This window comes from Polypterus senegalus, chromosome 18 (assembly GCF_016835505.1).
Source record: "Polypterus senegalus isolate Bchr_013 chromosome 18, ASM1683550v1, whole genome shotgun sequence".
In the NCBI taxonomy this organism is placed as follows: domain Eukaryota; kingdom Metazoa; phylum Chordata; class Cladistia; order Polypteriformes; family Polypteridae; genus Polypterus; species Polypterus senegalus.
The window spans coordinates 75,816,002-75,960,180 of NC_053171.1; the positions used below are offsets into that span (position 1 = coordinate 75,816,002).

General features: G+C 39.9%; 3 protein-coding genes across 3 annotated transcripts; all 3 read right to left on the reverse strand.

Annotated features, from left to right (window-relative positions):
* Positions 1 to 24,283: 24,283 nt before the first annotated feature.
* LOC120518927 (Fc receptor-like A) lies at positions 24,284 to 62,786 on the reverse strand. Its single transcript, XM_039741951.1, has 10 exons — positions 62,528 to 62,786; positions 55,192 to 55,428; positions 50,560 to 50,835; positions 44,978 to 45,079; positions 44,185 to 44,212; positions 37,516 to 37,580; positions 36,829 to 36,894; positions 33,805 to 33,882; positions 31,823 to 31,912; positions 24,284 to 26,278 (listed from the first exon to the last, which is right to left on the reverse strand). The coding sequence occupies exons 1-10, from the start codon at positions 62,679 to 62,681 to the stop codon at positions 26,256 to 26,258; spliced, it is 1,119 nt and encodes a 372-aa protein (XP_039597885.1). The 5' UTR covers positions 62,682 to 62,786; the 3' UTR covers positions 24,284 to 26,255.
* Positions 62,787 to 64,369: 1,583 nt separating this feature from the next.
* On the reverse strand, positions 64,370 to 105,444 carry LOC120518417 (Fc receptor-like protein 5). The gene is made up of 10 exons (XM_039741200.1): positions 105,401 to 105,444; positions 102,439 to 102,474; positions 99,666 to 99,953; positions 95,170 to 95,430; positions 94,378 to 94,659; positions 88,308 to 88,586; positions 81,861 to 82,139; positions 75,380 to 75,655; positions 66,382 to 66,456; positions 64,370 to 64,392 (listed from the first exon to the last, which is right to left on the reverse strand). The coding sequence occupies exons 1-10, from the start codon at positions 105,429 to 105,431 to the stop codon at positions 64,370 to 64,372; spliced, it is 1,830 nt and encodes a 609-aa protein (XP_039597134.1). The 5' UTR covers positions 105,432 to 105,444.
* A 14,299-nt stretch (positions 105,445 to 119,743) lies between these two features.
* Positions 119,744 to 132,988, reverse strand: LOC120518851 (Fc receptor-like protein 2). The gene is made up of 4 exons (XM_039741848.1): positions 132,863 to 132,988; positions 132,475 to 132,510; positions 122,271 to 122,549; positions 119,744 to 120,382 (listed from the first exon to the last, which is right to left on the reverse strand). Exons 1-4 carry the CDS (start codon positions 132,891 to 132,893, stop codon positions 120,063 to 120,065), a joined length of 666 nt encoding a protein of 221 aa, XP_039597782.1. The 5' UTR covers positions 132,894 to 132,988; the 3' UTR covers positions 119,744 to 120,062.
* Positions 132,989 to 144,179: the final 11,191 nt, after the last annotated feature.

Here is a 144,179-nt window from a genome sequence, read left to right on the forward strand (position 1 = left end):
TGCTGGTTTGAATCCCCTAAATGAGAGAAGTGACTCTACTCTGTTGGGCCCTTGAGCAAAGCCATTAACTTGCAGTTGCTTCATCCTGGGTATGACATTAATCTGCAACCAGCCTTGCAAGTAGGTCCTCCAACTTAGAGGGAGAACATGGGGGTTGGTGGCAGGATTGGCACTGCAGCCACCATAAAAAAATCACACTGTTCCAGGGGGGTACGGAGGTGTCACCTGCTGCACTTGGGTCCCATTCTAGGTGGTTCATCGTGTGGTGGGTGCGGCAACGTGCTATCAGTGAATGCTCACAACCTCCCTCTCTCTCACTTCCTTCATTTATGTGAACCTTGTTTTGGTTGTGAACATTTCAAAAGAAGACAGTGCCCTAAGGCAAAATTTGAGAAAATAACAAACATAGATCATAACCTGAGAGCAGGTCAAGGTCAAAACTTGCTGAAGAATTGTTCAGAACTAAATACTAAAATCTTAACTCAAGCTCAATATCCTTAGCTATTACTTTAAGGAGAAGTGTTAATAATTCAGTATTTTATCCAATGTTTGGATGTGTTAAGTTATGCACAGCCATCATAAATGAACAGGACGTGATGGCATAGCCCAAGGTGTGACTTCTGTATCAGATGACTGATGACCAGCAAAACAACAGGAGATAATTTGGCTGTGGCTATGTTGCCAGAATAAAAACAAAATTATAAACAACCAGAAAAACATATCCAAAAGTTATGGTTCAAGAAGCTAAAACCCAGATTTATCAGATCTCTTCTATTCATTTACTGAGTTAAGTCAATTTCTGTCACTCAGGAAGCCAAAGACCACTGTGACAGCGCAGGGATACGGCATAACAAACCACCCTAGACGTGCGCAACTCCATCACTGAATACAATGATTCACATTTGCCTAAATATGGCCAGTTTAGTGTTACCAATTAACATAATCTACACATGTTTAAGAAGAAAAAATATATATTTTAGACAAAATAAGAAATGTCATAATAAATGCATAAAAACACAGTGATAGGAGAGTGTAAATAATTACATGTGTTATGAAATGTGTATGTTGCTTATTTCTCTGTGTATTTAATTAAAGATTTCTTCAGTTATTTATTTCAGTGATAACCAATCAAAAACCGGCACACACGAGACCCCAGCCTCTTTTCATTTCAAAGCATATTTCACATTGCATCCAGTGTCACTGAAACAAATAAATGAAGAAATACTTAAGTACAGAAAGAAATAAGCAGCAAAAATATTTCATGAAACATGTATTTACATTCAAATATCATATTATTTTTTATTTATTGTCACAGTTCACAGTACTTTTATTTTTGACCCAGTACCCAGATTACCTAGGAAAAATGACACAAGTAGTGAAAGGGCTAGAAATAGAACCTGGTCTCCTGGACCTGTGAGGCAACGCAGCTCACCACTGTGTTACCCTCTTGTTTTGTCGAATAAGCCTATAAATTGTTTTACGGTATATATTTAGTCTCTGTTCAGTCCATCTGAGCAGATTCCTAGGACGCTCTACTGTTACCCAATAGAGAGTTTAGGAATGGAAAAGCAGCTTGTGCTCACTTACAGATGTGTGGTAGGATAGCAACTCTGATGGCCGACCCAGATTCTGATCCGAATAGGACCTGTTAAATAAAGCAAAAGGATAGTTGACAGTTAAAAATGAAGAATAATGAAATATTAAGACTGTGGTGGGCTGGCGCACTGCCCGGGGTTTGTTTCCTGCCTTGCGCCATGTGTTGGCTGGGATTGGCTCCTGCAGACCCCCGTGACCCTGTAGTTAGGATATAGCAGGTTGGGTAATGGATGGATGGGTGATAGGAATTAGTTCAAAACCCTCTCAAAATTAAAATCTGTCCACAGGAATTATTCTTGATGTGTAAATGTGTTTGTATTTTGGAGCATAAACAGTGAACATAACAAAGGAAGATAGGAGAGGGAACTGGCTAAGACTTTCTCTAACTGCTTCTTGTTTCCATAGGGGAGAAACATGACATGTCCCAAAGGGCAAAATCATTTTGGGAAATACACTTTTGTTTTTCTCTACACCACTTGCACCAATGGAACAAACACATCCAATTAACACTTTCTATCTTACCTTAATGCTAGAAGTATCAAAAATAAAACAAGTGAATTGGAGTTGTATGTAGCTGAGCATAATTCTGTTATTAGATAGATAGATAGATAGATAGATAGATAGATAGATAGATAGATAGATAGATAGATAGATACTTTATTAATCCCAAGGGGAAATTCACATAATCCAGCAGCAGTATACTGATACAAAGAAACAATATTAAATTAAATAGTAATAAAAATGAAAAAAAATTAAAATAAAATTAATGTTCGCATTTACTCCCCCGGGTGGAATTGAAGAGTCGCATAGTGTGGGGAAGGAACGATCTCCTCAGTCTGTCAGTGGAGCAGGACAGTGACAAAAGTCTGTCACTGAAGCTACTCCTCTGTCTGGAGAGGAGACTGTTAAGTGGATGCATTATATTATAGCAGTAGCAGAAACCTGGCTAAATAACAAAGATAGTGAAGATTATAACATAGTTGTTTGCACATTTTTAGGAAGAATAGGCAGAACAGAAAAGGAGGAGGGTTGCCATTTATGTCAAACAGAATTTAAACTAAGCCCTCTTCTGTTGGACGATGAGCCCCATCTTTGTGAAGACATCTGGATTCATCTAGGAATCATTTGGGAAAGAGGTCTTATTTTAGGAGTATGCTACAGAGTATGTTCAGAGGGCAATTTCAATCTGTGCCTTTTTAGTTATATTAAAAAGGCAAATTTGCAAGGGGATAATATAATTATGAGAAATGTTAACTACCCGAATATTAACTGCACTAACTTTACAAAGAGCAAAGTATAAGAGCAAGAGTTTTTATATGCAGTCAGCAACTGCTTTTTAACACAGTATATTAAAGCACCAACGCAGGGGTAAGTCTGTGTAGATTTAGAATTTTGTAATAATCAAGATAGAATTGAGACTACAGAGGTGATTGAACTGCCATGGTCAAATAAAAGAGATTCTACCAAGGCTCATAACCTGCAATTCCTCCAGGGGCGCTATACAATGGCTGACCCTTCGTTCTGACCACAAGGGGTATGCAAAAACTAACAAAACCCTAATACAAGAAATTATATAACATGATATATAGAACAAAAAAAACACTTATACCTCCAAGTATGGCTCTTGGTAGTTGTCAGAATGTTATACAAGGTTGAATTGTCATAGTTTCTTACAATCATGTTGTCTTTTAGAAATGTGTACTTTAGTGGGTGAGTATTTTTGTCATTCACTAATACCTTACATGTCTGGTTCAATGTATCTCCTTCTTGTAATTTGGCCCTTGGTACCGCCTCAATATTCACATTAACATTAACAATGAGGATCTTATGAGCCGGATCACCCCCGGGGAAACGCGTCACATGGCCATAGTGCTGTAACTGATGCTACCTCGCAATGCAGGTAATGTGCCTCATTCGGGACTCCATGAGCAACCGCTCATTCAACACAAAGTCAAACCAACTGTACCCAAGGATTTTCCGGAGAGACACAGTACCAAAGGAGTCCAGTTTTCGTGTAAGGTCACTGGATAGCGTCCATGTCTCACAACCATATAACAAGACAGGAATCACCAGGACTCTAAAGACTTGGACCTTTGTCCTTTTGCATAGATATCGGGAGCGCCACACACTGATCTCTCAATCCATCTACTGACTTCATAGGAAGAGTCACCAGAGACATGAGTGTCACTGCCAAGGTAAGTAAACCTCTCAACAAGGTCAACAATCTCTCCGCAAATAGACACACTGCTGATGGCTGTGCCAAAGAGGTCATTAAAGGTTTTTATCCAGGACACTCGCAAGCCCAGACACTCAGACTTCCTCACTCAGTCTCTCGAGCGCCCCGATCAGAGCCTCCATTGACTCCGCGAAGATCACAGCATCGTCAGCAAAGTCAAGATCCGTGAATCTTTCTTCATCGACAGATGCCCCGCAGCCGCTGGACCCCACAACCTTGCACAACACCCAGTCCATACAAACATTGAACAGAATAGGAATAAGAACACAACCCTGACGAACCTCAGAATCAACTGGGAAAAAGACAGAGGCCCTGCCTCCACTCTGCGCAGCACTCACAGTACCAGTGTACAGGCCAGCCATGATATCCAGCAACCACGAGGGGATCCCGCGAACCCTCAGGATGTCCCACAGGGCAGCTCGATCAACTGAGTCGAACGCTTTGCGAAAATCGACAAAGGCTGCAAAGAAACTCTGCCGATATTTGTGTTTGCGCTCTATGAGAACCCTCAGTGCCAGGATGCGGTCAATGGTAAACTTCTTAGGCATAAAACCACACTGTTCTGGTCGCTGGTAGGTGAGCAAGTGATCACAAATCCTATTGATGACGACCCTAGCAAGGACCTTACCTGGCACTGAGAGCAGTGTTATCCCCCAGTAGTTGCTGCAATCCAGGCGATCACCCTTCCCTTTCCAGACAGGGACGACAAGTCCCGTTTTCCAGTCAGTTGGGATGATGCCAGTCTCCCAAATGGGAACAAAGATTGCTTGCAATGCTAGGAGAACAGCCTTACCATCAGCCTGGAGAAGTTCACCCCAGATACCACAGATCCCAGCAGCCCTTCCCCCCCTCAGCTGGTTCACCACCTGTGCTATCTCAGTGAGATTGGGTGGTTCACAGCTAATTGGAGGATCAGCCTCAAGAACCGTGGACCCAGAGATATTCAACGTCCTAGCCGGAGAATCAGCTTTGAACAACTGCTCAAAGTAGCCAGCCCAGCGGGTCACAACTATAGTGCCATCCATAAGGACCATTCCATCAGCTTTCCTGACTGCGACTCTCCGAGGAACAGATTCAGATGTGCGTTATGCTTTGATTCCTCTGTAAGCAGGACGTGGGTCGCTAGACCACAGATGGTGTGTCACTTGCTCACAGATTCATCTAACAAATGCCTCTTTATCTGCCCTCAGAGCTAGGGGACCTGGGTTTGTCCTCCCTGTGTGGAGTTTGCATGTTCTCCCCATGCCAGCGTGGGTTTCCTCCCACAGTCCAAAGACATGCCGGTTAGGCGGATTGGCGATTCTAAATTTGTGCTTGGTGTGTGGGTGTGTTCGTGTGTGTCCTGCGGTGGGTTGGCACCCTGCCCGGGATTGGTTCCTGCCTTGTGCCCTGTGTTGGCTGGGATTGGCTCCAGCAGACCCCCGTGACCCTGTGTTTGGATTCAGCAGGTTGGAAAATGGATGGATGGTAATAGAAGTTACTGTTGCTTTTCCTGAAACTACTGTTGTGTCTTTTATTGTGTGTTTACTCACCGGCCAATTTAAAGAAACCTGTGTGCTATTATCAGTAAATCTCAACAGTTTTTAGTCTCTTAATAAAACTGGGTGGTGTAGTCGGATATTTCAACGGTGTCTAGGTTAGATTACCTGTGAGGGTGACCAGACACCTGTCACACATTGAAACAGCTAGTGTCCCGAAACTGGCTGTTTGAGTGTGTCCTGTGATGGCCTTGTGTCTCGTTCAGTGTTAATACTCCCTTTGTACCCATAGCTGCCGGGATAAGCTTTAGCTAATCATGATCCAGTAATCTGAATACAAGCATGGATAGTTGCTAGTAAAACACTATGACCCTTCATACTCAATGAAAGTGCTACTCATGTCATGTCATTTTAAAAACTGGGAAAACACAGCCAGTAGAATTTAAAGATTAAAATAAAACACCATTTTTCACTTCTCTTCCTTCTCTCTAATGTTTAAGCACTTTATCCCAGAGGCTGTGTGATAAACACTAACAGAAAACAAACAAGCATAAATGTATTATATATTTAACATTAACAGCGCACTGCTCGATAACATGCAGTGAATACACTTGACTTGATCATTCCTACTTTTCTCTGTACGTTTACCATTCGTTTGCTCAGAGGGTGATATGCTTGCTACTTCCTGAGCAGCTCTTCTTTTCTCCACCCTAGCGGCCGGCTTATTCTCTTATTTCACAGGCATCTTTTCACATTAAAACTGATTAAGTCAGTGTTTGTGTTGCAATTACTTAGTACATTTACTTTAATTTTTCACTTAAGCTGGCACTTAAGTCTTCAATCTGCCTCAAGAATGATTTAAAATATGAAGAGGTAGTGGAAGTGACGGCGAAGGTGGTAGGTATGAGAATGGCACCCGTACACATGTGCCACTGCTGAGAGTTGATTCTACAATAAAATAAAATTAAAATAAAAAGAGGAATAACCTTGGAGGTCAGTCATCACCCCGAAAGCGGATAGCAGACGTCACGCAGTATATGTGTACCAAATTTCAGGTCAATCAGTCAAACAGTTTGTGAGCTACAGGTGATTTAAAATCCTGGACAGACAAACGGACAGCAACGATAGCGTATTATATATAAAGATGGCTTCCCAAAGGTTCAGGACACATCAGACTGTTTTCTCACACTTTAAAGCTACTTACAGATGTGTCAGAATGTCTTTAGATTGGGAAGAACTTCATAACCTCTTACAAAAATTACGCCATGTTAAAACTGAACCTGAGTCCAAGAACTGTGAGTTGACAGAATAATCTGGAACTCCAATGCACAAAGCAGTATGTTTAGAATTTAATTTCTTAATTTTCTTATTGTAGGATATAGTTAATGTTTGATTTCTTCTGTGACTCCAACACAGCACATTATACCCCACCTAGCATCTAAGTGAAACATGGCAGCCATTTGGAATAGAAAAGAAACCAAAAATAGAGACAGGATATAAAGGCTGATCAAGCTTAGATAGATAGATAGATAGATAGATAGATAGATAGATAGATAGATAGATAGAGTGAAAGTGGCACTGAAAGATAGATAGATAGATAGATAGATAGATAGATAGATAGATAGATAGATAGATAGATAGATAGATAGATAGATAGATAGATAGATAGAGTGAAAGGCACTATATAGATAGATAGATAGATAGATAGATAGATAGATAGATAGATAGATAGTGTGGTCCCCGGCCGGGCTCCGGCCCCGGCCGGGACGCCCAGGAGGAGGAGAGGAGGGCTTGTGCCTCCTCCAGACCCGAGGCGTCCGTCTTGGTTGTGTAGGGGACCACGGGTACAGGGCTTGGAAGCCCAGCCCTGTAGGGACCCGTGGACACCGCCGGGCGGCGCCCCGATGCCGGTTTACCCTGTGTGGTCTTTGGCCGGGGATGGAGCTTAGGCCAGGACGCCTTGGAAGACCGGAGGAGGGCGTGTGCCTCCTCCAGACTGAGTGGGGGCGTCCGTCCTGGTTAGGCAGGGGGCCTCGGGTACAGGGCTTGGAAGCCCAGCCCTGTAGGGACCCGTGGCCACTGGCAGGCGGCGCCCCGGTGCCTAATTATCCCGGGAGCCCGGCACTTCCGCCACACCAGGAAGTGCCGGGGAAGACTTTGTGTGGCGCCGGAGAGCCGCCAGGAAAGCAGCCGACACTTCCGCCACGCTGGGCGTGGCTAAGAGAAGAGGCCGGAAACACCTGGGGCTCATCCGGGGCATTATTTAAGGGGCCGCCTCCCTCCAGTCATTTGGTGGAAGTCGGGAGGCAGAGAGACTGAACTGGAGAGAGAGGACGGGAGGCGGCCAGGAAGGCAAAGAGACTGTGGGCCCTGGACTTTGGGGGAATCAGTGCAAGAGGCACTGGGGTGTGTGAGTGCACGAGACTTTTATATATTCTGTAAATAGTGTACATAATAAACATTGTGATGGGTGAGAAAATGTTGTCCGTCTGTCTGTGCCGGGGCCAGCGTTCACAATAGATAGATAGATAGATAGAGTGAAAGGCACTATATATAGATAGATAGATAGATAGATAGAGTGAAAGGCACTAGATAGATAGATAGAGTGAAAGGCACTATATAGATAGATAGATAGAGTGAAAGACAGATAGATAGATAGATAGTTAATGTTTGATTTCTTCTGTGACTCCAACACAGCACATTATACTCCACCTAGCATCTAAGTGAAAGATGGCAGCCATTTGGAATAGAAAAGAAACCAAAAATAGAGACAGGATATAAAGGCTGATCAAGCTTAGATAGATAGATAGATAGATAGATAGATAGATAGAGTGAAAGGCACTAGATATATAGATAGATAGATAGATAGATAGATAATTTTAGATGATATTCTTATAAATACATAATAATGATAAATTTTAAAGCACTGAGCTCCTAAAGCTGCTCTTTTTTGTATTTATCCCCACTGAGTTATTCATTAACAACAAGAACCTTAATAATGACTTCAGCCTTTCAGTAGTTTTAAAACACTACCCGTATCTATAAAGAATGAGTGAAAAGACAATCCTTAGAAGTAAATTATTTGTTTTAGCTTCAGAAATAAATGTCTTGGTATTCCACTATGCAGAAGCACCTAAAGTAAATCTTAATGAGGCTATAAATGAAAACAAGCCCCCCATCTTTATATGGTCTAGTTGTCTATTTGGTTTGGTTTAAATGTGTTTCCTCTAAAAAGAGAACTTTCTCAAACTTTCATCATTTTTGCTGTAATACAGAAAGAAATATTTCTTCCCCATTTCATAATACAATGCCACCAACTTTGCAAGTGAAAGGACATAATGTAAAGTGAAATTGACTGTAAGTGCAAGGTTATTTATTCAGTCAGACAAGGCTGTCACCACTTCAGTGTAGAAATTCTAATCAGATGATTGTTAGTGGACAGTATTTGGGGATAATATCCAGAAAAAAGACACTATGTGCAAGAGAGAGAGAGACGTTGGGAGCCTGCACTGATACAGAGTGTTGCCGTACCCACCACACAACGAACCAGCTCAGGATCCCAAATTAGAATCTTAGTGCAGCCATGCAATGGGGACACCTCAGCACCACACGAGTTCAAATTAAATGGAACAGTTTGAGGATTTTTACAGTGGCTGGAGTGCCAATCCTGGCACCAATCCCCAAGTTTTCCCTGCAGGTTGAAGGACTTGCTTGCTGGGTTGGAAGCAGATTAACGTCATACCCAGCACAGAGCAATTGCAGGTTGAAGGCTTTGCTCAATGGCCAATGGAGTGAAATCACTTCTGGCATTTACAGGATTTGAACTGGCAACCTTCTGATTGCTGGCACCGATCCCCAGCCTCAGAGCCATCACTCTGATACTATATGCAAGAAAAAATGATAACTTAATGGTTTAAAACAAAGAATTCCATGAATGTTGTTTATGGTAAATGTGTAAAAAAAGAACATTAAACTGGAAGAGAGAAAGGGGACATGTCATAAATCCATGCATTTGATAATTCATTTGGCTTCAGTGGAATAACTTAAAGTGTAAATATAAGCTAAACAACTGTAAAAAACAGGATAGATATAAGAAGAATGTACAAACATCACACCCATTGGCTAGCCTAGTATTTGAAACAAGGCTTTTAGGGCAGTTAGGCAGGGTTGCTGGCAGGTATGCCACCTAGGATACAAAGTATAGTATAATATGTATAACATTGTAGCTTCAGCAGTGGCGGTCTTCAGGGTTTAGGATAACATGGAGGTAACATGTTAATATTATTGGAGACCATTCAGTCTCTAACTGTCTAGTTTGTCATTAACACACATTCGAACACTGAACAGGTCATTCAGCCCAACAGACCTCTCCAGTTCAATTTGTCTTATTCCTCCAAAAGACCATCAAGTTGAGTTCTGAATGTTCCTTGAGTCCTACTGTAAGGAGCGGACTGGGTCTCAAAACCAGCCCCGGCATCCTTCAACGAGTGAGGCGATGAGGTTGGCCCATTATTCATTGTAATTTTCTTAAAATTTGTGATGAGTACACAGTTCGCTACTTGCTATGAGCCTATGATATGAAGTCTGTCTAAACTGTGGCCAAACTTAATCTGTACACTGCTGTTTTAGACACAACTTAAAATTTGACGACATGCTTAGAAATAAAATTTAATGACAGATAAAAATTTAGTAACACGGCTTACACGTTATTAGAGTGCATATCAAATGTCAATGTCAATGTCATGTCCAAGTGCCAGTACCCTAGTAGGCTAGTAGCTGTTCATTTACAATGGAATAAATTATAACCGAAGTTATAATGAAAACCTCACATGATTGAAATGTTCTATTAACTTAACGATAAATTATAAATGTACCATCCTACGATGAAAAATCCCTATCCTATGCTTTATAACTTTATTTCATCATACTAATAATCGCAGATGAAAACCACTAATTGTCGCTCAGGCCAATGACCAGAGAACAATAAAATGCCTAACACATAATCTAAACTAATTATTAGTACCGAAGAATTTAAATACTAAAATAAATTTCAATAATGTATATGCTAACCAAAATGTAGTGGTATCAAAACAGAAATCAAATTTTTCGCTGCAACGTTGTGTACTGACAACTAAAACAACTTGATGAAGTAATACAGTATATTATATAGGACTATATAAATCACAGTGCTGGACAGATAATGTTTAGTAGTTTAGAAAATTAATTTTAATGTCAAACAGTAACCAGTACATAAAATTTATTTAATGAAACAGCCGGCCCATGACCAGACCAGAGTCTGCGGCCCACCGGGCTTTGCCTAAATGCCCTAATGGCCTGTTCATCCCTGCCTGCTGTCCACTATTCCAGTTGGCCATTTATTCCATGTGTCTGTGGTGCTCTGTGTGAAAAAAGACTTTGTAACATTTGTGCAAAACTTACCCTTTACAAATGTCCAACTGTGTCCCCGTGTTCTTGTTGAACTCATTTTAAACTAACAGTCTCAATCAACTGGATTAATTCCTTTCATAATTATAAACACCTCAATCATTTGACCTCTTAAGCTCAGTTTGCTTACACTGAAAATGTCCAACTTCTTCAATCTGTCCTCATAACTCAAACCCTGTAGCCATGGAATCAGTCTTGTTACTCTTCTATGGACCTTCTCGAGTGCTGCTATGTTTTATAGCCCAGACACCAGAACTGCATGCAATACTCTAGGTGTGGTTTCATTCATGCGTTATAAAGCTTAATCATAACCTCCTTGGTCTTGTACTCCACACATCAGGGCACTATATAACCTGACATTCTGTTATCCTTCTTAATGGCTTCTGAACACTGTCTGCCAGTTGATAGTGTCGAGTCCACCATGACTCCTAAATACTTCTCATAAGATGTACTTTTGATTTTCAGATATCCCATTGTGTATTCAAGCCTACCATTTCTTATTTCCTATGTGTAATACTTTACATTTACTTACATTAAATGTCATCTGCCACAAATATGCCCAAACCTGTCTGTTGTGTAAGTCCGTCTATAATGATTTAACAGATTCTAGATTATCTGCCAATGCCTCTATCTTGGAATCATCTGTAAATTTAGTCAGCTTGCTATTTATATTCCTATCCAGATCATTTATATATTGTATCAACTCGACAGAAAGATTAAGTTTTGCGGGGCTAGTAACTGGTTGGACTAAAAATCAATCCCAGGAGAAATGGTGCACCTGCTACGTCAGAGTGCTATTGAATATGTCAAATGAGGCGGTCGATTGGCAATCATAGTCACACAGCCAGCAAGGAGTGGACTCAAGATACAAAAAGGGCAGCTGGAAGTCTTGGGGAGTGTTTCTTCATGAAAGAGACATAAAAGAGGGAGGATGGACCCGTGCTGGTTTGTTCACCTAACTTAAGAGCTGTCAGACACCTTAGTGCTTGGCGTGTTGTGCATGGCATGTTCCAGGGTGATAACACAGGAACGAATCTGGGACTGTGACACTGGGAGAGTTTTAGTTTGTAAAGCATCATGGTAGCTGAGCGTTTACAGTGTGTTCTGGTCCACAACACCGGACAACAAGTAGGTCCCCCTCAGCCACTAACAGTTGGGCTAGTTAAAGCAGTTCCAGTTTCACAAGAATTTCATGACAGTATTATTTTTCATCCTAATGCAAGTGCCTTCCTTTATTAGACTCACTAGTTGTTTGCGACAATACATTAAAAATAGCAGCTGCCCTAGCACTGACCCCTGTGGAACACTACTCATAACGTCAGCCATTTCTGATAAGGTTTCTTGCACCACAACCGTCTATTTCTTGTGTCTGAGCTAATTCCGCACCCATCTAATAATGTCACTCTGACCTCCCACTTCTTTTAGTTTATTGCCAAACCTGTTGTGTGGGACTTAATCCAAATCTTTCTGAAAATCACGATAAGTAACATCATATACTCCACTCCTTTTGTTTCTTCCTCATAGAATCCCAGCATACTGTATTAGTAAAACACAACCTCCCCTGTCTGAATCCATGCTGACTGTTCCCTAACTTCTGTTCAAGACAGGACCCAGAGGTGCCTCATGAGGTGCCAGTCTGTTGAAGGGTTCACTAACACAGAGCCAGTTTAGGGTCACCAGTTCAAGTAAGCTGCAAATGTTTGGGGATGTATGAAGAAGACCAGAGAATTCGGAGGTGACCCCTCATTCATTAACAGTTTATTTCTATAGTATGCTGACTGCAGGTGGCATATTTCTGCTTCCCTTTAGCTCATGCTAACCCTAACCCCAACCCTATGCATACAAAGCCACCTGTCTAAATAGTTTCAACTCGTTTAATAATGTCTCGTTCCATATGATATATACTGTATCTGATATCTGTAGTAGTTTTAATGTAAAGGTCTAAAACAACCTGCCAGCTCATCAGCCTCTATGCTGGATTTCTTATATCATATATCCTGCAATCTATATAAATGAAAGAGGCAGATGTCTTGCATTATTTATTTCAGGGAGTATATATTAGTCAGTAAATGTTCCCTTAATTCTTCTCCAAGTCTGTTATAGAATTTCTCATTTCACACAATTTCATTAAGCCACAATTACCTGTCTGTATTCTGTCACAAGAATTTTGGACACCAATCAAATAAAACAGAAGCAACCATGTTTAATATTTCCCACTTTCCCCCAGGGCTTCCCTTTCAACTTAACCCTTTATCCAGCTGGAAGGCTGACTTCCACACACACCTTTTTATACATCTTCTTCCCCTCTCTCTGTTACCTGCTTACTCCTTCTTGACTATCCTTGTCCTCCCTTCTCCTCTGTCCCATCACCTGCACATCTTCTCTGCATGCCTCTTTACTGCCAGGCTTAACTCTGCACAACAGAGACAAGTGAGTGTGACAGTGTATCTAGATTTTAATTTATAATCTGATTTATTGTTGTTTATCTTTTCCTTTACATTTTGTTTAATGTGTGTCTTGTGCTTAGGAGGTGACACACGGCGCACTAGTGGTAGGTGTGATCAGGTAATGTGGGCCATCATGAGAGTCAAGTGTGTATCAGTCTACAGCACATTTCACTAATAGGTGGACAACAGTCCGTGTCTGGAGCCAGGCTCTGTTCTGTCCGGACCCCGACATATCATTGAGTTTTATTTAGTTTTGGCAGAGATTACATTTTTACCAGAAACTCTTCTGTGACAGTGTTTCTACACCGCTGCTCAGTGAAAGGGACCTCCTACGTGTCTCTGATTGGCCAGTACTTGTTGCCTTTGTGGGTTCCAGTTGGTTGGGTTTAAGCATGAAGACTGCTATTGGTCAAAGTGAAGGCAAGAATGTCAGCCAATCACAGGCAGAGTAGGGTGGGCCTTCACTGAATAGAGGAGCGGAAAACCTGCAGTGCATTCTGAGTGAAAACAGCTGGCACTCTTGTGGCAGCGGCATTGACATGGACAAAAAAATATACAGGAGTTAGAAGACAAGAGAGAGAAAAGCGACCAAATAGTCAATGTGCCATGGCTTAAGCTAAACGGCGGAAGCTTGACACTGAAAACCAGGCTTTTAATCTGGAATGAACAGAGGTGTTTATGGTCATATATGTTCATATGTGTCTCATCTGCTCTGAGATGGTGGCAGTGGTTAAAAGCGGGAATCTGAAACACCACTATGAAACTAAGCACAAAATTACATTTGAGAAAAGTTACCCACTTAATTCGCCAGTTAGGCTACAGAAAACAAGCGATCTTAAAGCCAACTAACGATCAGTCAACAAGGATTTTAACACATTCATTTACTGGCCAACAACTCGCTAACGAGTCTTCCCTCAGCGATGCGTGGATTTTGGGGACGTCACAAAAAAACTTTCAGTGATGACAATCTTCAAACATGCATGAGGATGGCACTGACAACATTCCAGGCCGGATTTAAAATCCTGGCAGACCAAGCAAGAGCTCATGTCTCTCACTGAACAAGGGAAAGTAGGCAGTGGGATACGAGAGAAAGAAGGAGGGGAAGAAGATACGTTCAGTTATTTAAAGATAATCAGGTTTACTGTGAAACTGGTTATGCCGGTTCAGTTGTGCACATATTAAAAACTCTTATATATTTTATTTTTATATGAGGCCAAGTCTTTTTTGTTTTGTTGAAACGCTAAAACTTATTATTATTATTATTATGAAAGTACTTATTATTTAGAATTCTCAGTTGAATGTTACCTTGCTTTTACTTACTTTTACTGTTATTTATTTTTTATTTTATTGTATGTAGCCCTCAACAAATATTGTTGACATGGCATTGAACTTTCTTCGTTTGATTTGAGTCATTGACTTCACAAAGTGCAGATGTTGATACAATGGCAATGCTACTTTAAAATATATAAATTAATTGTAATGTAAAAATTATAATGCAACTTAAATATGATGATGCTGCAGACCTGTACATGAGGAAATTTTCTCTATGCGGATCTCCTTAAATCATAATTGACTACCCCTGGTCTACAGGTTCTAAGCAATTGTTTGTGTATTTAGCCAAACACTGACTTTTGGAAATCGTTCATCGCCAGAATCATATGTATCTACAGACTGATACGTTTTACATATAATTGTATGACTAATGCCCTTTTCCAAGGCTACACTTGAGATACAATTGGTTACGTTTCTTGTAACACAGGCAGATGAAGTGATTACTCATGGCCACACAGCATCTGCAGTGCAATCTGAACCCACAACCTCAGGATTTGAAGTCCAAAGCCTTAAGTTACACCACATCACCTGTCTTTTAGTTTTGAGAGAAATAAACAGTTTTTACTTATTTGACCCAAGTTAGAATAAGGTTAGCATTTAGGTGACTAAATTAGGTTGGCATCAGGAAAAGTATCCAGCCAAAAAAAATGATCTTCCAATATCTTTTTGAAGAGAGCAAACAACTAAACTGGGAGATAGGCAGAGGCTTCCTGCCAGTGTTGCTTTAATCATGTAAATACCACACCATCCATCCATTATCCAACCCGCTGAAACCGAACACAGGGTCACGGGGGTCTGCTGGAGCCAATCCCAGCCAACACAGGGCACAAGGCAGGAACCAATCCCGGGCAGGGTGCCAACCCACCGCAGAATACCACACCAAGAGATGACAATTAAAAATATTACAGATTTTCTTTCAAAGACAGGACAAGTGTACAAATACGCTTTATTGTTTTTCATTTGAGCTTTTCAATACGTTTTTTAAAAACAATCAAATACAGGGAGATTCTAATGGATGGGGCCTGGAGTTGTGATGTGTTCCTCACATAATGAGGAAGCGATGCAAATGAAATAAATACAGTGCATACCTTGATAGATGTGTAAACGATCCAGTCACATTTGGTGTTGGAAATGGTCGCCTTCTTCTTGCAAACACCGATTGGCACAGCGCTCTTTATTGGCAAAGGTATCTGCAAGCATTGTTGGCGTGATGGCAGCAATTTCCTTTTCAATGTTTCGCTGTAGTTGTTCCAGTGTGTGAGGCTTGTTCTTGTACACGTTTCCTTTCAGCACTCCGCAAAGGGAAGAAATCTGGAGGTGACAGGTCCAGGGAATGCGGTGGCCATCAGTATTGTGCAAGTTCACACCTCACAAGAACAAGCTCAAAGTTCAGTTCACACAGATTAAAATGAATAAATTCACGTTCATAGTTCACCATTTCAATTTTGAACTCTATTTTTTAAGGAGTGAGAATGAATGACCCATGAGTTCACTTTTTTCAATTTTGCATGCCTTATATCAAGCTATTACAGTGTTCTTGAATTGAATACAATAATTAGGAAGTCTTTTTAAGTTAAAAACACTTTATTGAGTTATACCCAGCAACAAACATATATAAACATATATGCTAATATCCATCCATCCATCCATTTTCCAACCTGTTGAATCTGAACACAGGATCACGGGGGTCTGCTGGAGCCATTCCCAGCCAACACAAGGCGCAAGGCAGGAACCAATCCCAGGCAGGGCTATTATTAGTATGCTAATCTCCTGCCGGTCAAAAAAGAAATTAAATAGATGCAAGTATACATATAAATTACTGCTCTATTTCCAACTGTGTGACACCAGCGTGTAGGTGAACTCACCGATTACGCTGCCGGTCAAAGTTCACGTCACATATTGCATGTCCAAACACAAGCAAGCAGACACAGACAGTGACTATTTGATTTTACATTATATTTTCCGAATACAAATAAATGGCAAAAAATTTGTATAAAATAAATATTTGTAAAAATCCACTATTTGTGCTTATCCGAATACCGCATTCAGATTCGGCTCCATCCCTACATTACAGGGTAAGTCAAAACATTTAATCTGGAGCAAAAAGCTGATCCAGAAGGCAAATAAAACTGAACTAGCTCACGTTCAAGTTCTTCATTTGCAAATACGTTATGTTAAGTTCACAGTTCTTAGAAAAATGAGCTTGATCAATGAACGCGGTCTTTTGAACCAGTTCATATACAACACTGGTGGCCATAGTCCCTTTAAAATGACCCAACTGCCAAAAAGCAATTCAGTTTGTGCCATGCTGTGGGATGACGTGTGACAGGTTGCCCCATCTTGCTGGAAATAACCTTCACTGACCTCATGGTCATCCAGTTCATTCACAAATAATCCTGTGATCTTTATTTTGTTTGGATTGCTTCATTATTAAGACAGTAATACATCATTACCACCCATTAGAAATCCATCCATCCATCCATTTTCTAACCCGCTGAATCCGAATACAGGGTCACGGGGGTCTGCTGGAGCCAATCCCAGCCAACACAGGGCACAAGGCAGGAACCAATCCAGGGCACCGCAGGACACACACAAACACACCCACACACCAAGCACACACTAGGGCCAATTCAGAATCGCCAATCCACCTAACCTGCATGTCTTTGGATTGTGGGAGGAAACCGGAGCGCCCGGAGGAAACCCACGCAGACACGGGAGAACATGCAAACTCCACGCAGGGAGGACCCGGTAAGCGAACCCGGGTCTCCTAACTGCGAGGCAGCAGCGCTACCACTGCGCCACCATGCCGCCCCCCATTAGAAATCACCCATTACAAATGCAAAATTAAATTTACATCAAACACAAATAATTTTGGGGAATAATTAAAACTAATCAAACTATGAAACACCTACCCAAACCCTGCCTACCCTTTCCCATCCCAATCCAAACCAGCCCTGTTGTACTGACTCAGAAGAGACAGCACAAGATAAATGGCCGGGGGTGCAATAGTCCATGAGGAAGAAAACGGTTAAAACTGTTATATGGCAGCCAGAATTCTTCCCCCGGCTGGGGTTCAAAGGCTTGTTTTGTGCCTTTGTTGTTCGTTTGTGAGTTATTTGTATGCGTTGCTATTTCTTTTCTATATGATTTAAAGTATTCTTTACATTATACATTATCTGTTTCTAAGCCTGTGTTGTGCTTCATGTATTTTGTGGGTGGTTCCCCAAGAAGTGGGGCCAGCTGTCAGTCACCATTGTGAGCTGTCATCTGCTCTATAAATCTGGAGGGTTCCCCACAGTTCCTAGCAGATCATTTCAAATATGCTAGAGAGTCAGGAAGTTTCTTGTGATTTTTGCTGTGCTTGTGCTGTTTTTGATTTTCTGGATTTTTGACCATTTTACTCTATTTTTGCCTTGGATTCTGTATTGAAACTTTGTTTGACTTGGATTACCTTTGCTTTACGCAGGGCCATAATATCAGAATCAAAGTAGTGTGCTGGGGTCCCTGTTTTAATAGCAAAATAGAAACATACATAGGCATCAGAAACATCGTGGGCCCCTGTGCTCCTGGGGCTCTTGGCCAGTGCCCTGGCTTTAGGCAATTCTTTTTACCTTTTGTGCTTCACAGTTGTTGCTGTTACTAAGCGCTCTGTTAAGAATAAATCTTTTATTTATAAGATCCTGCATTTGGCCCAGTTGTTAGCCAGGGTTTGACAGAAATTTAGAAAGTCAGTCAATCAGTCATTCTCCAACCCACTATATCCTAACACAGGGTCCTGGGGGTCTGCTGAAGCCAATCCCAGCCAGTACAGGGCACAAGGCGGGAACAAATCCCAGGCAGGGCACCAGCCCACCGCAGGGCACACAAAAACACCCACACTCCAAGCACACACTAGGGACAATTTAGGATTGCCAATGCAGCTAACCTGCATGTCTTTGGACTGTGGGAGGAAACCCACGCAGATACAGTGAGAACATGCAAACTCCACGCAGGGAGGACCCGGGAAGCGAACCCGGCTCTCCTAACTGCGAGGCCACCGTGCTGCCTCAATTTAGAAAGTGTTTTTGGGATTCCTACTTCATGCCAAATATCATGAGTGAACGTGATTGAGCATCAAAACCAAAACGAGAACCAAAAGTAGGAAGTCAAAAAACAAGAACAACAAAAATTTGAAATTCTTTATCACAGTGAAACAAGGATTTATCCATCAAAACCCTGCCGTGGATGACCTTTAAGACATTACTCTGATGACATCACAAACACATTCCAGTGTATCATGGGAAATGTTTCTCATGAAATGGCAAATAGAAACGGCTCTAAAATAGCAGTGCCTATCAGGAAGACACAATGCTGCTGCAGCAGGAAACCAAAAACAAAATATAAAAAAAAAATGACCTAGATGAACCAAATATTTGAAATCCCTGCATAAGGAAACCCCAAATTCCATAAGTACTGTAGATTTCCAGGAATATAATCAGACATGATAAATGTATGAAAATTAGAGATCACAGCAGCAGTAAGTAAGTATGCCCCATACAATGGTGTGTGTTTTCCTTAACATATTGGCATGTGTGGATATTTGATCTTGGTTTGAACAATGTGATCTTTCTTAACAAAAAAAAAACAATTAAATATTTTTCTGAATTGTTTATTTAATAAGAAAAGGAAAGTACATTCCTAGCTTCAATAGCTATGTTGCCTCCTTTGGCAATGATAACGTAGTTGTTTCTCGTAATTGTCTTTCAGTATCCTACATCAGTTTGGTGACATTTTTGAACACTTCTCCTTACAGAACTCCTTCAGCTGTGTGATAGTTTAGGAGTTTCTTGAATGTACTGCTCTTTCAACTCCTCCGAACACATTCTTCATGGGGTTGAGAATTTGGATTTGACTTGGGAACTCTACAACACTCCATTTCTCCTACCTGTTTTAGCTATTATTTTTTAGATTGCTTGAATACTGTGGCTCATTGCCTTGTAGCAAAGTCCACTTATGTTTCAATCAGATGACCTCCTCAAGTACTCTCTGGTACAGTGGCATTCATGGTTAACTCTGGGATGACCACCTGACCAGGCTCTGAAATTAAAAAGCAGCACTCAATCATAAGGTATCCACCACCATGCTTTACCATTGATATGAGGTTCTCTGGTCTGGCATTCTGGTGAACAGGTCTACCATTGTCTCACCTGTCCACAGTACATTGTTCTAATTGGCCTCTTCTTTACACTCATGTTGTCTGGAAAGCTTTAGTCATTTTTTTTTTTTTTGTTTTTTTGTGAGGGCTGAAACATTTCCCTTCCAGACCTTTCATGCTGAGCAGAGTTCTGCAGTCTATATGAGATGGTTGACCCTGTGCACTTTGACATCGACTGAGGCCAGGCATGCATGTAAATCTCTTGATTTTATCCTGGAGTTCTTAGATACGTCCTGCAGCACCTTTCAGTCAGTTCTTGGGCTTTAATTTGGTGGGATGACCAAACCATGATAGATAGCTAGTGGTTTACACTTTTCTCCATTTGTAGTACATCTTTAAGACAGTGGATCAACTGACTACAGATTTCTTTGAAATGACTTTAAAAACCTTCCAAGACTGATAGAAATCAGCAATCTTGCCTACTGTATGAGGGCCTCAGACAGCTCTTCTGATCTTGCCGTGATGTGTGGCAGTCCAAAATAAAAATAACGCCACAGGGTTATGGTGTTTATATAAGACAGAGACCCGCAGATTACTTTATAATGACGGTCTAGTCAGTTGCACTTCTTTGAGTGTGCCTGATTCCAACTGCAGACATATGATGCAACAATAAAGGTAAGGATGTAGATTTTTATGCACAAGGAATTTGCTTATCTTTTGATTTTAATAGTACCTATATTGGGCAAAATGTGATTTTTCAATGTTATTTTTCTAAATTAGACCAGCCAGTATTCTTGAAGTGATTGTTGTCGTGGCGAAAAATTGTCACCACAAGGCTTTTTACCTGAAATGAAGGCTATTAGGCAAACAGAGTTTATAGCTTTATTGCAATAAAACAATAACACGGACTCAACCCAATTCAGCCAAATGCAGATTGAGCCCCAAACAGTTGAGAACTCAAAACTTATATAGTAATTTCTTATCACTCCGACTTCGCTCAGATTAGCTCATTTGCTGTTTTTCTCTAACTCCCCTCTGCACTTGTCCGGCCGATACCTCAAGTTCTTATGGGAACCATTATTATCTCCTGACTTCCCCCTGCAGCTGGCCTCTGGTATTTTTACTGTCTATTGTCCATCTTTAGTTTCTGTTTTGCTTATTTTTTATTGGCCAAGGCTGAGCAGATGTTCTCTTCTTCCATTTTTGGGCATTCTCTTATCATTTCCCCTTCCTTGGTTTTCAAGTTATTTCATATTTGATGGTTGAAGCTAAGCTTTAATTAAAAAGAAATATGGCATGTACCTTTATTTAATAATTTGCTTGGCATGCCTGACTTGCCTTAATTTCTGCGCTAAGTTTAATGCTATTATATTTTTCTATATTTATTTATGCTAGTGTATTTTTTTATTCTCCATACATTACATCATCTTGACCTTGTTAGTAGCAATGCCTTTTTCTGTTTCTGCCTATTCACTATTTCAGCTGGCCTCTCATGTGCCTACCACGACCATTTTTCTATATCATGTCATTGGTATTGTTCCTCAGCTTCCTAAATTTTGAACAGCAGGTGCACACGTGCCCCCTTCTTCTGTCCTCGATAGTTTCTGTGCGTCATTCTCTTTCTACTCTGTCCTTCCTTTCCCAAATTGGTAATTCTGCTTCAAGCCTTAAAAATAATGCAATATGACCAATGTCTTTTTATTTAACTATTTGATTGACATATCTTATTTGCTTGACATTCTAATTTATGCTAAATCTAATGCTTCAGAAGCTGTTCATTACTTTTATGGCTATTTATACTAATATATGCTATTTATGCTAATATATACATTTTTCTCTTCTACCTTTTTTCATATTGTTGTACAATAGAGAACGTCTCAATATCAGTTTTTTTAATATAAAAATAATTTGCAGCCTACTGGATAATTGAGGAAAAATGGGAAGATTCATGTAGAGGTTTTGATAAAATAATAAATGCTCTTTTACTGGATTCATGCTGCCAAGGCAATACTCCGCTGATGTTGTTTTAGCATATTAGGCCTAAGAGCTCCCTCATGACTCCTTCTATAAGCCATTAAAATGTGACTTGTGGTTTCTGAAGGGTATTAACGCCACTCAGCTGTGACACATTGATGATGTCATCAGATGAATACAACACACTAAACTTAAGGAAGTGCAGAAAGAGGGCGGGAGGCAGACAAAGCGTACAGGTGTGGTGTAAGTGTCCCCCTTCCAGAAGTGTTAAGTGTTCTGGGGGCTACTAAAAATGAAATGCTTTGATGCACACCTCTCCTTTCACTGGTAAGCTCCTCATCCCCCACAAGTGTGATCTATCAATTGATATAATCTTGTAACCCAGTGACAAATAAGTTACTATATTTGAAGAGCTCCTCTTCGTGGGTGAAAGTGCTCAGTAATCCTGTTATGGTGGCTGTCTGAGGTTTTTGGCTGGCATTGGCCTGCTGCAGACATCCTCTTGTGGTATTTCTGGCTCATTGACGCATAAAGAATGTAGCAAGTTTGACACTTCAGAGACCTCAGAGCATGCACTGACAGTTTTGTGGTTACATTTTCTCGACTGGTCTTGTAATTTTTGTAAACTTGAGTTGACTTATTCCTGTTTAACATTCTTAAAAGACAGTCAAGTTTTTATTATATGAAATAGAAACTGAAAACTGATCTGGCCACTCTTGTAATAATCGTAGCACTTGTAATCTTTTTGTGGATGCTACTTTGTAACAACACATGTAGACGTTGAGCACTCATAATTTATTACTTGGTGTGTTTTAAAACTTTATTTTGAACTACTAAAATAATTTATAAGAAAAAAATACATTGGTACTTAATTTTTATTGGAAATAGAAAATTTACTGTTCAGACTCACTTGGGCTAGAGCCTATCTCAGCAGCATCAGCGTCATGGCAGGAACCAACTGTGAAGGAGTGCCCGTCCATCGCAGGACACTTTCATGCCTAAAGTAACACTCTCTCTTACAGGGTCAATTTAGTGTCAACAGTTAGACCTAACATCAATCCTCAGTGCCAGGAGAAAAATCTATGCAAACATGAGGGTAATACGCAAACTACGCATAGGAAGTACCTGGGCCTGCATTCAAATAAATGAATTCTGTTATGTGTTTGAGACATGAAATTCAGCAACCACTGTGGAGGATCGCCGGCCGTTTATCCCAGCCAATACCCCCAAGCCGCCAGGTGGAGCCCTCCTTGCAGCATGGAGGTCCCCAGAAGACCAGCAGGGCATCATGAACAATGTGTTTTTTATGCACAGCCCTGCTGGATGCCATGGGGGCCACAAGAGGGAGCTGCAGGGAGGACTGAGGACTTCTTCGTGCCCTATGACCTGGAAGTTCGTCATAGGAAGAGCGACCGGATTCCGGGTTGAAGAGAAGAGCTTTTACCTGACCCGGAAGTGATTGAGAATCAAAATGGACTGGGGATTGAGAACACTTCCGGGTCAGGGAATATAAAAGGACTGTGGGAGCTCCCAGACAGCGAGCTGAGCTGGGTGGAAGGGTGGCAACGCGTCTGGGAGCTGGAGGATTGTTTATTGATTGTATTGGTGTGATTTATGAGTATAGTGGTGGAGAGTGTGTTTTGTACACTGTGGCGATTAAATAAAGTCAGAATTTGGACTTTTACCTGGTGTCTGGAGTCGTGGACAGGGGTTCAAGGGAGCGAGAGCGCCCCCTATCTACCACACCACATTAATGAAGCAGGGTGGAGTGGAGCTGGACTTGATTACTGTTATGCTCAAATGTCTGATATGCCATGCTGTGAAACTGGCCTCTGCCAACTCTGAGGACTGAAGATGCTCTTACAGCACTACAAATCACACAAGACCTGCTAGGGATGTCACTTCAGAGAGACAGCATTTGTTTTGTTTTGCTTTGTATACACGGAAGCACTTTCAGTTTGTATGGGGAGTTGGTGGTGGCACTGACCAGAAAGCAGGAGACAGAGCTGGAGGTGGCAGAGTTAAAGATGCTAAGATTTGCATTGGGTGTGACGAGGATGGACAGGATTAGAAATGAGGACATTAGAGGGTCGGCTCAGGTTGGATGGCTTGGAGACAAAGTCAGAGAGGCGAGATTGCATTGGTTTGGACATGTGCAGAGGAGAGATGCTGGGTATATTGGGAGAAGGATGTTAAGGATAGAGCTGCCAGGGAAGAGAAAAAGAGGAAGGCCTAAGAGAAGGTTTATGGATGTGCTGAGAGAGGACATGCAGGTGATGGGTGTAACAGAACAAGATGACGAGGACAGAAAGATATGGAAGAAGATGATCCACTGTGGTGACCCCTAATGGGAGCAGCTGAAAGAAGAAGAAGATGGGGAGCAAAATATGAAAGCTTTGCTAAAATAGAGTAACAGCCAATGCTCATAACCAGAGTATCAATTAAACCAAACACAAAGACAAACTACGAGTTGGGAAAACAAAGTAAAAAAATCTTGAACTACAAATCTACACATTGAAATTGAAATTGAAAATCTGTTTTTTCAATCGTTTTTTTTATTTGAAGAGATTAACATTGCATACAATCAAGTCACAGAAGAAATGACATAAATGAAAAGAAAAAAAAAGTTAATAAAGGAAAGCAAAAAAACAGAAAAGTATCTGCTTTTTTATATGACCAGGCAGTGCATGGCATCGTGACAGTGACATCGTGAACAGCACACTTTAAAGCTGGTTTTCCATAGCCAGATTTTTGGAAAACTGCAGAGCCCACAGAACAACAAAATGGCATCACAGAAGTTGAAAATGTTTTTTAACTACAAGAAAATAAAAACAAAACTAAAAATGAATATCAAAAATGAATCAATAATAAGTGCCTAGTGCTCCAATAAAATTCTCTCCAAAACTGGATAAAACATTAACAATTCACAACAGTATTACAGTGCATTTAAGTTTAATCCATGATTAAAGTGGTGGTTGAACCAGTGCCTAAAGAAAAATATGGTATTATACTGTGTTAATTGTAAAGATACATAAAAGGGATGAGATCAAAAATACAGAGAGGCAAGTAAATCAGAAATGAATATTCCAAAGCACATAGAAATAGTGAAATCCAACAACAGGTAAAATTGAAATATCCATAAACGTAACCATGAATACAAAGGCTTTTTGTAGAGGCTGTAAAGCGCAAACCCTTTCTGATGACAACTGCATGAGTGTTGCTTGTGTGTGTCGCCTGATGTTGTATTCAATTTATTAATTACTATTTTATTACTGTAACAGGTCTGGGGGAGACACACACGTAACAATCTCATTGCACTGTGGACACCTCTGAATAAATCTGAATTGTATAAAAAGATGCACTCACTTTTGTAAACAAATCCATCCATCCATTATCCAAACCGCTATATCCTAACTACAGGGTCACGGGGGTCTGCTGGAGCCAATCCCAGCCAACACAGGGCGCGAGGCAGGAAACAAACCCTGGGCAGGGCACCAGCCCACCGCAGTGTAAACAAATCTGTTTTTCAAAATACCAGCAATATTAATATCTCTTAACAGGTGCCACTTGCCATCACACCATGTTGGCAGCAATATGAGCAAAGCGTTAAATACCGTGCTGTCCTTCACAGTGATAATGTAGTGTTACAGACTGATTAGACACCCTTTACTGTATGAGCGGCCTTTTAAATTTTTTATTGGGTTTTTCAAAGCAGTCCAAGAAATTAAATGCAAGGTCTGACAGCTACATTGCTTAAACAACATTACCATTTGCTGCCGCTTTGATATTCCATTTTACTCAATATTCATCACATTTCCTCATAATAAGTGGAAATCAAGAAATAGCAGAAGAAACACGTGTAAGATGTAAATGTTATTTTGTTGGTTGAAAAAGGAACGTTGTACCCAAAGGTGGCTTGTCGTATTTTACAGAAAACTTGTGTTGATTTTCTTTGTGTAAAGATGATGTTTTCCTATTTCAGGTAATATATGACATCCACAACCCAACAGCAGTTCAGGATTATATTGTATTTTTGACAAAGAAAAAGGATCACAAAAATGTAGCAAAGTAATAAAGGATAACACTGAGAAAGTGGGGGTTCTAATGAAGATACGATCAAACTGACAAGAAGGGGCTACCGATATTCCAGATGCGTCTGACTGTAAAAAAAACAACGAGTCAATGGTCGATTCAAAACCCGAGGCTCTGGAAGGCCTGAGATTCGTTTTTTTCTTCAGTTTGGCTCAGTCTCTTAATAGACCTTAGAATAAGGGAGCTGAATGCAGTGAATAATTTTGTGCAAATTCTTGAAAACTTCATTTGTTGAAGTGTGGCTTTTCACTCACGATCTGTGATTATGAATGGAATACTTTTCTCACAGCAAGGTTTCCAAACTGGCATTTAAAAGCTGTAAACTACTTCAGGCAGGTAAAATAAGAAAAGACATTTTGTGGGCTTCTGTCCAACTGTCCAACCAACAACAAACATAAACATTGGAATTAGAATTTAGATATCTCCATTACATTAGTTAGCCAGATTGTCAATCAACCGAACCGAAGTCTGCACAGCTTGCGTATCTTCATAGTTCTGCCTTTCTTGGTCTTACTACCTTCTTACCTTTCAGATGCATTTAGATCTGTTTGGAAAGGAAAAAACAAATACAGTAGCATTAGCCTTGACATAATGTTGGTAACCAGTGATAAATAATAAAACAAATACAATGATAACATAGCACAAGAAAGCAGGCCAAGGGTGTGCTCCTGTTGAATTTCTTATCTCTCTCATCCTGGCCCTACCAGAAGGATAAAACACTTTTTGGGACAGAACTGTACTGAATCAGGATAAGGGGAGCCAAAGTTTATTAAGGGTTTCAAGATAATAGCACATGTTGAGTGAACACCACAACCAAATGGATAAAAAGTATGCATCCAAAATCATGAGAAGTTTGGTAACACCTTGACTTTAATATGAAAAACCTGAAATGGAATATGTACAGGAAATGCTCAATTATGTGTAATTGCAGATTTTTAAAACCTCACAAAAGTAAAGGAGGACTAGACATTCTATTAAAGGCAGGTGCTTCTGTCATGGATTCAAAAATGGTAAGCAGGCCCAAAACTGTATATGTGTTAATATTTATGCACAAAGTGTTATCATCTGAACATTTAAGTGATCGTTTATTAGTGGACCTTGACTACCCTATAATTATTGTTCTATTTACTTTAAACAGTTGTTCCTAAATTTTATTTAAGTATCACAAATGCTTTAGTATTTACTATTTTAAAATAAACATTGAAAAATCAATATAAAGACGTATACATTGTCACACACGTGCGAATAGGGGGATGTTGTGTGGACCAAGTAATGGTAATTCCACGCCAGGCCAGGGGAGGGCAGGGTGCATTAAACCTTCTCCTGCTATCTCTGCAGACCAGCCGCAGGAAAACCTATCTGAATCAAGAACACCACTTCCGGTTCCGGCGCCCAGAAGAATGCCACTTCCAGTTCTGGTGCCTAGAAGATTGTCACTTCCGGTCCCGGCTCCCAGGCTAATGTCAGAAAAACATCACTTCCGGTCAGCCGACATCACTTCCAGTTGACATACATCACTTCCTGTCTGACCATTTAAAACCGCCATCTTTTTCAACTTTCAGCAGTTCTGTCTTGGACTCTCCACAATCAACTACTCTGTTGAATGGAAAACCAATCCTTTGCAGCTAGGAATAATATATGGGTGGCTGCCCCAAACCTTTTTACGTGTGTCGAGTCCCGTCCTTTTTACAACATTCACCTGAAAAATATTTAGGAACACCCATACACCTGCTTCTCCATGTAATTATCTAATCAGCCAATCAGGCGTCAGCAATGTAATGCACAAAAATCACATAGATAAAGGTCAGAAGCTTCAGTTAGTGTCAAACACCAGAATGATGAAAAAGCGTGCTCTCAGTTATTTCTGCCGCAGTGTAATTGTTTTTGCCGGACAGGCTTCTTTGAGTATTTCTGTACCTACTGCTGATCTCCTGGGATTTTCAAGCGCAACAGTCTCTATAGAGTGGTGCGAAATACAAAACATGTCCAGTTGGCAGCAGTTTTGTGGACAGAACTGTCTTGTTGATGAGAGAGGTCAGAGAAGAATGGTCAGACTGGTTTGAGCTGATGGAAAGTTTATGGTAACTCAGATAGCCACTCTCTACAACTGTGGTAGAAAAGCATCTCAGAATGCACAACATGTCACACCATGAGGTGGATGGGCTAAAACAGCAGAAGACCACATTGGGCTACACTCCTGTCATCCAAAACCAGAAAGCTGAGGCAACAGTGGGCACAAGCTCAGCAAAACTGGATAGTTGAAGACTGCAAAAATGTGGGCTGGTCTGATGAATCTCTCTTTCTGTTGAGGCACACAAAAGATTTTGGTATGAACAGCGTGAATCCATGCACTCAACCTGCCATTTGTCAATGGTCCTGACTGATGGTGGTCGTGCAATGGTGTAGGGAATGTTTTCTTGCCATAAATTGGTCCCATTAATACCAATCAGTCATCACTTGAATGCCACAACCTATTGGATTATTGATGCTGGCCATGTACATCTCTTCATGGCCACAATTTACCCATCTTCTAATGGTTAGTCCCAGCAGCTTGTCACACCGTAAAAGATGTCTCAAACTGGATTCATGGACATAACAATGAGTTCAGTTTTCTGCAGTGGTCTTCCAAGTCACCTTTCATCCCTTGGATGTACAGTGGGTACGGAAAGTACTCAGACGCCCTTCAATTTTTCATTCTTTGTTATATTGCAGCCATTTGCTAAAATCATTTAAATTATTTTTTCCCCTCATTAATGTACACACAGCATCCCATATTGACAGACAAAAAAAAAGAATTTTTGAAATTGTTGCAGTTCTGTCAGTTTGGATGGTAAACGTTGGTGGACAGCCATTTTTAGGTCTCTCCAGAGATGCTCAATTGGTTTAAGTCAGGGCTCTGGCTGGGCCATTCAAGAACAGTCACAGAGTTGTTGTGAAGCCACTCCTTCATTATTTTAGCTGTGTGCTTAGGGTCATTGTCTTGTTGGAAGGTAAACCTTCGGCCCAGTCTGAGGTCCTTAGCACTCTGGAGAAGGTTTTTGTCCAGGATATCCCTGTACTTGGCCGCATTCATCTTTCCCTCGATTGCAACCAGTTGTCCTGTCCCTGCAGCTGAAAAAGGCCAAAAAGTTCTATCTTGGTCTCATCAGACCAGAGAATCTTATTTCTTACCATCTCAGAGTCCTTCAGGTGTCTTTTAGTAAACTCCAAGATAGAACTTTTTGGCCTTAATTCTAAGTGGTATGTGTGGAGACAACCAGGCACTGCTCATCACTTGTCCAATACAGTCCCCACAGTGAAGCATTGCGGTGGCAGCATCATGCTGTGGGGGTGTTTTTCAGCTGCAGGGACAGGACGACTGGTTGCAGTCGAGGGAAAGATGAATGCGGCCAAGTACAGGGATATCCTGGTCAAAAATCTTCTCCAGAGTGCAAAGGACCTCAGAGTGGGCCGAAGGTTTACCTTCCAACAAGACAATGACCCTAAGCACACAGCTAAAATAACGAAGGAGTGGCTTCACAACAACTCTGTGACTGTTCTGGAATGGCCCAGCCAGAGCCCTGACTTAAACCCAATTGAGCATCTCTGGAGAGACCTAAATATGGCTGTCCACCAACGTTTACCATCCAACCTGACAGAACTGGAGAGGATCTGCAAGGAGGAATGGCAGAGGATCCCCAATTCCAGGTGTGAAAAACTTGTTGCATCTTTCCCAAGAAGACTCATGGCTGTATTAGCTCAAAAGGGTGCTTCTACTAAAGCAAAGGGTCTGAATACTTAGGACCATGTGATATTTCAGTTTTTCTTTTTTAATAAATCTGCAACAATTTCAAAAATTCTTTTTTTGTCTGTCAATATGGGGTGCTGTGTGTACATTAATGAGGAAAAAAAATTATTTAAATGATTTTAGCAAATGGCTGCAATATAACAAAGAGTGAAAAATTGAAGGGGATCTGAATACTTTCCGTACCCACTGTAGATCAGGAGATTTGCAGCATAAACACACATCTCACAACTCAGCAGGAATTACGTGATGCAATTATGTCTACATGGACCAGAATCTCAAACAAATGTTTCTAAAGTTTTCCGGAATCCATCCCATGATGAACAGAGGCTGTTTTGAGAACAAAAGGAGGACCTACCCAGTTTAAGTATAGTGGTCGTAAGAATTTGCACAGTAAATGTATATTATAAATGAATGAGCAGCTTAAGCAAAGCATGGATTAGATATTGTAAATTAGGTTAGCTTATATTTTAAAGAGAACTGGGCTATTTTAAGCAGTATAAAATGTGCTTTAAAATGGAATGCCTGAAATGAGGTACTGTAGAATGGAATACATACAGGAACTTATATAATGTGGATACAGAAATCACATTTGTTCTTCCATTGTAGCAACTTCACAATATACAATGTCCTGTTGAATGGAATCACCTGATGGAAAAAAAAATATTTTCAATAAAAAAGGATGCACACAGATGGCGGTTGCTCACGTGAGTTCTATCGGAAGGCTTTATTACAAAATATTGCTCTTATTTCTCTCATTCCATGTAATTATTTTGAAGTTTTTACTGATGATCCTCATGTACTGAAATGCTGAGAATTGACTCTTAGGTCAAGACTTTGAAAAACTCCCATGGGAGAACATACTTAGTGCAATAATGACTTAAACTGTTTACTTTTAATGAAATAGTCATATTTTTGATTGACAAGCAAATTAAAAATAAATTCAGGCATCTGAAGTATATTTGACTTCATTTTATTGGCACAGCGATGACAGCTTCATGAAGTTTCAAAGTACATAATAAGGATAACAGCAATAATCATTCTCAACCAACTCCAATAAATGATTTAATAAAAACATTTGGCATATTAATCAAATCAGTAAAAAAAACCCTCTAGACCAGGGTTCTCCAGCTCCGGTCCTGGAGGGCCGCAGTGGCTGCAGGTTTTCATTGTAACTCTTTTCTTAATTAGTAACTTGTTTTTGCTGCTAATTACCTTCTTTTGAACTAATTTTAATTGACTTGCTCTTGAAGACTCAGACCCCTTAATTGTTTCTTTTTCCTTAATTAGCAGCAAAACAATAATGAGATACAAAATGAGCCAAAACAACTGGCATCATACAATATCTGAAAATAAAGAAAGATGAAGGTCTCAGGAATGCTGATCTTCTCAGGTCCCCGAAACATTTTAACAGTGTTCTTAAAAAAGTGAACATCAACAATTTTGGAAATGTCTGCTAATGCACCACGAGAGCAGCAACAAGCCACAGAATTAAAGAACGGGTTTAATTAACGACAACAATCGGCACCTCATTAAGCAGCTGGTTGAAGTTAAATTGGTTGGAGTTTCAGGCCCAGATTTAGCTGATCTTCTGTTGGCTCACTCACCTCACATTTCATTTCTGTTTGGGTGCCATTTAAGGAAAGAAATGAAGCAATTCAGAGGAACACATCTTTAAAAAGCAATTCAATTTAAGTGAATCCACAAGAAGTTAGTTAGCAGCACAAACAGGGAAATCATTAAAAAAAAAGTTAGAATGAAAACCTGCAGCCATGAAGGTCGTCCAGGACTGAACTTGGTGACCCCTGCTCTAGACCATGTTGTCAAGTTAATTAATCTCTGCGTTTATGGGTATTGTTATAAAACCTCGTCATCCTACTCTTGACAGCTTTAAGCTCCTTATCAGTGTGAACAGAGGATGCTTTGAGTATGTGGACACTGTAAGACTTTCACTCTGAAAGAGATGAGTGAGTCTCCACTAGAGAGGTGGCCTGTTATGACTTCAGAAGTGATGCACACCACTCTCTGCTGCTGTTTCCTCTCCTTAGCGATAATATTTAATAGAGAAGATCAGAACACTTTAAATAACGGACATGCAGAAAGAGGTCATTGTTTTCCGCAACACTCTGAACTTTTTTAGCTGTCTCAAAAAGAACAGCTTCAGGTGGGCTTCCTTGTCTATAAGAACTCTGTTGACGTGTCAAGTTAGAGTTTTGAAAATGGTGGTGCCCAGTTGATGTAAGATTTTCTACCATCTTTACATGGAACAAACTAATGTGCAGAATAAAACAAAAAAGGGATTACCAGTTTTCATCTTTAGTGTTGAAGTTTTTGAAAATTTACTGTTAACCTCTGAGTAAATGACTTCATTCTTCATTCCCAAAGTGTTCCAATCTACAGAGAAAGCACAGCACCAGAATTAGATCAACGTTCAAACTAATTTTGCCTCCAACTGATGGAACACCATCTAGCAGACAGGTTGAATGAACAATTCAAAGAAAACTCAACTCAAAGAGGAAAATAACAAGAGAAAAATATAAATCACATTGATACTAGAAAGACTAGCCATTATTGGGATTAAAGTCAGCTGGATAAGGGCAGGCCTATCACCTTCTTGAATCTTATCTAAATTTACACTTTTGATTGAACTATACAAGACTTTCACTCAGCATTAGCACTGCTGTTACGAATCCGGTACTAAACACCATCTCTCTATTGCAGTTTAAAAAAAATGCTGGGAGGGAGACTAGGGAGATGAGACGTGATCTTCTTGGAAGACAATTTGACGTCCCACGAGAGACACTTTAACGTCACGTGAGACAAGACATTGAGACCACATTTAAAACAAGTTTATGGACATCTAACCAAGCAGTTGTTGGAACGCTTTTGGCAGACAGACATAATGTGCTCCCAGCTCTTAAAACAACGACAAGCGACAATCAGAACACGCTGCTTGCCAGCAGCAGCAGCAGGAAGCCAGCAGATGATCCGAACGCTTCTCCTTAGTGTGCTTTCAGCACCCCCCTTTCACAATGCGAATGGCAGAGATGCGAAGTGGCAAACATGACTGCTGCTGTACAGGCCTTGAAATGATCGACGCAAAGTGCGACAAGCAGAAAACACAGCTCATCAGCAGAAACAAGCCAGCAGATGATCCAACTACAACTCCTTAGCGTGTGTTCAGCCAAACCCTTCACAACGCAGGCGTCAGAGACACGAAGTGGCAAAAGGACAGCTGCTGTACAGGCTTTTGAATGATCAATGTGCAGCACGACAGCATCTCCTTAGCATGTGTTCAGATGCACCCCCCTTCACAACACAAGCAGCGTTATACGTCCTGCGAGACAGAGATTTAACCACGCCCGGGGCCGGAAATAAAGGACAAGTATTGATTTTACAAAAGTTTTAAAGAAGAAGTTAAAATAATGCATATGTAACAATTCCCATGAAAATAACAATCTCTTTAAATTGTATATCTGGTAAACCAAACCCGGGGGTGGGCGAGCGCAGCGAGCAGGGTGCAGAGCCCACTAGTATAATTAAAGCAACAGATGAACTGGAACTATAAATTCCATCTGTTCTTTCATTTTCCTAATGGAGGATTGCAGGGGACACAATACCTTAACAAAGGAAACTCTAAACTAAAAAAATATACATGGCATTAAAAAGAATGGTAGAGGGAGTACTAGCTTCATTTGTATCCGTTAAACATGACAGTGATTCACCCTCATTAATGGATTCATTTATGTGTAAATAAATAATAAACTCATTTAACAGCTATACAAATTTCCTACTGGCCTTGACCCAAGATTGAGACCTGTGTGTTCAGATTGTCAGCTACATCTTTCACTCAATGGGGTCTAATAGGATTAGTACTTCCTCTATCAGCCTTTTTTATTTTCTGTTATTTTTTTTCTAGTTAAAATTTCTTTTATTAGGTTATAGTATTTGCTACATATGCCATCAGTTTGGAGTGAAAAATGCAGCACTTTGTATCAGTACACATGACAGATGCCTTGACATGGGTGTGTCGTGAACAACCCCTGTAAACTAGCATATCATGAGTCAACTCATGGGTATCAGGGGCTGCTGTTTCATTTTGTTGAATTTGTTTAAGTTAGATGACGCTTCTGCTCTTAGATTTAAGTGCTAGGCCAACAACCCACAGCTAGCGCAATGATATTTCACTACAAGACAATACCACTTTGTTTTTACACATTATCAAATACCCATTGATTAAAAAAAAGGTCATGAGCTAGATAGATGACAGAAAATTTTCCTCTTGCCTTTTTTATTCTTCTTTAACGTCTTCAAGTCAAGGTCTGAGTATAAGACTTCGTCTACTGGATCGGCATCATCAACACCTTAAAAGAAGTAAAATATCTTGAGTCATTGTTTAAAAATGTTAATACATAAAACTTGCTTATATCAGTTAATTTTGGAATTTGTACGCTTTTTTCAGGGGATACACTAATGAAGCAGTATTAATGGCATTATCTGAAAAACGTTTTTCTCACCACTAGGACAAGTAAACCTCCATTCCCCCATTAATTTATTTTTATGTTCTGGCTTCAGCCAACAGGCAATAGTGCCTCATAAATCCAGCACCTTGGTGTATTTTTCCTGTGGCTCTCCCAATACTCTGGTTTTCTTTTCATACCCCAAAGACGTGGCCCTTTGTGGGTATGTGCTTATTCTTCATTATAAAATTGCTTTAACTGCTGTGGCGGACAGCCAGGGCCCTTGCCTAGCTGGAACGCCTACTGTATATCAGCGTTTCTCAACCTTTAAGTATTTGCGACCGGAGTTTTCATAACAGTTTTAATCGCGCGCCCCTCCCTAACAGTTTTTTTAAATGTAGATGCATATTTTATTATACCTACTTAACTTTTATCGACATTTATCTAGCTCTATATTTATTGTTCTAGTATCAGAATGTAGTTTAAGTTCATTTGTTTTGGTTTCAACAGATGTTTTTGTCATATTTTTGATTCTTGTTTTCTTTTTTTACATTTTCGCCCCCCCCTAGGGCGGCCCACCCCACAGGATGAGAACCACTGGCCTATATGGCAGAAGGATCGAGGGACAGAACTTGCACAGGGCATTATATCCCCTAGAGTGGTAGATGGCAGCCCCCCTGGGTTGAAGTGGTGCCTTGGAATCTCATATGGCAGCATGGGATTCTGTGGGTGCTGCAAGAACTGCTGAGTAAATTTATTGCAGCACGTCCGCCATATCTGGAAGTGCATTATGAGACAACCTGGAGCACTTCCAGCTGCTCTATAAAAGCAGCTGCATCACTCCATTCGGGGAGCCAGAATTGGGAGGAAGAAGATGAAGCTTGATAGGAGGAATGGAGCTGGAAGGAAGACAAAGAGAAAGAGTGAAGGAAAAGAAGGTGCTGTGTATTAGTGCTGTTTATTGTACTTGTGAACTGTGCTAAGCACGTGGGAAATGAGGGAAAGCATTTCCCACAAGGAAAAATAAAAATGCGTGTGAGCAGAACTTGTGTCCTGTGTCTGTCTGTGTCAGGGTCTTCCATTAGCTTCACTAAGAGATGTCTTTGTTGTCCAACACCTGACTTTACAGAAATGGGCAAATCTACCACTGAGGTTGATGTTCAATACCCCAAAAATGAAATCCATTTCTATAAATCATTATACACTTCACAGAGAAGGGAGGATCTACTCACATTAATTTTAAGCCGGTTGATTCCATTATCAGATATTTTACTTGATCAGATAACAGGAAATTCTGCTTTCCTTTTTTCTTTTTTTCCTTTTATCTGGAATAGCTTACCAATAGAAAATGGTCAGACTAATAAGGTGGAGCACTTTAAAAAACTGCTAAAAACCCATTATTTAACATGGCTTTCTCATAGCTTCATTTTAGTGTAACCCTGACTTTCTGTATATGCATTTAATTATCATTATCATTCATGGTGGCTCCACAATCTGTACTAACCCCTACTTTCTCTGCTACTCTTTCTCAGGTTTTCTGAGATGGTGATCTGCACCACCACCACCCGATCAAAGCACCCTGATGTCCTTACATTGATGGATTAAAGGCCAAAAGTCCAAATGCCTATCATTGTCTAATTATTCAACATGAAGTCTGAAAACCATGAGGACTGATTAAGATCATTGACATTAGGTAGAATACCTACAGGGGGCTGGGTGGTCTCATGGCCTCGGAACCCCTGCAGATTTTGTTTTTTTCTCCAGTCCTTTGGAGTTTTTTTTTTGCTTTGTTTTTTCTGTCCTCCCTGGTCATCAGATCTTACTTTATTCTTTGTTAAATAGTACTGCCTAATTTTATCTTTTTCTCTTTCTTCTTCCTGTAAAGCACTTTGAGCTACATCATTTATATAAAAATGTGCTATAGAAATAAATGTTGTTGTTTCCATTTTGTGCTATTTGTTAAATATGTTTAATGTGTTTTCTCTTTGATTTGCCATGGTGTACAAAGCTGTTTCCAGGTACTAAAAAACATTTAACTCTTTGAGGGCTGAATTATTTTTCCAAAAAATTCAAGTTTTCTGCAAAGCACACAAAGCAACGGTTTCACACATAGATCAAAATAAAACATCTGTTGCTATGTGGTGTGGCTGATGTTGGCGCATGTTCGGCATCACAGCAGGAGGGTGGCAGTAGTGGTCTCAGTGTGACACAATCTGGTTTGTACCTCTTGTCATCATAAGTGGTGGTCCCAAGGCGAATGCTGCTGTAGGAGACCGATCAGATAACGCCGGTACCTAACTTTCTTTTTTGATATCCATCTCCAGGTTACTCGTATCAAACTCGGAGTCCGACAAGTCAGAGTCGTATTCAACGAAATTACGTAAAAAGTCCATGAAGTATTTTGCTTTGCACATTCGCTTTGGACTCTCACCAGATGTCAATGCCATTTTAGAAGTAGTAGGGAATCGAGGTTAAATCAGCAAGGCCATGTAACTTTACTTCTAGCAAAGAGAGTCGGACTGAAATGTAAGGGCGAGTTTTGTCACACTTTACAGCTGATTACCATCCTCTACCCCTGAATTTTGACAAAAGTTGACATCGGCCCTGAAAGAGTTAATGTAACAATTTTAAAAAATGGGGTTACATAATTTTTGATGGAATTATAAATTATTATAAGTTAACCATAATGCCATTTGTCTGAGATAAGTTTGAAAACTAAACTGATAAGTGAAACTGTTTGAAAAATGATTGGCGATTGAAAAGCTACATCTGTAGTTTGAAACATAGCAGTTTTTTAAAACACCAGCAGGAAAGGGAAACCCATAAAGAAAGAGACCTTGAAAGTCTTACCCTGGTCTTCAGGGCTCGGGCTGATCTCAGTGTATATCGCATCATCTTTAGTGGATGTGGGAGGACCTAAAGAATGAACATGTTTTTCAGCAAAGTTGGATATGCTTAAGGAAAAAGAGTGTAAGTAATAATTTCCTTATAATTGAAAACATTGATTATTTTAATTCTAGACTTATGCTAAATAGGAAGTAAAATTTTAGTAGTCATAATCCAAGTTGAAATTCTATTTTCAAGAAAAGTCTAGCTTTTATCAACAGGTATTTAAATAACACAGACCAAACAGGATCCATGCTGAATACTAAAATAAATATTTATAAAGATCTCCATACAAGATTTTTCTTCTACTACAATATCAGAAGAAAAAGGGAAGGATAACATAAAAAATGGACTTGCAGTTTGAGTTACGAAGAAGTTATGGGGAGGTCACACGTATTTGATCCAGTGAGCTTCTATGAGTCCTTTGACAATATTCTGATGTCACTTTAAATAGCTAACTTAAATTGTAAAAAAACAATTTATCTTAATAGTCCTGTTTAAACGTGACTTGATTTTATCTATTGTTTTTACATTTTCTTCTATCATTGTGTTGATTTTATAGACTATTCTTTTCATTATAATCAAAGCAAATGAACATGTAAAGAATTACGCTCAGATATTCAAGTCATTGTTAAGTTTGTCAGTTCTAACCTTCTTGTGTTTGGCCAGGCAGGTCAATGCATTCTGGATATGCGTGGTGCTGATCTGTGGAAATTCTGAAAAAACATTCAAATTACAATTGGTGAATAACATTCTATAAAATACTCAGTTTAAAGAAGAAAATTACCTAGCAATACATAACATTAGACACGGCACACATATGAAGGTTTTTATCATATGACATTAATACATAAATGTGAAATAAATGAATAATCATGACTTGTTAAACAAATTGTGGCAACTGTGATTTTTCTACTAGTATTATCTTTTTTGGGATCAAATTCGTCCAAAAGTGAGACCAATGTCCTGCCCTGCTGCACAATGCCCAAGGTAAGGACAAGTATTCAGCTGGCCTTGATCAGGTAGGGAACTTCGGGTCAAAATCTAACAACCATGAGCCCCCCAAGGAATATTTTCTTGGCAATCTTTGTGGAGTGGAATTTTATTTGCCTGTCCTCCATTGCCAAATAACAAGCATGAATCTAAAGAATATACACATATCTTTGGAATCTGTGAGGGACTAACTGTTGGCTAACAGTACTGGTGGCGGTCGTTGTTAACCCAGGGCTCAACTAATCCGGTATGGAAATTTGTGTTGTTATCCGCATATTGATTTGGCAAAATTTTACACCGGATGCCCTTCCTGACATAACCCTCCCCATTTATCCGGGCTTGGGACCAGCATGAAGAAACACAATGGTTTGTGCATCCCCTGTGGCTGGGTTTGTGATGGAACAAACTAAAACCCATAAAAGGTATAAGCGTCTTATCTGCTCTATATTCTAACATTTTATATGAAGATAAAAATGCCTAGCTACATCTACCAGGCCAATTTTAATTTTTAAAATTCTTTTCCACATTCTAGGTGATAAGTATATTTTGCATAACAATAAATTGCTCTAATAATGCAATCAGATATTAGTATCTACTTAGAGCAGTGTAATTTATGACATGTGCACATGACGTTTTTTCCTTTGGTTGCGCTGCACATATGACGTACATAACCAAAATGGTTGTAATGAACAGCTCCGCTTCTAAAAACCCAAGACAAACTCAAGGCAGAAAAAAATATCTCCTAAGATTTTTGAGATACATCAATGATGAAACCAAGAAGAACGATAATAAAGCAATCAGTCATCACAAAAACCTTTTGTTATTGCCATCTGTTTGTGTGTGGGTGGAGGACATCAGGACAAGTGATTTAAGCTTCATTTCAGGGTCTAAACATCGTCTCAGAGTTTATAAGCATAAACTCTTACACAAAAGAACAAGCCCTGTAGAGTTCATCATCATACAGGAGACATGACAACTGGGAAACCATCGCTTAACATTTTCATCTGATTGACAAGTATTAAGTGAAAATACTGTGTCCACTGTCAATATACAACGCAATTTCAGACTTACAAAGAAAAGGTTAGCTTTTTGCCTCCAAATACATATTATTGTCGAAATATTATAGATACAACAGTTACAGGTGAAGCCACAGTGGAATAATGAGAAGAAGAAAGGAAACAAACAAAAGGAGACCAGGGCCTGTATTTATCAAGTGTCACACAATTACTCCAAGGAATTACACTAAAAGACACATTAGGACAAGAATTTGTCCTACCTTAAAGTAGAACATGAGTAGTATTTCTAAAGTGTCCTACACCTACTCCTGAATGACGTCATGACTTCAGGAAACCCAAGCCACAATTTGGAAGTCATGATGACTTTTTCTGATAATACTACATTAAAACTGCACCACAAAGATATTATTATTAATATTATTATTAATAATAATAATAATACAAAAAGTAGAAGAAGATGAAGGAAAACCTAATAAGGTAGAATATTGGACTAGGCTACACATAACTGTTGCCATTTCACTACAACATCAAGAATTATAACGAGACACACACAACTGAATGAGAGTAAGACTCGAAATTCTGCACTTTTATTTAACAATGAGTACTCCAAGGATTGCTCCTGCCTTTCACTCTATGCTTGCTGGGATACGCTCCAACTTCCCTGTGACCCTGCTCAGGATAAAGCAGGTTTAGAAAATTCACACTTTGGTGCTGTAACGGCCAAGGAAAACACCTCGTAAAGTAAAAGTTACTGAAACTATCCACAGCTATTCTTGCATTGTCAAAGTCACTTTTATTCTTCCAGTATCCTGACTGCCTTCTCCTCTCCCTTCCACCCCTCATCCTCTGCAATGCTCTTTTTATCGAATGCCCCAAGAGCTTCCTCCTGCCTCCTTGAACCTTCCTGGGCTTGTAAAATATGACAGGACTGTTCATGGGGTTTGTGGAATGCAGAGCTCGGCTGGCAAAATCCCATCACCACCTCCTCGCGGTGCCGGCTGGAAACAACGACCCCATGGGAAGTTGGCCAACGGTGAGGGTCGTCGATGTCAGGCGGAGCGACGCGCCGATCGACGGACCCCTCCTCAGTCGCATCATATGCAACAACGGCTCAACATTTGGACGATGATGCTAGGGCGCCCCTGCAGGCGCGCGCCGCCTCGCCTGAGCGGCGTGAGAAGTGGACGAAGGCTACCTGCCCAAGGACGGGACAGGCTAAAGAAGCAAGTCCGACCACGACTACGATTACGGTGTGGGACCCTCAACATCGGCACCATGACCGAAAGAAGCGGCGAGTTGGCCGACGCACTCAAGACCCGTCGTGTCGACATCGCCTGTATTCAAGAGACGAAATGGAAAGGATCAAAAGCCAGAGACATCGGCGAAGGCTTCAAACTGTATTACAACGGCGCACAAGCACAAAACGGCGTGGGAATCGTGATCTGCCAGAAGCTACAAGACAACGTCGTAGAAGTCAGCCGAGTCTCAGACCGCCTCATGTCACTCAAGATCGACACTGGCTCAGCCGTGTTCGAAGTTGTATCGTGCTACGCGCCCCAAACCAATTGCCCCGATGACGAGAAAGACCGATTCTGGGAAAGCCTCGACGCCCACCTACAATCATTTGCCCCCGAAGAACACGTAGCTGTCGGTGGCGACCTCAACGGCCACGTGGGTCAAGAGCGAACCGGATACGAACGGGTCCATGGGGGCCAAGGACGAGGAGCCCGTAACGACGATGGCACACGAGCGCTGGACTGCGCAGAGGCCCATGATTTCGCCATAGTCAACACTTTCTTCAAAAGAAGCAAATGCATCAGATAACATACTCCAGCGGCGGCGAGACACCCAGATCGACTACTGGCTCTTTCGAGGTGTCACTTCAACTTGGTCCGTGGCGTAAAAGTGATCCCATCAACAAACGCCGCCCCCCAACACCGGCTGCTAGTCATGGACCTACACCTAGACCTTGGCCAGCGCCGAATGGTACGAACAACAACCGCCGAAAAGATCAAATGGTGGAGACTCGGCGAGTGGAAGCAAGAGCTTACAAAAGAGCTCGCCCGCATGGACGTGGACCCTGACCAGCCAGTAGCGGACACCTGGGATGCCATCTCCAGCCAGATCTCCGAAGCTGCGTCCGCAACCCTTGGACGGACGAAACCGGGAAGAAAATTCATCGATAAACAAACATGGTGGTGGAACGAAGAAGTGCAAGAACCTATCAAAGCGAAGAAGAAAGCCCTGAAGAAGTGGCTCCAGTCCAGAGACGATGAAGACTACCAACAATACAGAACATCCAAGTTGATGGCGAAGAGTGCTGTCGCAAAAGCGAAAGCGGCTCACTATAGCAAGCTCTACGAGGAGTTGGACACGCCTGGAGGGGCGAACAAGATCTATCGCCTTGCCAATATGCGCCATCGTTCGACCCAGGATATCGGCCAGGTCAAGCATATCAAGGACGACCAACACCTAGTCTTACGGACCCCCGCCATCCTCCAGCGTTGGAGCGATTACTACTCCAGAGTGAGCAATGAAGAATTCCCACACCCGCCGATCAGCAGTGCCGACCCCGTCTCTGGCCCCGTCCCGCCAATTACCATCGCAGAAGTCACAACTGCTGTCAAGAAGATGAAGAACGGAAGGCGACCGGACCTGATGACATTCCTGCTGAAGTGTGGAAGCTGCTTGGGCAAGCGTGGAGCCGCGACGCTATGCGATCTCTTCAACCAAATCGTCAGAGGAGGCGAAGTTCCCCAAGGCCTGGACCACCAGCATAACAGTGCCCATTTGGAAAGGCAAAGGCGACGTGGCCGAGTGCTCCAACTATCGCCCAATCCGCCTCCTATGCCACACAATGAAGATATTCGAGCGGATCTTGGACGCCCGCCTCCATATCGTCACCATCACGCCAAATCAATGCGGCTTTGTCAAAGGCTGTGGAACAACCGATGCAATCCATGCCGCCCGCCTTCTACTGGAGAAACATCGAGAAAAGAACAAAGGTGTCCATATGGCCTTCCTGGACCTGGAGAAAGCGTTTGATAGAGTGCCTCATGACCTCATCTGGCATGCGTTACGAGCGCACGGTGTACCAGAAGCATACGTCAGCTGGGTCAAGCTCCTGTACCGCAATGTCACCAGCATGGTCAGGTGCCCAGTGGGAACATCACCGCCCTTCGCCATCAATGTGGGTGCACCAGGGATCAGCGCTATCGCCGCTCCTGTTCATTTTGTGTATGGACACAGCAACGGCGGACCTCCAGACCCCCCACCCATGGACGCTGCTGTATGCGGACGACGTCTTCCTCTCGGACGAGACACGCGAAGCCCTACAGCAACAGGCCCAACGGTGGAAGGACCGGTTAGACACCAACGGCATGAAGTTGAATATTAAAAAGACCGAATACATGGAATGTGGCCTGCAAACCGATGGTACCATCAAGATCGGGGAGGAAGACCTGAAAAGACTACCGAATTCAAGTACCTTGGCGCTGTCATCAGCCACGACGGTGACCTGTCACCCGACGTCCGCGCAAGAATCAACGCCGCATGGGCCAAGTGGCGCCAAGTCACTGGCGTGCTCTGCGACCGCCGCATGCCGGACAGCCTGAAGTCAAAAATCTACAAATCAGTGGTCCGCCCAGTTGCCCTATATGGATCAGAGTGCTGGCCAGCCTCTGCGAAGCACGAACAAGCCCTAAGCACCATGGAGATGCGTATGCTTCGCTGGAGCCTGGGCCTAACAAGATGGGACTGTATCATGAACGCGACATCCGGCGAATGGGCATAGCGCCAATTGTAGAAAAGATGCGAGAGGCAAGGCTGCGGTGGTACGGGCATGTCACCCGAAGTGACCAGAACTCGGTGGCGCGAACGGCAATGCGGCTCGACCCCGCAGGACGACGACCACGAGGAAGACCAAAGAAGCGGTGGATGGACCGGATCAGCGAAGACATGAAAATCGCCAATGTCACCCCAGAAGACGCTTTAGACCGAGCCAAATGGAGACGATGTTGCAAGAGAGCGGACCCTGCGATCAAGCGGGACACAACGCCAGGATGAAGAAGTGGAATGCAGAGCTCAGCGTTCCCCTGTTGATCACTCATCCAGTCCAGCTGATCTTCGTGGTAATATGCTGGCTCCTACAATACACTTGGCACCCTTGACCACCTGTGTGTTGATACTGTGATATCACTTGTGATTCACATATGTGTGTTCATCCACAGTGGGGGCAATGATTGTTATGTGTGTGCCGATTTGCACGAATGCAGCTTGCTTTAACATTGCCTCACGTGGAGTGGTACAGAAATGTTTGAACTGTTGTATTATAGCACATGTTGTAAGGATGTTGAAAGTTTGGTGCAAAATAAGAGAAAGGGTTGACTGTGAAATACAAAATTCATCACTATTGCAAAACTGCATTTTAAACGTAACATTAACAACACTTTGATTTTTGGCTGACAGCGCATGGCTTCTCTGAATAGATGGAGCAATCAGATAATGCACACGGTTTGTTACAAATATAACTCCATCTCTGTCAATTCAATATCTTTGTAATTTGTTTATTGTTGAGCAGTGTTTCCAAAATAGTCTGCCTTTCTCGGGATGTGCGTGTTGATCTCTGTATTAACGCTCTTGCCTAGTCAGAACAGCTCATGAGCTCTCCTAAATCCTGGTGAAGCTTAAAATTGATAAAATGCCTTTACTCCTAGTCCTAAGAGTAGGACCGAATTTTCATCACTCTGAGAATGTTGAGCCAGATAGGACTGTTTTCCTACTCTGAGGCATTTGATAAATAATGACACAGATGCTACAATGATGGATGAGTAGTCCCTCAAGTAATGACTAGCATTTAAGCTAAATAAATAAATATCCACATATTTGAATGTAAATAGACAGATTAATAATTACATTGGATGTCTATGCATGTTAAATTAGATTGGTGACTATGAATGAATATTTTCCAGTGATGGACTGGAGCTCATTTCTTCTTCATGGCACCAAGATGGACTTTGGCTAAAATTGGATTAAGTAGGTTTGGGAAATGTGCGGCGAGCCTTCTATACTCTTGTTCTTATACATGAAGTGTCCACCCTAGAGGTAAGTTTGGAGGCTGCTATCTTTCTAGTACTATTAATTTCTTTATCAGTAAATAATGTAACCTAAAGTAATAAACATGGTTCAACAATTGTAAGCAAATACTCTTCTCATCAAGCATCGCTCTCTTGCAAAGACTGACAAAGCATTGTTTTTGACTTTTTATTATGATAATCATGTCATTAAAAAGTACTTCACCACTCTGACTTACCTTGTTTTATCTTGAAAACACAGCAAACCTAAAAAAAGGCAGGAATTAATATGACATGTCAGTACTTTATAGACTCCTGCTCTCCTCATTGTACTACTATCAATACTGATCTTTAAAATAATTAAATATTTATAAGAGCATTATCTTTTAAACAATTTGTCTATTAGAAATAGATTATACTGAAACTGTCAGCTGTTGCTCAAGATGAGCCTATCCTTCCACTATTTAGGTGGCGCAGTGGCAGCGCTGCTGCCTCGCAGTAAGGTGATCATGGGTTTGGGTCATCCTTGTGTGATAGCGCTTTGAGTAGTGAGAAAAGCACTACATAAATGTAAATTATTATTATTATTATTATTATTATAACTTTGCTATCTGCTATCTTGATCAATATTACAGTGTTACTAAGCTCTTGTCTCAACAACAGATGTATGGCAGAAAGTAACTTTCGATAAAATAGCAGATCATCGTATGTTACTTGTCAAGCACCTGGGTGATTTAGCAAACCCCACCTGCAGGTCTTTACACAAGGCCCCCCAACCAAGATCTGTAAGTGACGTGAATGCTCAGACTTGTACTTAATCAAATATGTCTAAAATTGAACTTAGGACAGTCAGGTCAGCATTATGAATCAGTGCTTCTCTTACTTTTATTTTCACAGATTCTAACCAGGTAAGATTTATCACTATTCATTACACAATCAATAACTTTCCTTATTTTTTTAATAGCAAGAATATCTGTACTTTCCCATTTAGGAATTTTACAATATGGACAATATTTTGTGAATTTTGCTTACCTTTTTTCTTGGAAATGTGATAAAATGTAACAATTAAAATGACCAGGAGTATAAAAAATACTGAGCAGAAAACAGCAACCATAATAATCATCATACTGGAACCTGGGAACAGAGGAAGGAAACTTACAAATATTATAGTTTAAAATGCCTTACAGTATTATAATTCAAGCTCACAATTTGCAGAAACAGTGTAAACCTTTTATGATAACACAGAATATCTCAAAGGTTGCTGTGACTTGGGATGAGGGTAGTTGGTAGTCAGAAGATATGTGCCTGCGAGATGCAAGTGATGTCTTAATTGGGGATGGACTAGATGGACTACAAAAATCATAGATTAAAGCTTAAAGCACAAACTTTAAATGCAATTCAAAACACAGAGCAACCTGCACACCAAAACAGTGTTTTATCTATAAATCTTGTCATCTTTGGTTAACCATGCCATGGCAACTGCAAACAAATAGTCACAAAATGGTGATACTAATAATAAATATGGCATAGAAAAACAATACAAAATTATTACATTATTAAATATTATTTCAAACAAAATGACAGTAATAAGTATAGATTCTGCACATTGAAAAGCCCTAATAAGAAAAGGAATGAACGTTTATAGCGCATTGGATAAGGTCAGGAACAATTTGGAAAGAAACCAGACTGCAACAGAAATGTCTCAAGAAAGTCAAACTAGTAATGTTCATTTGTGCCAAAATAGTTACACAGGTAGGACCATCATTATACTGGTGCTGATGGTCCGTATAGAGGAGTCATTTGAGAGGAAACTCTGCAAATACCAGCCACTGATTTGTTAGTGTAATGAGAATGGATGGAAGGCAAAGGCCTGTTAGTGGATGCTGGTGTCAAGGGTTTCCAGAGTTTTGTTGTACATGTGATTTTGCAACAATGAAACACATTGAAAAGTGTGTTTTGGAGTTTTAGAATAATTATTGGGGGGTTGAAAGAAAGCAACATTGCTCTTTAAGGGTTTGGAAACATTGTAAACCACTTTTTAACCGGCAAATTTCTCAGATAAGGGCTTAAAAATAGTGAAAAATTGTCTTTTGGAAATTCTATATGGCTAAGCACAACCCATGATGAGACAAAATGACATACAAGACAAAACCTATTGAGGGACAACAATGACCATCCGACCAGGGAGGATCACGGGTTATTATTTGGAATGGATGCCCGATAGGAACGATGGACGGTCTGGCCAGCTGGGCGGAAAGATAACTCTGTGCCCAGTCGGTATAAAATAATGATGGACCAGAGGAAGCCGGGATGTGAGATTGGTTCCATTCCCCCATGCACTAGATGGCAGTGGTCCTGGTAGAAGAACTCAGTCGGGACACTTGCAAGGGTGCTAGGGAGTCTGGAAGTGAAGCCCTGTGGGGGTCCCTTGACACTGTCAAGGCCTGGAAGTGATTCCCAGAAGAACAAAAGAAAATGTAGCTAATTTTATCTTAAATGTTGTAAGTCGCCTTAGTGAAAGTTGTCAGCCTAATGAAGTAATTTTAAAAAAAGCTGTAATTCAGCAAGACATTAAACTTGTTATCTAAATTAGTTGAGAAGACAACACAATGCCTGTGGTCTTAGATGACATCTCACTTTGGCCAGCAAACATCTTTTTGTGTGCTGATACCAGTGTTCTCTCATTGCTGCCTGATGGGAACTGTAGTCCTTGTGCTCGCGCTGGTTGTGGGGTTTTCCCCTCCTCCCTCACTACAGCCCCTTTTCCTGATACACCATTACACCATATAGCCTATATTTTAAGTTTGGAAGTGTTCATCCTAAATTTAGTCCAAATTGGTTCTCACCTCTTTGCATAATGCAGTCTTTCCTAACTCCCTCCAGCTGGACAGTTTCTCCCAAACCTCAGATCCAGGATATCAGTTTCCCAGCTCTCCCCCACACATCTCTCCTTGTTTACCTACCAACTGCAGAAAATGCTGGACTGCTGGTAATTGTGGCATTCCTGTTTGTCCTGTAGGGTGCCTATAAATGCTCTATAAAGTAATCTCCCTGCCGCTCATGCAGCCAACTTCACTCCTGCACAACTGTAAGTGCTTAAGACTGCAGCAGTCATCCCACCTGATCAGTAAGTGCTTTTCTCAGCTGTCCCCACCCTTTTCACTGTATATCAGCTTATGTGTGTGTGTGTACAAACCACAGCAATAAATCATTTATCAATAGTTATGGTTTTTTTTGCATTGTTATCTGTCTATTGAAATAAAAAAGTCTTGGGAAGAGAGACGAGACGTGACTTTCTCAGAAAGACACTTTCATGTCCCGCGAGACGAGACTTTGTGCCAAGAGATTTAACCACGCCTGGGGCCGGAAATAAAAGACAAAGAGTAGATGACAAAGTAGAATGTCGTAAAGAATTTAAAAACATTGGCGTGATACACATGCAGAGCAGGTTGGGGATTATGGAAGTACAAAAATTTGAATGTCTCAAAAAATGATAGTAAAGATCGCATTAGTGCTAACAAATGGAAATTATTACTCAGTGAAATAACGAAACAGCGAAAAGAGATTGAATATATGGACATAGGTAATATGACAGAAGTATGTAGTTATTGTTTGGATTTAAAGTTTAAGTCTGAGACTTGTAGATCGTCTAATTCATGTTGCCATCAGGGAAAAGTAGTGTTTCTTCCCAATGAGGAGGCGTATCCACGAGAATGAAAAGATTTGTTGTTTGGTGAAAGTGAAATCACACAAAAGAAAATTTCAACCACTGCGAGACAAGACTTTATGCAAAGAGATTTGGAAAAGTCCTACCCACATCTAAAACATTTACAACCATGCACATGGTTCATCCATCCATCCATTATCCAACCCGCTGAATCCGAACACAGGGTCACGGGGGTCTGCTGGAGCCAACCCCAGCCAACACAGGGCACAAGGCAGGAACCAATCCCGGGCAGGGTGCCAACCCACAGCAGGACACACACAAACACACCAAGCACACACTAGGGCCAATTTAGAATTGCCAATCCACCTAACCTGCATGTCTTTGGTCTGTAGGAGGAAACTGGAGTGCCCGGAGGAATCCCACGCAGACAGAGAGAGAGCATGCAAACTCCACGCAGGGAGGAAAGAGCAGTAAATGTCAGTTCGGAATGTAAAAAACTCGGAGAAAAACTTGGAGACAGACTGGCTGCTTTAGAAGATGGGAATAGAAGGTATAATGTCAGAATTGAAGGCCTGCCGGAGAATCGAGAAAGTTTAAACCCGGTGAAATTCGCAACTGAACTTTTTTCTAAAATAATCGGGGCGACTTTAAAGCAGAATCTGAGATAGCAGTGGCTTACAGCGCTGATCAAACACCGTCAGACCCCGACCAAGATCTTTTATAGTTCGTTTTGAACGATTATCATTTAAGTTAGAGGTGATGGAACTCCTCAGGAAAAAAAAGGAAGATATTATATATGAAGATTGCCACATTCGCGTCTTCCCTGACTTCTCTCCAGCAACAGCTATCAAACGCGCCGCCTTCTATAATATTAAACAGCGCTACGGCAAGCCAATGTCAAATACGGCCTCCTGTATCCGCAAAACTGAAAGTGGAATGGCAGGGTCATTTCTATGTTTTCGCTAGCAAGGAGGAGGCAGAAAATGAGTTAAGAAAGCTGATCCCGGGACTATTCTGATACATAATTGTGAGTCATGGCGGTAAATGATAAAGCTAGGATTAATAATCTACTGTCTGATCTATTTGTTTTTAAAATACGGGTTTTTTATCAGCATATATTCTCATATTCTTATATTATTATTACTTACTTATTACTTATCTTTACTTAGTATTACTAGGGCTAAATGTTTATGTTTTATTGTGCTTAATTACGTTTTCCTCCTCTTTTTCTTTTCTAATTATTTCATGTGTACCCTAAATGAGACTGTTCAATATCATACCCTTGGTTTGCTGTTATTGCTATTACTGCATTAAGACTTGTTATGCTTGTTTTGGACACATCTTTAACACCATCACCTGGGTTTATTATCTGGGGATATCATCTTAATGCACTAAAATTGATGAAGATTATATGTATATATATGTATATATATGTATATATATATATATGTGTATATATATATATATATATATATATATTAAATGCAAAATTCTTTTCTTTTTTTTTTTTCTTTTCCTCTTTTAAAGACTATATTGGTAACAGATATCTCTATCTTTTAACCTTAAAGCGCCACTGCATGGGGGCTTGATGTGCTTTGGACGTGCTCTGTCTCTGGGTATGTCAGAGGACTGGGACTGCATGAAGTGGGTTTTAGCCTCACCTGGGGAGGCAAAAAGGGAGGGTGGGGGGAAGAGAGAGAGAGCAGGCTTGATCTATATCTAATCTATCATCTCAATCTTTATAATTATAACTATCAACGTAATAATAAGCTGCATGGCAACAACTCTTGGGGGAATAGGAAATTAAGACCTAAACTATTTCACTTCCAGTTAAGACTATAATATGACACCAAAAACTCAGAATCAGTGTCTCCATGATGGGACAGTTAACTTCGTAAGCTGGAATGTTAAAGGCCTGAATCACAAATTAAAGAGAAAGAAAGTACTTTCTCACCTAACAGGTCTAAATGCTAAAATAGTATTTTTACAGGAAACCCACTTACTAAGTAAGGATCAGTTCCGGCTGCAAAAAGACTGGACTGGCCAAATGGAAGCGAACCCAGGTCTCCTAACTGCGAGGCAGCAGTGCTACCACCCGCCGCCAGCACATGGTTCAATTATTTCTGATTTGTGTGAATACTATTGTCAGACAGAGTTTGTGTAGAGAGAAAAAAAAGATATTAATTCCCGGGCAGTTATACGTTGCGTCATCACGATGTAATTCCAAACACGGAATCAAAATTCAATGCGATATTGACGAAAAGATCAAAGCGAAAAGAGATAGGATATATGGACATACAGTAGGTGATATGACAGAAGTATGTAGACATTGTTTGGCTTTAAACTTTAAGTCGGAGATTTGTAGATCGTCTAATTCGTGTTTTCGTGTTGTCATCAGGGAAAAGTAGTGTTTCTTCCCAATGAAGAGGCCTATCCATGAGAATTAAAAGTTTTGTTGTTTGGTGAAAGTGAAATCCACATACGCGAGCGGCAGAGACGCAAAGTTGCTGCCGCGCAGCACAGGCAGGGGGGTTGGCAAGCAAAGGGAGCAGGGGGCAAAGCCCCCTAGTGCTTAATTATTTTTTAGAAATTAGTTCTTTTCAGTATTCTACTTATAATTTACTGTTCGAGTGTTGTGTGTCAAAGAAATCACCAGCTTTGTTGTTTTTTGCAAGTGTTTCTGGAAATACAGTGGGTGCCTGTGATGAAACATTTCATCACAGCGGAAAATTTATTTAACCTTCAAAATATGAGTGAGCTGAAATTGGTTCCAAGGTAAATCTTAAGAAGTTATGAACAGACTTTCTAGTGTTTCAATCGCTCAAATCATAATGTGAGTCAAGACTGACATTAGCTCAAAAGTTGGAAAGGAAAATATTTGTTAGAATAGAATATTATGCTTGTCAATTTTAGAGGTGTCTACATGTAAGTATAAAATTCCTCTTACCTTCTACGACGATGATAATTGATTCACTCTCCTTCGTCACTCCTGTGACTGACCGTACAATACACCGATAGGCTCCAGTGTGGCTCCGGTTAGCAGTCATTATGCTGTGGACAGCTGAGTCACTGTTTGTTACAGTCACGTTGTCTTTCATGAATGTATACATCAGCTTCACTCTCTCCTTTTTATTCACTAAAGCCTCACAAGTCAAGTTTAAAATCTGACCCACTTGCACTTTGAGTGCAGGGGATGCTTTTAAAGACAATCTGGAGAAGAGGCCTGAAAAATAAAGAATATGCAGCGGTAAGAGACTGATGATTAAATAAGTTGATTTGAAATAAGTCCCTAAAATGTGATATGTATGATCTTTTTATGTACTTTGACACAACACTAAGTGATTTGGTGCTTGCAATGTGGTGTTTCATGGTGGTGCAGTCGGCAGGCAAGGATTCACAAAGATATCAATGACGTCATCAGGCTTTTATGGATTCACAGTAAATTTTAAACTTTAAGGGTGATTGTTTCTTGCAGGGTATTGTTGTAACTTTTGATAAAGAATCAGTGCTGGCAGAACAATAATTTGATTAATAACATGCATTGTCTGCAAGCCAGTTTGTCTTGTCAGAACTTTAGATGCATTGTATAAGTTTCCTTGTAGTAAAATTGAATGGACACTTTGGTCCCTTCAGATTTGTAATGATAGTACAACACTTGTAGCCACAGGAGTGTAAGGCGAGTTCTAGCATGGGTAAAACGCATCCTGAAAGAAGTCTGTCATTCCAAAAGTTTGTTATAAAATATTTAGTGAAAATTCAAATCAAACAATCCACACAAGAATAAAGAAAAAAGTTGTTACACATGTAGAATAAAAGGCAAAAAAAAGAAAAAATGTATCTTCTCTAAACTTAGCTTTTCTTGTTTCTATACTTAAAAGTTTCTCAACTTCTACTTCTGTACGCTTCAAATGTACAGCACAGCACAGCACATACAATTAAGTGCTTTGTCTTTCATGTTACTTGGCACCCAAAACACGCACACAAGGAACAGTTTAAAACCATGTTGTCCTCTACGCCTTACACATGGCAAGGCTGATCACTAACTGACAATAATGTTCAGTCAGAGAAGCTAGAAATAGCTAGAATATACCAATTCAATTCAACTTACAGGGGTTATACTGCGGTGGGCTGGCGCCCTGCCGGGGGTTTGTTTCCTGCCTTGCGTCCTGTGTTGGCTGGGATTGGCTCCAGCAGACCCCTGTGACCCTGTAGTTAGGATATAGCGGGTTAGGGTAATGGATGGCTGGATGGATGGGGTTATAGGAACCTCCCATAGATTATGCACTAACATTTAGTAAAACAATTATGTATCTTATGTAACTAGGAAATGGCTCTTACAACACTGTGTCAAAGACTTAGGGGACACACCCAAAATTATACACAATATGTGAAAAACTAAACTCAAGGCCAAGGAGAAGCGAAGGTTCATACTGAACATACAAAAAGGTTTCTGTAATGATTTCAGAAAGGTGATGCAGACAGTACACATTAATCTCAAAGCGGAATCATGGCTAGCTGCACAAATAAATAAAAAGGAGTCAGACACCAGTAGGCTGACAGGCTCCTTGCTGAGTGGTCCAAGATCCACTGTCATGGGCATTAGAGACTGACTGGCTCTATGAGATGTGGTTGCTGCCAGTTCGGTGTCAAACACTGCACTGTGCAGTCAAGATCAGACGGTTAAGTTGTTGTCAGTTGTTTTCGCTCTGCACCTGTGACTGTGAATTTAAAGATGAAATTAAAGTTGAAATAGACACCCCGGAAAAGGGGAGCCTAAAACAAGCCTGAAACTGCTACACTCGTGAATAAACAGACCAAAATAAAATAGCCGCTTGAATTCCACCCGGATGACTGAATGGAACTGGATAGCAGTTACTAACAAAAAAAAAAACACATTCACAGCTCACACAGCCAAACAAACACCTACAGAAAACAACATACATGACAAACTGCAGTCAACCCTACAGCGAGACAGGGGGATAAAAGGGAATAACATCTGCCTGTTATGAATTTTGTTTGACACTTGTAGAATTAAAAGAAGAGAGGAGTGGAGACTCTGTTCTTCATTCCTTACATGCCGAGTGTCTTCACCATTGGATTTTTTTTTCATTACCAACAGCATTATCACTGTGGCCACTCATTTAATTTCCTCTGTCAAGCTTCATTATTCTTGTATTGTCCCCACTTTCTTTAACTCTTTCAGGGCTGATGTCAACTTTTGTCGAAATTCAGGGGAAGAGGACGGTAATCATCTGTAAACTGCAACAAAACTCGCCCTTACCTTTTAGTTGAACTCTCTGACACTATGACACTGACATCTGGTGAGAGACTAAAGCCAAAGTGCAAATTAAAATACTCCATGGATGTTTTACATATTATCACTGAACCGGACTCTGACTTGTTGGACTTGGAATTTGATGCAAGTGATCAGGAGATGGTGGTCAAAAACAAAAGTGAGGGACCACCATCGGCTGATTGGTCCCCAGTAGATCGGGGTTCCTGAACATATTCGTGCAGCTGATATGCCTACAGCAGCGTTCGCCTGGGAGGACCACCACTTATGATGACATGAGGTACAAATCATATAGCGTCACACTGCAACTGCTGCCACCGCCTACCTGCTGTGCGAAGACAACCAGGCAGCCGGCCCACCATGCTTTCCTGCTGGCTATCGAGTTGCCCCCGCACTCCAGCCACAGCACGTAGCATCAGACGTTTTATGTTGATTTATGGGTGAAACCATTGGTTTGTGTGCTTTTCAGAAAACTGAAAAAATATTCAGCCCTCAAAGAGTTAATGTATTTATTGGAAAATGTGTTAAAAGATATTTAAAACAGTCCTATTCTTAATGTCCAAGCTTTGTATAAAACTTTAATAATCAGCTTAGTTATAATAATAATAATTGCTTAGCAATTTAGACAGTGCAAGACACCAAGATATATTTAGGACTCCTTGCTGTGATTTCTGAATTGGATTTGGCATTGCATTTTTGGTTATCCAGTCATATTTTCTAATTATCTCCTCCACCTTACCTGTTCCCAATGTGGGAACTGCACATATGGGGCAGCAGATTTTAATCGGCATTAGAATAGAGAGGTAAATCAGACAATGAAAGGCAAGCCAAGGCCATAAGCAGGCAATCGAGACCAAAAATCTTTTTTTTCAGGACACATTAGGTAATACTCAAAACACAGAAAAAGTCACATGTAGGCTAACCAGAGCCAAACTGCAAGGCAGGCAACAACAAAAAACAAGATAGTAACATAGGAATGCAAAATTATAAATTGAGAAGAAAGCGCTAAGATTTTTAGGGCTTATCCACAGTCTTGGATAACCAGGAAATGACCTTTACAACTCTGACTTGCTGGTGTCACATGCAACTCACTTCCGACTAACCTTACATAACAGTATCATGGAAACTGTCAACAACAAACTCTCCAAATGACAAGACAAACAACATAACGTCACATTAGAATTTTCTGTATTTTCAACATCATTAAAAAACTACTTGAAGTGAAAATTAAAATAAAACCAGATGATTGTCACATTTCAGCCAGGGTTCCTTTTTGCCTGGGGTTCAAATCCTTGTTTTATGTCTTCTTTGTTCATTTTTGATTCATTTGTTTGTATTACTTTTATTTGTGTTAAATTTGTGTTATTCTATGTACTTCTCTTTGCCTATATCATGTTCTGTTTGTTTTGGGGGTGGTCCCCCAGGGCGCTGGACCACCCGTTTATCACCACAAGGGTAAGGCCTTAGACTTTTAAAGGCAGGGGAAACGTACGGTTCCTTGTTGTTCATTCACATGGGCTTGGGAGTGGGGAGATTTACTTTTGCTTTTTGTATTACAGGATTTGTGACCTCTTTCCTTTGATTATTGACTTTGCTATTGGATTACGGTATTGGGACATGTTTGCCTTGTAAAGCCTTTGCCTTTTCAGGAAATTCCTTTTTGCAATTTCTGCTACACATAGCTTCTTGTTACAGTACAATTTTTGCATTAATAAATGTTTTATTTATAAGGATTCTATGTGGCCCTCTGTGTTACTAGATGGGGTTTTTTGATAGTGTTTCCCCTTCTAGTGGGCATTTCTGGAACTGTCCATAACTTACGTACTTTGGGACTATTGAGGATATAACCATGATTTCTTGGTCTGCAAATCCCTAAACATAAATTAAAAAGAAGCAAGGAGCAGTCGAAAAAAAATACTATTGCATGCCAAACCATGGCACCTTAATTCTGCATGTTCCTAAAAGGATTTTTCAAATCCTGGTCTTTATTTTTTGCCTACAAGTACTTGATTCCTTAACTCAGTTCACTACTTTGCTACCTGATAAGGTTGCCAGCTGGATGGGAGCCAAAGAAACAAAACAAAAGACAAACCGTTAACTCTTTCTGAAACCCCTACTCAATCCGAGGTTCTAGTCCCCTATCTAATTTAGTAGTGGAAGACAGTAATTAAGTTGGGTGTGGATACAGCATCTGGGGAAGGCCATATTTTGAAATGAATATAGATAAATTATAGGAACAGTGTATAGAAAAATATGCATTTATGCCTGAAATTAAACAAAACTCACGTCTCACTGATACCATCAACTCTGGAGAATTATATCCATTTATTTGGCATTTGTATGTCCCTTCATTCCTTTTGGATACATTGTTGATGGTTGGCTCTTCATTTGTTAAGGATGAGAACAGTGCATTGTCCTTGTAAAAAGTAGCTTTATATCCACTCCACCAATAACGACATTTCAAGATTAGAGCATCTCCCTCAATAACAGGCTGAGGTGGAGCTTGCAAGACAGTATGTCCACCTGAAAAAAGAGAGAAAAAATCATGTCAGAACAACCAAATGCATTTGCTTTTTCTTCAGAAGTTAGTTTATTTTTAATTTCACTTGACTGAAAGAAGAAATGTTAACAATGTCCCTGGTAGAGTAAACTTGGTTAAAGTGTCCATTTCTCAATCAGAAAAGACAACATGAAGCAGTCAATTTGTTACTATAGATGTAAACCAACTGAAAAAGCTCCTGACACTCTTCTCAAACCTAATCTACCAGTTTATTTACTTATTTCCTATAAGTCAATTGTTCTTACATATTGACAGTTTTTTCTTGACATTTCAATAAATTCTCTGCTCTTGTACTGGATGGCATTGTATGAAATTTTGCAACGATTGTAAGGCTGCGATTTGGATCTCTGCTAATATGAAGATAAGAGCCATTAAAAGACACATTTGGCATTTTTCAAGTCAATATTATTTGTTCACAATCATACTACATATTAATTAGCCACATGCTCTCATGCCCTAAAGTAAGGTTTTGTTAATGAATTAAAAAAAACATATCTTTTCTCATGGTTTAAAATTGGTTTACAGAGGCATGGGTCCAAATGTGAAAAGTCTTAAAACTTCCAGAATGCATCCATCTTTCAGGCCAAGAGTGTTATCAAGCATTTATGTATATCTTAAAACTGTACACATATTGCAAAACATGTTTCTTAAATATTGGAACCACCATTCCAGTCTGCCATTGCTACTTTGCCACATTGCCACTTTACCCACTTTACTCACCTTCCATGTGACAATAAATAGACATGTTAACCAAGCTATCCTAACAATGTCCAGCACTTTCAACATCTATTGGTCAGATCTCATCCAACCCAGCAGTCTTACCACCTTAGTGACTTCGATAAAAGTGATAGGAATCTCTCCACTGGATGTGCCAGATTCTGTCTCCTGATTGGAGGGCATCACCACCAGGCTGAGGAGTTCCTCAAAATGTTCCTCCACTCATACATTTTCCCAGAAAAAGACAGCACATCTCTATCCTTGCTTAATCTAGTCTGGGCAAAGTGAAACCTTCCTGTTCTGAGGTGTTAAACAATTTCCCAGAACAGCCTCAAGGCCATCTGATAGTCCTTCTCCATTGTCTCTCCAAACTTTCCCCTTGCTCAAACTATTGTAGCATGGCTGTCTGCAGGATGTAAGTATTTGCTGTCTTGCAAAGGAGTTGCCATTTTGAAGTTTATGGCTGGTTGAGATACAAACAAACAAACCATACAAACAATACCACGTGTGATAACAGAACTGCTGCTTCCTTGGAGGGGCCTGGATAATCCAGTTACTGATTGTGTCAGGATTGTTTGTGTAAGTATTAGCTGTCTTGCAAAGGAGTCGCCGTTTTGAAGTCTTGCCTTGGAGGATTTCTGTATTTACCTGACTTGGCAATTAACATTTTTGACAATATTGGTTTCTAAACAGCAGATCTGTACTCATTAATGGTTGGTAACAATACATTTTGTTAACTCGTGTTTTCATTATTTGTTAAACCCAGGAAATTTAGATGTGCCATTGTTTAATCTGATTGTCCAGAACTGATAATGGCAGGGACTGAAGGAGATTTAAGCTCTGGCCAGGAGAAGGCAAGAGAAGAGGACGGTCCACTGAGAATGCTGCCAAGACACCCGGACAGAGCAAAGGGCCTCGCAGGCTGACAGGGGTATGTGGCTGGCACGACGTGAGCCACAAGGACGGCAATACTTCCAGGGAGGAAGAGACAGCTCCACAAGGAGACGCCGGTTGTGGGCCCCGCGAGAGAGGGAAGCTGCATGGAAGGACCGAGCCAAGCTGGCTGACAAGAAATAAGGCGTGCCTAGGTCACAGCAATACAAGAAGCCCAGAGTGGAAAAAAAGGAACAACGAATAGATGCCGACAGGGATTCCACGATTCTCTTGGAAACGAGTGTCCGGTGAACAGAGTGCATCCGTGGACAGTTGAACAATTAAGTGTTGGGGTAACACTGAGAACAAACAGGACTTTGCACCACTACAGGTTGTATCATCCAATTCATGTTTTAATGGACTTTTAGAGTGTGGACTGTGGGTTTTCCTTTCTAAGATAAGAAATTTTCTTCATGATACTGTTAGATTTGGTTTATGTTCATTTATCTTTTTCATGTACTTATTATTGTCTAGTGTAATAGAAGTTACTGTTACTTCCTGAAATTGCTGTTGTGTCTTTCATTGTGTGTTTACTCACCGCCCAATTTAAAGAAACCTGTGTGCTATCATTGGTAAATTTCAGGAGTTCCCAGTCTCTTAATAAAACTGGGTGGCGTAGTCGGATATTTGGATGATGTCTAGTTGGATTACCTGAAAGTGTGATCAGACACCTGTTACAGTAGCAGTCTGCTTAGCCTGTTGGTACCTCTCCATTGAATCAGGAGATCCTCCAGAGAGCTTTTCCCATAAAGCAACCTTCTTTGGTCTCACCTCATCTCTGGTATCCACCAAAGTTTTTATAGTTTTTGCCATGAGATACCCTAACTGCCTAAAGACCGAAGCTTTTAGCAGTCATTTCCACAACTGAGGTCTCGAACAGGGTCCATTTGAACTCATTGTCCCCGATGTGCAAATGGTAGAAGTTCTTTCAGAGGTAAAAGCTGAGATGCCTCAGCAAAATTTCCCAGAACACTCTAACTGCTTATCTAGGCTTCCCTGGTCTGTCCATCCAACTTCGTGGTGATCAGTTGACAACCCATCTCTGTCTTCACCTGTCCAAAATATCATGCCTTAGGTCAGGTGACACAACAGCACGGTCTAGCATTAGCTTTCAGCATAAGGTGCTTTGGAATCAGGAACACTTATGTCTTTGAGCTCCTGGTAAGGTCTCTTGGTGAAGAATTTCGAACTGAAAAGTTAGAAAAAGAAAGGTTCACAATGATCCTCATGAGGGTACAAATTAGAAGACAGTGTACAATGCCCAGAATGGGGTTACCAGGACCCACCGATGTAATCAGGCCTGGGATTAGTGTTCACCAGCAAGTGTCTGGTGGTCGGACAACCCACATAATCCGATTGGGCTCAAGTTGAAGGAGAGTCATCTTGTGAGCTCATCATCTGCAAGATGAAGGGTGAGGGTCGAGTGCAATTCCATTTAGTGGCAGAAAGTAGGCGGAAAAGACCAAGATGGGCTACACCCTGACAATAGAGACTGACTTTGGGAACTTGGAACAATACCTCTCTGATGTGGAGGGAACCTGAGCAATTGTGGGAGGTGGAAAGTAAAATACTCACATAGTATGAGTTTTGGAACTAAACATCTTGATTGATGTTGGATTCTCTGCTACAGAGATACTTTAGACAGGTGTGGGGATACTTACAAGCACCCAGATGAGAGATGTGCAATTGGAGTTTACTCCAGTGGACCAGTGGGTTGCCTCAATGTGGCTGTAAGTAGCAAAGAGGAAAACTCTGCCTGTTGGTTGTGGAAAAGCACCAAACAACTTGGAAGTCTTACTGGGTGACTTCAATGCTCATGTTGAGAATGATTGAGAAACTTTGAGGAGCAGGATTACGAAAAATAGCCTGCAGGATCTGAACCAGAACAAGTCTGGTCAGGTTGGGGAGCATGCACTATTATGGTGTGTTGCTGCATGCATCCCACGAAGAAACAGCTCAGGATCCTGGCTGGCCCCCCCACCCCAAAAACCCATACAGACCACCTTCCGAAAATTATCAATTATTGACCACAGCCAGGTGTTACGTGGGTGTCCCCTTGGCCTGGTTTAGCTGCTGGGGTCCTCAACAATGAGGATCCTGAAAGCCAGATCAGCCCTCGGGGAATCATGCCACATGGCCATAGTGCCGTAACTGACACTCCCTCACAATGCAAGAAATGTGCCTCATTCGGGACACCATGAGCAATTGCTCATTTGACAAAAAGTCAAAGTCCAGTCTTCATCTCAGGTCACTGGATAGCATCCATGTCTCGCAACCATGTAGCAAAACAGGAAGCACCAGGACTCTTTTTTTTTTTTTTTTTATTAATTTTATTGCACTTCATACAAAGCAATCAAGTTTTTACAAAAAGAAAAATAGAGTTAAGAACAGATCGATCCCCACCCTTGAGAGACAGAGCAAGCCAAACGGCATAAAAATTTTACAGCTTTTAAACATACCTAAATTAATAAATTCTCTATGCTTCATGAACTTATTTTAAAATATTACTGATTAGATCCTGCCATGTTTTGAAAAACGTCTGTACGGATCCTCTAACTGAGTATTTGATTTTTCCAATTTCAAATAATATAACACATCAGTTTCCCACTGACTGAAAGAGGAGAGTTTGGATTCTTCCAGTTTATCAGAATAAGTCTGCGTGCCAAAAGTGTAGTGAATGCAATCACAATTTGTTTGTCCTTCTCCACTTTAAGCCCCTCTGGAAGAACCCCAAACACAGCTGTTAATGGGTTAGGAGGGATTGTGAGTCCAAGGCTGTCTGAGAGGTAATTAAAAATTTTTGTCCAGAATAATGCTAATTTGGTGCAGGCCCAGAACATGTGACCCAGTGAGGCTGGAGCTAATTTGCAGCATTCACAGGTTGGATCATGCCCTGGATACATTTTGGAGAGTTTTAGTCGAGACAGATGTGCTCGATAAATAATTTTAAGTTGTATAATTGTACGCTTTGCGCATATGGAGCTCGAGTGAATTCTCTGCATTGCTACTTTCCACTCCTTTTCTGATATATTAATTGAGAGATCTTTTTCCCAGTGTCCTCTTGGATCTTTGAAAGGGAGGTATTGTAAAATGATTTTATATATTGCAGAGATGGAGTCTAAGTCCTTGAGATTGAGCAATATTTTTTCCAGCATGGATGAGGGTGCAAGATGAGGAAAATCTAGAAGGTTCTGTTTAACAAAGTTCCTGATTTGAAGATAGTGAAAGAAATGTGTAGCTGGAATGTTAAATTTGGAATGTAATTGTTCATAGGAAGCAAAGACGTTGTCTATATAAAGATCTCTAAGCAAGTTAATTCCAAATTTTTTCCAGATATTAAAACTGCATATGTTTGTGAAGGTTGAAAGAGGTGGTTCTCTTGCAGAGGTGCCACAGATAGAAGCTTCTCCGTCTTAAAATGCTTTCTACATTGGTTCCAGATTCTAAGTGAGTGGAGCACAATTGGGTTATTAGTGTATTGCCGATAAGCGTGTGTTTATTGGAGCAGAGCAAGGAATACAAAGAAGTACTGCAGGATTTTACTTCTATTGCGGTCCATGCCTGTGTATGTTCTTCTATTTGTGTCCAGGTTCTTATCGCCTGTATATTTGCTGCCCAGTAATAAAACTGGAAGTTAGGTAGAGCCATGCCGCCTTCTGCCTTTTGTCTTTGTAGGGTCGCTCTTTTGATGCGTGGATGTTTTGAATTCCAAATAAATGAGGTTATTGTTGAATCTAATTGCCTAAAGAATGATTTATTAATGTATATTGGGATGTTTTGAAATAAAAAAAGGAGTTTAGAGCACCAGGACTCTAAAGACTTGGGCCTTCATCCTTTTACAGAGATATCAGGATTGCCACACACCCTCTTCCTGTGACCTTATCATCCCCCCATGCTCTCCCTATCTGTCTACTGACTTCATAGGAAGAGTCACCAACAACATGGATGTCTCTGCTCAGTTAAGTAAACCTCTCGACGAGGTTGACACTCTCTCCGCAGGCAGACACACTGCTGTTGAACCAGAATGGTGAGTTGTTATTGGATTTCTATGTTAGTCATCCATAACAAACACAAAGTTTAAACATAAGCAGACTCACAGACAATTTGACTTAAATGTGACCAGTGTTTGAATGCTTAAATCAGAGTTGTCCAGGTAATTTTACTTCAGTCTGTCAGTTCAGGTTATGATAGTACTGAATTAGAGTGCCAATTAGAAAGAAAGAAAGCAAGGTGGCTGACTTATCAAGGGGTGACTGTCACTAACCAGTACAGTAAAATTGGTATGCATTTTCTGAATAAAATGGTTTGCCCCAAGCAGGTGTGTTTCTGAGAGACTCTTGCAAACAGTAGTTAATATATGTAATCAAACATCCCTCTCGACGTTCTAAAATTGTCAAAATCGCTGTTCTGCATTAAAACCGTACGCATCTCACTCCCTACATCTATAGCTCCTTTCTCGCTAGGTGTCTGTGTACAGCCAAGTCAGTTCAGCCTGTACTTGACCACAACTGTATAGCTTAACATTTTCTATGTATTCATTATTCTGAAGAATTATTTAAAATATCTATGATTGACCAGGATTAGATCTACAACATTTAGTATAAAGATTTTTTGCAATTTTGTTTTATTGTTCTCCATGACCACCTGGCATGTTTTGTGTTTGTATTTAGCAGTTATGTTTCTGATAATTGGCCACCATTTTGTGCTCCAAGAGAGAGAACCTAATATGAAGGGTTTTTATATTTGCTCAAAAAGATGAACTGCAACTATTGTAGAATATGAACATTTTACACTCTTAAAAATAAAAGCGTCGAAGTGGTTCTTTAATGCGATGCCATAGAGGAACCATTTTTGTCTCCCAAAGAGCCATCCATATGAAAGTTTCAGAAAGAACCTTTTTATATTTATATCTGAAGTTCCATAAATAACCAAAAACAGATGAGAACAAATTTGTGAAATACCAAAGGGTTACTGATTTTAAACGAACTCTCGCTACATAAAGTCATACAGGCTAAGGTCAGGTTTTTGACTCCTGCTATGTAGCATACTACATATTAAATGCTTCTGTTTTGTCAACATATTAGGAACCTTTTCCAAGTAAAAAGAACTAACTTCGTACTTCATAGGCAAAGAAACCCTTCCCAGAATTAACTGTTATTTTGTCAAGCAGTGGTTCAAGGAGGAACCACACAGCCAAGTAAAATACCATTAAGGAATCAGAACTTTTCAAGAGTGTAACACAACTGATGGCCAATAGATTTTATCAAAGAAAACTAAGTCAATTAAAACATGGCATTTAGGGATGTCAATCTAATACAATATACAGTATGTCATTTTCAGAGTATCATCAGATATTACTTTTCACATTAATTCATGCATTTTAGGCAAACATTTCTAGAATAACCGACTTACCGCTCACAAATAAGGTGATGGAGTTACTGCGCTTCTGTCCAGACTCACACCAGTACACTCCACTGTCAGTTTGTGCTGCATTTTTGATTGTGCATTGTTCAGTCTCTCTCAAGCATGACGATAGAGACTCTGCTTTTTGCCCTCTTAAGCGCATGTATTTCCAAGCAGAATGACCTTCTTCAGAGGCACATCTCAAAGTAAAACTGTATCCAACAAATATCTGTGTGTGTGGTGGTTCCAGGTTTAGTTTGACTTCCGGCAGTTCTGTAGAAAAGTGAGATTTGTAAAGTGAGTGTGGTATAAATTATTCCACAAGGACACCATTATAATTCATGTAAAGAAGACAATTTCAAGTTTTTCAGCTTCAGTTTGAAGTTAAAGTGGTGGGTGCTGTTGTAGAAGGAAAATTTTTTGTATTTGCATAAAAAATAGCCAATTAACATAAAGAGCCAGACAAAGTAAGTAAAACATTAGATTAAGTATAAATCAGAATGTTAAGCAAATAAGATAGATCAAGCAAATAGTTAACTAAAAAATCAGTTATACAGTAATCCCTTGCGCTTTGACTTTTGCGGCTTCACTCTATCGCGGATTTTAAATGTAAGCATGAAAGAAAACCTTAGTAATTTCAGGCATTAGCAAAAATATTAGAAGAATATATTAGAAATTAACTTTAGTGTAGAAATTAAGACAAATCAAGCATGCCAAGCAATGATTAAATGAAAGCATATACTATATTTCTTTTTAATTAAAGCTTAGCTTTAGGCCACCATTATAGCATAGCATGAAAGGCTAGAGAAGGAAGTGACACCATGAAAGACCATATATGGAATAAAGAACATCTGCCCAGTTGAAGAACCAATCAAGAATAAGCAAAACAGAAACTGGAGTGAACAATAGACAGTAAAGCCAGGTGCAGAATGAGCTAATTAAACGAGGTCGAAATGATAAGAAATTGTTATAAAAACTTCGATTACTGCAATGCGCGGGGCTCAGCTCAATTTGGCCATATTGGGTTGAGTCCTTGTTGTTGTTTGTGTTGTTTTATTGCAATAAAGCTTTAAGGCTCTGTCTGTCTATCCCGAGTCCTAATAACCTTTATTTTTAGGTAAAAAGCCTTCTGATGATGAATTTTTCACCACGACACTGTACAGAAATATAGTGGCTGGGTCAGCCAAAGAGACGTTCACCAGGATGCCCTCCAACTGACAGTGCATAAGGAAATGCCTACATGCACAAGCACAAAAGTTCTTCTATTAGCTCACTCTATTAAAGATCTGTTTTCTAAAGCCTCTGTAATCCAGATGTCACATGTTCACAGCTGACCACTGCCTGTTACCACCGTGTAAAATGTGTAATTTGAGAAGGACTGGGGTCTAATTCCATGACGAAACACAAGCTTTTATTTTATTTCAATTATAACAGGCAAACCGTTGAGTGGGCAAACTAATTACACTTCATTATGTGTCTGTTTATACTCAAATTTTCTCTTTGTGACTCTAAACTTAAATGGGTTGGTGAATGTTATTTTATATTATATTCAGATTTGTAATACTATTTTTTCAATATACTTACTAAATTATACTGTTACTGCAGGTGAAACATATATGTTGCTATTTGAACTTTTTTAAAAGAAGTCACATTCTGACATGTTACTCATTTTGGGAAAAAGTTGCATTTCCGTGGTAAGGGTGGACGGTGGCACAATGAAGCATAAAACAGATGTACTGTAAAATAATGCAAAGTATTCGTAAATGAGAAAAGATAGATCTGAACTGCTGTATTGACTTCTAAAGTAAGAAATACTGAATTGGTAAATAACTGTGAGATTAAATGTTGTTCTTACAGAGAGTCTAAAAAGATGTCTAAAGATGGGCAAAAGTCCAAACCAGAAAGAAAAAGACAAAATTTGAAGTAAAAAAAAATAAAATACTATACTTAATTCCTGAATATCTAAAGATCCTTTCTCGATTTAAGTAAATGTTTTTTAAAGGTTTTATCCATAAGTTTGCATGTTAAGCATACTGTGTCATCATCTTAAATACTGACTGCATGGTCACTCCTCATGATGTTGGCAAGCAACATCACTGCTGTGCACAACTTGGACCACCTCTGTGAAAATTAGTGTGCAATGGTGCTGCTTTTGACGAAACTCCACATCAAAATGGAGCCTCAATGACATCGCCATCATAGCAATAAAATTAAGTAACAGCAGTAGAAATTAAACGTTCACATGCAAGCATTTTCAAAAATAGATAAATTATGATAATCCGTACAAAATTATATGACAACTATTGTATGCTACTTGTGAGTAAGATTGTGTTTAACATTTTAATGGTGGCAATCGTGCTTTTTAGTTATCCAGGAATTGCTTGTTTGGTTATGTTTACAACTGCCAGGTGGTTTTGTTTATCTTGTGTGTACAAAAGATAACATTAAGTCTGTACTTGCAGTTACTGTATATATACATATAGTACATTTTCTTATTTGGACACTATATTCTAATGTGGCACCGTCCTCATCAGCATTATGATTTAGAAGCTTTTCTGAATTTTCAAGTTATTGTTTTACACTAAGTGCTATTTTATCCTACTGTATACAACATTATTATACCATCCATCCATCCATTTCCTAACCCGCTGAATCTGAATACAGGGTCACGGGGGTCTGCTGGAGCCAATCCCAGCCAACACAGGGCACAAGGCAGGAACCAATCCTGGGCAGGGTGCCAACCTACCGCAGGACACACACGAACACACCCACACACCAAGCACACACTAGGGCCAATTTAGAATCGCCAATCCACGTAACTTGCATGTCTTTGGATTGGGGGAGGAAACCGGAGCGCCCGGAGGAAACCCACGCAGACACGGGGAGAACATGCAAACTCCACACAGGGAGGACCCGGGAAGCGAACCCGGGTCTCCTAACTGCGAGGCAGCAGCACTACCACTGTGCCACCGTGCCGCCCTACATTATTATACCAGTTTTTACATTTTCTAGTAATATTTATAGTTTACGCCTGACAACTAGTCACATTTACATGTCAGCCCTTTCTGAAAATTGCCATTTCTGCAGTCACCCTCATATATATTTCTGTGCATTCCTGGTTTTTGAAATATCCTTCAAATTATAACTTTTATACATTTCGTGTAATACAGTTTAGTCTACAGGTTGCTAGATGGCACCCTTTTAATATAAAAAGATGAAGTGCATTTTTTTCACATATACAGTAAATCAGGGTATCATTTACAGTTTAGTAAAAATGCATCATTAGGCTCATTATTCAGATTTGCACTGTAATGTAAAAGTTACTGCATTTTTTATTATTTTTTTTGAATAAGGAACAGCAGTAACCAGAAATAGTTTATGATTATATTTTAATTTTGGTCAGTCCTGTTTTCTCCTGGTTCATATCCACTGACACCTTTTAAGTAGTATATTGTTTTTATTTTTACAAAGTGATATTCAGTATGTGCATCACCTCAGTATACTTGACAGTTTCACTAGTAAAATTCACGTATTTTTTTTACAAGTAAAGCACCGATAGCTTGAATTTTGCTCTGAAACAGTTGTTATGATTATGTTTCTTTGTAATTTTAAGAATCTTATAATTTTATTCCAGGGATTTTATAATCTTAAATTGTGAAAAGTGTTGAATATCCATTCATCCCATCCATTATCCAATCCCAACTACAGGGTCACGGGGGTCTGCTGGAGTCAATTTGTGTCAGTTTGTGCTGTATTTTTGATTGTGCATTGTTCAGTCTCTCTCAAGCATGACGATAGAGACTCTGCTTTTTGCCCTCTTAAGCGCATGTATTTCCAAGAAGAATGACCTTCTTCAGAGGCACATCTCAAAGTAAAACTATGTCCAGCAAATATCTGTGTGTGTGGTGGTTCCAGGTTTAGTTTGACTTCCGGCAGTTCTGTAGAAAAGTGAGATTTGTAAAGTGAGTGTGGTATAAATTATTCTACAAGGACACCATTATAATTCATGTAAAGAAGACACTTTCAAGGAGTCAATCCCAGCCAACATAGGACGTAAGGCAGGAAAAACCCTGGGCAGGGTGCCAGCCCACCACAGGTGTTGAATATAGTTCCACTTTCATTTTCTACTGTTCTTTTGATTTAGTTATTTTACATGTTTATTAAGTTTCGGAAAACCTCACTATAATATCTTGTTGTTTTAATGAAACCCGCAGTTGCTATGACACAAGTACCCTTTAGTCCATAGGGCATGTCCCAGAAATTGTGCCAGATGACATCATTGGTGCACCACATTTTAAGCTGGCATTACATTTTCTGCGGTGGGAGTCAGGAGGCTTGGAGGTGAAGTCTTTGGTGTGGGCGTCCTGGAAAGCAAGGAGTCCAAGTCTCAGGCCTGGGATGAGTGCCAGACCGAAGCCAGGATCGGGAGGACTCCAGACCTGTGTGTGTGTGAGAGAGGGCAGCTCACCTGTTGCAAAGCCCAACCAGGAGAAGCAGGTGAGACACTAACGCTAGTGTAGAAAAGCACCGGGCTTATTGATTTTAGAAGACTGCTTCCAGCATCATTTGAACCTCGTTGTTTTTAAGGATTGTTGTACTATTGTGTTTTTAACCTCCACATTTTCTTTTAACGGATTATTTATTTATTGAACTGTTGAATCACTGTATTTTGTGGACACTTTGGTTGTTTTTTTTGTTGACTGTTTTAAATAAAAGCACTTTGCACCTTTTTACATCATCCCCTTGTTCAAATGTTATTGCCTCACTGTCTAGCTCACCTCGGTTATAACTATCAATGGTGTTGGGTTCAAGGGCTCCCTAACAGCAATGGGAGCATGGAGCAGAACCCACATCGTCACACTCACAATTAACAGCTCATTACTTAACTTCAGATCAGTAGAAAATAATAAATTTTATGATTAATTGCTATTTTTGTTTTGGTGTCCTGATATCAATTCCTAAAATCCTGAGGACTGATCTTCTTAATTTATGCATTTTCATTCTGGCTTTGTAAAATTCTTTGCTGACTTTTACATGTATAGGTCCTTTTAACCTGTAGGTGGTGCTAGTTTTCCTCTCATGTGTGGTTTCTACAGACCAACTAAATTAGGTAAACTTAATAAAAACAACCATTGAAGCCTAAAAACAATGGTGTATGGTGGCTCTCAGGAAGCAGATCTTTCAAGCCATTAAGCAAATGTCTTCGAGCATTTAGATATATAAAAACAGATTGATGAAGAGGAACTGGACAAAAGTAACTTTACTTGCAAAGTGCACAATACAAGAACTAAATATTGTGGAAATATAACAAATCTCAATGGTCATTTACTGTGGCAATATCCGCACATTTTGAAGTCTCAGACAGAGCCAGCAGATCCAAAAGTCTCAGCTTAAGTCTGCATTTGCTTGCAAACTTCAGCCTAATTCCCTTTGTGCTAGAAAGATGAGGAATCAGTTGCAATTTTAATTTGCAAAAATATGCTGCTGCTCAGTGTCATAAAAACAATGACTTCCAATTCTTGATTAGGGAACCACATTATGTTGTACCATCGCAAAAACACATTAGTTAAGTGGCAATTCTGAGGCTATATCAAGATGTGAAGAAAAAAATATTGCAGTTTCAATCAAGAAAGTAGAGCAAGTGGACTTAACCTGTGACAGCTGAATGTCAAGAGCACCAAATTGATTTGTCACCTCAGACAGGGTGCCCTGTGTCACTAACCCTAACTCTAACCCTAACCCTAATTTGTCGATTGAGGTATTAAACAAGTGGGACCTCAAAGAGAAAGACTCAGCCATCAGAAAGTATAATGCGTAGCAGACTGGCTGGGATGCCTTTGCAAAGGAAGAACTGGGGAGAGAGCGTGCTCAGAGCATTGTCTCCCTGGAACACTAGATGGCAGACCCCATGGGTTGCTGTGGAATCACAAAAGTGGTAGGAGATGGAGTTCGGCACAGCCCTGCCACCGGCGGGTACTTGCAGGGGTTGTAGAACCCTACGTCGTTGGGCTTCCACCTCACCTAGAAGTGCTTCCAGACCACGCTAACGGGCCACCAGAAGTACTGCTGGGAACTACATAAAAACAGCAAGCTGCCACTGCTCCGGGAGCCAGAGTTGAAAGGAAGAAGGCAATGTTTCCCAGAGGAAGTGTATAGTCGAAAGGAGAGACAAAGAAAGAGAAAAGGAAGACACAGAGAGTAAAAGAAAGCAAATTGCTGAGTGCCTTATTTCATTGTGTTTGGAGCTTTTGTACCGTGTGCAAGCGGGAGACATTTGGGAAGAGTTTCCCACAGCTCAATAAAAGCCTTGTGTGTGACTGAACTTGTGTCTGCAACTGTCCGTGTTGGGTGTTGGGGAGCTGAGTGCCCCCTTCTGGCCACAAATGCTGCTAATGCGGTTCATGCCGTCATACTGATTCAGCTGCTGCAAGTTGGCTGCTTTGCCTAGACAATGAACATGGCCTTACAAATCTCTGCAAAAATTCCAGCTGTCACATAATGGCTTGGACAAAGGGGAGGATGTATCAATAACTTATTCCACTGGAACACAACAGCCAATCACATGTACAAAGAGAAACACAAACTATTAAATCTGCCATAACACAAGTCACTGATTGATGCAGTCACCCAACAGAACTCTTTAAATGCTGGAAAGATTTTTAGAGCAGCAACTGCCAATCTCCACTGCACTTCTGTCACCTGAAGCAACAAAGATATTTACACTCTGGCAGAAGCTAAAACAACAGTGACGGCCATCACACTAGTTATATCTGAAAGGGGTTCCCCCACCATATTGTATATGTCAGGGGTGGCCAACTCTGAACCAGGACAGACACTGTGGCCGCAGGTTTTTGTTTTCACCCAGTTGCTTAATTAGAAGCCAATCCTCGCCAATAACAGATCTCATTTAATTTCATGGCTTGTTACGTTTTAACTCTACCATGTGAGTTCATTTAAAATCATAGGTGGTTTTCCTTTCTAATGATACATGTATCATCCAAGTGATCTGAAGCCTAACACGTAAGAGTAATTTTCAGTTCTTCACTTCCTCTTCATTTCCTTCTGAGTACTTAAACCAAATAGTGAATGATGAATACACATGAGTGGAAATGGAGACAAGTTAGATGGATTACTGCTGGCTTCTTTGAGATTTGGAAATCTATTGCTAATAAGGATCGGTTAAAACAATGAACACAGCCATTAAAGACTAAAATAAGATATCAAGGGTTTAAAATTTTAACAAGTGAGACAACTAAAATGAACCAGAAAAATGTCACTTGAGCAAAAAGTGCTTCATCAGCATTGAATGATTTCTCATGAAGCAATTGGATCTGGAACAAAAACCTGAAGCCTCTGCAGACCTCCAGGACCGACGTTGCTCAACCCTCAGTCTTAAATAGCAAATAAATGAAATGACATTAATTAGAAGCAAAAACTAAATTAAGAAAATGGTTAGGATAAAAACCTGTAGCCACAGTGGCTCTCCAGGATGGGAGTGGCCACCCCTGCTATATGTCATTGGGTCTCTGTAGGTTCGACTATTAAATGAAATGTGTGGGACCCCCAGTGACTACAAGTTATTAAAGTACCTCAACTCTGCTGTGCTTGAAAACTTCATGATAAGGTTTGCATACTGACATTTTATTTAGACTACATTAAAATAGAAAGTTTAGCTCCTGTTACAGGTTGCTCAATTCCAGGGGGGTGTGTTATGCATATTAAATGTAAAATGCTCATATTATTGCAATGTAACACTGGTGCCACTGTAAGTGCCCAAAAAAGGATCTAAATCTGCTAAGTAGTTCTCTTGTGGAAAGCGTACAGACATACAGACAGACAGATGTTGGATTTTATATATATATATATGTATATATATATAGAGAGAGAGGTATATAACACTAGTTTGGAGTACATGTTCTCACATAGCAAAGAACCCTAAGGTTTAGGGTTAGTATTAAAAGCAAAGCATCTTGCACAAGATTACAAGGGTTGATGTGGAAAACAAGGAAAAGAAATAAAGATGTACGGATGCCAAGACTTTTTACTGGTGGATCTGTTCTAAGAATTTTATAACACAGTGTTGGTGTGGTTACTGCAGTTTGAAAGCTGACTTCAAAATGTAGGAAGCCTAATGTTGCACATGGTAAACTGTGTCACGTCAAGACATTGGTATTTACGTGTATTGCCATATTAATTTATTAACTAAACTATTAACTATTAAACTAAACTATTAGCTAAACAAGGTTCCTCATTAAGCATGGCAATAGGGATGTTCCTTATTGGAGCTCACAGAAAGAGAGAACAAAATGGGAAGTTAAACTGATGCTAAAATTAAACACATTACAACATGATTTAAATAGAGACAAGAGTTTTTTGATCAGCTATGAGGATTATTTATGTCTCTCTGATTGATCCACATTGTATGGAAAGCTATTCAAAAACCTGAGAAGGCTCTGCTGGATAGTTATCATCAGACCTTGACTTTGTTCTCCTTCCGTACTAAATGAATCTTAGGCTGCAGAGGTCTGTTAATCTTGTTATATTGGAGATGACCTGTGTAATGGTTTTCTAATGCCATCTCTGTCCTGGGGCCTCATGCATAACGCCATGTGTAGAATTCGCACTATAACATGACGTAAGCACAAAAGCCGAAATGTGCTTACGCACAGAAAAATCCATCTGCAGGAATCTGTGCGTACTCCAACTTCCACGTTCTTCCGCTACATAAATCCCGGTCAGCGTGAAAAGTAACGCTCTTGCATGCGCCTCCTGTTCCACCCCCAACTCCTCCCAGAATTACGCCTCTATGAATATGCAAATCAATATAAATCGCCCTTAAGCTCAGCCTTCTGTGAAAAGACAATGGGAAAAGCACGGGGGAAAATATAAGAATTTCAGCGAATACCAAGTGGAGGCGAAGGAAAAATAATATTTGTTGATTTAAACAGTGGTATAATCAACAAGAGGAAGTTGATCGAGTGACAGAGTGTCGGAGAAACTCGAAAGCTCAAGTTCACAAAGTCACACAGTGCCCAAAATAAAAAAGAAGTCACATATCAAAGGAAAGTGAAAAGGGGAGTCGTAGCCCAACGTCTCAGTGTCAAATGAAAGCTTATTAGGGTACAGAGAAAAAAAAAATAGGCACACAGTGGGGAAGAAAGCAGGAAATGTCAACTTTAATCTTGAAATTTCCACTTTAATCACGTAGTTTATTTTGTCATTAAAGTAGAACATCATAAACTTTATCTTAAAATCGATGAATTTACTAGTTTCTCAAATCCCATCGTAACTAAAGTAACATGTTAAATGCTTTGTTTTGTATTTGATCTTCTTTGTGCTCTGTATATGAATCACTACGTGGTTCTTAAACCGGCTTTCTCTTCCACCGACAGGACACAGAATCCATTACATTCGTGTTATTACAGCTTTCTGAATAATTAAAATACTGAGATGTATACGTGATATCTTTTTCATGATGATAGGAATGAAAGCATGTTATTAAACATGGGAACACGGTGGCGGTACTGTCTCTTTCAAACGTATAACCTCTAATTCCTGTCCTTACTTTTCTTTCTCCAAATACCCAATCGCCACACAATCAGCTCTGTAATAGACTTTAAGCCATCTGTAAGCTTACAACGACTATTCTTCAAAACTTTTAAGGAACATTGAAATATCTTTGTAGTACGTGTTTAATTATTCTATCCATCTATCCTTCCAGCATACAGCAATCAATCAGGATCAATCTGTGAACTACCTAGCGCTGCAGCACCATGTCCTCACATGTTTAATTATTAACAATAAAGATTATTTAAATGAAGTTAGTTTTATCTGTATAATATAATCAACATATTTTGCTGCATTTCATCTTAAAAATGATATCGTCATCATATGTAAATACGCGCTTTATAAAGTGGCACAGGTTGTGCAATATTATAACTGTAGTGCAAGTTTACAGTGAGGTGATTGTACTTATAAGTACAAGCAGTTCTACAAGGAGCACTTGATGGACTGATTGACTGTGTTTAAAGTTCTTGGGATGAAACTGTTTCTGAACCGCGAGGTCCGTACAGGAAAGACTCTGAAGCGTTTTGCCGTGGCTGAGGCAGCGTGTGCTTGATGCTGTACATCGATAATTCTCTTTCTGCTGTGATTTCCCTCTCAGATACAGTGGTATAAATACTCCGAGTGGTGCAGTAAGAGTAATATGGAAAAAGATGATCCGCTGTGGCAACCCCTAATGGGAGCAGCTGAAAGAAGAAAAAGATGGTGCAGTGAGAGTAACAACGCTAAAGCAGTTATGGTATTTGGAATACTATGGCTATTCTCTGGACCATTATATTGTTACAAGTTAATTACAATCAGATGCATTACACTAATAAACAATATGCAGTTAGTTTCAGTGTATTTATAAAGCTGTGTCAGGAATGCGCATCTAAGAAAGAAAGAAAGTGTAACCACACAGGAACAGTAGCACTGCTTTGACGCTGGGTGCCGCCGGTCTGCAAAACCGAGCGGAGAACTTGCGTACGACAGGGTATGAGGTACCGTGGAAATGTGCGTGGCTTTACGCCAAGTTTAGGTTGTATACATTGCGATTTGAACGTGGAAACGTTCTTATGCAACATTTCTGCGCGTACGCACTATTTATACATGAGGCCCCTGGTGTCTACTGTATATTAAAACAGGGAACTCCAGTCTCTGTATTACATTTTGCCTGAAGAAGATGCCTGAGTTGCCTCGAAAGCTTGCATATTGTAATCTGTTCAGTTAGCCAATAAAAGGTGTCATTTTGCTTGACTTCTCACTAACTAAACAAGGATATTTATTATCTAGAGGAATGTTATACTGTTGTAATGATATAAATGTTATAATGATACAGTATAATGATTAAATGATTAATGATAATTAATAATAATAAAAATATATTTCCCTTTGAAATGCATTCTATTTATCACTTCAAGCACAATAATTCTGGAACACTCGTCTCATGTCTGTCTATGTAGCTTCAACAGTGGCCACTCTTAATTTTTCTTTACTTACATTATAATCTTTTTTTACCTGTAAATGCCTATTCTCCAGTTTACACTTCTGTTCATATTTTTTTATTTTTTGATATCCTCAAGAATGCCAAATGAACAAAGGGCACCTGCAGCCCTCAAGCAAAATGACTTTATTCTATGATGTGCTTCACTCACACACCAACTCCCCAGAAGTGCCCTCTGCACGCCCAAAAAAACAATAACTGACAACCCCCGAAATAATAAAGAGCACATACAGGAAATGATCTACTGTTACACCCACACGTGATTGCCCCCTAGTGACAACCCCCTACAGTCCTCCTTAATAATACTACAGTCTCACACTAAAATCTACTCCAGTCAGTTCAGATTTACTTTGGTCGACTCTTTTGTTTCTTTGTCTTTCTTTGTGTGTCGGACAATCTTTTATTTTATCTAGTTACTTTGAATTGTACTCTTTTTAGCTTTGTGAAGTAAGCTTTGTGAGTTGTACTATGTAAAATAAAGAGTGAATAATTTATTGATTTTGTTCTGAAACTAAATTGTCTTTAATTGGTTTGTACCTCTTCTTCACACTTCTTGATATTTATTTGATTTCATTAAGCCAGTGGTTAAGTAGGAAAAATAAAGGCATAGCACATTCACGAATATTTAAGCAGAGAGATTATAGTTGATTATCTGAAGTCAGAATATTTTGCTTTCAGCATTTCACTTCTAATACCGAGTTGGTGTTCTAGCTACTTGTCTCTGTTTACTGTAACATGCATCAATTCCTTGCGTCCATTGTAGTGATTCTTCCAATATAAGTTTATTTTTCCAGAGAGCACTGAGGCAGAAGGGGTCTGTCTAATGCAGTGGTTCTCAAACTGTGGGGCGGGCCCCCCTAGGGGGGTGCGAAGTAACAAAAAGGGGAGGTGAAGATGTGAAAAAAAGAAAACAAGAATCGAAAATATGAAAAATACATCTATTGAAACCAAAACAAATTAACTTAAACTACATTCTGATACTAGAAAAATAAATATAGAGTTAGATAAATGTCGATAAAAAATAAGTAGGTATAATAAAATATGCATCTATGATATATCATTTATTAAAAAAGAACAAATTGGTATTAGTGGGCTCCTTTCAAAAAAACATTAGTGGGGCGCGATTAAAACTGTTATAAAAACTCGGATCGCAAACACTTAAAGGTTGAGAAACGCTGGTCTAATGTATGAGATTTGGACTTTCTTGTTTAATATTAGTATTATTGCTGTTGTTGATGTAGCTGGTATTTATCTTCTTTAATACTATCCTCTGCATTTCCTGCTAGTTACTGGCCAAAATGTATTAAAGTTACCAAAAGAGAAAATATGATGGTTGAAAAATGCTAGCTAGATAACTAGATAGATAGATGTGAAAGGCACTATATAACAGATAGACAGTGTCACACTCATGCAATTGGGAGACAGCTTGAGGGTTCATCTAGGTGTAATTTCACCCCATGCTGAGGGTTGGTGCTGTTACTTAATGCTCCTCCACCTCCTGCAGATTGGACAACCGTTTGTTCCAGTGATGTCCGGGTTACTGTATCCCGGCCCCACCACTTCTAGTTTGGCTTCTTCTTAAGGGGCAGTGCCGCCATCTTGACTCTAGTTGCTGTTTGAACTCATGTCTGAAAAGACCTAATGTGCTTCATTGTTTGTTTTTAATTATTTTGTTCCATCCAATTATACAGGGTTTGCCAACACTTTATATTTGTCCTTCTGTTTTTTTACAACAGATAGATAGATAGATAGATAGATAGATAGATAGATAGATAGATAGATAGATAGATAGATAGATAGATGTAATGACTCACCTGATATGTTTAAACTAACAAAATTACTTGTTTGGGAATAGACAGGAGGGTCTCCCCTCTTTCCTCGACACCAGTACCGGCCCTCGTCAGACACAGTAACTCGAGTGATGTTGCAGTTGTCATTACACGGCAGAGGAGTGTCATCACCATCTTTGAACCATTGATATTTCCAGTCATCACGTTTAGAGTCAACTTGACACACCAGACTCACAGTCTCCATTGTAAATATATACTCCCAAGGAGGTATAAGGGTCAGAACAGGTTTGGGGTTGCTCCCTGAAAAATAAAGATGAATATAATGGTCAAACATTAACATTAAGGGAATGAAAATATTGAAAATGTATCTGCAAATACATTGAAATATACATCTAAACTTATCAAAATATTGGGTGGCAGGTTAATTTAGTGGATAGTGCTACTGCTTATTGGGTTTGATTCATGGATCAGTGTGGTCCATATGGAGTCTGCATGTTCTCCACATGTCTTTATGGGTTTTCCTCTATGCTAACTGATTTTCCGCCACATGTTGATTAAGTGAACCAGTGATATAAATTCACCTTGTATGTCTGGGCCCTGTCATGGACCATCATCCTGTCTAGAATTGTTTCCTGCATTGCACCCCATTGCTGCTGGAATTAAGAAGGTTTGACAATGTTTTGTTATATCTGTTGTGAAATATGAGGTGTGGGTATGTCTAATAACCTTGTGGAACTCCTAAAAGCCTAAAATTCAAATTCAAAAGTCTGTTATGTTATATTGTTAGAAGTCATACATCATTGGGCTTGCAAGAACACATTAACAATCGAAAGACAGCTCTTCACAGAATGGGGGAAAGCAACTGTTTGTAAGCATTTCACAGGCTAGAACGGTGCTAAATGCTTCAATGGCAGCCCATCCAGCAGCCAGCAGGAAAGGAAGCACACCCATTGAAAGAAGTGAAATTTGAAATACATGGCAGAGAGTTATGCAGAAGAGAATACTGTACTGTAAATACAAGTCGTAAACAGACATTAGACTTGATGTTAGGCTTGACTTGATCTCCGTGATGCTGAAGAGCAGAAGATGAAGAAGACTGCTGATACCAAAAGCATTCACTAATCATTTACCCTCAAAATCACCTGCTTAATCCTTCATTTCTTTTAACTAACTAGAGATACGGTGCCTGTCTGTGGCAGAGTGACAAATTGGATCACAGCACACAATTATCTTAAATTTTATGGTGAAAGAGCCTTCTTGGCATTGTACGCACAGTGTCTAAGTACACGTCTCATGAAAGGTGCATGTTTCTGTGTGATGCTAACTAGAAGTACAAGGTGGAATGGCATTTGATTGCAGATTACACATCTGTGTACAATAGGAATTTCCACCTAAGATATGCATGTTCTAACTGATGTCATTCTACATTGCTAATTTGCAGTACGGTATATTCCACAGAGCCTTTTATAATCTGAAAGTCGTCAACACAGGCAGTGTCTGGGGGCCCTGTCCCCTGGGGCTCACTATACAAAGAGAGAGGAAGTTAGGAGTATGCACTGATACAACGAATTGCCACACCTGCCACATGACAAACCCAGATTAGGACCCGAGTGCATCACACTAGCTCAGATGGAGAGGAACAGTGTGAGGTTTTCTATGGTGGCTGGAGTGCCAATTCTGCCGCCAATCCCCAGTATTTTCCCTACAGTTTGGAGGGCCTATATGCAGGGCTGGATGCAGTTTAACATCATACCCAGGATGGAGCAATTGCAGGTTATGAGCCTTGCTCAAGGACCCAACAAAGTAGAGTCACTTTTTGGCGTTTATGGCATTTGAACCGGGAATCTTCCAATTGCAAATCCTTAGCCTCAGAGCCACCACTCTGCCCACTATACAAAAACACAGGGAGAATAATTGACAAAATTCACAAAGAAAGACAAAGAAAAACGAGTGCTAAATAAGAAAATACTAATGTCAATACAGTCCAGAAATAAAACAAAAACATTTAATTACATAAAACAAAAAAGAATTCATGAATAATGCTAAAATAAACAGATAATCAGTAAATAACCTAAAACCAGGGATGAAACCCAGGTCAAGCATAACACCCATGATGCCTCTGCAGGCCTGAGCTGTCAAAAGTTCCTAAATGCTCGACTATCCAGCAGTTTATCATTTGCTAGTTCCCTTCATTAAGCAACCCAGTGACGCTCACCAAGTCAGAGCCTGTGTGCTGCTCCTTGCATTTGCTATCTTGCTATTCTTCCCTTTCATCACCCTTGAATATTTAAACTGGTTCCATATTTTAATCACATCTTATTTCCCATATACAGTATGCTATATATTCATACCACTTATTTTATGTAATACTTCTCAGAAGATTACTGTCTTGTGAGTGTTTTGCTGCTTTGAGTTCTCAATTGGCGCTTTTCCACTGCATAGTACGGCACGACACGGTTCAGTTCAGCTCACTTTTGGGGCGTTTTCCACTGGGAACAGTAACTGGTACCTGGTCCTTTTTTTAGTATCACCTCAGCCGAGGTTCCAAGCGCACCGAACCGTTACCAAAACGTGACGTGTAAACTCTGCTGGTCACTGATTGGCCGGAGAAAATCGTCATTACTGCGTCACTGGCTATTCTTTTCTTTAAAGGTACACACACGCGGAAGTTTGTGTCGCGTCTCTCCATCGCTGGACGCAGTTTGTTGTATAAGTGATTGAATGCTTCTTCAGACATTCGAAAGTTCTCCAGCCACTGAGTGTTTGTAAAACCGGGAACAATCACATCCCACCACTCTGAAGCACGGTTAAATGTCCAAACAGATGGTCTGTTGCGGCGACTTTTTTGCAAAATGTGGAAGATCTGTAATATACAGAATCAGCATTTTAATGTTACACTGGCAGTTAAGTTCATTTTATGCTTTGCAACAGTGATAAAAGTTAGCTAGTGATGTGCTTTTTTTAGATGCTTACCCATGCGCGTCGTCGAGCTAAAGTGTTGTCGTTGTCTGCGTGTTGTTGTAAAAGTTCCATGGTGTCACGGCAGTAGAGGCGGCGCAACTATAACGACACGTGAATAATCCCACCCACTCTAAAGCGGTACTAAACTGCAGTCGAAACGCAAACCGAGCCGAACTGAGCCGAACCTACGAACCGTACTATGCAGTGGAAAAGCGCCTAAAAAGTATCCCCATGACGTCTCCATTTCTTCACAATAGACTAAGCTCCCACCTTGCATTTAAGACGTGAACCAAATTAGAGAACACAGAAAAACACAAATCAAATGGAAACTTGAAAAAGAAAATGCAAAAGGGAAACCAAAAGGAGACAATGGGCTTAACCAAAAAAGATTTTAAGCCAATCAGTGACTGCTCCAGTAAGATAGCGAAACAACTTCAACTTGAAGTGCTATATGCTAATTATGTACAGAAAATTCACTATGGGGGCAAGTCTAAGAAGTGACCCCCACAGATATCTGCAGTCTTAAAAAATGATGTTGACTTGACTTAAAAACAAGCATGGCAGCTCTATTTGTTTATAGTATGATTTTTCCATAATGCTCTTTCCATTGTTATTTTTAACTTTCCATGGTATTCCTGTTTAGACTAATGTCTTACCACTGTTTTGTGCTTCTTTTGTTTGTTCAATAAATTCTTTAATATTTCTTGAACAGGCAGCATGGTGGCACAGTGGTAGTGCTGCTGCCTTGCAGTAAGGAGACCTGGGTTCGCTTCCTGGTTCCTCCCTGCGTGGAGTTTGCATGTTCTCCCCGTGTCTGCATGGGTTTCCTCCGGGTGCCCCGGTTTCCTCCCACAGTCCAAAGACATGCAGGTTAGGTGCATTGGCGATCCTGTTGTTTCTAGTCTGTGGTGGGTGTGTGTGCCCTGCCTGGGGTTTGTTTCCTGTGTTGGCTGGGATTGGCTCCAGCAGACCCCCCTGACCCTGTAGTTAGGATATAGCGGGTTGGATAATGGATGGATTTCTAGAATAATATTTTGCTTTTGTCCTTCCCCCAGGGGTTTATGATTATCCTCTCCCTTGACAGGCATTTTTAAGTATAGCTGGAGTTAGGCAGCTAGTTTGCTGAGGTCTCCAGAACTCTCACTGTGCCCGACTTTGTCTTTGACTTTCTCTTTTACAGTTTTATTCTTTTCTGCTGTCAACAGGCCGAAGTTCAAAAATTAATTAACAGACAAGTATTGTTGGTTTCCATTTATGTTAGTGAGTTTCTACTTTGTTTTCTGTGTGTTTTAACAAATCTGTGTATTTATATGTACTAATTCTGTATTTAGTATTTGATATAACCTGTACTTGCATTTTACCTCTGAATCTTTTCACAGTGCTCTGTGCCTGCACTCTGTGAAAAGTGATATACAGAGATAAGTTGTTTCATATTGTATTTTTAACTTTTAAAATCCCGAGTCCCAATCTGGGCGTGTGCAGGTCTTGAAGCCTGTAATTTGAGTTAGGGGCCACGCTGCCAGTTGAGGCCCTTTTCTGCAGCAGATCAATGGAGTCTTGGGCTGGGTTAGGTGTTATTTGGGCACTATCGACCTGTTTTGCCATTTTGAGCTGTGGATTTACAGTTCTAAATTTTGGTGAATACATTATGTGCAAATTCAGAATTTCTAAATTATTCAAATTCCATTGGTTTAAATTATATTGAAGTTGTGTATTTCGATTTATTTTATCATGTATTTTGTTTTCTGTGACTTCATCTTTAGGCACCACTATCAGGTTTATCATTTCGCTTCCAGTAAACATATGACAATAATCAGCATGCTATGTATCCCTTGGTGGACTGTAACAAATCCTTCCCTAGAGATAGTAAGATTTAAAAGGGTTAGGGACAAGTTTCAATTTAATATTGCCCTTGCTTTTTCCCTTGACCTCCTTTGTTTGTTTTGACCCTTGAATCTGATGCTTCAATTTTCTTTTGATTTTTTCGTTTTGACCTTGGCATCTCCTTGATTGTCTATTCTCTTCCCGTTTCGTGATTATCCCTAAGTCTGTTCTTATCACACTCACTTACCATCGCCCTTAACAATATTTTGATGGCATTCATTTATTTATAAAGTTTACTAGATAAGATAACATGAAAAATCTAAAAATTTTGTGATTGTGGGTAACCTATTATATACAATAAATTGATTTGATCAAATGTATTTTCCACATGTGTAACAGTAGGAATATCTCTCCACACACATAATGCTGCCACAGAGGCCAAAAGTATAACAAATGGTGATTTTATTTCTCTAATCATACAAAGCAGGAACACAATGTACAAACAATTCTGCTGCCACTTATTCTACCTACACATATTCTGAACCCCTTTTTGATGGTGGGGTGTCTTGCTCACCTGCTCACTTCTTAACCACCACAAAGCTCTTTATTTCACATGTCCACTTTCTCTTTCTCTCTCACAGACTCTGCTCCAACCCTCATTTCAACCCTAAGATCACTGAGCCTGCAGACTTGAGGCGGCCCAGAAGTCGTTCATGGTGTCATTTCCAGCCAAGCCCTAGAGACAAGCCTTACCCAAAGTTTGAAGTTCTTCTTTTGTTATGGGCAACATAATTTCTCATTATGGTTTCTATTATGTTGTCCCTTTAGTTATCTTTAATAGGAAAGACATGTCAGTTTGCTTCTAGGGTCCCCGCCTTAAACAGGTAACATGACCCGATCTTTTTCCATTCAGGAATTGTGTGCTGCCACATAAAGGTAAAGGAGTTATGACTGGCCTCCTTCTAGTCTACTTGTATGTCGTCATGACTGATATGCTAGTTTTAGATTTAAATGCCAACATGCATGGTAGATGAATAGCATTATGGCTTGAGAATGATCGTGTTTTCATGGAACACAGTTGGTGATATCACACTGATGAAATTACTAAAGCCTTCTTTACATTATGTTTCTTTTAATTGATCACCCAAGTTATTAGACAGTGTCACACACGTGCGTTTGGGAGGCAGCTAGAGGGCCTAAATAATAGTAGTACCACACCAGACCAGGGGGTGGTGAGCTGCACTAACTTTCTCTCTCTGTCCTCTGCAGACTATCCACGGGAAATCCCACTTGGTGCTGGCCCCATAGATGACATCACTTTCGGTTCCGGGCTCATAGATGACGGTGCCATCACTTTCAGTCCCCAAAGACGTCACCTTCGGTCCCTGTCCAGATGACTTCACTTCCTGTCATGGCCTTTAAAGCCACCATCTTGTCAAACCAAAATCAATTCTGTTTTGGAATTCAACCTGACCACAACTCATCAAAACTTAACCTTTTGCAGCCAGGGCACAATATATTGGTGGCTGCCCCAAACCTTTTTTGATGTACCTGTGTCTTTCTTATCACAACAGGCATGTATTATTTTATTAAAACTTGGGTTTGCAAGAAAGATTCAATAAGTGCAAAAACAATATCACTGCATAACAAGCCAATAAAATTAAAAAAGAAACTTTTCCACAATAAATAGTGCAAGGAAGACAAAAATATGTAGGCTTACCTTTTACTGTCAACTGAACACTGTTGCTGGTCTTCTTAATGTTCGTCCCTGTGACATCCACCTCACATGTATATTTTCCAATGTCCGTCTCACTAGTTTTAAAAATTTGAATGCGATTCTGTTTTGAATCATGATGTAATGTACCCTCATCCTTAAGAAAACTATAATTGAGTTGTGTTTCCCATTTTGTGCTAGTTGACTGACACTGAAGAATCACAGGATCCCCGTCAAAAACTGAAGTGGCAGGAATGATTGTCAGAACAGGGTCAGTGAACAACTCTGTGGGGAAAAGATGTTTATTAGTAACACATTTTCTGACATGAGTGGTTTTCAGTTAATTTAAATCTACTCTCTATATATAAAATCCTAAGCCTAAAAGTGCAACGATTTTGTGCAACGATTTTATATGATGTTTTTATGTCATGTTTTTTGTCTTGCTTTAAATCGGGCTTATTTTAAAACCTACATATATATGTTTGGTATCATTATTTTCAGCATTTATCGAACTTTAATGTGATATTGTTAGATTTTCAGATTCTTATTCCTTTTTTAAATTATAAACTAAAAAATATCAAGAACTCGCATCCTGCGAGGCCAGACTTTGTGCCAAGAGATTTAACCACACCCGGGGCTGGAAATAAAAGACAAAGAGTAGGACAGCTGCTGTACAAGCTTTTAAATGTTCGAGATGCAGATCACACGGCACAGCAGCAGCAGCAAGCCAGCAGCTGATTGAGCAAGGAGGAGGTAATAAAAAAACTGCATTTGTTTCCCATTGTATTACCGTTTAAGAGTGGGTTTTGGAGGAGCGACCGCATCTTCTTGGGCTGCATTCAGCCCCCCTCTTCACAATGTGAGTGGCAGAGACGGGAAGTGGCTAGGTCGGGTTGGGGGTTATAGAGCAAAGCGAGCAAGGGGGAACCCCCTAGTTATGACTATAAATGTATTGCTTGATCAACCTTGATTCAGCATTAAAGAAATCTTTGCTATAAGATTCTGATTACTGAGGCATAGAGACTACTATCCTGGTATGAATGGCCACAAGGCAGAAAAATCCCTAGACAAGATGACTTTACCACCCACATTTACACACAATGAACTAATGTAGACTCACCAACCTAAAAATTCTGTAAACAGAATACTATTTCTTTATTCAATTTATCAGTGCTTGGAAGGTTGATGTTGACATTAGCCAATAAATAAAATACCAAAACCTCATACTTCCATAGAGTAGCAAAATTAAAAAACTAAAAATGTTATTATAGCCTTTGCATATTTCATCCTACATAAATAAAAAAAGATTAAGACCCACAATGGAGATGGGAAGTTGTGACGTGTTGCCTGTTGGTCCCCACAGATGTTTAGTTTTCTGTAACCTTGTTGCTGCCATCATTATGTGCACTGCACTATTATGTATAACTGGTAGACACAGGAGCAAGCATTTAGGCTTTGAACTGTGGCTTGTTAGATTAGGAACTGTTATCATCTGTGGATATCACAACTGGTATGACTCAACTGGGAATATTCAGATATTAGACGAGGAATATCTTCCTAAGAGAGGTGGGCCATCTTGTGATGTTCTTATAACAACTTGAAGCTCAATGCTATTAAGAAGGTGAAAATGAGGATTGTCTTCCACCAACAAGATATATCTATCCACCTTTGCAAATTAATGGCCAGACTGTGTCTGAGGTTCAGTTGTTCAAATTCCTGGGGCCTCATGCATAACGCCATGCATAGAATTCGCACTATAACATGACGTAAGCACAAAAGCCGAAATGCAACATATAAATGGTATTTCTGCTGTTAGTGTATTTGTAATTACTTCATACTTGCTCAAATTGTACTATTTGATATCTATTATTTTATATAGGTTTTCTCATTATTGAGTTAACTTATTGAAGTTTGCAAATGTTTTGTTCAAGAAGTTGTTTTTGTGTAGTGGTTTGCACAGTGTTAGGTTAATGGTGGGATGTAATTGTGCTGTTTTGTGTTGGTAATGCCTTGTATTTCATGTTTGCACCTAACCAAAGTCAATTTTGGTATGTTTCACATGCAAGCAATAACGTGATTTTGATTCTGATAAAAGAGGAAGTCATAGTTCATAGAAAGTCAGAAGGAACTGCTGTATTTTCTTTCCCTCAGCAACATGGCTAACCGCTTTGACATCAGGCTCTGCAACCTATCGTGATGACTTTTCTAATGATCACATGGATGAACATAACTGTCAGGGAGAACCAGAGAAGATTACATGTTAAACAGAGCATGGTGCACAAATATTAATTTGCTTCAAAGAATATTTAAAAAATAAATGTTTGCATTTAATGATTCAAGACAGTTTTTAGACTGGTGTTTATATTTCATCAGCACATTGCTGAACAAACTAAACAACATTACTCTGAAATATGACTTTCTTACTTCAAGAAAATAAATGTAACCAGATAAACATGAACCGTTAGTACACTTCAATCACAAATGCTTATCACCTACTGTTCCACCCTGACCTTGGACTGTCAGGTTGTCTCTGTTTGCCAGCAGAGGCTGAAGTGTGGCAAGCTGGCAATAAAACAGGTGCAATGCTGGCTGGACTATGGAGGCAGAGCAAAAATTACAGGACTGTTTTTAATTTGTGACTAGAAAATGTTTTAAGAGAACATCATATCAAAAATAAAGTCAACATTTGGACTTTTACCTGGTGTCTGGAGTCGTGGACAGGGGTTCAAGGGAGCGAGGGCGCCCCCTATCGTTCACAGTGGCGTAGCCGGCAGGATACTCTAGCGTCAGTTGCAGAGGACCTGAAACAAATATTTCTGTGGATAACGAACCCCGAGAAGACTACGGAATCAGGAATCACCACAGCATCGCCAAAACCCGAAAAAACCGAGTCCAAAATGGGAAAGAAGAAGGGCAAGCAAAGCGACAACGCCAGCGGGAGTGCCGAGGTGCAATGGCCGACGCTCGGGAGGAGTTAAGGAGAGGCCTTACAAGTCCGGAGAAACCTCCAGGAAGCAACGATCCCTCTAAGGTACGTGCCGGGAACGACATTAAAAATCCTTTTATTGTTTCTCACCTTGTCCCATGCATGTACCTTGGAGATGACCACCTGGAGGCTCCGAGGGGAAAAGGAGACTGCCCCGAAGACGACGGCCTTCTCCTGTCGAAGCCAGAGCGCCTAGAAATCGACTTCCGCATGATGGCAGCCGACGAGGGACAAGGAGGAGCTCCGCGTCCTGCTGTTTGCACCTTCGAGCCCGAAGAAACGGACTTGGTCTTTCCGAAGGGGAAGGGGGAGGCGAGCGAGGCATCGCTCAACCCACAAGAAGGTAAGGAGGGTCGGGAAGTAGCTGATCGGGATGTCGCAAAAATATTAAAGGCAGACCGCAGTTCGCGAAGAAGGCAACTCGACCCTCTGAGAACTCCAAGTCCCAGAAGCCTCCGCGAGACCGCCAGAGCACGTGCCTGAAGCGGGCGCTCATTGGCTCCCGGTCGGCAGGTAACGCGAACAAGGAAGTGAGTGTTCTGCCGGTCGAAATGAATAATTATATAAACTTGCGGGAGCTCGAAAATTAATCGAGCCCGTGGCGAGTGTCTTGCAGGTCCTGACGACCATTGAAAAGATCGCCGGGATTTGGGAGCGCAGCCAGAGAGCCGTTGGAGAAGGTGAGGGCCTACGTGCGGCGATTTGGTGGGGAGCCTCCCGTAATGAATGATGCGGCGATACAGGTAAGCGAGACCCGTATCGTATATAATAGAGGGGCGCGGTGTGATCCGGGCCCGCGTTTAATAAGTAGCGGGTGCCAATACACGGCGTACCCTACAAGAGAGGTCGGTACGTTAACCGAAGTGGTCGGCGGAAGGGCTAATCGATCCGGGGCAGCTAGACAGTGCTGACTCCCGGAGCGAGGCAGCCCTGAAGACGCCGCGCTGGTAATTTGTAAATCAAAAGGGATGCAAACAGTAAAGGGTCTCTCTTTACTTAATAGAGAGACTCAGACTGTGGACAAGCCCCAGATTAAGCAGGAGATCCCGAAAATAAAACGGGGGTCTCCTGACAAGAAAGGGAAAGAAGCAAAAGAGAAAAAGCACCAGTAGAGGCGAAAGGGTTTCTCTCCCAGCAAAAGGGGCGGACCTAACAGTTCCTTATTGTTTTCAGTCCCGTAGGGGAAGAATACCAGGAGGACAGAGGCAGTGTTACGGGTGCCGAAGGTTGGGCCATATTTGGCGGAACTGTCCTTGGAGAGAGGGGGACAAGATGTCAATTTGGAATAATATTCCCCCTAGGTTCTCCAGGGACCAAGATGTTTGTTTTAATCAAGGCTCAACCAGGACGTCCTCTTGGAGGAAGACTTCCCTCTCGGGGCAGGCCGCCCGAATAATAATTCGTCGCTGGGGAATACTGTAATGGATGGCCGACCATTTATCCCGGCCAATACCCCCAAGCCGCCAGGTGGAGCCCTCCTTGCAGCATGGAGGTCCCCAGAAGACCAGCAGGGCATCATGGACATTGGAGTTTTTATGCAAAGCCCTGCTGGATGCCGTGGGGGCCACAGGAGGGAGCTGCAGGGAGGACCAAGGGCTTCTTCGTGCCCTGTGACCCGGAGGTTCGTCACAGGAAGAGCGACGGACTTCCGGGTTGAAGAAAAGAGCTTTTACCTGACCCGGAAGTGATTGAGGATCACATGGACTGGGGATTGAGAACACTTCCGGGTCAGAGAGTATAAAAGGACTTTGGGAACTCGCAGACAACGAGCTGAGCTGAGCTGGGTGGAAGGGTGGCAACGCGTCTGGGAGCTGGAGGATTGGTTTATTGTTTATTATTGAGTATTTGTGAATTGTATGAGTATTGTGGAGAAGAGTGTGCTTTGTGCACTGTGGGAGAAAAATAAAGTCAACATTTGGACTTTTACCTGGTGTCTGGAGTCGTGGACAGGGGTTCAAGGGAGCGAGGGCGCCCCCTATCGTTCACACTGGATACATTTTAGTCAGCTTGAGACAATATACAATGTACATTTATGTGTTTTACAATGTTTGGTTGAATTGCTCCAATGTTTTGTGTAAATTCACGAGACGATTATCTGGTCAATTGTTAAGCTTTATTCTTTATCTGAATGTCTGATTGAAAGTTCTCCTTCCCATCCTGTACCTCAAATTATCTAGGGGGTGACGTTTTTTAAAGAGTGTGCTAGAGGGTAGAAACAATGCATATAGTAGATGTTGCCAGATAGTTTCTACAATTCATTTTAAAGGAAGATTAGAAAATGGAAAGAAAAAGAGGTATTTTATAAAAATATCTGAGTGGCGCATAACAGAACAATTTGGTTGTTGGAAGATTAACTTTGAGAAGTAAATGTTCAAAGGAATTCAAAAGCATTACTGATACAGATGACGAAGACATGGCATTTATATAGCGCTTTTCAAGACCCTCAAAGTGCTTTACATAGAGAAGGGGGAGCCACTTGAACCACCACCAATGTGCAGCATCCAACTGGAGCCATTTTGCGGCAGTGCGCTCAGCACACATTACCTATGAGGTGTTGGAGAGGAGACAGAGATCCCTAAAGGTCCCATTACAGAGTTGAAAGCTTTGAAGCTGAAAACGTTGGGAGCGACGGTTACCATGCACAGGTTGACAGCAGCTAACAATAAATGCTCAAAGTCAAGCTGAAGTGCAATAATATTCACTGGAAACAATATGCTTATATTTAAAATAATCTCAAACCTGGAAATTATGTGGAACACCCCCAGTATATCTAAAACATTTAGCAGAGATGAATAGTAAAAGTAAAGTACCATTTTATCTGCTTAAACAGAGAAGTTTTTTGAGAAAAGCGTATTGCTTATTTTTCTGGTGGGGCTGTGTCTCACTGGCCGTTAACACGGAGACACCAATGGGCCTAATCCAGATTTGAAAGCATCATTAAAGTCAATTAATAACATTATTGAAGAAATCAATAGAAATGAAAGTAAACCAGAAAACAGTTTTTCATTCAAAGGATCATGGGAGTGAGGAATAAACTCTCAAGCTATGATTCTGATTGTCACAAATATTTGAATTACACAAGATTGGAGCATTTTATTAGATAGCTATACATTTATGCTCGCTGGAGCAAATGGTGTTCTTACGTTTTTATAAATTCCCTACTTATGATAATTTTCAACAGTGTGTGTTGTTGGGTCTGATTTGTGAATACTGCATTCTGTGGTCAAAGTCAAGTACTTTTTAAAATAAAACACTAATACGCCTGAATTGAAAATCAGCATTTAGGCAGACTCCAAAACAGCAACAGAAAAGAGGTAATCAGTCACTAACAGGAAATGGGATTTTGGCTCTTGTTATTAATTAATTGTCTGTTACTTTTTTGCATTTAATACTAAAATTGTCAAAAAAACGAAATATAGCTGTTTACAATGTACAATTCTGTTTTTGCACACATCTTTGGAACTTACCAGACAAGCTTAGGGTCAGAGGCTTGCTGACTGGGGTGTGCACATTCCTGTCTTCAATGAACCCCTGACACCCGTACACTCCATTGTCCGATTGTGTAGCTGCTTTAATGTTATAGGTGTCTCCATTTGTATTTACTCTCTCTTCAGAAGAAAGGAGTTTACCATCTTTCAGCCATAAATATTTGCTTACTCCCTTCACCTCACACTTCAGTGAAACACTATCACCCTCGTACAGAGTCCTGTATGCAGGCTGCCGCTTCAGCGTAGGTTTGGGGAGATCTATGGACATAAAAAAATAAACAATCAGGCTGAGGCTGAATAATCTGTTTTGTTAAATTCTTCAACCTATAATTATCATGTTGATTAATAATTTGATAATTAAAATACACTGTACTTCGGTAGGAAAAGGAACAGATTTAACTTGGTTAATTAATTTTCAATTTTGCCTTCAACAATGCCATTAATTAACTAAATAATTCAGTACAGCTCCTGCTTTATTTTGCTTAACTCACTCTGTTGTATAAGGTGGTCTTTGACCATTAGACTTATATCAAGGTACAGTAACTGAAGAACACTTGTTTTAAGAAGCAGATTAATACAATTTATTGACAAACACACAAATTATAGAATAATGATAACTGCATATGCATATATACATAAATTGATATATAAGACAGGACACAAGATGTACTAGACAGACAAATATGGAACATAAAAGAGGATGGCTGTTTATTTGCTATTTAGAGTTCTAATTTATCTTGGCACAGATTAATAGTTTTATAATACCAAGTTGATGTCAAATGTTGTGCGGAGTTGCTTGTTATCTGCTCCAGGGTCAAGTGGAGGATTCTTCTTGTGTTGGAGTGCATTCTTTCTCTTTGTGATGTAGTCCTTTGTGGTGTATTGTGCTTTTTCTCAGCTAGGTTCTTTAACCTTTTAGCTGTGTCCTCTGCAACTTCATAGGGAAAAGCGTTGCTCTTCCTGCCAGAAGAGTTAGATACAGAAGTTCCCTTCTTTTCAGTCTTCTTAGACTTGGCTCAATGCTTAGCTTGGCAGACTGAATTTCAGTTTTATAATCCACAGAGAGAGGAGATTGTTGGCTTTCAGCTCCCAAATACAGAGAAGCAGCTCATCAGCTTTTCAGTTTCAGAGTGGAATCAATCAATCAAAGTCACTTCCAGTTCCAGAATTACTTCCTGCTTCTAGGTGAGTTTTTTTTTTTTTTGTTCATCACAGTTTTCATTTATTGAATTATAGCTCTTTGTTAAGACTCAAGTGTCCATTTGTCAGCTTTGGTCATAAGGGACCTTTGTAAAGATGTCAATTCAACTCTGATTTACACTTTTGTTATCAGATGAAGTACAGGCTGAGATTGGTACAAACCACAGCTCAGTCAAATAGTTAGGAATCTTACTGGGATTTGCTACAGCTGGATGTGTGCATCCCTGTTATATCTTCTGTCTTAACAGGCCTGGTGTGCCACTAAAACCTAGCAGCATGGGCAATGCCCTCTTTGCCCTACATTTCCTTACATATAACACATCATGAATTTCCGATGTATTATTTTTTGTTTTCAATTCACATCTGTCCAACTCACTTTTAAACCCCTATAATTGCAGTGATACTGAAATTAGCAAATGCAGAATACAATGGGAATTCGTTTTGCATTGAAAAATATTCATAAAGAAGAAAATAAAAACACTTTTCTTTTATTTTCCTAAAATAACTTGTGAAATTACAATTTTTTTATTGTGTACTGTGTCAGATTTTTTTTAAAAAAATGTATATATATTTTACTTTTATAGAATTAAACAATTTTGTGGCAGTTGAAGGAGATTGTTCTTTACTTTAGCATAATTTCATATTCAAGGGACTATTGTGACAAGGCTAAAAAGAATCATTGTTCCTTTTTCTGCAACTTAAAAAGTTCTAAAATGTAACATTTAAAACATTTCTTGTACAATGCCAGCTAAAAAGTAAATAAATAAAAATAAATAAATTAAAATAAAATAAAATTGCTGACAAAGCTTCAAGTTTTAACTTATGTCAGGGAAATAATTATTAGTGTAAGACCAGTGTACAGTGTATAACTAAGGGTTGCATTTTTAAATGATCAGATCATATTTTGGTGCTATAAGATAAACAGACATTAATTATAATCTCCCTTTGCCTAGATGTTTCATCATGTATCATAAACTCTGTTCAGCTTAGTTTTGATTGTTTAAAAGAATTGTTTGAAATTTGGCAAACAGCCTGTTCATTCTACTGCCTAATAATATTTCAAAAGACCCAGATAATTTCTTGAATTTTCTGCACAGTTTCAATTAATGCAGAGCAGAAACGATTCACTCTGTTGCCAACACTCTAATGACTGAACCATTCTAACGGTAGACTGCTGGGGCCTCATGTATAAACGGTGTGTATGCACAAAAATGTTGCGTAAGCCCGTTTCCATGCTCAAATTGCGATGTATAAAATCCTAAACTTGCCGTAAAGCCACACACATTTTCACGCTAGCTAAAACCCTGGCGTACACAAGTTCTCTGCTTGGTTTTGCAAACTGCCGACACCCAGCGTCAAAGCAGTGCTACTGTTCCTGTGTGGTTTCCCTTTCTTTTTTAGATCCACATCCCTGATGCGGCTTTATAAATACACTGAAATTAACTGCATATTGTTTATTAGTTTAATGCATCACTGCACCTTTTTCTTCTTCTTTCAGCTGCTCCCGTTAGAGATTGCCACAGCGGATCATCTTTTTCCATATTACTCTCACTGCACCACTCAGAGTATTTATATCACTGTATCTGAGTGGGGAATCATAGCAGCAGACTGGAAAGAGAATTATTGGTATACAGCATCTAGAATATGCTGCCTCAGCCATTCTGTCTATTGAACTGCTCTCATACGGCAAATGCTTCAGAGCCTTTCCTGTAGGGACGTCGCGGTTCAAGAAAAGTTTCATCCCAAGAAACTATAAACACACTCAATCAGTCCATCAAGTGCTCCTTGTAGTACTGTTTGTACTTATAAGTACAATCACCTCACTGTAAACTTGCGATACAGTTATAATATTGCAAAACCTGAGCCACTTTATAAAGTGCGTATTTACATATGATGACAATATTAATTTTTAAGATAAAATGCAGCAAAATATGTTTATTATACAGTAATCCCTCGCTATATCGCGCTTCGACTTTCGCGGATTCACTCTATCGCGGATTTCTGCGGACAATGCGTCTTTTAATTTATGGTACATGCTTCCTCAGTTTGTTTGCCCAGTTGATTTCATACAAGGGACGCTATTGGCGGATGGCTTAGAAGCTACCCAATCAGAGCATGTATTACATATTAACTAAAACTCCTCAATGCTATAAGATATGCTTCCCGCGTGGTGCTTGATTGTTTGCTTGTCTCTGTCTCTCTCACCCTCTCTGACATTCTCTGCGCCTGACGGAGGGGGTGTGAACAGAGGTGCTGTTTGCACAGAGGCTGTTTGCTTAAAAGATACTGACGCTCCTCTAAAAATGCCGCTTTATTGCGGTGCTCGACATATTTAAAAGCACAAAAGCATACATATTGATTTTTTGATTGTTTGCTTTAATCTCGCTCTCTCTCTCTCTGACGTTCTCTGCGCCTAAAGGAGGAGATGTTAGCAGAGGGGCTGTTTGCACAGAGGCTGTTTGCCTAGAAGATACTGATGCTCCTTTGAAAAGTGCCGCTTTATTGCGGTGCTTCGGCAAACTTAAAAGGACACGTTTTGATTTTTTGATTGTTTGCTTTTCTTTGCGAGTGCTCACTCTCTCTCTTAAATTCTCTGCTCCAGATGCAGACACTCCTTTGAAGAAAAGATATATTTGCATTCTTTTAATTGTGACAAAGAACTGTCATCTCTGTCTTGTCATGGAGCACAGTTTAAACTTTTGACTAAAGGGTGTTATTTCATGTCTAGAGGGCTCTAATAACGTTAACAGTGTGGGAGAGTTTATAAGGGCTTAAAATATATAAAAATAACTATACAAACATATGGTTTCTACTTCGCGGATTTTCATTTATTGCGGGGGGTTCTGGAACGCAACCCCCGCGAACGAGGAGGGATTACTGTATTATACAGATAAAACTTTAACTTCATTAAATAATCTATATTGTTAATAACTTAACATGTGAGGACACGGTGTCGCAGCGCTAGCAAGGAGCTGGCGATCCATTCACGGATTGTTCCTGTGTCGTGCTGTATTCTTGCTGTGGCTGGCGTAACAATGGAAGGATAGAATAATGAAACATGTACTAAGAAGATATTTCAATGTTCCTTAAAAGTTTTGAAGAATTGGCGTTCTAAGCTTACAGATGGCTTAACATCTATTATAGATCTAATTGTGTGGCGATTGGGTATTTGGAGAAAGAAAAGTAAGGACAGGAAATGGGGGTTAGTACATTTGAAAGAGATAGTACTACTGCAAAGAATTATTTCATTAAAGGTCGTGCACGGAGCAGCAAGCAGCTTGCGTGAGGCATGAACAATCACTGCGCAACTGTGTTCCCATGTTTAATAACATGCTTTAACTCCTATCATCATGAAAATGATATCAAGTATACATCTCAGTATTTTAATTATTCAGAGAACTGTTATATCACGAATGTTGGAGGAAGAGAAAGCCTGTTTAAGACGCATGTAGTGATTCACACACATAGAGCACAAAGAAGAACACATACAAAACAAAGCATTTAACATGCTACTTTAGTTACAATGGGATTTGAGAAACTAGTAAATTAAACTATTAAAAAGTGAAGTTTATGATGTTAAACTTTAACGACAAAATAAACTACGTGATTAAAGTGGAAATTTAGAGATTAAAGTTGACATTTCAAGCTTTTTTCCCCACTGTGTCCCTATTTTTTTTCTTTTCTCTGTACCCTAATAAACTTTCATATGACACTCAGACGGTGGGCTACGACTCGCCTTTTTACAGCCGACTTTGATATCTGACAACTTCTTTTTTATTTCTGGCACTGTGCGACTTTGTGAACGCGAGTTTTCGAGTTTCTCCGACATGCTATATCACTCAATCAACTTCCTTTTGTTGTTTATACCACTGTTTAAACCAACAAATAGTACGTTTTTCCCTTCCTCCACTTGGTATTCGCTGAAATTCTTCTATTTCCCCTGTGCTTTTGCCATTGCCTTTTCACAGAACGCTGAGCTTAAGATCTATTTATATTGATTTGCATATTCAAAGAGGCGTAATTCTGGGAGGAGTTTAGGGAGTGGCAGCAGGCGCATGCATGTGCATTACTTTTCATGCTGACCGGGATTTATGGAGCGGAAGAACGTGGAAGTTGGCGAACTCACAGATTTATGCATCTGGATTTTATTGTGCGTACAAACATTTCCGCTTTTGTCCTTACACCATGTTTTAGTGTGAATTCTACGCATGGCGTTATGCATGATGCCCCTGGTGACTTCAACCAGAGGAACATAGGAATGACCAAACTTCTATTAGAATGTTCAGTTTGTAGGCACTGCACGCTGTACCTGATCTGTTCAAATGTTAATGCCTTTAAATGTAACTCTTTTCCACAACTGGGGCGGTCTGACAATCTTACTGCCACCTGCATGCCTGTTATTAACAGTAGCTTCTCTGTTATTATCCAAGCCAGAAGGTCTTATGTGTGTTAGGAGTGTTGTTTTATATTCTTATTGAGCTTCTGTAACTAAGCATTTTGCTAAAGTTTGTACGGTGTTTATAGTTGGATTTCACAAATACAATTTGAATCTGAATTTGAATTTCCGCTCCTGCTTGATGCATTTATGTCTTTTAGGAAAACATTAAGGCAGGCCTGATAAAAACTGGACAAAAATGTGTTGTAATACCGCTTCCCATCTGAAATTTGCATACACTACGAGATAGACTAAATTGATTTCACATCTTAAATATTAGTTTACATGATGTCCATATTAACCCTAAAATTGTGGCCCTAGAATGACAATGTTTGAAGTAAAGAACTGAAATTAGAAATCAGGAATATTGTATATACATGCATGACATATGTATGAAATATGAATGAAACTTACCGCTTATTTTCAAAGTAACAAGCTCACTTTTCTTTGTAAATACCTTTCGCTTCTCATTATACCCCTGGCACTGGTACTTCTGCTCTTTAGGTTGTGTAGGGTCAGTGATAATGTAGAGGCTTCCGGTTTTATTTTGGTCACCTTCATGGGTGTTTATCGGCTTGCCATTTTTAATCCACTGGTATTGCCAGCCTTCTTCAAACTCACACATGATAGTCATGTTCTCTCCAGAGTATAAATCTGTCCATTCAGGGTAATGGGAGATTACAGGTTTTGGTAACTCTGCAAAAATAAAGATTATATTATGCTTATGATCATGTGTAAATAAACAAGTAAGATCAGAACATTTCCTACAACATGCCATTCATTTGTGAGATAAAGCACATTGTTTTAATTTTTTTTCCTTTCAGATTAGTTGAGGATGGGTGTTGCAGTTTATGCTTATTTTGATTCTTTAAGGAACTTTCATAAATAGTACTAACATGAGATGGTGTATTGACCATACAACATGACGGCGTACATGGCCTGTGCTGTATCCTGACTTCTTTGCCATCGATTTCTCTGTTTAAGAAGACACGCTCTTCATTTTTGAGATCTGCGCCAGATGCACAGCATATGAGTGTCATGTATGACAAAAATATCATACTTGTAAATCGTTATATAATTGGAATATAAATATCCATCCTTTTATCTTTCTTGCTTAAAATGATGGGATATATTCTTGTAAGATACATTTTAACACAATATCAAGTTTTCAACATACGTTTTAGATTATGAGGTTTTGAAACTAACCATTTACTTTAAGTGTGAAAGAGGTACTGTAATGGGAAAAAAGGTTTCTTTCTTCATTATACCCTTGACACTTGTATTCCGCTTGGTCGGAGTCTTCAGTTACTGTGTAGTTATAGTCCTGTTGACCACCACTGGCACTGAGACACTTATCATCTTTGAACCACAAATATTTCCAGGTGCTGTGACATCTCAGAGTGACACTCTCACCAATATACACAGGGCTCCATTCAGGCCAATGTGTCAGTGTGGGTTTGGGCAGATCTGCAAAGAAACAGAATAGGATCAGACTAAAACACAGTCCTAAAACCTGTGGCCTGACGCTAATCCAATGAGAAACTGAAAAGACATTGCAAAAGATCTGATGCTGAATATTTCACTGATGCTTGCAACCTCTACCCCCATCTCATTTGATATTATTACTAGTTAATTCATTTTTCATTTTTTTTTTTTTTGCTATTATTTGTAGGATGAATTCTGACATCTGTTAATAGCAACACACAAATAAGTGACCCATCGCTGCTTTTTATGGTTTGAGGAATGCAACAAGTGAAAATAATGAGTATGTTATGAATAGAACAACAGTGTAGAGCAGGAGTGTTAATCCTGAATGGCCACAGTACAGTAGCTGCAGATTTCTATTCGACTTGCTTTCTGAACTAGTAGACAATTATAGACTTCAATGGTCTTAATTTTTAAATTGGTTGCTATTTACAGTCTGAACTCTGGTTTCTTTTTCCCTTAATCTGTAGCCAAACAATACTGAGATAGAAAGCAAGCAACCAGATACCCAGCTAACAATATGTTTCAATGCAATTTTTGAAAAGAAAAAAGTGAAGGTCTGAGAATACGGATCTGCAAATACTTTAAAGGTATTATCAGAAAAACAGTTCTGGAAATATCTGTTGTGACTGAATGAGCATGCTAACAATCCATTGAACACATTTCTTTAAGAGCAAGAACTGGCTGCTAATTAGACAAACGTAGAGTTTGACACTCCTAAGTAATCAAAAATAGGAAAAAGTTAGTCAATCTAAAGGTCCAACAAAAAGTCAAAGGTTCCAAAAGAGAAACTCGTATTTAAAATACCATGCTTTTTTTTCCCCATGAGCGTTTTTCACTTTGCCATTGTACAGCATTGGTCACTATTGGCTTCTATTAACTTTTTTTCTCTCCATTCTGCATGAAAACACGAGATTACATTTTTTTCTTGGCCACCACAAAGTAAATGGGGCTAGTAACATGTAGAAAAAATATATTTTTGGTGGGGATGCTATATGTTGTGAGAAGAAAGAACTGAATGATCAATGTTAATCAATCAGTTCATTATCAGTGAAATCTTTGGCAATGCTAGTAATTATTTAAATAATGTAGCATATATGCAGCTTTTCATTTCTGCCCACCTGATGATCTCTGTTTCACATTTCAGCCGGGATCCCAGAAATATGAAGAGATCTATACAATTTATGAATGAGGTTCATAAATCAGTGAAAGTCGACATTAAATAACTTTAACTTTCTCTGTTGTAATCCAAAGTGGTCAACAAATAACCCAGACATGCTTGCTGCAGGGCGGCACGGTGGCACAGTGGTAGCGCTGCTGCCTTGCAGTTAGGAGACCCGGGTTCGCTTCCCGGCTCCTCCCTGTGTGGAGTTGGCATGTTCTCCCCGTGTCTGCGTGGGTTTCCTCCGGGCGCTCCGGTTTCCTCCCACAATCCAAAGACATGCAGGTTAGGTGGATTGGCAATTCTAAATTGGCCCTAGTGTGTGTTTGTATGTGTCCTGCGGTGGGTTGGCACCCTGCCCAGGATTGGTTCCTGCCTTGTGCCCTGTGTTGGCTGGGATTGGCTCCAGCAGACCCCCGTGACCCTGTGTTCGGATTCAGCAGGTTAGAGGATGGATGGATGCTTGCTGCAATAAACCAAATAATACAATTTATTTATAACATAAGGATAATAGAAGATGGATAATAATAATAATAATAATAATACATTTTATTTATATAGCGCCTTTCCCATGCTCAAGGCACTTACAGAATATAAGAAAGAACGGCAGGGTATACAGTATATAGCATAGTACAAAGCAAATTAATAAATAAGAAGATTAAGACAGTAAACTCAGAGAAAGCCTAACAGACAACAGAACTGATGGTCTAGCACACACATACAGGTTACATGAGCATCTTGACAGAGAGGTAAACTGAGAGAAGGGGAATGAAGTCAAATAGAGCTAAAAGCCTTCCTGAACAGATGAGTTTTGAGTTGTTTTTAAAAGAATTCATGGAGTCAGCTGACCTGATTAATTTTGGTAGGTCATTCCAGAGTCTGGGCGCTATACAGCTGAAGGCCCTGTCACCCATGGAGTGAAGATTAGTGTGGGGCACAACAAGATTGCCAGAATCAGAGGACCTTAGTGGACGGGCAGGCACATAGTGATGGAGAAGGTCACTGATGTAGTTTGGCGCGAGGTTATTTAAGGCTTTGTAGGTTATTAGTAGGATTTTATATTCGATTCTGTAAGAGACAGGGAGCCAGTGAAGGTGAAGCAGGATGGGTGTGATGTGCTCGCTGCTGCTGGTTCGAGTAAGAACTCTTGCAGCTGAGTTTTGAATAAGCTGGAGCTGTGATATAAGATTAGAAGGGGCACCTGCCAGCAGCGAGTTACAATAATCTATGCGGATGTGATAAAAGCATGGACAAGTTTCTCAGCATTAGAAAAGGAAAGGAAGGAGCGTACACGGGATATGTTACGGAGGTGAAAGTAGGAAAGTTTCTTAATGTGATTTATGTGAGTGGAGTAAGAAAGGGAGGAATCAAAAATGACACCAAGATTCTTTGCAGTAGAGGCAGGTCTGATGAGATCACCACCAAGATGGACTGGGAAGGAGCTAATTTTATTAAGCTGCATTTTAGTCCCAATTTGCAGGAGTTCAGTTTTGTTGCAGTTTAATTTCAAAGAGTTCTGCTCCATCCAGGTTTTAATTTCACTAAGGCAGGTTGTGAGCTGAGAAAGCTCTGAGGAAGTTCCACTTTTAACATTGAAGTAGAGTTGAGTATCATCTGCATAAAAATGATAGCCCAGTCCATAGCTACGAATAATATGGCCAAGGGGGAGCATATAAATACAGAAGAGAAGAGGGCCAAGGACAGAGCCCTGAGGAACTCCTTGTGTGACTGGCGCCGAGCTGGATCTGCTGTTACCAAGACTAACAAACTCTTGCCTATCAGTCAGATAGGACTTGAACCACTGGAGGGCAGTGCCAGAGATACCCAGCATGTTCTCCATTCTAGACAGTAGAATGTCATGTCTGACAGTGTCAAATGCTGCACTGAGGTCTAACAGAATTAATATGCTGGTTTGTCCAGAGTCTGCTGCCATAAGATATGGATATATGCAAGTATACGGTAAATATATGATGTGTAATTTTATTAGTTTCACAAATATGTTGGCATTGACAATTAGGTTGATTTTGTAACTATACTTTAAATTCATAACAGCATCTTTTAAAATGAAATAATAAGCAATCTTGGCAAAATTCCGGCGAAAGTCACATAGGCTTTCTGCATACAAACCCACTGAAGTAAAGCCACAGCACCATGCAGATCTCTTACAACAAATTCACAGAAATATGTGGCATGATGGAAGAAGCTTGGAGGCCTTATCTAAAACTATCTTCACTCTACCTGAAGATCATGTTCTGGACCACCAGCCTGAGTGCATATTGTGATCTGTGGTGCACATTCAAGCATGGTGTGGATTAGGGGCATTCTCATGCATCCCATCCTTCTGTAATCAGTTGGAAGAAAAGAAACAAAATAAAGTAAAGCAGATTTCTCAAAGTTTGTTCCTTAAAATAATGACTTCTGCTTTTATAATTTTAAGAGAATCCCCCTTTTGACCAGCAAATGCAGAGAGCTGCTCCTTTATTAAAATTAAAGTCACACCCTCCTAATTGCTGAATTGTGTGAGGCCCATTCTGTGCATGACTAACGGTCCTATGATCACTAAAATAACAATAAAATGAATACACAGCCAGAAACACAACATAAGCACTTTTGAAAATATCAAAAAATAAATTACAGTAGATAATAAAGAAACACAGAGTCACAATGCCATCTTGGTAATAAGTACCCGATCTATCTTTTGTGGGCTTAAAATCTCACATTGGCTACACAATCATCGTTTTTCTTCATCATCTCATTGCTCCGATGCTTTTTCTGTGTTCAGAAAACCACTTGAACGTAAGTGAAGTTTCTCATGTGGTGGATGAAATAAGTGAAAGAATGCGACTGTCAGCGGGCTACAAGAGTGGGGGTTTATGAATCCAGTGTTCTCCTGAAGCAAACATTGCGATGTCTCTCCCTCTTTCTCTCTCTCTATGTCTTCCCTTCTCCCTTTTTATTTAATTAGTAATCTGGTGTATTGCAAATGTTACAAGTTTCAAAAGAAAGAAAAAAAGACGATAAAGAGGTTAAAGATTATGATAGTTGATTCACTTACCAATGACTCTTATAATTACAGCGTCACTCTTTTGGGAAAAGGAAGAATTGTCTTCTACTCTATATCCCTGGCACGTGTATTCCACCACCAAAGAATCTGTCCTTTCACTGAAAATGTACTGTTTCCCAGTAAAATATCTGTCAGTAGAAGCATTCTCTTGAATCTTCACATTGTTTTTAAACCAGTGATATTGCCAACCTTCTCCAATGTCACACGTCAAGGTCACTTTCTCTTCAGTGTATACCTCATCCAGTTTGGGGACCTGAGTCAGCACAGGTTTCTGTAGTTCTGAGAAAAGAGAATATAATGTTGGAATGAAATCATTTCTCTGATCTATTACTTTCATGACCTTCACAACTCAGCTACACAAAAAAAAAAAATTTCTAATAGACTCAACATCAAAGAGTATTTTATTGACAGAGAAAATAAAGAAAGTTGCCTGAGATGTTAATATTCTCCCTAAAAAGCACTAAGCAATAGAAATAAAGAATGAAACAGCAAAGGCCTTCCTCTGTATATACCAGTTGTCCAGACTCAGCAGGAAAACAGATAACTAGTTTCTTGAGTTCAACCAGGTGATACGTACAAAAGGCAAAACAAATGAAAATAAGCATTAAACGAAGCAACAGAAACCCGGATGAAAGGCAAAAGTCACAGTCAATAATCAGGCAAGAAGTCAAAAACCAGACATGAAAATTAATCACAAAGATAATTCGAAGAGGTTTAGAAAGTTTTATCCGCAGATCGGGCAAGGCTCAGTGCAAAGGCTTACCTTTTGTCTAATCTGATCATTAATCTGAAGTCATGACCCCGGAGTCCACACCCCTAGAAATGCAGGATGTGACCTTGACAACGTTACACAGAAATGGCTTCCATAACAGTAAAAGACTGTAAGACCTCAATTTTCAATCCTAATTATGACATAACCTCCTGTCAAAGATTAATCGTAAGGACGCATCTATACGGTTTCCAAGGGAAACAATTAAAAAAACTGAATCAGAAGGCATTAAACTTGACCCAGGAAGATCCTGCCAACCATACCCCTTTCAGTGCACCAGATATTTTACTGTCGACACTTCTTTTCTAGAATTCACTGTACAGTATATTGCCTCATACTCCTCAGTACCATTTATAGAAACAGCTGTGGGGATGAATGTGTAATGTAATATGGGCTACTACAAACTGGTCCTAACCTAGGAACATGCAAAGTGGAGTGGATCTTAAAATGAGCGGGCAAAGGTAAACTATAAGATACGGACAACCCAATGTCTAATCACATATAGGCCAATAAACCTAGGGGCTAATTTGCAAGATGGTACTTTATATCTCTGGTTGTCAACCACTAAATTGGTGCCTTTTTGCACTTCTTGTCTGAAAGTGCTTCACACTTAATCCTGCTATCCTTAGCTCTTTGAGGGCTGAATATTTTTTTTCCAAAAAGCAATGGTTTCACTCAGAAGTCAAAATGAAACGTCTGTTGCTGCAAGCTGTGGCTGTCAGTTTGCCAAGAATGTGCGGCTTGCTTGCTGCATGGCTGGGATGCGGTCGCAGTGCATTACAATTTGGTTTCTAACTCTTATCATTGTTAAGTGGCAGTTCTCCCTGGCGAACTTTGTCATCACCACGACCAGCTGGGGACCGGTCGCTTGTATCAAAAACTTGAGTCCGACAAGTCATAGTCCAGTTCAGAGATAATAATAGGCAACAACGTCGTCCACAGAGTATTTGCAATACAATTCAATACATTTATGGTCACGACAGTATTTGGATTTAATAATCTTCATGTGGGAAAAGGCTGACTCGTATAAATAAGTAGAGCCGAATAATGCAGTCAAGGAGCTTTTCAAATCAGCCGAGTGAAAAATGACGGCTGTCCGATTAACTGCAATTTTAGTTCCCTCTTCTTTCTCTTTCTCAGATCGCTTTTCGGAAGGAAGTCAGTTTCGTAGTTTTTATGAACAGTTCCAAAGTGCCTTTCCACATTTTCCTTCTTTGGAATAGCAATGAAAGATTGACACATCAGACAAACGCACTTTGATTGTGACATTATGAGAAAAAAATCCTCTTCCAATTTCACATCCAGCCCATACCCTCCCTAAACATTTTTTTTAATCCCTTCTTTAGTCGATATAAATTGGAAGGCTAACTAGATCACTTAGATAGCTGGAGTTTTGCAGTAGCTCGCGTGTTTGATCGTGCGTGCGGGATGACCAGTGTGTTAGAAAAAAGATCTCAGACTGGCCGCCCTGTATGTCAATCAAGTGGCAAATGCCATAGGGAGGATATATGATAGACTAACCTTTAAAAAAAAATTTTGGAATGCAACGCGATCTACCTGCACCACCTTTGCTATCTACCGATCGATCGTGATCGACGTATTGGGCACTCCTGGTCTATGCTATGACCCCTGACGGTGTCACTCTTAATTCAATTTAAGACAGAATGCTTATAAAAATGATAGCCCAATGCAAATAAACTCACTTGGAGAGTAAACTCATCGTGGACTATTAATGCTACATTAATTCATGGCAATGTTAATTTCATGTCTTTTAATAAGGCTAGAATTCACAGTTTGAGTCTAAAACTAAGAAAACAAAAAGTTAGTCTAACAATGGGGTCCAGTTACAGGCAAGAATCCCCTAAAGACATCACTTCAGCGGCCGCCTGAGAGTTGAATTGAGTCGGCATGGACTCCTGCGCACTGCTTCTCTACACCTGAGAGGAGATTCCTTTTAAGTCTGGTGGGTGACTAGAATATTTGAAAGTTTCCTACCTGGTTGCTTGTCTGAAATGCTCACTGTAGTCAACACTGCAACAAACAAAATAAAGTTTAGGTAACATATTAATTGAACAAAATATTATGAGTTTACTGTATGCACTGAAAAGTCGATGGATAATTAAAAAAAAAAGTTAAAAATAAATTTAGAATAAAGTTAAGTGTAAATTTAAAATATAAAAAAGTTATAAATAACCTCTGACCATCAACTTTTGAACTAATTAACATATTGCTAATCACTAATTACATATTACTCTGATTATTATAAATATAACCCAACTTTCCCAAACCCTTGTATCCAATTCACAGTATTTGGAGGCTTTGCAGCACTGGGCCCAAGCCTGATACCAGATACAGATACAGTACCCATTTTTATACGGGGACAATTTACAAATGTCAATGAATTTGACACACATATCTTATAGTCTTATGGAGGAAGAAAAGTCGACTCCGACATGGTGAGAATGGGGAGACAATGACTGATTGGTGGACATTGGAGTTGTGAGGCAGCAACACTAATGACTGCATCCCCCAGATTTATCCTATCTTCTTATATAATACGCTACCATGGCTGTTTGTTTGTCTGTCCAGGATTTTAAATGACCTGTAGCTTGCAAACCATTTGACCTATTGACCTGAAATTTGGTACACATAAACTATGTGACCTCTACTGTCCGCTTTTGGGGTGATGATTGACCTCCACGGTTATTCCTCTTTTTATTTTTATTTTATTTTATTGGAGAATCAACTCTCAGCAGCGGCCAGCAGGGTGGCCGTGTGGCGCATGTGTACGGGTGCCATTCTCATCCTTACCACCTTCGCCGTCACTTCCCCTACCTCTTAATATCTTAAATAATTTTTGAGGCAGATTGAAGACTTAAGTGCCAGCTTAAGTGAAAAATTAAAGAAAACGAACTAAGTAACCGCAACACAAATACTGACTTAATCTGTTTTAAGAGAAAAGATGCTGACGATAGAAGAGAAGAAGCGGGCTGCTAGGGTGGAGAAAAGAAGAGCTGCTCAGGAAGTAGCAAGGGCATCAACCTCTGAGCAAACGAATGATAAATGTACAGAGAAAGAGGATGGAAACTAGGAATGCTGAAGCCAAGTGGATTCACTGCACGTTATTGTGCAGTACGCCATTACTGGTACAAAATAATTTTTGTGTTCAAAAATAAATAATAATAATGAAACAAATAATGCTGTAAATAAACAATTATTTATTCTATCCCAATGGAAAATGAGAACATAAGAAATGTATGTTTTATTTACCATTTACGGTACATAATGTAGCAGCTAAAGTGAAGCCACACATTTGCTTTAGCTGTGAGGCAGCATCACTAGGCTCTGTGTGACCAGGTCACTCTGGGGAGTAAAAAATGTCGAAAACTATTTTCCAGTCTGAGAACACCCTTTTGTTTAACATTATGCTGCAAAAATGTGAATTCCACCTCTAAGCAGTGATTTTTTATTAACAGATTGACATTTTCTTAGGTCTCTGAGAAGAAGAGGGCTGTAAATAAGATAATTATTCTTGGGCAAAATGTTTGGGGAAATGCTTTCATTCCAGTATCATGCACTAAAACCCTCCATTGTTGTTGTTTTAAGTGAAACTTTTTTTGTGGTTTTATCATTATATACTGTATATTTTATTGTGTGTGTGTGTGTGTATATAAGTCATTCTTAAACACCACATAATCCAATCCAGGATCATAGAGACAGGAATCTATCCCAGTGAAGCTGGATTTAAGGGAGAAAACAACCTGGAATATGACCCATTGTATGGAGCGCACGCACACACACACCAACACGCACACTGTACAGAGTTTTATTTGGAATCACAATTGAGCCTAACATGCACATTTTGGGGGTATGGGACAAATGAAAAAGCCATGCAGACTCCACACAGACGATCACAGCCAGACTTTAGACTCAGATTCTGGGTGTGGGATCTGTAAGGCAGGACTGGTAGTGTGACACCCTTATATATTTAGCTCTCTCTCTCTCTCTCTCTCTCTCTCTCTTTCTACCTCTCTCTCTTTCTCTTTCTCTCTCTCTCTCTCTCTCTCTCTCTCTTTCTCTCTCTCTCTCTTTCTACCTCTCTCTCTTTCTCTTTCTCTCTCTCTCTCTCTCTCTCTCTCTCTCTCTCTCTCTCTCTCTCTCTCTCTCTCTCTCTCTCTCTCTCTATATATATATATATATGCATATATATGTTACAAGGCAATATTTTATGAGCCCTTTAAATTAAATATTCAAAAATCTTTTACTGTACCTTTTTATAAAAATGATGTTATACATTCAAATGCAAAAAAAAGTTATTCATTGTTGCTTATGAATTGATGAATTACTATTGCAACTCTTTAAATGTGACATTTGTACTATTTAGTCAAAACAGTCTGGCAGCTGTCTGGCATTTTGATGTGCCCATAATAGTTAATAATTGTGACTATACTACTACTGTAAATAATTGTTTTTGAACAAAAATCTATTTATTCACATTTCCATTAGCTTTTAGTCAGTTTTTGCGTTACATTGCAGACAACCTATATAAGCTGACAAGAAGAAAATAATAATAATAATGATAACCGAGGAAAGAATACATGAAAAACTGAATATGCAGTCATTTTAAGCTGTACCCTCCATGATTTTGCAATTTAGGGACATCTTGGGTTGCTTAATAATAATAAATAATGAATGAATGTGGAAAGGGGGTTTGGGTCTCTTCTTAAAATAAATAAAGAAATAAAACAAAAAATTTAAATATTACTCATTGCTGGATTTAGAATAGTTTTAATTTAATAAACTATTGCATATAACAAAATAATCTAAAACATTGCATCTTCATAAGGTGCCAGAAGTATGATGTTTAATTTTGGATTAATTGTAGTTTCGATCTTAACAATACAAAATAAAAAACATTTAAATATCTAGCAGATGATAAAAAATAATCATTACTCACAGCTCACTACCCAGAATATTACAGCCCACATTCTTCCTGTCGCACTGATCACTGTCACATACTGTGTGAGGCACAGAGTGTCCTAAACACATTTTACAACAGAAAGTTTGTTAGCAGTGGTCAGAATTTTAATGCTTCCTATTTTAAGTTGCAGGATGTTGGTAGAAGGCATTTTGTAACATGGCTGTGTGTGTTTTAAATCTATTGCAACAGTAACAGTTCACTCAGTTTATCACAGATTATTTCAATATATTAATATGAAGTTTTGTTCTTTAGTTAGTTTAATGTAAAATTTCAGAATATACTTAATGCCAGATGATCTCATTCTAAATCCCTACACAAATGAAAATGTATACTTAAAAATAACAAGAATATGCATTTTGAAAGGTAAAACTACACTTTTAGGTTCAACAGAGCAAAAACTTGGATCGGTAAAACTGAAATTAAAGTGTGTATTAAAGTAAGTGGTTAGACAGTGTGCTGTCATTTAAATCGCCCCAGGTGTTAGTGTGTTAAAGGGACAACACACAGAAAAGTTCATTTAGTCTGCCACCCATAATTCAATCAGGCGGCAGAGTCCCTCTGTTCTGTGAGAAAGCAAACAGCTTACATATACTGACGTGTGTCAAGCTTTATTTCAGAGTACTTTAAAGGGAATCATAGCATCAGTTTTCTGGGGAGCCATAAACTGTCAGAGCGGCAATGACCTTAAGGACACCTTCATTCCAGGTTAGGGGTGCAAGTCAACTGTAAGGTACTTGTATACCTCTACCAGGTGAGTTTAGAGTTTTGATGTAACAGCATTTCTTCAATCAGTGAGAGTTTCTTTTGGAAGCCAATTCAAGCATGAGTAGACTGTGCAGTAGAGAGGGCATCCCAAACAGGAATCAAACCAGGCCCCTCTGATATAAGGCACTTTCCCAAGGCATGAAGTAATTTTTTCATAAACCAAGGACTTTTTAGAAATATAGGAACTTTTTTTGTAGTATTCCCTCCACAAGAACTCAGGGCATTTGTAGGTCCTGGTTCTTGTTTTAGCTTCTTCTCCAGTGTATGCACTTTTTGTTCAACCTGAAATTATTGTGGGTGGGGCTTGGGTAATGAGTTGTGCTGATTGGTTGACCACAAGCTCTGGCACCATCATACAAATCTGTTAGTAGTTTGGACTTGGTATCAATGTAGATGCAGCATTGCAATTTGCACCACATCACCCTTCATTGCCTTCCTCTCTGTGCCACACACCACATCAAAGCAATAATCTTCTCCTGAAGTTATGATTCCTTGGAAGCTACAGTATAAGGAAGGGGGTTACTCGGTGAATGCCTGTTCATGCTCCACTTTGCACTGCATCACTCTTCTTTGCATGCCACATATTTTGAATAAAGGTTACAGATTCTCTTGTGGGATGGGAATGCAACATATGCAAGTGGCCATGGACCACAAGTGGAGCATGACATACAACTTAGAGGAACCCACTGGTTCCTGAAAACAAAGTTCCTGCTGTAGGAATGCACCTTAGGGATGTCTTATTGCTCTCCTAAGGCACTGTACACAAATTCTAAAACATATACACAAAAGGAGGTATATGACATGAAAGTCAGCATTGCATGATAGATTAAAATAGGAACCATAAAATATCCAGGCAGTGGAGTGTAGTGGCTAAGGCTTTGGATGTCAAACACAGAGGGTGTGGGTCGAACTCCTGCTACCTGACATTGTGTGACCACGAGCATGTCATTCCAGCTGCCTGGGCGCCAATTGCAAAATCAACACAAAATCTGGTTCAGGGTCTGAACTTTTGTTTTCAGTCAGTGTTTTGCTTATCAAAGCTTTATATTTCATTCTAAAATGAGCACTGGTTTTGGCATAGAGGAAAAAATAAGAAGTATAAATATTGAAGAGGATAGTTGTTAGCAGTATTCTGGCCATGTGACTTTTTCGGTAGGTTGGAGCTTGGCGATGGTAATGAAAATGGCATCGACAGGACTGTCAATGAGGCTTCCATTTCTTTTGTTCACTCTGCTGATAAATATGTGTGCCGTGTACAGATTTAGCATAAGTAGTTTGTTAACAAAATGTCAGAATACCAGTTTTTAAGATGGTGTAAACTGCAATACTTGGCAGAATGACACTTTATAGTAACAACAACAATAATTTGTTTCTTGTATACCCGTTGTCAGAGATGGCTGGGGTGGCGACCCGGCTGGGACGCCTAGGAAGACCGGAGGAGGGCTTACGCCTTCCCCAGACCATGTGGGGACGACCACCCTGGTTCCTTAGTGACCACGGGCCCCTCCAGGGGGTGTCCCTGTGCCTTTGGAGCCCTGGACCTTGGCACCTCTGCCACACCCGGAAGAAGACTGGGGACACCCGGAGTGCTTCCAGTTATGCAGCCGGCACTTCCGCCACACTGGGGTGTGTCGGTGGGAGATTGCCGGGAAGCACCTGGAGAACATCTGGGTGTGTATAAAAGGGGCCGCCTCCCTTCAGGCAATGGCGAGAGTAGTGGAGCGGAGTGGACTGAGTCATCACAAATTACAAGCAAGCAAGGTCTAGTCTACTTAAGAAAAAAACGAATGACATCACACATTCATAGCTAGGCTCACTTCCCATCAGATATCCTTTGTACAAGCCCTATATTAATACACAACATTCATTTGTTTCTTTTTCAAAATAATTTTCTATTGGTGGTGAAAGAATGACTATTTTCAATATCATACATTGTGATGAAGACCTTATTGTCCTTTATTAAAATTAGTCACAGATGTTTGCTTATAAAGCCACTCATTTATGCCAATCCCTACTACTATGTCTGCCTAATGCACAGCTCCTGCTCTACAATTGAAACGGCTCTTTACTTGCAAGAGAAGTGTTGAAATCAAATATCCCCAACCTCGACCACATTCTAGACCTTCACTTCTGTTTCAGTTTCCAGATATGATTTCAGTGCTGTGAAATTCCTTTCTTAAAAATGTTGTGATGTTGGTGGGTGAAATTGCACATTGATGGTGTAATAATGATATTTGCCATATGCAATTTCTTGCATTAGCAATATTTTTGCTTACCCCTCCAGAGGCACACAGAGGGGAAGAGATAAGCTTGGGGTCAGAGTGCAGTGTCAGGTGACAGCACTCCTGGAGAAATTGCATGTTAAGGGTCTTGGCTCAAGGGCCCAATGGAGTTGCATTACTTTTGGCATTGTCGGGATTTGAACCGGCAGCCTTGCAGTTTCCAGCAAAGATCCTTCAGCCACCACTTTTCATTGTTCTTTCATTGTGCAATAATATTGAAATAAAGATCTGGAATGAATTTGGTCACTTCAGTAACCTGCTTGCACAAGTGCACTGTATATTTTTCTTTTTATCTGTATATAATAATCACTATGTTAATGAGCACTTCATTTCCTGATACAATAAAAAGCAATGGGCTACTAATGTGGGTTTTTGTTGCAACTTAAATACAAAACTAAAAACCTCTACATTTAGGTAGGTTTAATGGAACGGTTAAAACCTTTCCCACATTTTGAATGTTTGACAAATTGTGGGTCAGAAATAGTGGTTTGTATGCCTCTTTACCTACATTGCATGTTTTAATTTCATTGAAATTTCTGTGGTGTTTCCAGCAAGTCCAATAGGAAGGACACTTTATAAAAGAAATTTAGATTAAACAGAATGTAAAACTCTACAGTGAAGTGTTTCCAACAGTAAAGATGTCTTGACGTAAAATTAGTTAATAAATTAAGCTAGCCAGCTAGTATTTTGTCAATAAACATTTCTACTGTAGCTGACTGATGCTAAGTTTGTAAACCTTGAATTACAAGAAATTGCACTAGAGGGGTTGTGTAAGGGAATAGCTTTCAACACGGCAATGTGCCAACTTTTGAAAAAAACAAGAAGGAAACCACAAGCGTTATTACCATTCATTCCGAAATTCCTCATTTTTGACTCATGATTGCTGTGATAGAGCATCGATGTTAGGGTGAGAGTTTGTCAGGCTTTCACAACTTTTATTGAAGAGAAATCAGCAAAGGCAGAATCTCTTTTGACCTTTCATTACATCATCTACAGCTCAGTCAACTCTATGTGTGCTATTTGCCGATTGCATTTAATTGCTGGAAAAAACAATATTGATTTCTTAAACCTATTATAACTGTTTTAGTGTGCCTAACATTTACTTCTTTGCTTCATTTAAAGTGTACTAAATAAACTCCAAAGAATATAATATAAGGCAGAGTTGTGCACACTGGGTATCATGGCACCACGGGGCATTGCATCATAGCTGGAAAGTCATCACAAAAGTAATGCTGTCATATACTTTCATTTTTCAGTTTCATTTACATTTATTTATGTAGTACTGGTATAACCCGACTGACTAATAAGTGTTGTATATAATGCTGGGTGGCATGATCATACAGGTAGTAGCACTTCCACATCAAGGATTCAGCATGCAGGGCTCAAATAATAAATAATGTGGGGTTTGCCCATTCTCCTTGTGTCTGAGAGATTTTCCTGCACTCAGTCTGGTTTTTCTCCAACAATGGCAAACATGTGCAAGTTATGCTTATTGGTCATTCCATATTTTTCAAATTAGTTTTCTGTTCTGTTCCTTCTCTTATAAATCCATTTTCTCTCTGACTGCTGCATAAGAGAGACAGGCATGGATTCAACTGCAGTTGTCAAAAGTATTGTTAATAGAAGATTATCCTATCTGGTTTGATATTCTGTTGTGTAGTCAGAATTTATATTGTTAACATTAAGGTAGACTTGTGGGTTTGAATATCACAACTAGATTCAAGCAACAAATATTGAGTCCAAACCATACTGTACAAAGTATAGTAAAGAAAATGTTTGTTACATTCTTTGTCAGGTATGGATGACTGTGTCAACCTTTCCTGCAGCGGCAGTGCTTCTATTTCATTATTATTAAAACATTCAGAATATAGGTATTATAATTGTTGTTAAGGCTTCTTATAGAGTTAATATGCCTTTATGATTGCAATTTAAATAATCAAAATCAAAGTAAGCATTGTGATATGGCTTGCTCCAGACTGCTGCAGATAATGAAAAAGATGTGGAATTAGGCCATAATCAGCCAGACGGAGCTTCTAGTCCATTCCAACAAGGTCAAGGCTCTTAGCATTCGATAAGAGCTCTTTGAGAATACATTGCAAAAATAAAAGGTATGAGGTCATGTATCATTTAAGGCAATATCCAAACTACTATATTTAAGTATAAAAATTGCATTTTTAAACAAAAACAATCTTCACCCATACTATGACATCATTTACAAAAGCATCACACTAAAATGCCTGAAATCGCATAAATGTGTAGACCTATACTGGGCATGAGTGCACTGGCAGAAAACTCTTTGAAGGGATGGTGTGGTGAAATATTCAGAGCCCCATGAGAATCTGATTACCTTGTGCTTTATACACTTTCAAAAGTATCGGTGTGAGCAGTAAAAGAAAGACATTTTTTAAGGTGCCGCAGCAAATTTCCACTGTGTAAAATAATATATTTAATGTGCTGATCACATGTGAAAGTAACAGTCTTCTGAACTGGTGATGCCAGTCTTTTCATTAATTATAAACACTGCAAACATTAAAGCAGCACTTAAAAAAGGCGATTGGCTCTATGTTCAATAATTAGAGGACTGATTATCATCACACAGCAATCAGAGTGAGTTTTATACAAAATCACATTTGTAAAACTCACTCAACATAGAGAAAATACATAAATAAATGTGTACCCATATACTGTATGTCTCTATGTATCAGTGCATTGTGCTTTCATGTCTCTGTTCTGTTTTCTTGTGATCTCTGCTGCATTTACACCCTTACACTTCCTTAAGCTCCTTGTTATTAATTTTACTGCAGAAAGCGTCCCTCCTTATTGAATGGATAAAGTTTAGGTAATAAGCAATGATGAGAGGCTGTCAACTGAGTTATTTACAATCTGATTTTTCACTACAACGGTAAAGCCACCAGCGACGTGTTTTATCGCAATACTACAGCAACCAGTGACATATTTGATTTTTGTTCATGTACAAAACTGGACTTGTACAAAACGGAATTTGGATGCGCACAGATAAGCAACACAACCAGTGGCATGGAAGCAACTCCTCTATGTTCACAAAGCTGGAATATGCTTTCATCTGTGAAGGGTGACCATGTGATGCCTCAGGTATCTCCTGTGTCCCAGGACATCGATAATCAGGATGGACTAGTTCAATGAGGACACAGACAACAAGGTGGTTCAAAAAGAGCTTTGTGCAGTTTATTCAATATCCAATATTGAGTGTCGTGCAATCAAAATCTTTTGTATAAATAATCCAATAAATAATTCATGAAAATAAGTGCTCTTTGTGAGAGCTAAAATCAATCAAGAAATACATTATTTCAAATAAATATGTTCCATGATTAAATCAAAAATAAAACCACAAATTTAAAACCAGGTTGCTATTCTTCTCTGTTTTTACAGGCCCCATTGTGTTTCTCTCTCACTCTGTCTCTCCCTGCTGCTGAGTCTCCTCAGTGAAACTGAGACACAAGTGAATGCAGTCATCCATCAGTCGGCTTTCTTCACAGCCATCTTGGTCGGCACCCACAGGGATGCCCAAAACCCCATTCTGTCATCTCACCCCCATTCCTTAGCATCTGTGAAGTAATCCCAGAGCCATCAGTCTCTTCTGCTCCTTCAGCACTCAACTGGAGTTCCTCCTGCTCACTGCGGGGCCAACCAGCCACCTTACCTCCTGTCCACAGCATCAGCTGGATCTCCGATCCACTCTTTGTTCACTCCAAACTCTCAGACTTGATTTTTTTGCCACACCTTTCTCTTAGTTCCTTTCTTTTTATCTTTTTATCTCTTCTCCTTCCCCTCCCTTTATCTCCCCTATTTTCCCTATCCCGGTCCTTTTATTCACTGTTAGTGTAGGTGCTTTCCTGGAATGACCTGTGAAGAGTCAATGAGGAATGCTCGGGCTGATTGTAACTTGATGTTTTAATAAGCAATCAGCCAATTTCCCATGGAACGCTCCATCAGCATGCACCTCACTTACCAAACCTGAGTTGCACTGTTTGTATTAACAAAATCACACAACACCACCATAAACCCCTAACTCACTGTACCTAATCCCAACCTCCATAAGCCATCAGTTTATACGGGAAGGATGAACCGTCTGACCAACCCCTGGAAACTAGAGACCAAGGTTCGTGGTGTGTCCCTAGTGCACTTGCACTAAAATCATGATAAAATTCCACAACAGACAGACAGCCCCTTTTTAAAACTCGGGGCATTAAAAGGTTAGGGACAGGGTCAGGTCAGGTTGAGGAGCATGACCTGGTGCAGTGTGTTGCCGCACCCACCACATGAGGAAACAGCTTGGGATTCTGGTTGACATTAAAACAGTACAGTTAAAATAAGCTTGGATGCATGGGTTTCCTTTAAGTCAGCCACTAAATCGGTCTTGCTGTTTTCCACGTTTGTTCCTCACTGCCACTAATCCATCACACTGCCTCCAGCACTTGTGATGTTCAAAGTGCCTACAGCCTTGGCATCTCCCGTCTCATTAATAATCATAAATGTAATGAGGACACACAAACAACAAGTGGGGTGCAAAAACTGCCCATGTTCTCACCAGTCAGAAGGAAGAAGCTGCTTAACAGAGAAAGTGACAGGACATCCAAGAGCTCATTCCTTGTGTGCAGTTACCTTACTTCCTCTTCTTTTGAGAGAGAAAGGTCTGTCAGTCATGTGTCCTTGACAGCTGTGAGATGAGGCGAGGTGTAGTGAGGTGTTCTTTCCTTCAGGAATCTTTTGAAGTCCTTATTTTTCTCCATCAAAAATACAGTCCCATCAGTACAGTATAAAACACAGCCATAATAGTGAAGGATGTTCTTTCTAAACTACATATCATCTGCAAAGAAAATATATTCTCCTTGACTGTTTGTGGTCAGATTTTGCAAACCTGAGTATGTAGTTTCATCAATGTTCTACACATATACTGCACACAGTGAATAGCCTTTATTGGCCTGAACATAAAACGAGCCCTCTTACATCTTCACATTGATATGTTCTTAGTATTTCAGTATATTTATCATTGTTTTCTTTCTTCCTCCAGTGTATGGTTTGACAGTAGCACAGGTTTTAATTTTACTTCATCCTGTGAGCCACACATTATTTCTGCCATTTAAAAGTAAGTAGATTTATTGAGTTCTTTTGCCGATAATATGTGACTTTTTCTGCAGTGCAATCAGCAGCACATACTCAGAAGAAGAAACAGCAGCCTGCTTGTTATCACTTAAAGCCCTTGCAAACACATCTTTAATGTTCTGTGGCCTATATATTATCACAAGTTCTTTCTTTTTGAGAATCTCTCTGGATTTACATAAACTTTGTTTATTGTTTTTTTTCAGCTTGGATGGTTTTATATTTTTGTTTGCCAGTTTCTTAACTCAAATGACACAGTCGATACAAATATTATCCATTGCTAATATGAATCCGGTCGTTATACCTCACATGTGAAGCCTTCGTTTCCTTTTTACATTTACATTTATTTTCTTGGCAGATGCTTTTATCCAAAGCAACTTGCAAAAGAGGTAAACATAACTGAGTAACATTAGGTTAGGGTCTGTTTGTCCAGCAAGTGTAATAGGACAGGTAACAAAAGCTGATTGCCACAAGTGAAAAGATGTAATAACTAATACATTTACAATCATAGATTACAATCAATAAAGCAATTCAACTTAATCTAACAAGAAATTAACCAACAATATAAAATATCACAGAGCAAAGGTTTTGTTTTTCTTCTTTTCAGTTAGACAGATATTCCCAGAACAGATGGGTTTTCGGTCGCTTCTTGAATACAATGAGGGAGTCAGCAGTATGGATGGAGGTGGGCAGCTTGTTCAACCAACTAGGAACTACACAGGAAGAGTCTGAATTGAGACTTGATACCACACAGAGGAGGCATCACCAGACGCTGTTCCTGGGCAGACCTGAGTGGGCGAGATGGAGTATAGGACTTTGCCAGTGTCTCCATATACTCAGGTGCTGAACTACTGACTACTCTGTGGGCAATCATCAGGGATTTGAACTTAATGCGTGCTGTTAAAGGGGAGAAAAGGAGCAACCTGAAGAAAGGAGTGACGTGCCTGACTCGGCTGGTTAAATACAAGACGGGCTGCTGTATTCTGGACCATCTGCAGCAACTTGATAGCAAATGTGGGTAACCTTCCAGAAGTGAGATACAGTAGTCCAGATGCAAGAAGACCAACTGCAAGACCAGAGGTTGTGCTGCATATTCCGTCAGATAGGTTCTGATCTTGTGGATGTTGTACAACGTGAACCTGCATGAACAAGAAACAGTAGAAATGTAGGCAGAAAAAGTTAACTGCTCATCAGTCACCACCCCAATGTTGCGTACTGACTTGGCCGGTGTTAGCGACAGTAAGCCAAGCGGAACAGAGATGGGGAGTTGAACAAACTGGCTGGCCGAGATCACAAGAAACTTTTTATTTGCCAGGTTGAGGTGTAGATGATGGCCCTTCATCCAGGTTGAGATATCAGTAAGACATGCAGAGACTCTATTGTCCCTGTATTGTCCTCCATAGGGAACAATAGGTACAGCGGTGTATCATCTGCGTAGCACTAATAAGAGAAACCATAGGATTGAATGATGGAGCCCAGCGAGGTGGTGCACAGAGAGAAAAGTAAAGGATCCAGAACTGATCCTTGCGGTACAGCTGTGCATGTCTGGTGCACCCTTAAAAAACACCCCTAGCCAGGACACACTGTAGGATCTGCCCAAGATGAAGGACTCAAACCATTTTAGAGCAGTCCCAATGATGCCAAAGTCAGAGGGGGTGGCAAGAAGGATGTCATGGTTGACCGTGTCGAAGGCAGAGGAGAGATCTAGCAGGATCAGGACCAATGACATGATTGTAGCTCTAGTAAATTGAAGCTGGTCGAACACAGTTAGTAGAGTGGAGCTTGAAGCTCTTGACTTTCTAAAGCTTGTCAGGGCCATGGTGAATACCTGCAACCCCTTTCTGCCCAATGTAATTTTGATGTACCATATAAGCAGATGTTTACGGGGTGTACCTTGAGGATTTGTACTATAGACATTTTTAGTGCTCAAATATCCATCAAGGCAAAACACCAAGTACTCAGATACTTATGGGTATGATGGAGGGGCAGTAACGTTGGGGTGGGGTCACAGAGAGAAAGAGTTGGAGGAGTTGATGACATGTTTAATGAGCAGATATATTTATTAAATTGTTATTTATTCATTTGGTTGTTTTATTACTTAAAACAGTCAAACTCAATGTGTACATTTTACTTGGAGAAAAAGTACCAGTAGCTTTAAAATTTGGGCTACTGAACATTCAGTTGGGCAAAATAACTCAAAATTTGGCGAAAAGGTAATTATGTTTATATTACATGTCCTTATTCAAAAATAATTGTGGTAGAAACTCATGGTCCAATATTAAAGGTGTAGGTCTTTTTTTTAATCAACTGAATTTACATAACCATGTCAATTAAAACATGCATTTACTGTGGTTGGTTCATTGTTTTACACTCAAATGACTTATTTAAAATTAAAGTCTATTATATTATATTTTTATTCTTCTCCTATCCTTTGGATTTAGTCATCACCCTTGAAACTTCTGTGTATATAACAGATGTCTACATTTTGTCAATTATTACTAAAACATGAAAAAGTTTCTGTTTTAGTGATGTGTTTACATAGATCATTGTAGACACGGAACACACATGAAACGCAAGTGTTCCAAATTACGATATAGTATTTATAAAAAGTGTCATTTTGCTTGACTTCTTACTCTATACAACTCTAAGCAACTGACACGCAGGTAAACAGACTTGAGCTGAGAAAACTGTGCGGGGTGGGGAATGTGATAGCAGGCTGCTTGCTGTTTGCTGCTTATCAACACATTTAAAGGACAAAAGACGCTGACGGAGAGGTGCAAAGCGTTTTAAGGTGGGACGGATCTACGAGTTTTATTGTAGGCTCTGGTAATTCTAGTGTTAATCATCTTTCAGTTAATTTTGAGTATTTTAATTCTTGTCTTTGCTGTTTACTTGACTTTTATCTGGTTTTCTTATATACCAGAAGAGTTTTCTGACATTTTTAAACCTTTATACCTTTAAGAGATGCTATATTTTAATGTGGAAAGCATATCAAAGCACTTCAGCCTAAATTACTATGTGTGGCCTCTAAGCTTAATTTTTCTTCCACAAAGTGCTCTTTCAGGTACTTGAAAGCTCAAGTATTCATTCCGATCTCTAGTGTGAATGTACAAACATATCCAGTTGTTTGAGGGCCGTGTTTTCTAGGCATGTGGAAAGTCCAGAAAATGACAATTTTACTGTGTTTAGAACTTGACATTTTGCTAAAATATAACCTAACTTCTCTGCCCTTCAGTACCAACAAATTAAAGTCCCTCTGCATTAGCACATCCTGGTGTGTGTGGTTTAAGTAAGCCTCTATTAAAGAGATCGGAAGTTCAAGCAAAACAAAAAAAAAAACGTTTAAAATAAAAATAACTTACAGTCATTATAACTCTTATCATGAACTTGTTATCTGTAAAACTTTTAACAATTTAAAATATGCATAATGCTTATCACTAAGGTTAAAATGCTTATATCTCCATAAGCCCTACAAATCAAGTTAGTCCAGCACCCTCTGTATGGAAAGTATGATGGCTCCCCTATGGTAGGGGTTATACACTGCAAGCTGGGAACCAATGTTTTATGGCGCTTTTCCACTGCATAGTACGGCACGACACGGTTCAGTTCAGCTCACTTTTGGGGCGTTTTCCACTGGGAACAGTACCTGGTACCTGGTCCTTTTTTAGTACCACCTTAGCCGAGGTTCCAAGCGCGCCGAACCATTACCAAAACGTGACGTGTAAACTCTGCTGGTCACTGATTGGCCGGAGAAAATCGTCATTACTGCGTCACTGGCTATTCTTTTCTTTAAAGGTACACACGCGGAAGTTTGTGTCCCGTCTCTCCATCGCTGGACGCAGTTTGTTGCATAAGTGGATGAATGTTTCTTCAGACATTCGAAAGTTCTCCAGCCACTGAGTGTTTGTAAAACCGGGAACAATCACATCCCACCACTCTGAAGCACGGTTAAATGTCCAAACAGATGGTCTGTTGCAGCGACTTTTTTGCAAAATGTGGAAGATCTGTAATATACAGAATCAGCATTTTAAAGTTACACTGGTAGTTAAGTTCATTTTATGCTTTGCAACAGTGATAAAAGTTAGCTAGTGACGTGCTTTTTTTAGATGCTTACCCTTGCGCGTCATCGAGCTAAAGTGTTGTCGTTGTCTGCGTGTTGTTGTAAAAGTTCCACAGTGTCACGGCAGTAGAGGCGGCGCAACTATAACGACACGTGAATAATCCCGTCCACTCTAAAGCGGTACTAAACTGCAGTCGAAATGCAAACCGAGCCGAACTGAGCCGAACCAAGGTGAGCTGTACTGAACCGTGCTGTGCCGTACTATGCAGTGGAAAAACGCCATTAAAGTGACCAATGAGGACTGATTTCTGTCTTTTCGCAGGATCCTCTTTGGATGTTCCCATTTTGAAAGGCAATCCCCCTTAAGACTAGTGTAGCGCTTTCTTTACCCTTTAGCCATGGAGTAGCGCCCTAAGTTCGTAAACTCTATTTCCCTGAGCTGATTTATGAAAACCCCTTTAATTTTAAATACATGTTTTTTTAGGATAAATTAGAATCCCTTAACTAATTGTTATGTTTTTCTGTGTTAACCTCATATTTTTTCAGACATCTTCTCAAACCAAGGTGGTGCAAGGGTAAAATGAATCGGGATGCGCTGATCAAAGTAATCGTTGTACCAGGAAATCATGCATTGGCAAAAGTTCCCCTTTGCTTGTAATGCAAAGTGTGATTAAATGCATTATTTTTTAACGCGTTATGGAGCTTCGAAGCTTCTCAGCTGTGCTTGTGCTAAGAAAAGGAAAGATTTTAAAAATAACATAACACGATTGTCAATGTAACCTTTTGTAAGTAGTGCCTGGAGGATTCAGTGTGGAGAAACTCTAGAGACAGCGTGTGTATTAACTTGTGGAATTTTTTTGGGAGTATTTGGTGGCAGTGTGACGAAGTTGCTTCGGAAGACGGCGTTAGCCGCGGAGCTCAGCTCAGACCGAAATGAGGTAAATGGGAGGGGAGATGATGACGTGACTCCCCCACCCACCTTAACTGTCAATCCCCCACAAACACAGTCTCTCGGAATTTGCATAAGCACACCCCTTCACCTGCAATTTTAACTTAGTTACAAAGTGATCAAAACTCTCGTTTATATCCTTCGTCCTCTCATTAAACTTGTATCCCACATTACCCATGGGCATGAGAAACGCCAGCGGTAGCCTGTCTATGAACTTAATTTAAAGTTTAGGTTTACACCTTGCTTTCTTTCCGAGGTAGCAGCACTCATGAATATGGTAGTATATGTCACTCGCTCGCTTCTTATTGTTTCGCTGCCTTCTCAATTATATAATGCATGTTTTCTTCAGCGATTTTTGGAGCTCTTCCTGGTTTTCTATGCACTGCGTTGACAGTCAGTTCACGTGATTACGTGGAAGGCGTGATGATGTCACACGAAACTCCGCCCCCCACGGCTTTCAAGGTCAACTCCATTACAGTAAATGGAGAAAAATACCTTCCAGTTATGACCATTACGCATAGAATTTCAAAATGAAAACTGCCCAGCTTTTGTAAGTAAGCTGTAAGGAACGAGCCTGCCAAATTTCAACCTTCTACCTTCACGGGAAGTTGGAGAATTAGTGATGAGTCAGTGAGTGAGTGAGTGAGTGAGTGAGTCAGTGAGGGCTTTGCCTTTTATTAGTATAGATAAAAGCACACGTGTTTATTTGATATTTGGACTAATGTCTTCACACATTATACACTTCTCGCCATTATTAGTATAACATGGAAAAGGTTACTGCTTTAGGTATGTGTTCAGCGTTTCATGCATTTCCCGCATTTCCTTTCATCCTATATTTACAAAGATCTTTGTAGACACAGAACACACATGAAATGCATGTATTCCAAATAACGATATACTGTATTATTTACCCTACACAACTCCAGGCACCTCACACGCAGATAAAGAGCCTTGGCTTGAGCTGGGAGAGCTGAACTCAATAAAGGTGGTGATGGGACAGCAGGCTGCTTGCTGCTTGTGCTGATCGACACATTTACAAAACAAAAGACACTGCTAGAGAGGTGTGAAGGGATTTAAGGTGGGCTGGGATTACTGCTAAAAACACACATAATAAATGCAGAGGTAGAATTCTTTTCTTTCTTAACTTGTTAAGGTTATGTTTATTTTTAATTACAATGCATGAGAGATGCAAATTAGTAACTCGAAGTGTCATTCCTATGCATTTTGTCTTAGACACATGGAGGACAGAACAAGTTGATGCTTTAAACATTAGGCTTCAGAACAGATAATGCAACAATCAAAATCATAAAAAAGATGCTCTCCAGCTGTACATAGACTGACTCCTAGTTCTAATGGTCTATTTTTTTGTTTCTTATTTCTTCCACCTTGGCCAGTACTTTTAAGATGTCATATCCTCTGCTGCTCAGTCATATGATGTCTTCTCTAAATGTTTTCTGTTATATTGACCATGATAGGCTCGCTAAAGTCTGAATAAAAGTCGCCCCGCCGCCCCTGGCACCGGTATTTTCCGAAGTGTATTGGCTTTGCAAAGCTCACTGAGTATGTAAGGCCATATTTCTGGCATCCATCTGCTGGAAGGCCTTCATCGATGTTTTTGTGCCAAATGTACTGCCATCCAGTACTGTCACCTGGGATCTGACATTTCAGACTGAAGCTTTCTCCTTCCTTAATTATGAAGTGTTCACAGGGTACAAGAATTGATTTTCTGTCCTTCATCATCAGTATAGGCTTCACTTTACGATCTGGAATGGATAAAGAAATAACAGATGTTTATCTGTAAGGATGGAGTAGAGGCTATGTAAAACTTTGAAAACTAATACAAGTAAAGATTTATGTACCAATGTTCCACTGAGGAGACCAAAGTAAGAATTTTTAAGACATATTTGTTCAGTCCTTCCAGAACACTCAAGGAAACAAATGTACAAAGAAAGCAGCAGTTACTTTAAGTGAGGAGTGACACATTGTGTATTGCACATCTGCTGTATATTATACTGAATACTTTCAAAGTCTAGACAGTATGGTGGCCGGCCAGGATGCCTTTGTAATGGAAGGACAAGGGAAGAAAGTATACTCAAGTTATGATCTACCCTGGATCATTAGGTGGAAGTTCCCCTGGGTTGCTACAGTACCCCAGATTCCCACAGGGCACACTGGGAACTGCAGTTTGGTAGCTCAGCCCTGTTGGGTTCAGGAGGTGTCACCCAAGGGGTGGTGAGCATAAGATCACAGTTAGGAACAAATTAATTACCTGTGACTTGCTGTAAATCATTCACTTCATAAACAATTCATCAGCACAGTGGGACCAAAAATGATTACGCATGGGTAGGATAGGCCTGGATTATGGAGGTACAGATCTTTGAATGTTTTCCAGATTAGGGCTTCAATGGCCCCCAACAGCTGTCTCATGCCAATAATCCACACATGGAGAGAAGTAAGCAGATGAGGCAGGTCCATGCTGAATGGTCTAATACTGTGTTTTTCAACCTTTGCGATCTCACAACCCAGTTTGTCATTCAGGCTGTGATGGGGGTCCCTCTTAGTTATGGGGGCAGGGTGACAAACATGAATGTCACAGCACTGTTGATCACAGGTAACCCCTCACAGCCCACTCATGACCCACTGTGAACCAGCCACTTGAATCCCATTGGCGTCAGACTGCGACCCAGTGGTTGAGAAACACTAGTCTAATATGAAGGAGAGAAAGAATGAAATGTGGGTAAGCAAGGCACCTTATCCTTACAATATACGTCTATTCTGTTAAGGCACAAGAGTGGTGTCTTGTTTGTTTAGATTCACTGTTTGGCTCTCATCTTGTAACTTAAGCTCTTTATTAATGTGTTTTGTGGTGTACCATATGCTGTGCCGCAAGGGCAAGTGGAAGGTAGATAACAAAGCAAAATAATAATAAGGAGGACAAGAGATCAAAGTGTCAAAAAACAATATAACTCTCAAACTCATGAAGAAAACATGAATGAACTTTGAAATAACTTCTGTTTTTGTTTGAGAATTGAGCAAATTCAGACACTTAATTGACATCAGAAAACGAACATTCTACCGTATGACCTCTGATATCATTGCGTTTGTGGCTTCTTACGTTATTGCTAGCAATGATATGGCAACCATTAAAAAAAGCTTTGCAAAAACAAAGAACCAATCGTGACACACTACTATGATTTTTCACTTTCATTGTCCTTTATGACCAAAAACTCTCCCAAGGAGTTGCTGTCACAGTGGATCAGATCACTTTGGGATTTTCCCTGTTGCTAGAACTACCTCATAGTGGCCATTTGAGGACAGTCATTCATATTCAGAAAAATAAGCTTTATATTAGCCTCTGACATTATAAAACAGAAAGAAGCCCAAGGAAATCAGGCCAACCTACATTCAAATCATGTGGATAGGATACCCCAGTGTAAACAGAACATATTACTTAGAAAGTGTCTTTTGTATTTAAATATCAAGGCATTGGAATTAATTTAAATTGAGCAAGATGTGCTAGTGCCTGGCTCTACGATGGTTAAGAGAAAGTGCTCCCATGTGTAATAGTGGCAAATCTTCACCAAGCATCCCAGCACTCCTTAATTTGTATGTTTTCATTATGGAGGCGTCTAAGGCTATCTTTTGACTTACGTTCCACTTTAAGCACCACAGGAACACTGATTCTCTTCATACCCTCTTCTTCATACTCTGCCTCACATTGATAGTTCCCAGCGCTGGCTGGTGCTGCTGCAGCGATCTTCATACTTTCTACAGATCCAGTGTACTGGAGCTCCTTTGAGTCTTTGAAGAAGCGATACTTCAAGTGCACTTGGGGCTGCTTTGTTTGTACCAGGCACTGAAGGATCACAGCCTCTCCAGGCCACATTGAGGCATTGGGCAAGATTTTTAGGACAGGCCTGCTGTAAAGTGCTGGGAAGAGAGAGATAGAGAGAAATTCAGACATAGAAAATAAAGAAAACATACATACAATAAATACATGCAAGTATTTTCTGATTACGGTTAATTTGTGAGAAAACCACCTCACTGATTACTGGGACTTAAGAATTCTTAAACAGTCGTGATGGGATTTAATGTAGCTGTACAGTGGAACAATCAAGAACGTACAAAGGATTCCTTGCTTATTTTTTTAATATAAAGAGATTCAGCCCATCATGTCAGATTCCATTGTTTATTTTAATTACTTTAATTTCTAAGTTTATCAAACACTTTATCAAAAACCTTCAATCATCCATCCATGCATCCATCAATTTATTAAATCTCCTTAAGTCAATGTTAGGGTTGTGGGGAGCTAAGAATTGTTCTGAGGGTATCGACACAAGGTAGAAACAAGACCTGAATGAAGGGTCATGCTATTTCAAACATCATAAAATATTATAAATTATGAAGCACAAATATACTTTATTTTTAAAATGTATATGTTTAGGTATGTTATAATACTTTTTCTTAAGTATTAACTTGGTTTAAAATCTGTCTTTTAAAACCTTTTAAAATGGTAATAGAAAGCAAAAATCCCAAATTGTCAAAATCTGGTTATTGTGATAAAATATATAAAGTTCTAGTATCATGAATATGTTTAATTTTTCAATATTTCACACTCAAAAAGGAATTTTTCTAAATTAGTATTGTCATTGAAGTTTATTATTGCATATTGTAACAGAGAGGGTGCTTTTGTGGCATCTCCTCACAGTCAGGAAGATGCAAAGAAACATCTCTAATAAACAGTAAGACCCTACTACTACTTTTAAAAAATGCTTGAACGGCAATACTTAGGGCCAGTGCTTGAAGCAGAAACAAAAAATTGCCAGTGCTCTCAGTTTTAGTTGGCTTCCTGTACCTTCTAGCGATGTAGTGTGGATTTTGCACTAGTTTGTAACTGAGTTCTCCTCTGAGTTTAGAGCGCATTGTTAAACATACATTACATTGGAGACTGGGAGGGAGGGTTAGCCCCCCTTACGGCTTCAAATGTGCAGAGAGACACAGGTACTGAATCGCTAAAACAGAATACTGCTGCTACTCCAGCTTACTTCAAGCCCTGCTTTTGGCTTACTTTAAGTTTCTAGATTCATGAACTATAACATCATTGTTAGTGGAAATCCAACGAATTTCTTTCCTTATATTACGCCTTTATTAATGACTGATAGGATCGTATAGATCCTGGTAAATTTCTCTCTTGATGAATATTGACATATCCATTTCTGCTACACTGTTTGTGTTCTGTGATGCTACAACAAGGAGTATGGTGGCACTGGTGCCTCTAGTTTTTCATGTGGAATTTGCACATTCTCCCAATGTCTGAGTGAAGTTTCCTCCAGGTGTTCCAAGGTTCTTCCCACATTCACAAAGATGTGGATATTAAGTTTCATTTTCTGTATGGGTAAGTAAGCCCTGTAGAGGACTTTCTAGGGCTGCTTCCTGCCTTCCACTCAGTGTTGCTGGGATAGGCTCTCATCCCTTATGATCCCGAACTGGATTAAACTGGTTTGAGAATGTAATTTTAAAATAGGAAGTGAAAGAGGAAGGAGCAGAACATTTCTTAAAGTAACTAACACGGTAATGTAATAACTTTTACAAAGACACTTTTCCTTTTCTGTACTAAAATAGCCTCTTATGTTATAAGCAAAATGAACCATGGTTGTAAATGCGGATGTACTTAGATAATATTTGGATGACTAAGAAATATAGAACCTGTTTAAATCAAATGCACAACTGCTACCACAAATCACATATGCAGTTCATGGTTTCACAACCCTAGCACTTCTGAATGTGTAAACTTACAAAAACTGGCCAAAAGATGAAGCTGGCAACATTCTGAAGACAGGAAAACGTTTAGTTTGTTTGAGCCGCAGATAACACGTAGTTCACCACCTCAAGGGAACAGAGAGTTTACCAAAGAAGTCCTCAATAAAAAGTGATTTGTTTTAGGCCAGAAGCTGCCAGGGATAAGGAAGCAGATGCTCCCCATAAGCTATAAGGTCAATCGATGAACTGATTAGATGTCATCCACACCCGTCATGACCAAGGCTCACATGCCGCTTAGAAGAGAGTAAGTAATTTTAATTTTGTAGTAGTAGTTAACAATGTCTTAAAAATATTTTGAGATGATAAGTGCACAATTAGAAGTTCTTTTTCTTTTAGTTTTCATTTTTTAATTTCAACTTTTGATCTCTGTAACAGCTACTAGAGTTAGCTACACAAATCACAAAGTATTAGTAGAGAGAAGACATTGAAGGTAAGATTACAAAGGAAGGAGCTTCCTGGAGAATGTAGAGGAGAAGACAGAAGGCACAGAAGACAGACAAGTAGGAAGGATTGCCAAAATACTTTAAATACCACAAAACTATATTTTAAGAAAGGTCAAGTTGTAATGGCCATTTTCTGGACTTTCCGAAAGTGTTAACAAAATGAGACACTGCTGGATACCTTTAATTCGTAAACATATACTGATATGGTCTTTGCATTGACATTGGGCAGAGAGGGGCTAGGGGTATAAGCTTTAAAAAAGTTAACAGCTTCAAGCAGGAAGATGAAGAATCAGCAGCGATGAGGAGGAAGAACACAGTTATCAAGAAGACTTTTGGCGTGAGACATTCTGAGCTGTAGCAATGTAACCTTCAGAAACAGCGCTGAAACAGATTGATTGTGTTGGCCAGCCCCATCTCTGACAGGCTACTGAAACATCCAGACTGTATGGTTTGATTTTTCCACATTCACTTTTTTATACCTGCTCCTCTGCTTTCTGTATTTGTTCTGCAGTGCCACTTGGAATGTAGAAAACAGGATGAGATTTCCTCCAATATGAAAAGTGGAGCACAGTACCACTCCGTTTTGGTGAAGGCGGACTGTAGTGCCAAGTGCAGGTGTGTTATGGCTGTGTCTTCTTTCTGGCCAGGAGAGTGCAAGGATAACAGGACAAGAGCTTGGATGAAGGTCACATGTGTGGGTCCACATAACAAAATCTCAGAGGGAGAATAAATAAATCTATATTTTAGGATAGGGTTACTGTGCGATGCGGGTTCTGCTCCATGCTCCCATCCACTGTTCGGGAGCCCTTGAACCTGACACCGTCGATAATGTCACCGAGTTGAGCCAAGCAGTGAGGCAACAATAGCAAGGGGATGATGTAAAAAGGTGTAAAGTGCTTTTATTTTAAAACAATAGCACATCAAAAACAAAGTGTCCACAAAGTGCAGTGCTTCAAATTCTTCATCAAATAAATAATCCATTAAAAGAAATGTGGAGGTTTAAAAATACAAAAACAAACAGTCCTTTAAAAACCAGAGGTTAAAACCATTGCTGGAAGCATTCTCAAATCAATAAGCCCGGTGCTCTTCTACGCTAGCGTCTCACCTGCTTCTCCCGGTTGGGCTTTGCAACAGGCGAGACGTTCTCTCTGCAGGTGCCCTTTCTCTCACACACACACAGGTCTGGAGTCCTCCCGATCCTGGCTTCGGTCTGGCACTCATCCCAGGCCCGAGACTTGGACTCCTTGGTTTCCAGGACACCCACACCAAGGACTTTACCTCCAAGCCTCCTGACTCCCGCCACCGCCCCGGCCTTACGTGGACAGTCTCTCCTTCTTTGGTCACTCCTGCTACATGATCACTCAGCGGGAGCGACTTCTGCTTCAACTCTCGGGTGCCGGCCAAACACCCAGGCTACCATGCAGCTGCCCACGAACGCTCGTTCGCTCGCCGCCCACACGCACCGTCTCTCTCTCCTGCTTTCTCCAGCCACCTCCGTCTTTCTCTCTCTCTCTTCCTTGTTCCTTTTTTTTTTCCTCCCCCTTTGTAACCGACTCGCCCTTCTATATATTGAGGGGGGGCCATAGCAGCTGCAGCACATTAGCCAGAGGAACAATCACGAATGTGGGCAGTCCCTCACCTGTGCAGGCCGTTTTTATTTAAATAAATAATCACCACGCCCTGCGGCTTGCTATGGCCACCACGCCCCCTCACTAAGCCACCGCGAGCGTGGTGATTATTTATTTAAATAAAAACGGCCTTTGCTGAGCGAGCTGTGGACCTATAACAGCACAGTCACCCCAAAACATCTTCATAATAAAACAATGCCAAACAGCAATGCAAAAACAGAGCCATTTGATAAACTGAACATTTGGAACTGTCAAGTTGTATGGTGCAGATTGCAACATCTCTAATTTGCTTTCACTTTGACATGTGAGATTGCTTAATATTAAAGTTTTCTACATTATAATATGAAACTGAATTAACTGCCTGCTTCTCTGGCTTGTATTTTTATTTACTTTACTGCAAAGAACTAAATTTGTTAATTAGATCAGAGAGTGAGGAAGAGACTGAAATTCTGGCTGGCTAATGGGGAGTATGATGTGCAGGGGTTTAAATGTGAGTCCTGGAGGGCCGCAGTTGCTGCAGGGTTTTGTTCCAACCCAGTTTCTTAATGACACGTCAATTATTGCTGATGAAGCACTTAGGCCTTGTTCACACGGGCGTTAAAATCGAGCGTTTTTTTTGTGTTCGTAGCGTCCGGTGAGCACGGATCAAGCGGCGAGTGTTTTCTACACGTAGGAGTCAATGAGAGTGTTCACACGGGCTTTGGTGACGGCGTTTGTCCGCAGCGCGTTTATACGGCATCAAAAAAACATTGCATGCAGCTTTTCTTGGCATTCAAAACCCAACGAACGCAAGGAAACCGCTTCTAGTTCGTTTTCTGCGCGTTTATTTTACGCTTCGGAGGACCGGATATATATTTTCATATTGCTTATTTTATTTTATTGTCTCATGTAATTTGTAAACCATGAACCTATTAATTTATGTTCTAATATAATATTTGATAACGATTATGTAGGGGGGCAATCCATGGCGGGGCGGCATTTCAGTGCATAACACCGGGGTAAGCGCACACTCGACTACTGTTTCCTTACCTCAAAGTGACAAGTACTCTCTTCGGGCTAACACCAAGTCGCATATTGGTTGATCGGCGTGCAATGTGGCATTGCACCAGCTGCAGCAGACAATCAAAAGTGCAAACCGACATCCGACAGTAATTAAAAAACTTGCACGGAAATATTCGCATTTCTTCATAAAGCACAAAAAAAACTTTCTTTAACCACGACGTTGTGCAGTCAGAGGATGAACCCAGTAGCGGCGATTTTTTCTCTCCCTATGTCGCCGTATTACGAATATTTTTAAAACAAGAAGATTAATATCTAACATCGCAAAATGGTCCATATTGAAAGGAGGCACCTCAAATAAAACGACAAGGGCTTTCATATCCAGTTCCCGACACTGCCTCCACAGGTTAACACACAAACTACAATTTGGGCTGCAGGCTGGCGTTAGACAGAGACAAACGAACGCCGGTGTAGAAGTCAATCGATCGCCACCACAAAATGCAACATAAACGTCTAGGACGTTCAGAGCAAGTTCGTTTATCCAATAACTTAACGCCCGTGTGAACAAGGCCTTAGTGCCCAAGTGACATTTTGAAGCTTCATTTTAGTGGTCTCGCTTGTTAAGGTTCCCCAGCCTTAATTGCTTATTTCACTCTTAAACATCTGCATTCCCCGATTTTAATGGCTCCTTATTAGCAATAACATGCAAATGATAAAGGAGCCAACAGTTCTCCATCTAACTTATTTCCATTTACACCTCTGTGGATTCATTAGGCACTATTTGGCTCAATAAAACAAACCCCGGGCAGGGCGCCAGCCCACCGCAGGGCAATGATACCCTTGGAAAGGAAAAAAATCCACTATATAAGAACACAAAACTGCAGAATAACAAGCCATAAAATTAAACAAGGTTTAAGATTGGCAAGGATTGGTGCATAATTGGGTTGAAATGAAAACCTGTAACCACTGTGGCCCTCCAGGACTGACATTGCCCGCCCCTGATGAATACTATACAGCGCTGATTCTCAACCCTCGTTTTTCAAACCCAGCATCTTCTGTGTCCTTGTTGTAGCATGAGCTTAATAAATAACAGAATTAAGATTATAATTTTCTTGAGTAGTCATTCTTCTCCTTCTGCGTAAAATAGCAGTGTGGTAATTTGACTGGTCTAAGGTGACCAGGATGTACATCACTCTGTACTGTGTGGTGCTGACAGTTCACTGATGATTAACAAACCAACTCAGAAGGTTAAAATCAACAACCAATAATATAAGAAAATAAAGAAAAACAAAGAAAAAGTGCAGAAATAGGGGATGACTGAATAACGGTTTAGAAATGGGCTTTTCTTAAGGTTTGAGTGTTTTCTCACTTGCCAGAGAAGGCTTAGATTGGCTGAGCCGCTGTTTCATTATAATGATGAGCTGCTTGGCATCCTCATTGTTGGTTGCAGCAGATGGACGGTCTTTTCCAGAGGATGGGACTGGACGAACTGGGGGGTTGCCAACAGAGGCCCCAAGCTATTTTGTTGTGTGCTGGGTGTGGCAACACGCTGTACCAATGCATACTCCCCACCTGACCTGACCTCATCTGGCCCCCTACCCTCAAATGGACCTGACACGTGGCCAGTCAGTGTCAATCACAGCACGATGATATTGTAGCGTCCCAGCCAGGTTGAAGCCTCTTTTTGGAGTGACTGCTAGGTCTGATAGAAGGAGGATGGAGTACAGCGTGGAGGACTGATAGCAGGGGTATGACTAATGCGGTAAGGTGGGACGGTATCCGGGACATGAGGAGGGTGGAGAGGTTGGTTGGAGAAGGGACTAGAAGGTTGTGTGGTGTGGTTACGAAGTCGGCGTTCTTTTCTTTATTGTTCAAGTAAACTTTTGTGAGACTTTACTGCATCTGTCTGTTTTTTTTTATTTCTTTTTCGAAGCTGACACGGAGGTCACTACTATATATACGTATATATACATTATATGATCATCATTTAATCTGCTTATTTTGTTTTTTGAGGCAGCATGGTGCAGTAGTAAGCCCTACTCCTTCACAGTTTAGATCACATTTTTGGTAAAAATAATTGGTCCAATTACAGCTGGACGATGTTTCTCTAGCCTTCAGGCACCCTTAAATACCATTGCACCATTATAGTCCACTCAAAACTACCTCAGTTCCTCCTTCCCCCTTGTCTTCACTATATTTTGCAGAGTTCGGTAAAGTTCCCAAACATTTCTGAGATTTCGCCAAACTCACATTGAAGCAAACTGACTCGTCCCAGTGTGGGCTGGGTGGTCTCATGGACTTGGAACCCCTACAGATTTTTTTTTTTTCTCCAGCCCTCTGGAGTTTTTTTTTTTTTGGTTCATCTGTCCTCCTGGCCATTGCATTGTTACTTATTATTGCCTCTTATTTTTATATTTTTCTTTTTTCTTTCTTAATCTTGTAAAGCACTTTGATCTACAGTACATTATTTGTATGAAAATGTCCTATATAAATAAATGCTGTTGTTGTTGTCATAAGCCCACTTCAATCTAAAATTTATATGCATATGTAAAATGAGACTGTTAACCCTCTCTTAATTCACTAATCTGTATTATCTGTGTAATATCTTTTATTCTTCAGCTAAATTTAAAGCATATTAACCCAGCTCTTAACAGACCATTCATTAACATTAATAATTTACTGTAACGGCTGGGTACAGGCTCAGTTCGGGTAAGAGTAAATCTGTTTAACTAGTGAAATCGCATATTACTTCCAAAGGATATTTTATGCCATATTTTCATTCATTTATTCATCTTCTGTCCATCTCAGTTCAATTGAGGATTGTGAGTGTCAGAGCATTCAATGGCAGAAATGGGTGCAAGACAGGAGCCAGTCCTGCAGGATGGCCCATGTCTTATACAGGACACACTCATGCATGAATTTACTCTCACTAATATGGAAACAATTTAGAGTCATCATTTCACATAACATACACAGTACTGTGCAAAAATTTTAGGCAGGTGTGAAAAAATGCTGTAAACAAAGAATGCTTTTAAAAATGGAAGTGTTAATCATTTTGTTTTCATCAATCAACAAAATGCAGTGAATGAACAAAAGAGAAATCTAAATCAAATCAATATTTGGTGTGACCACCCTTTGCCTTCAAAACAGCATCGATTCTTCTAGGTACACTTGCACACAGTTTTTGAAGGAACTCGGCTGGTAGGTTGTTCCAAACATCTTGGAGAACTAACCACAGATCTTCTGTCGATGTAGGCTTCCTCACATCCTTGCAATCCCAGACACACTTGGCAATGTTGAGATCAGGGCTCTGTGGGGGCCATACCATCACTTCCAGGACTTCTTGCTCTTCTTTATGCTGAAGATAGTTCTTAATGACTTTGGCTGTATGTTTGGGGTCATTGTCCTGCTGCAGAATAAATTTGGGGCCAATAATACGCCTCCCTGATGGTATTGCATGATGGATAAGTATCTGCCTGTATTTCTCAGCATTGAGAACATCATTAATCCTGACCAAATCTCCAACTCCATTTGCAGAAATGCAGCCCCAAACGTTCAAGGAACCTCCACAATGCTTCACTGTTGCCTGCAGACAATAATGAGTACCACTCTCCAGCCCTTCGACGAACAAACTGCCTTCTGATACAGCCAGATATTTCAAATTTTGACTCATCAGTCCAGTGCACCTGCTGCCATTTTTCTGCACCCCAGTTCCTATGTTTTCGTGCATACTTGAGTCGCTTGGCCTTGTTTCCATGTCGGAGGTATGGCTTTTTGCCTGCAATTCTTCCATGAAGACCACTTCTGGCCAGACTTCTCCAGACAGTAGATGGGTGTACCTGGGCCCCACTGGTTTCTGCCAGTTCTGAGCTGATGGAACTGCTGGACATCTTCCGATTTCGAAGGGTAATAAGCTTGATGTGTCTTTCATCTGCTGCACTAAGTTTCCTTGGCCGACCACTGCGTCTACGATCCTTAACGTTGCCCGTTTCTTTGTGCTTCTTCAAAAGAGCTTGAACAGCACATCTTGAAACCCCAGTCTGCTTTGTAAATCTTTGTCTGGGAGAGACCTTGCTGATGCAGTATAACTACCTTGTGTCTTGTTGCTGTGCTCAATCTTTCCATGACATGAAACTGTCTTCATGAAACATGAAACAGCATTTTTTTCACACCTGCCTAAAACTTTTGCATGTAAACTTGTGTACATTTTTAGAGATGTCAGCGCAAACTGGACATCATTTAGAAAACCCAACGCAGACAACAAGATGTATTTGTATAGCATGTACTCATACGAGATATACTGCGTAGCTCAAATTGCTTTATAAAAAGTTAAAGAAAAAAACAACCAGGAAGAATGTGCAAAATCCACACAAACAGTAATTGGGTCCGAACTTGAAAGTAGGATTCTTCTATACATATGAAATAATTTTATGACTGTGTGCCTTATTTATGGAAAGTCACTCTTCTAGTAATTCTACAAAAGCCCACTATATAGTGCAAAACGTCTTACTTTTATTATTGTTTTATGTTTGTTTAATTGTTTAACACCTAGAATTCTGAACAGAAGATTCCTAAAGCCAAAACTAAATTGTGACATTCACTGCAAAAATCATACCTATGATAACAGAGACATATCTTTTTTATTGCAAAGATAAAGGCTTTGTGTTTTGCTAAGAGTACACTGAGGAACTACACATGAAAAATGGTTACTACGATTTCTGCAAGACTCTCCCCTACAGCAGCTTGTGTCACTGTATGACTGAACCAGTCCAACAGCTGCTCTGTTTGCATTACAACCCCTGTACTCTCTGAACATGAATTGGCGAATTGTATTAGGCCTTCCTAAAATAATTTGTGCTAGAAATGATCTTGTGGAGATGAGGAGCAGAATACTACTAGGAGACAAAGTAAGTAATGTTTTCAGTCAGTCCAGATATTTAAATGGCTGTGCTGCTGCACTCTTACCTTCAGCTTGTTCCAAGTCAGTTAGTGCAGTTAGCACTAGAAAAAAAAGAAGAAATTGTACATTGCTGTCCATTCATTTAAAAAAAATATGAATTTGATGCTGTATTACTTTAATGTTAACAATGTTTATACTCTCCTTGAAAAAAGTCATTCTAATAATAAGGAAATAAATACACTCCCAATAAGCCCTCAAAGTGGTCAGCATATAAAGCCTGATAGCACCACGCTCATTTCTGTCTGAACAATTAGTCACAGATTCCAGTTTATCCATAAACAAAAGAAAGCTTAAAATCTTTTAGCGAAGCTGAGGTATACTTGAAAACCTAAGGGCCGAACCATCAAACCACAGGCTTAGAAAGCCCAAACTTGTATCTAAAGGAATGCTTACCAATCAACAAAACAAGTCCAGGAGTCTGCATCCTGATACCAGAAATCCTTCATACACACGTCTGACCAAACTACTGTGGTAGTGGCTTTAAAATTTTGCTATCAGAATTCATCCTGCCTCTACCACCTAATGTTTGATGAGACTGCATTGTGCCAATAATTGCACAATATTCTTACCTTAAATGTCCCTCTGATTGCAGTGCCTTTCTGTACCTTTTTTTTGAGCTTCACAGTAGACACAGAAAAAGATTGTAAAAGTTAATGACAGCATTTTGCCTAGTGACATACATTTTCCTTATATGATTTAAGAAAAGCCTTCTGTACTCTCTTTCTATTTTCACTCACTAGCAGAAGAAAGAGCAAGATGCAAACTTCCCATACCAAATCAGTAAAAAAATAATACATTGCTCTTCTGTTTTTGTCTGTTTGTATGTTTTAAACTGTCGCTCTAGGTATTTCTTTGTGACCCCATCATGCACAGGGCACATGGCATACATAGGAGTGAGAATATGGTCATGGTAGCCATCTTTAAAATGGGCGAAGAAAGAGTGCTCAGAAAGCATCTCAATTCATTTTTAAATAAAGAAATGACACTAGCAAAAGAAATGGAGCTACTTCAGCAATTTATTTTCATTCATAAACTTTAGTTATGACTTTTAGTGTTGTCCTGCCCTTTATTTTGAAACATCTACAGTTGTGCTTAAAAGTTTATGAACCATTTAGAATTTTCTATATTTCTGCATAAATATGACCTAAAACATCATCAGATTTTCGCTCAAGTTCTCAAAGTCCTCAAAGTATATAAAGGGAAACCAGTTAAACAAATGAGACAAAAATATTATACTTGGTCATTTATTTATTAAGGAAAATGATTGAATATTACATATTAATCCTAATCCTAGGCTGATTCGGACTACTCTTTTTCCTTGCCCTTATAAAGTGTACTTTGCCTCACTCATTCTTAGGCATAACCAATTATAATCTTACTTTAACTGAAAGATCGAATTATTGTGCCACTCCTGTACACTCACTGTGTCTCACTCACCCTTGTGTGCATTGAAACTGAAGACGATGCATGCCATTTTCACCAACAGGTCAGTTCACTACAAATCCTCACCACCATACGGATGAGGACACTGAACCAGTGAATGTTTCATCATGTTTTTCAAAATGAGTTGTAGTGAAGAAAAAAATCTTAGGATTTGCTGGCCCTTAATCAAGACAATTTTCAGGTTCATCTCGATTCTTAAAGCAATGAACTCATAGTGTTTGTGACACACCTTGGAGTCACAGGAATAGCTCAAATATCCTCATGAGTGGATTCCTTTCCAGGAATGGCTCCATACAACCTCATTCTAATATTCTAGTATTATAGTTGCAGCTATCACAGCAGTTGGCGCCTCTACTTGTATGACAGGACTTTGATACCCAACTACCAAGCCTTCAAAGCTCTATTGAAACCCAAATGGATTTGGTCATAAGCCCCTCAGGATGCTACAGTGGGCAGACCATCTGCACCAGTACAATTTTAAGCTTGACTCTTTGCCTGGTCAACAGAACGAGTTAGCAGACCTGTTACACTGAACAACTGTGCCAGATAATGTACAACGAATTTTTAACATAGAGCCAGACCTGGGGTAAGATTTATAAAAATGTAAAAAGAAGCTCAAAATGTACATACACAACTTTCCACAGTTTATTAAAGAAAATCTGCAAAAATTTACGGTAACTCTGACCTATGCAACATATATAGGATATGATGACACCCTTGGCCAAGTAGGGAAAGGCAGGCAAACCAGCTAAATGATGACTCGTGTATAATAATTCCTATCACCAAGCCATTATTATAATATGTGTTGACATGACAAACATATTAAACCTCAAAAGTGAAGAATATGATGTACCGGCTTTTTTTGAGGTAGCGTTTAAGAAGGCCAGTGCTGCATATCTGCACTGAAGCACTCTTTCTTTTTCATCAGTTTCTATCGGTTGCCTGCTTTCACTTCTAAGGATTAGAAACTAGAATGCAGTAAAAACACAGTTGTGCGCGCTGATAGCTCAAAATAATATGCCCTAGAGCCTATTTATAGCTTAACGGTTTAGCACAACATGATTTGCTTGGCACTGCTTGAAGACTATACAAATGGTTATATATTTAGGGAATATTTAGGGACTGGTCGGATTTTTTTGTCCACCATGAAGATGACTAGCTTATATGCCAATTTTGACTTTCAAGCTCCATTATTTTGGAACTATGCACTGAGCTGGTCCCAGTAGTGTAAAGGCAGACTGCCTGAAAATGGACTACACCTGTTCATATCCAGGATTTAACAACAATTAGGTTTCTGGCACCAGGCACCTACCAGACCTCACTGGCCGACAGGTCTGGACTATCTCAGCCAAGCTTCAGCTCTGTCATGCCTGTTGTGCTGGAAGCCCTAAGCAACTGACGAGACATTACATTCATTTTCCACATGGTTTGGTTGTAGATGCTAACATAAAAAGAACATTTGCAGCAGTGTCCAGTTTTCCTAACGTAATCGGAGCAGTTGATATCACTCATATTGCAATAAGGGCACCTACCAAGAATGACACTACTTTTGTTAACCATAAGCAGTTACATTAAATTAATACACAAGTCGTCTGTGAAGCCAATATGAGGCTGACAAACATCATGGTTCGTTGGCCTTTATCAACCCATGATTCATTTATTTTAAGACAAAGTAGGGATGATCGGATGACTTGGCGAAGGTGCAATATTTTGTGGCTAACTTGTTCGTAAGGCAACTGGCAAAATTATCAATGTTTCACGTGGCCTGTACTATTTACTGTAACAGTTGTCATGTCTTTGGAGATAGTGTGCCTTACGCCCTTTCCCAACCCCAGAGTACAGAGGAGAGGTGCTTCAATGCTGGAGAGCCCCATGGGACTCCTCAAAGTCAGTTGTTGGTGGCTGGATTCATCAGGTGGGAAGTTTCTCTACCAGCCAATGAACATCTGCTTTATAGTGACTGCATAAGTATGCGGTTCATTAGCATAGTCCATATATGGTTGTTTCAGGGTGGAAACCAGGCAGAGTTCAAGACCTGTTTACATACACACATTGTGATTCATCAAGGTAAATTGTGTAGAAATGTGCATACATCGGGTTTTATAAATCATTATTTTTGGCATATTCATTTTCCTGTGTTTTGCTGTATACGTGTTTTCATGCTCAAATCTGCACAAAGTTTTGTAAGTGAGACTGCTCCTTTCTTTTCAGTCATCTCTTTGGAACAGCTTCATCAGGCTTCTAGGTGTGATCCTTTTGTTTTCTGAATTTTGCCATTTAATTGGCTTACCACAGTAGAACAGGAAGTGATTTTGTACTATAGGGTTAAAGACGATTTCTTCTGTTGGAAAGATGTCTGTATTTCCAGAGGCCATCATATTCTCATACCAGCAACACAACAAACACAAGTTTTGAGAATGAAAAATTGCAAAGCTAAAACAGTGTCGCCTCCTCAGTGCCAAATGTCCACCCAGTCCATCTGCTCCCCTCATTTCTGTACAGTGGTCACTTGCTCCCTGGAAAGACATTCAGGTTGACATTTGCAATGATTTACAGGGTGCCCCATTCATAGTGGCCAGGAGCCTCTTCCTACTTCAGCTGTGACCACCCAATCCATCATTAGAGGCCTGGATTACCTTTTTGTCCATTGGCGTCTGACAGACGTTTTAAATATTGATAATGGACCCCAGTTCATTTCAGCTAAATGAAGTAACTACTTGGCAGGTGACAGCAATAAACACATTAGAACTGCAGTGTATTAAATTCTGAGATTTTTAAATAAAATTCAGACATGCCTGAAGGAAGACACACAGTTTCAGGCAGCTCATCTACAGACCCTGTTACATTTTCAAGCATCAAATATTCTACAATAGGGGTAATCATCTGCATCCTTCATGTTAGGCAGAGTGCTGACTCTCCCTTTTGATCGTCTTCTTTTGAGGAAAATGTAACCTCTTCCAACACATTCAGAGACACAGTTATGTGTTGCCATTTAACAGCAGGTATGTAGAAGTGTTTTGATCTGATGAGAAAGACAAAACTGGCATTATTAAAGGAACAAAACTGGGTGTGTGTCTGGCTCCCTTGCTGTATCACCAAGATGAGGCTCCATTGATCAAATCCATAACAAAATACCAAGCAGCTTGGACAAGCTAACTGCATTTTGAAAGATGGTTTTAAATATCACCTCAAAAATGTCTCATTCTTCCAACTCAGATGCATTGCCTGGATGCATGGCAGGCCCAGGCAGCTTCTGGACACAGAATGGTTGTTCTCTTTTTGCCTCCCGTGTGGTGTACAGGATTCAAAGAGGTATCATAAAATATGACCTCTGTTATTCTCTGTATACTTTTTAAAAGCCATTAGTTTGTTCCAATACCAAACCTGAAGCTAGAAGCTTTTAAATTCAGAGGTAACTTAAGTTGTTAATATAAAAATGTATTAATGTTTCATAGCTCAGTATTTAACCAAGTCCAAACATAAATAGGCATATCATGATACATTTCTGGGTGGATTCATACTTCAACAAATGCAGCATTTTAGAAAATTGACATATACATGATTGAATTTCCCATTTTTTGCTCTTAATTTTTTCTGGGAACTGGCATTGTTTGTTTATATTTCCCAGACTTCGACCCAGAATCTGCCCACAGGCCTGCCCGGAATGAATAAACAAAGACACTGTGAGTAAATATAACAGAAATGAACCGTGGGCCCGGCCTTCCTCAAAAACTTGGCACGGTTACCTCTGATAGTCATGATTCAAAAAAGGAGTTTGGCATGTGACACATTAACTGGTCAAAAGAGAATGGTATCTTCATTTCTGGGACAACTGATGATATCTTTCTCAATGTGACTAATCAAAATTGTCAGATTGTTTTGGTGTTTGAGTGGAATATTTTTGTTCACTGGATGGTTTTCTTATTTTCTCTTAGGCAAAGAAACATGTAAATATTAAATGTAAAAGCCAGTAGATGAAGGGGCAATAGGCACCCATTGTTGGGGCCAGGGTGATAAGTGAAGAGCAAATTTCCTGAGTAATTCTGATGCATGTTATTGTTGCTGGCTGTCTACATGATATAGATATTTACCTGCTTTGATTCTGTTGTTTAAACCATTAAAATATGTTTACACTACTGCTGATTAAAGCAAATTGGTACGAACCATTATTTAATAAATTGTCATGTTAATCTAGGCAGGGGCTGGAGCAGATATATACTTCTGAGCTGTGGCAGGTGTAGTGAGGGATGGTCCACTGAGAACGCTGTCAAGACCACTCTCACAGAGCACAGGGGCTTGCAGGTAGACGAGGGTACGTAGATAACAAGACACAAGGAACACAGACGGCGACACCTACCTCCAAGAAGGAAGAGACAGTTCCACCAGAGAGGCACCGGTTGTGGGTTCAGCGAGAGAGGGAAGACTCATGAAAGGACCAAGCGAAGTTGGCAGACAAGAAGTGAGGCGTGCCGTAATCATTACATCAACACAAAGAGCCCAGAAGTGAAAAAGAACACTCACTCAGGAAGAGACACTGACAGGGATTCAACAATTCAACAAATTGTCTGTTGGAAAACAAGCGTCTAGTGGACTGAGTGTTTTCGTAGACACTTGGTACACAGCGTGCAAACTGGACTTCACACCACTAAAGTGTTGTATCCTCCACTATTTTGTTTTTGATGGATATTTAGAGTGTAGTCTATGCATTGTCTCTCTGTTAAAAAAAAATATCTTGGTGGAAGGGAGACCAGGGACACGAGACGTGATCTTCTCGGAAGACACTTTAAAGAGCCACAAGATGAAAGAGAATGGACACGGAGCGTCTCGCGGGGATCTTCAACATGAGACTTGGTGCCAAGAGATAGCAATTTGACATCCAGCGAGAGACACTTTAATGTGAAGTGAGCAGTTGTTGGAATGTTTTTGGCACACAGACATCATGTGCTCCCAGCTCTTAAAACAGCGACAAGCAGAACACGCAGCTTGCCAGCAGCAGCAGCAGGAAGCCAGCAGATGATCCAACCACTTCTCCTTAGAATGCGTTCAAAAGAATACACAACGTGAGCAGCAGAGACACAAAGTGGCAAAAGGACAGCTGCTGTAGGCTGTGAAATGATCGATGCAAAGCGCAACAAGCAGAAAACGGAGCTCCCAGTAGCAACAAGCCAGCAGATGATTCAACTGCAACTCCTTAGCGTGCGTTCAGCCCCCCCCCCTTCACAATGCAAGCAGCGTTATACGTCCTGCAAGAAACAGATTTAACCATGCCCGGGGCCGGAAATAAAGGACAAGTATTGTTTTTACAAAGGTTTTAAAGTAAAAGTGAAAATAATACATATATAACAATTCCCATGACAATAACAATCTCTTTAAATTGTATATCCGGTAAACCAAACCCTGGGGTGGGAGCAAAGTGAACAGGGGGTAGAGACCCCTAGTTTTTTTAAAAAAGGTTTTTGACTCCTGATAATTTTAAATTCTTGTTTACTTTTTTTCTTAGTGTATTTTTATATTGTCTAGTAATACAAGTAATACAAGTTACAAGTTGCTTTTCCTGAAATTGCTGCTGTGCCTTTCATTGTGTGCTTACTCACCACCCAATTTAAAGAATCCTGTGTGCTATTATCTGCAAATCTCAAGAGTTCCCAGTCTCTTAAAAGTGGGTGTTGTAGTCGAATATTTTAACTGTGTCTAGGTTAGATCTATATATATATATATATAAGTCAATGTATGTGTGTGTATGTACAGTATGTTCCAGCATCACTTCTGAACAACTGGAGCAATTTTAATGAAATTTGGTATGCATGTTTCTCATTGGTCAACTAAAAATACTGTAGGATGAAATCAACCCTTACCCACCCCCTTCTGGGTTGGGTGGGGAGTAATCTTGTGGTCTTGTATGCACGTTAACATCCAGTTGACACTCAGAACGACCACCAGAGGGTGAACTGGAGGTGATTGCCAGCATTCTTTATGTTTGAGCACCAAACTGTTGCTTTTGAAATTAAATAGAGTTGGCCAGTTCCAAGCGTCAACTGGATGATAACATACATACAAGACCACAAGACAAGCACATTAGCAAGTCTTCATTGTTTGTTAATTTATTTTTATTTTTAAAGTTGTGTTTTTTTCTTTTATTTTTTTCAAAAAACAATAAAAAAAAACACATTATTTTCCTCCTGGGCAATGCTGGGTATTTCAGCTAGTTATTTATAAGTGCGACCAGTCCCCTACTGAATTTACAAAGCATCTTTTTAATTTGGAAATTCTAAAATTCTACCAATGAAACATTAACATATTAATAAAAGAGCAGTAACTTATAACAGAACTTTTTAAAGAAACCAAAGACAAAATTGTGGAAAAGCCCATATCAGGACATCTGTAAGTCATAAGCCTTGAAGTTTCTATGAAGGTGGTCAAGGTGTCAAATGAGGCATGGAAGTTGTAAGAAACCACAGAAAGGGCCTGGGCCAAGCTGTAACATCAAGCAGAGTGGCTAGGTGGAAAGTTTGCATTACACTGGACAGCAAATTTTTTTGTCCTGAAAATTGTTGGTGTTTATGATAGACAGCTTCAAGATGAGCAAAGACATAATATCAGATTGACTGTATCACTAGGAATTTAGAGTAACTTGATGTTAACTTGGAATAAATTAAATGTATTTAATTACTTTATGATACTTTGATGCTAACACAAGTGAGCTGAGCTAAAAATGTTTTGCTGTTGATTTTTGTTTATACTCATCATTTGGAGCTTCTCCAGAAATCTTTCACCGTGTTCATCACTGACTACTCCAAAATTTTCAGGGAAGAAATTCAAGTGTATAGTAAATGCAGAAAGTGACTGTTTAGCGACATGTTGCCCTTCGTGGCTTTGTATGCTAGAGGCCTGTTGTCTGGATGTAGTTTGGTGCTCTGTAGTTGCCAACGGAAGTTCTCAGCAACATTATTGAATGCCTCCCACGTGACTTTCTCCAACTCTACTAAAAGATCTCCAGACTGATTGTCATTGAGTTGTGCAACAGCAAAAATGCCTTCCTTAAAACTGCCATTGGTTATTCGTGAAAATATCTGTGTCAGATATGAAAATTATTCATCCTCGTTGTCCATTGCTTTCATGAAAATTTTTTAAAAATTTTATTGATTTTATTAAAATCAAATAACATTCCATACACATAACTCAAGTTTTACTAGAAAAAAAAGTTTGAAACAAATCAGCCCCCACCCCTAAGAAAGAGAGCTAGGCCAGCGGTGTAAAACTTTATGCTAGTAAAGATAAGTGAATAGATGAATTAATAAATGAATTAAGATAAACGGAGTAAAAGAGGCGAGAGAACCTGCTTCCTCAATTTAAATGTTTATTCTAAAATGTTATTGATTAGATCCTGTCAGGTTTTGAACAGATCCTCTAAGTGAGAATTTTATTTTTTTCAGATTCAAATAGTAAATAACATCAGTTACCCACTGACTTAGAATAGGAGAGTTAGGATTCTTCCAGTTGAGCAAGATAAGCCTTCGTGCCAAAAGTGTAATAAAGTCAATCATAGTTTGTTTGTCCTTCTCCACTTTAAGCCCATATGGGAGTCCACCAAACAGAGCTGTTAGTGGATTAGGAGGGATTGTGACACCAAGAATTTCTGAAAGGCATTTAAAGATTTTGGTCCAGAATGATGTTAATTTGGTGCAGGCCCAAAGCATGTGGCCCAGTGAGGCTGGAGCTCGATTGCAATGTTCGCAGGTTGGATCTTGCTGTGGAAACATTTTGGACAATTTTAAATGAGTGAGATGCACTCAATATATAATTTTGAGATGAATAATTCTATTCTTTGCGCATATGGAGCTCGAGTGAATTCATGATACTTTTCATCAGTCCAAAATGAAAATCAGAAATTTGCCTCCTGCCGCCTCGGTTTTCATAATCAAAATATACCAGACAGCCCATAGTTTGGTAAGCTGATTTTAATTCAACAAGTGGATGTACAGTGGGGAAAGTGGACCAGTTTCAACCACTGTAGTAATTCTTACCCTTTAATATAGAAAAAAAGTAAAAAAAAAATCAGAAACACCTAGATTATAAAACAGTGTGCCAATGATTATTAAATGTGAAACAGGAATTGAAAATAGCAATTACAAAGTGACACGCTGAAAACCCTCAACCTTCCAAATGAGCGCTTCACAACCCTTTCCTGTAGATTATTTAAATTATGGTGTGACAGTAGAGGGCACTGTCGCTCCTCCAAACCCACAGACAACACGTCCAGACAATTAAAGTAAATGTATTAGAAATAATTTTAATTTCTCCAATACTGTGCACAAAGCACCTCCACCTCCACAATACTCAATAATCAATAATAATAACAATAAATCAATAATAATTCCTCCTCTCCACCCAGTAGCTCTGTTCCACTTCCTCCCAACTCCGGCTCAGCCTGCTGGGTTTCCCACAGTCCTTTTTATAGTCCGTGACCCAGAAGTACTTCTGTCCTCCAGTCCATGTGATCCCAGAGCACTTCCGGGTCAGATGAAAGCTCTTCTTTTTCTTCAGCCCAGAAGTACTTCATTTCTTCCATCCCCGTGATTAGGAAGTACTTCCGGGCTAAAAGGAAAATATAAATCCCTGTGCCTCCCTGCAGCATCCCATGGCGGCCCCCACGATATCCAGCAGGGCTGTGAAGCCGAACTCCATTGTCCATGATGCCCTGCTGGAATTCGGGGCACCTCCATGTTGCAGGGAAGACTCCATCTAGCGGCCTGGGGGTGTTGGCCGGGATAAACTGCCAGCCACCTCTCACAATGGGAAATTAAAAACAAATTACAGCACAAAACACACTTATGATACAACCCTAATAACACATTTCCAACTCAAGATTCTCACATTTGAGTAAACAGTATCTTCTAAAAACTGGCCATTTCAAACAAAGTGAAACAATTGCTGTAAAGAAGTCATCAGCGCTGCCCTCAGAAGATAAAGTAGGCAGATCTTTCCATGGTTCGCAAAGGTCTCCATGCTGGGCAGGCTTCCTGTGTTGCCATTTCTGAAATGAACACTTGCTCAATCAGGTCCAAGTAGTCTTGTTTTTCCCTTTAGATTAAATTAGATGTGTGGCCCACCAGGGGGCGTACCAGCCAGCCTACCTGACACAGACAGGCATTGACACACACCTTAATTTTCTTTTTGATGTGGGAACAGCTTCCCCCTGCTTCCCACCCTTACAGCACAGCTCTTCACTACAGAACCCCACATTCTTTTCTTCCTTCCTCCATTACACGTTGCTACTCCTCCGCCACAAGCTTTGTTCTCTTCCACCCGACTGTGACCTATGGAGTAGTAGCTGCTGACTCCTTTTATAAGGCACCTGGAAGTGTTCCAGGTGCTTGTTGAGTGGTTTCGGGAAGTACTTCTGGGTGTGGTGGAAGTGTTGCAACACAGGGATCCAACCAAGTCCAAGCTCCATACCCGTGGCCGTATAGCAAACCAGGGTGGCTGCCCTCTAGTGAAGTGCCCTCTAGGAAGGTAATACCCAGAACACAGTTTCTTCTCTGGTCCTTGTGCTGGGCAAGGCTTCTGGCTCTCTGTCACAGATAAAATAATAAACTTTATTAATCATAAGGGAAAATGCACTAATTTGCCATATTTGTATGAATAATTTGTGTCTAAATTCAGCTTCACTCCTGCTTAAAAAGCCTTCTGAAGTGATTGATCAAGTAAATAAGTCTGCAGCCTGACAAAGAAGTTTTGCCTTGAGGAATGTGCACTGTATTCAGCAGAAAGTGAATGCACCTGATTCAATGCTGGAAAAGTACTAAGGACAGGTGGTTCCATTAACAGTATCACTTCCAAACTACAGTAGTGACGAAAATGACCATAACAAGATCAAACACCCATTAGGATACACATAATAGGTTTATGCTTAGTTAGCATTGCAGAATCTTTTGTATACAAATGTAGGTGCAGAGGCCAGCAGGAGACCTTCAGTAAAAGTGGACAGAGCTAAATGTTAGTTGATGTGCTCGCAGTGCTCTGACTGTTATCTTGTCCAGATGTTGTCAGAGCCTGCAGAGGTTTGGTGGTAAAAAAGCTATTGAGGGTTGCAATTCCAAAATTTCTGAGATGAACAGGTCAACTGCTGTGGTGCTCCAGTGAGTCCAGGGTTCAACACTTGTGGGGTCTCAAAAGCCAATGTTTGTGGTGACACTTATTGTAACTTTAAGATAGCAGTGTTTTGGTATGATAAGCATCTAACTAGGTCTCTGTATGTGTCTGGATG

Bases quoted from the DNA above. Each gene is read 5' to 3' on its own strand.
- LOC120518927 (XM_039741951.1), bottom strand. From the start codon at position 62,681: ATGCGCTTAAGAGGGCAAAAAGCAGAGTCTCTATCGTCATGCTTGAGA. The intron at 44,213-44,977 runs GTAAGCAAAATT...GCCTTTTTTTAG, and splicing joins TCACATTTCCAAGAAAAAAG to GTTTGCTGTGTTTTCAAGAT. The intron at 36,895-37,515 runs GTTAGAACTGAC...TTCATTCTTTAG, and splicing joins GCCTGGCCAAACACAAGAAG to GTCCTCCCACATCCACTAAA.
- LOC120518417 (XM_039741200.1), bottom strand. From the start codon at position 105,431: ATGTGGGCTGTAATATTCTGGGTAGTGAGCT. The intron at 99,954-102,438 runs GTAGGAAACTTT...CTCTTTTCTCAG, and splicing joins CATTTCAGACAAGCAACCAG to AACTACAGAAACCTGTGCTG. The intron at 82,140-88,307 runs GTAAGTTCCAAA...TTTTCCCCACAG, and splicing joins TCTGACCCTAAGCTTGTCTG to AGTTGTTCACTGACCCTGTT.
- LOC120518851 (XM_039741848.1), bottom strand. From the start codon at position 132,893: ATGCAGACTCCTGGACTTGTTTTGTTGATTG. The intron at 122,550-132,474 runs GTAAGAGTGCAG...CTCTCTTCCCAG, and splicing joins TGACTTGGAACAAGCTGAAG to CACTTTACAGCAGGCCTGTC. The intron at 120,383-122,270 runs GTAAGTCAAAAG...TATCCATTCCAG, and splicing joins TGTGGTGCTTAAAGTGGAAC to ATCGTAAAGTGAAGCCTATA.